Here is a 130,253-nt window from a genome sequence, read left to right as displayed (position 1 = left end):
GCAACACCTTGCAGGGCTGCCGGGACTGGAGCCTCAGGGCAGTGCCAGGCCCCCGACCATGGTCGTCATCCTCCTTAGGGTGAAATGAGATGATGCTGCAGCCCGGAAAGCAGAGGGCCGCGGAGTCAGGAGGACCTGAGTTCAGATCCGGCCTCAGACGCTTAGTAATGACCTAGCTGTGTGGCCTCGGGCAAGCCACTCGACCCCATTGCCCCCCCCCAAAAAAGGTACAACCTAAAGCCCAGGTAATATTCTTCATTGTCATGCCCCAAGGCAGGGGTTCCAGCCCTGACGGTTGCATGTTCTCCCAGACAGCCCGGAACCTGGTTTTCTGTGTCCCTGATGGTCCCAGGCTGTGCTCCGGGACAGGACGGGCTCTCAAAGGAGATGGAGATGACAGCGCTGGGAGCAGGACCCGAGTTATCTACAGCACCACCTCCTCCTCAAGCCAACAAGTCACTGAGGACCCCAGCCGCACCTCGGTGTCATGAGATTCTGCTCCCCCTTCATGATGACCCCCATCAAGGTACTCCCCACCTCCACCTTTTCTATCAAGGATCTCCACTCTTCTCATTGTGTCTCATTTTCCCTCTGAACTTAAGGCTTTTCCCTGAGCCTGAAAATTCTGTACCTTAAAGCTTTCCCAAAAGAGGAGTTGAGAAATCTTAAAAAAACCTCGGTTAGAGTAAGCTTACATTTCTGACCCTATTTGAGGAAGGAAGATGTAGTATCTACTGTAGAGATTAGAGTAGATTTCGTCTTAATCACTTAAGAGTTATTGAAGGAAAAGATCACAAAAGACTCTAACCTTGAATTATTCAAGAAACAGCTTTAGAGGAAAGATAAATAGTCATGAGAATTATCCTCTTCCAAATCACTTCTCTCTAGGTCTTCTATTTACCACCTCTGAAATGACAGGACTCAAGCAGATGAGCTCTAACATCCCTTACAGCTGTCTGATTCTTAGTAACTAAATTGGAATAACATTTTGATAGCACAGAACAAGTTCATAAGGTTTTTGGTAGAAATAGTTCTGTTTTATGGTGAGATTGGACTCAGTCATGGACATTCCTTGATCTTCTGAGTGAATTTGATGTCAGTGAATATGGAAATAAAGAGAGATCTCCCAAAAGTAGATGTTAGAAGGGGATGGGTAGGGGCAGCTAGACGGCACAGCAAATAGAGCACTGGTCCTGGAGTCAGGAGTACCCGAGTTCAAATCCTACCTCAGACACTTAATAATTACCTAGTTGTGTGACTTTGGGCAAGTCACTTAACCCCATTGCCTTAAATAAATAAAATAAAATAAAGGGATAGGTAGAGACTTGTCCTAAAATTCAGGATCATAGATCATGCAATCAAATTGTATATTCTTCATGTATTACTATATCAGAAAATCATTCTTGAAAGACTCCTATCAACAGCCTCCATGGTCATGTTTATAACTTTTTAAACTCTTTCCTCATTATCCTTAAAAAGATTATATTCCGTTACCCAGTTAATTCATAGAGAAATTGATTTCTCCCCCCTTAAGTTCTTATGCTCCTTCAAGAAATATTGAATTTCGTAAAATTAATATCAGATCACTGAAAAGTAGTTAAAGACACTACTGTTTCTTCTCCCTTGTGGGTCCCTTGATAGCCTTGATATTTCTTGTTCTAATGTTGGTAAGGACTAGTTTTGACCTGTCAAGTTCCTGAATATCTTTTTGATGTCACACTATCTCTGCCAGAATTGCCTATTAATAAAAGTAATCTTGACTGACAAGTCGAAATCAGAGATAAATTTCCATACCAGCCAGACTTCTGCTTTCCAGACTGTGGTCAGCAATTGTGTCACTCTTTTCTGACATCCTTGTAGTTGTCAGATCCATCCAAGCCTGTATGGGAAGCCCATTGATCACCCTTCAGAATAACTTTGGGCTCTCCTTTGCCAATTTAGTGAGTAACAAGGAAATAAAAATTCTTTTAATTCAGTAATTCTACAATAATCCCTTTGCATCATTTTTCTTTTTTAATTGTTAAATTTTGTACACATAATTAAAACCCCAATATTCATGATTCAGTCCTCTATAACATATAATAAATACCTTAAAGAGATCAACAAAACAGCATAAAAGGTTAAGTGTCACTATGTACAACTTTATACTTTGATTTACAGCTTGTGAAAAAAACAGTATGTGCTTTATTATTAATGGTGTCCAGCAGTTTTGATCTGAGTTTTGTTGACATTTTAAGTTGTCTTATTTACATGGTTGTAACAGTTGTGTATATCACCTGCTCTGCTTTGTTTTTGCTCTCTATCTCATGCAGTTCTTCCAAAATTTCATCTTTGTCTTTCCTTGTGATTCAGTAATAATCTATTACATTTGTATACTGCTGCTTGATTTGCTATTTCCCAGTCATGGACTATATGATATAATAATTGCATTTGAATGGTTGATATCACTCTTGTAAGTGATTCATATGCTATTGAGCACCTGCTCTCTATCCTAATACTGTGGCAGATATAAAGTACTATAAATAGTTCTTGTAAGCCATTTAAGAATAATAAATATTCAAAGTTAATTACATATAATCTTACAATTATTTAAGAACTCAAGTGTATGGTAGTAATAATCATTATACATTTCTAGCAGTTTAATGTTTGCAAAGCACTTTTCTCAAAGCAGCCCAGTGTGGCCTGGTTTACAGATGTAGAAACTGAGGCATAGAGTAGTCAAGGAGCTTGATCAAGGTCCAAAACCTTAGTACCCACTGAAATTAAAACTCAAATCTAGGTCTTTTGATTTTAATGATTTGACCATTTTACCATGCTACCTCTTAATTGGCAGACATTCAAAGAAGGATGATCATAGCAACTGGAATAATAGGATAGAATTCACGGAAGAAATGAGGAACTGGGTCTTGATGGAATGGATAAGATATGAAGAGGAGAGAATACTACAGGTCAGGAATACATTATGAAGAAAAACATGGAAGAACTTTGCTTGTTCAGGAAATAGTGAAGAGACAGGCCTGCCTGGAGATTTAGTAAACAGTGAGGTTAGAAAGGTAGGTCATGGTCAGGAGACCTTGAGTGAGGAGTGTGGGCTTTGACTTGAATATCTTAGAAACGTAAATTATAAAAGTGGAATATTAGAAGGTTTATTTGGTATCCATGCACAGGATAAATAAAGGGAGAGGAAGGTATATCCAGAATTCCATTGAGGAGGCTATCAAAGAAATCCAGGCATGAAATAATGAGGTAGGCAGTGACAGTAGGGATGGTAACAACATTCACTAGAAACTTATCAATCTTAGAATTTGGCAGGCATGATTAGCTGTAAAATGTCATTTATAATTCAAGGCTTCAAATTTCAGATTTGTCTTTTAAGGGAAAAACTTTAATAAAAGGTTCTTTTGTATTTGAAAAACCAAGTATTTTTGGTTCATTTTTACATCATTCCCATCTTCCCCTTAAAAAAATTCCTGCCTCAAGACTGTTTGAAAGTCTTCCCTTTATTTTTTTCTCATTACTAAAATTCCATCATAAAGACTTCTTTGGGTTAATAACTTTTAGTCTTTTGCCCTTTACTATGAATTAGTTTAAACCAATTATTTTATAATGTTCTGGGGGAAAGTACTCTGTGAACCTTACTATCAAAGTAGGACTTGTTCCTTCAGCTACCTGTCTTCTTTTCCCAAGGTGAACAGAAAAGGGCTTTCCCTTAGAAGAGAATGAGCCCAGGATGTTTGGGGCACAGAGAAGGCAGCATGAGTACACACTGGACAGGACAGGAAGATACGATAGGGAGATAGGAAGAGACTGCCCATTCTCTTGGTGGTCACCAAACTCATCTCCCAAACTGTCTCCTAAACTAACGATGTAGACTTCCCAATTTGACTTAGATTGTTCCTTTCTACCTTCCATATCCACCTCCACATCCGCTGTAAACATTTTGTTCCTCATTTCTTCCCATAAGAGGCAGAGTTTGTGACAAGCAGAAGGGAATGATAGCATATACATTGGTGCTACCTTCTATAAACCCTAGTCACCTGGTATTTCCTTATCACACAGCTAGAATATTCCCCATTCTCTTCTAATCTCTAATCAGAGTTAAATTAGGTAAAAACTCCTTTTCCCTGTTACTACTCACATTTCTTGTCTCCATCCTTTCTGAGTTTCCATTCTACTCTGTGCTTCCCTTTCATTGTATCCTTTCAAATTATCCTTTCTCCCATTCTATCATGAATACATTTTGCTTCATTTTAGAGCTTTTCCTGGCATGCTTCTCCAAATTGTTGCATTCATGGAACCTGGCTTCCCTTCCAGAAGACTTGCATCCCTGGCACCTTCTACAATACTGGATGTCTTTTCTCATATCCCTGGACAGCTAGGCCAAGAAGAGGAGTGTGCATATTCTTTTTTTCTTTACTGACACTTCCAGACCCTCCCTCATTCAGCAACATTTCCTCGTTTGAGGTTTGTTCCATCCATCTGTATCTCCCTCTGTTCACCCAGTTTGCAGTTATTTGCTGATTCCCAGGCTATGCTGCCCCCTTTCTCACAGAAGTGAGCACCTGCTTCACTGTCTTCCTCTCCTTACCAGTTCCTGATGTCATACTAGGGTATGAGATGCATATTCATGCCCCCTGAACACCCTGGCTTCCCTGTTCTTCAAACTCTGGTGACCTGCACCTTCAGTCTAGCTCTGCCACATACAGGTTTGGTCACACCTCACCATCACTTATAACTGTTCTGCCTCTATAATCCAGAATAATGAAAGTCTTCTCTCCTACCAGTTTGTTAGCCTTCCATCTCTCACTCCTAAAGCTATTTTGCAGTGACCGGAATAAATCATGCAATGTTTGTCTTACTGCCACTGCTAATATCCTTAAAGTGGAGATTTCCTTCTTAGAAGAAAAAGGGAAAGGACTTCAAGGACACCTCTTCATTCTTCAGGTTATCAGGGGTAATGAAATATTCCTTTAAAAATTTCCTTGTGGGGCAGCTAGGTGGTGCAGTGGATAAAGCACCAGCCCTGGAATCAGGAGTACCTGGGTTCAAATCTGGTCTCAAACACTTAATAATTACCTAGCTGTGTGGCCTTGGGCAAGCCACTTAACCCCATTTGCTTTGCAAAAAACTAACTAAATAAATAAATAAAATTTTCCTTGTAAGGCAAAAAAGAAAAATGGTCTGAAGAGCAAAGGACAGTTGCGACCTATGTCAAGATGGTGTGTAGAAAAAGTATGTCACACAAGAGTAAGAGAAAAAAGACCACCAGACACTCAGAGTTAAGTAATAGAAATGAAGTTCTTTCAGAGGAAGAGGAGGAGGCAACTGCTTATCCTTAGTCAATGGGGCTATGGATCTACCAATGCTGTCTGCTGAGAGCTTATCTCTTAAGGGTAAGGGAAGAAGAGATAGGTGATCATATTTCAATTCCATTAAATATTTATGAAGCATAAGGCAATGTGTTGTATTCAATAGAGAATCGGGAAGCCCTGAATTCAAATCCTGCCTCTGACATATACTGATTGTGTGATTCTAAGTAAATCATTTAACATCTCAGGACTCCAGGACAGCACTCCATAACTGTAAGTTGCAGAAAAAGCCAGTTTACATTGGTGGAGAAATGGAGACTCCTACCAAGGAAATTAAAGACTAGGCAATTGTGCAAAACATTTTCTAGGTATTGGGGTGCAGTGCTTAAAACAAAAGAGTCCTTTCCCTCAAGCACTTCATAATCTATTAATTTATAGGAAATATAAAGTGAGAGCAAAGAAATGAGGGTGGAGAGCACTAATAGCTGGAGCAATTAGAAAAGGCCTCATGCAGGCAGTGGCACCTGAGCTGATCCTGAAGGGAACTGGGGATTCCAAGAGGTGGAGTTGAAGAGAGAGCATTCCAGAATGGAGTCAGTATAGTCTGCAAAACTGGCCTGGACTACTGTCCCTGTTATTTGTAGGTTAATAAATACAATCTCTTCTGTTCAGCACCATTTCCTAATAGATCTCACTCTTTCTTTTCTCTAATCTGTCCTCCACAAAGCTGCTAAAGCTTAAAAGCACAGGTCTGACCATTGCAGTACTTAACACAAAAACTTATACCCAGACCAGGTGTCTCAGGGCATCATAGGCACTCCAGGTGTCAAAAGACACAAGGAGACATTCTTCCCTCATCAAGGAAGACAGATGCAGGAGAAGAGCTTCAGAGCCCAATGTCCAGGCTTGACTATCTCCTGGAAGTCCTACAGTCAAGACTCCTCAGGCACTGGCAGTGGAAAAATTTCATTTTCCATCCATGGTTCCTTTGCAAAAGTTGAGGTTTTTTTTACATAACAAAGTATTTAGGAATATTGTACTTTTTCCAGCTTCTTGAGTTTCTGGAATGGTTGAATGTATGCCATGAAAATCCTTGCCTTTAATTACCAAAGGCCAAAGATCTACCTAAAAAATGCCCATCCAAGAAGTATTGCTGAGCCTACTACCATGTAGAGAAAATGTACTATAGGTTTTGGGGGCCATGAGAAAATAGGACAGATTGTCTCTTCTTCCCAGGTTTTCCTAAACAAGTTGAGGACAGAAGCCGTCTAGAAAACAAAGTATACCATAATGTTCCAGATTTGCTGAAAGAGGGAGCACAATATGGAGAGCAGTATCTTCCTGTCTATGGAGTCATCACAACAGGATACATTCTCCCTCCTTGCTTCAAGGATAAAGTCTTGGGCCTAAGCAAATTCATGTATTTTGCTCAATTTGATGGCTATTCCCAGGGTTATGGACTATTTATAGAGAAGAGAGTCTGGCCTCTCCATACATATTCTCTCTTCTGGGATTTTTAAAAAAAAATTTTTTTTATGTTTTTGCAAGGCAAATGGGGTTAATTGGCTTGCCCAAGGCCACACAGCTAGGTAATTATTAAGTGTCTGAGCCCAGATTTGAACCCAGGTACTCCTGACTCCAGGGCCAGTGCTTTATCCACTGTGCCACCTAGCTGCCCCTCTTCTGGGATTTTCAAGCTTCCCCTATGAACCTCAGCTCTTCCCCCAAGAAGAGATAAAGAACTTTATTCTCTGTGATTACATATGATCCTCTGAGGGAGTCTCTTGGAACAGCCAGCGGAGAACTTAAGAAGCTTTTACTAGGGATCTGAGAATGTCCTGGCTCTTTCTGAGCCTGGCCTAAGTGGAAGGACTGCTAGGCTCAGAGAGTGGAGGAGATGAAGGCTGAGCATATGGGTTTCAGGTATTGATGGCTTGCATAATCAACAGTAGATTTCATGATTATTGGGGGGAAACTGGAGAGATTAGATAGAGTAAGGGAGGGTTCAGCTTTGTTGAGTAAGGTTTTCTGGAGGTGTTTTTGGAGAATAGAGGAAATAGAGTGGGCATGATAAGCCAAGATCTTAATGCTTTCAGTCATCTCATTTTCCATTTAACATAAGCTGTTCCCAAAGCCCATGACTTGTGGTGTCTTCATGGTATCACATAGCCTTCTTGCGTTCACAGTTGTAGGGACTTAGAGTTTGACACACACTATCAGCATGCTGTCTTGAAGTGACAGCATTTCTTAGGTCATAGTGTTTCTCTGACTCCTTATAGAGATTAGTTGGGGAATCTGAAAATGAAATAGTAGGAGAGCCACATACAAGAAGGGCTGGAATCTTCTCATCTTTCTTCTCTCATCATCCTTTCTCTTCTGCTAGGTCCACTGGATCTCCCTGTTCCTTCCCATCTTCCAGAGTGGAGCCTAGGAGACCAAGCAATAGTAGCTGAATCCTTGCCAGCCAGCTTCCAGGTGAGTTAAACTTCCTTATATTCCATTGCTACTCTGGTCTATGGCCTCAGCAACTTCCTTGTGTTAGAAGGGAGCTTCTATATATAGTCCATCATTTCCCTTCCCATATGTACTTATAAAATTTGTACTTATATACTTGTAAAATAGTTTATTGACATTGATAGTACACAGTAACTATTCAATAAGTTCTCTTTTCCAGGAGGCCGTGGGATGAGGACCTCCAGATAGACTGCTCCCTCATAGTCTGGGTTCTTCTCTCTATGTGTGAACAGATTTACCTGTTTCTTTGTGGAATATCACATGCCAGCCTGTTCCTTTCTCCCAGTAAATGGTTTGCAGACACTGGCTTTCCTCTTTACCCAAGGATCAAGCATTAACAGTCTTCTTGAAGCTACAATAGGACTCTGTTGTTTCAGACATCTCTGATGTTCAAGGATGTGGCTGTGTACCTAACTCGGGAGGAGTGGGGCTGTCTCAGCCCTGCCCAGAGGGGCCTCTATAGGGATGTGATGCTGGAGAATTACAGGAACTTGGTCTCATTGGGTAAGGCATCTCCCTGAGAAGCAAATCTAAATTTCTTGAATTCTTGCTTTGTAACTAGCTTAAGATTGGAAAGGCTTGTTGGATTTGGGCTAAGAATTCAGCAGAGATTCCTACATCTATCTGGGTTTAAATATAGGGTATTTTTGTTTCCTAATGCCAAACACAGGTCCATCTGTTCAGAGCAGGAAATGGACCAGTTCTCTTGAGTTCTCCCTGCGTTGATAGTTTCCCCATCATCTAGATTTTCTGTCCTAGGCCCAGAATTCTTTCCCAGAGTCCAGTGTGAACATCCCTAGAGATGGAAGTTTTCTACACTCCTAATGGAGAAAGGACATAGAGGTCATGGTTCTTTTTTCCCAGATCACCAAGACCCTCATCCATCTCCCCCAAGGAAACATATTCCTGAGGTCCTCTCAGAGAGTACATAAGCCTTATTATCATGGCCTTGTGGGTCATTACCTTAATATAAAAATTTTAAATAATCTTATGATAATCTTCTCTTTTTATATGCCACATGAAGACCCTAGGGTTAGGGCTGAGTTTAGGATAATTGTGGGTGTCTATGAAATATTACCTAGAGCCATTTTCTCCCTCACAAACAGGATTCTCAGTATCCAAACCTGATGTGATTTCCCATCTGGAAAGAGGGGAAGAGCCATGGGTCCTGGATATACAGGGAGCTGGAGAGAGAGAAATCATGAAAAGTGACTGTTCAGGTGAGTGAATAAGCACCATCTTTTCCTTCTATTACTAACATTTTCTTGTACATCTCAAGATATTAGACATTGTGGTTTGGCCTAATTTATCTTTCCAAGCCTAAGCTTTTCTCTTTTGCTCTCAATCCCATCACTTCCTTCTCTCCCAGAATTCTTCTCCATCAGTTATTCTCCCTCCCAAAAAAAACCCAAAACCCAAAAACCCTTAACCATACTTCTTGCTTAAGTTATTCGCATTTTCCAATTATTGTGAAAATCGTCAGAGGAGCTATTTCTGCTCCCATCTCTTTACCATTCATCCATTTGATAAAAATCTTGTGATCTGACTTCTCATACAACTCTGTTAATATTTTTCTCTCAAAGGTCATTTTTTAAAAAAAAAATTGTGTCTCATTTTTATTGATATTTTTTGTTTTTGTTTTTGTCCCACAGCTATTATATATTTCCTTGAGTCTATTTTCTTGACTAAATATCCTGCCTTCCTTCAACTTATTTCTCATAAGGCTTTCACCATACTGGTTATCCTTCTTAGGATACTCTTCAGCTCATCAATGTCTTTCTTAATTTATTATCTGACTTGGATAAGGTCTGGATGAGGTCTGACAAGGCAGAATACAGGGGGACTATCACCTTCCTTTTTCTGGAAACTACTACTCTTAGTGCAACCTAAGATTATATTACCTTTTTTAGCTGCCATATCATACTGATAACTCCTGTTGAGCTTGAAATCCTCTAAATGTCTCAGATCATTTTGAAAACAACTACAATATAATTATGTCTTTTTTCTTGTTGCAAACGAAATTGATTTTTTTTAAACCAAATGTAAGACATTCTTGAATTTCATCTTACTAGATTCAACCCAGTGCTCTTAATCTGTCAATATTTTTTTTGATTCTGACTCTGTCATATAGCAGGTTAGTTATCTAGAATAAAACTTCACCTTGTTGATTCTTTATCATTTGAAGAGTGAACTCCTTAAATCACATAAAAATGTTATTAGCTATTTCTCCTTTGACAGCCTCTGGCAGATGTCTGGATTATTGAAATCCTTTATCCCTACTCTGTCATACTTCTAGGCCAGACTTGTGACATGTTTCTCAAAGTCATTATCTTCCAATTCCTCTTTTTGTCTTGGTAATCTGTAATATACTCCAGCCATTTTTCTTCAAACTTACATTGAAGGGACAGCTAGGTGGTGAAGTGGATAGAGTACCAGCCCTGGAGTCAGGAGGACCTGAGTTCAAATCCAGCCTCAGACACTTAATAATTACCTAGCTCTGTGACCTTGAGCAAGTCACTTAACCCCATTGCCTTGCAAAAACAACAAAACAAAACAAAACCTTACATTGACTTTCCCACAAATACTCTTTTCCTTTGGCTCCTTTATTTCTTCACATAAGCTTATCTTTTTAATATGCAATATGCAATGCTACCTGACTCCTAACTCCACTTTACCTATCCTGTTTTTCCTGAATACTCATCCCCAGAACTGGACATAGGTTTCAATAATATCTACAATATTAAATTTCCCTAAAGGTACAGTGGCAACCTTTATTTCCTTTTGCTTAGTGCCTAAACTTTAGGCATGACTGTTTAGACATTTGAGGTCAGAGGTTTTACTACTGGTTCCTTTTTTGTATTTTGTATACTGTGAAATTAAAGGTGTCTCAACTTTTATTCTTACTTAATATAGGTACTTTCTATGATATCTAGATCAGTGGCATCAAAGGAAAATAGAAATAGGGTCCACTACATACGTATCCCTCTGGGCTGCATATTGCCTTAGAAAATCACAATATAAGCATTATGTATGTTCTATTTGTGTGTGTGTGTGTGTGTGTGTGTGTGTGTGTGTGTGTATACACATACATACGCACATACATACATGGGAGAGATGTTTTTTAAAATAACACTAATCTTTTCTCTCCCCTTATCCTTTTTAATTGAAAATCTTTTTGATCTGATTTGTAAAACCAGGGAAACACATTCATACCAGTCTTTGAAAAGTGTATTCTTTCTCTAAGCAGGAGTTTCTCATCCCTATATTTTAAACCGTAGTTCAGAAGTCCAAAGCTCATTTTCAGACACTCCCTTCTTACCTATCTGCTTACTTTGCAGATCATTTTTTCTCTTCTGCATCCCATGCCTTCAGTGGACAACAATGAGGAAATATTGACTGTGTCCTAATAGTCTTCAATTTCTCACCTCAAACTTTGTAATCTTTCACAATAATTTTTAAGTTCCTTTTAGCCATATTATTCTTGCCATATTAATGATACTAATAAAAATAACAGTGATATCATTTATATAGCACTTTAAATTTACAAAACACTTTACAAATATTACTTTATTTGATTCTAACAAAATTCCTGTGATATAGGTGCTGTTTTTCCCATTTTTAGATGAGAAAATTGAGGCAGGCAGAAATTAAATGACTTGCCTAGGATTACACAGCTAGTAAGTGTCTGGGCCATATTTGACTCAGGTCTTCCTAACTCCAGGTCCATCCCTCTATCTCCTGTACAACCATTCATTTTGATGAATCCTAGGAGTTTTTCTCTTGTGATTTCCCATAACAGAACAGCATTTCATCTCTTCTGAAATACAGACTTAGTAGTGGCATATCCTTTGGGCATAGTTCCAAATTGCTCTATAGAATTGTTGAATCATTTCACAATTCCTCCAACAGAGCATCAGTGTCTCAACTTCCCTACATCTCTTCCAATATTTGTCATTTTCTCCTTCTGTACTATTAGCCAATCCAGTAGGTATAAGGTAGTACCTCAGAATTGTTCCAATTCACATTTCTTTTATCAGTTGTAAGGTAAGACTTTGTTTTTTTTGCAAGGCAGTAGGGTTAAGTGACTTGCCTATGGTCACACAGATAGGTAATTATTAAGTGTCTGAGGCCAGATTTGAGCTCATATTCTCCTGATTCCAGGGTCAGTGTTCTATCCACTGCACCACCAAACTGCCCCACTAGGACATTAAAAAAAAAAATTTAATAGATTGCATGGATAACCTCCTCTAAAAACTGTTCATATCTCTTGATCGTTTATCAATTGGAGAATAGTTCTAATTTTTATAAATTTGACTCAGTTCTCTGAGAAATGAGGTCTTTATTAGAGAAACTTGTTTCAATATTTTTCCCACAATTGCTTTTGGTAGCTACATTTCTTTCCATCCTATTTCCCCCACCCCATTTCTTCTATTCTCTCTCCTTTCACCCTGTCCTTCCTCAAAAGTGTACTGCATCTGACTATCCCTCCCATGATCTTCCCTCCCTTCTATCACCTACACCCCCCCTACTTCTTTCATCCCTTTCCTCTCCTATTTTCCTCTAAAGTAAGATGGATTTCTATACCCAATTGATTTATTCCCTTTCTGAGCCAATTCCATTGAGAGCAGGTTTCACTCTCTCTCTTCCTCACTTTCTCCTTCTTCCATTCTACTGCAAAAGCATTTTCTTGCCTCTTTTATTGAAATAACTTTATCGTGTTCCACCTCTTTTCTCTTTCAGTATATTCCTTTCTCCCCATTAACTCAATCTTTTTAATATATTATACCTTCAGTTCAACTCCCAGCTGTGCCTTGTATAAAAATGTACCTTCTAAATGTCCTCATAAATAAGAAAGTTCATATAAGTTATCTGTATCATCTTCCTATGTAGAAATATAAGCAGTTCAACATCATTAAGTCTCTTATGATTTGAATTTCCTGTTTACTTTTTTTATGTTTCACTTAAATCTTGTATTTAAAGATCAAGTTTTCTGTTCAGTTCTGATCATTTCATTAGGACAGTTTGAACATCCCCTATTTCATCAAATGTCCAGCTTTTCCTCTGAAAGAGTATGCTCAGTTTTGTTAGGTCATTGATTCTTGATTGTAATCCAAACTCTTTTGCCTTCTGGAACATTATATTCTAAGCCCTAGGATTAATATAGAAGTTGCTAAATCTTGTGTTACCCTAACTATATTCAGCTCCATGATATTTGAATTGTTTCTTTCTGGCTACTTGCAATATTTTTTCCTTGACTTTGGAATTCTGAAATTTAACTATAATATTCCTGGCAGTTTTCATTTGAGGAACTCTTTTAGGAGCTAATCAGTGGATTCTTTCAATTTCTATTTTACCCTCTGCTTCTAGGATATCAGAACAGTTTTTCCTGGAGAATTTCTTTTACAATACTGTCTAAGCTCTTCTTTTGGTCATAGTTTTAAGGTAATCCAATAATTTTTAAGTTATTTCTCCTTGGGGCAGCTAGGTGGTGCTGGATAGAGCACCAGCCCTGGAGTCAGGAGTACCTGAGTTCAAATCTGGCCTCAGACACTTAATAATTACCTAGTTGTGTGGTCTTGGGCAAGCCACTTAAACCCCATTGCCTTGCAAAAACTAAAAAAAAAAAAAATTATTTCTCCTTGATCTGTTTTCTAGCTCAGTTGTTTTCCAGTGAGACATTTCACATTTTCTTCTAGTTTTTCATAATTCTTGATTTCTCACAAAGTCATCAGCTTTCCTTAGCTCCATCCTATATTTTAAGGAATTATTTACTTCATAGAGCTTTTGTATTTCCTTTTCCATTTGGTCAATCCTACTTTTTAAGGCATTCTTCTCCTCATTGGCCTTTTGAACTGCTTTTTCCATTAGACCTAAACTAGTTTTTAAGATATTTTCTTCAGTATTTTTTTGTATCTCCTTCACCAAGCTGTTGACTTGGTTTTTGTGATTTTCCTGCATCGATCTCATTTCTCTTCCCAATTTTTCCTCTACCTACCTTGCTTGATTTCAAAATCTTTTTTGAGCTCTTCCATGATCTGAGACCAATTCATATTTTTCTTGGATGTAGAAGCTTTGACTTTGTTATTTTCTTCTGAGTGTGTATTTTGATCCTCCATAGAACCAAAGTAATTGTCTATGATCAGATTTTTTTTTTTCTTCTGTTGATTGCTCATTTTCCTAGTCTATGATTGGATTTTAACTCTTTGTTAAGGTGGGACTCTGCTTCCAGAGCTGGAGGACTTGAATGTTTTTGCTGCTGTTTTCAGGGATAACCCTGCAGGGACTTCCAAATTATCATTTCCTCCAAGGCCTTGTGAGAGGCTATGACTGCTCTCCTGGCCTGTGCTCTGGTCTGTAAATGCCTACAAGCACTCTTTTCTGCCCTGGAACCATGAGGAGAGTCCCTGCTCTAATGAAAGCTGTAAGCTCTGTTGTACTTCTTTCTGCTCCTTTTCCTGAGACTGGGGCTCCAGATTGCGACCCAGATCTGCCCATGGACAAAGCCACAGAGTCCTGCTTTAGGAATAGCAAAGAGACCTCTTCAATCTCCCTTGACCCCCTTACCATCTTTGGGTTGAGCACTCTGGAAGCAGTTGCTTTGTGGATCCCAGTGGCTCCCTGGGGCTGGGGCTGGGTCTGCTGAGGCCTTTTCTGGACTGGGCTCTGCTCTACTTCTGATGCAGCAGAGTTTTCCTGCTGACTTTCCCAATTATCCCTGGAAATCCCTGGCCTGAAAGATCTGGAAACTGCTGCCACTGTCATGGGTCGAGGTGATCTGAAGTCTGTTCCTGGATACTGGAGCCTGTTTGCTCTGGTGTGGCCTGGACTGTGCTGTGGGCTCTTTCTAACCCCAGTGTAACAGAGCCTTCCTGTGGATCTTCCAAGTTTTCTTGGACTGGAAGAGTCTGTCTTTTCTTCCACTCCAAAATTTGGTTACAATCATTATTTAAAGGTATTTGAGTGGTTTGGGAGAGAGCTCATGGGAGTCCCTGCCTTTACTCTACCATCTTGGCTCTGCCTCATGACCTGAACTCTTTGAGGACAATCTGTATTAGAAGCATTTCTAACTTAGTAGGACTTGACAGAATTTGTACCTCTAGAATACAATTCACTTTGAAAAACTGAAAGCATTTCTACAGCATTATAAGACTTTAGAAGAAAACTTTAGTGAAGGTACTAATCTCCCTTTTTTCTCTTAACATTTTTGGTTATTTCAGTTCAACAAATAATTTATTGAGTACTTGCTATACAAGTTTCAAATAACATAAATTAATTGACTTGCTCATATGTTAACAAGCTGTATATATATTCAGTAAATATTTGAGTGTTTACTATGTTCCAGGCAATAAGAGGTAATTTCTTACTCATAAAGATTATTTCCCATTTACAGTATAACTAAGAAAGATTATATATACATTGAGGTTGCTTTTATTCATATTCTCTTTTAACTACCTTTATGATCACCACTTCCATACTCCCAAGAACTAATGTTGTTATTTTTCTTGCTTTATCACTTGGCTTATTTCCCTCAACATTCTTGCTCCTTTGCTTGATAGACTTTTCTTATTCCCCCTGCCCATTAGACAGTGTTTTTCTCTCCAGTCTGGTCCTTTTCTCCTCTTGAAAGCTACCTTTCTAATTCTTTGGAAAGACAATGAGACTAGTGTTGAAATCTGATGACACATACTAGGAGATTTTTGTTTCATTAAGGTTTTCATCTCCCTGCCCAGTAGTCTCTCTTCAACCAAAATAAAGAAAAAAGAGTAAATGACATTTATATTTTGTTTTGTGTTCAATGTTTCAGATTGTGAGAACAAAACTAAAAAGGAGTTGTCTCTAAGGCAGAAAATATCTGAAAAAATAGAATTTCAGGGGATGGTACTGGGAAGACTCAAGAAATCTGAATTTGAAGAGTCCTATAAAATTGACAATCAATTAGAAAAACATTGGGAAAAACCTGTTGTAGGAATTCTAAGGAAATCGCTTTCCCTAGAAAGAAATTGCAAACCAGTGACTATGATTCCCATGAAAATATCTACCAGAGTGAGAGGTCAGCAGTGTAATGAATTTGGAAGGTGCTTAAACCTGACTTCAAAACATGTTAACCAGAGGGTTCCCAGAGGTGAAAAAACCCATCAATGTGCAACTTGTGGCCAAACTTTCAAAAAGAATTTAGATCTTACTAACCATCGGAGTGTCCATACGAGAGAGAAAACTTGTAAACTTAATATATATAGAAAAATGTCCAGACAGAATTCAATTACTATTGAACATCAACAACTTCACAACACAGAGAAACCCTATGAGTGTAATGAATGTGGAAAAGCTTTCAGCCAAAACAGAACACTTATCCAGCATGAGAGGATTCATACTGGGAAGAAACCCTATGAATGTGGTGAATGTAGAAAAACTTTTACTCGTAGTTCTATCCTTATTAAACATCAGAGGATTCACACTGGTGAGAAACCCTACAAATGTAATGAATGTGGGAAAGCCTTTAGTGCTCGTTCATACTTTTTCCAACATCATAAAATTCATACAGGAGAGAAACCCTATGAATGTAATGACTGTGGGAAAGCTTTTAGTACTAGATCATCATTTATCCAACATGGTAAAATTCATACTGGAGAGAAACCTCATGAATGCCATCAGTGTGGGAAAGCCTTTAGTCATAGTTCTAATCTTATTCATCATCAGAGGATTCATACTGGAGAAAAACCCTATCAGTGTAAAGAATGTGAGAAAGCCTTCAGTAGACACTCACATCTTATTCAACATCAGCGAATTCATACTGGAGAAAAACCATATGAATGTAATGACTGTGGGAAAGCCTTCAGTGCACGTCTATCTCTTATTCAGCATCAGAGAATTCACACTGGAGAGAAACCGTATGAGTGTAATGAATGTGGCAAAACATTCAGCTTAAACCGAACTCTTATTGTGCACCAAAGGATTCACACTGGAGAGAAACCCTATGAGTGTAATGAATGTGGGAAATCCTTCAGCCAACGCTCACAAGTTATCCAACATAAGAGAATTCACACTGGAGAGAAACCATATGTATGTAATGAATGTGGAAAATCTTTTAGTGCACGTCTGTCTCTTATACAACATCAAAGAATTCACACTGGAGAGAAACCATTTGAGTGTAATGATTGTGGCAAAACCTTTAGCCAGAAAGGTCACCTTATTCAGCATCAGAGAATTCACACAGGGGAGAAACCCTATGAGTGCAATGAATGTGGGAAAGCCTTTAGTCAGAGCTTTAATCTTATTCATCATCAGAGAACACACAATGGAGAGAAACCCTATGAGTGTAATGAATGTGATAAAGCATTCAGTGTGCTTTCTTCTCTTGTTCAACACCAGAGAGTTCATAATGGAGAGAAGCCCTATGAATGTAATAAATGTGGGAAAGCCTTTAGTCAGGGCTCTCACCTTATTCAACACCAAAGAAGTCACACTGGAGAGAAACCCTATGAGTGTAATGAATGTGGGAAAACCTTTGGTCAGATTTCAACCCTTATTAAACATGAGAGAACACATAATGGTGAGAAACCTTATGAATGTAATGAATGTGGAAAAGCATTCAGCCAAAGTGCACACCTTATTCGACATAGGAGAATTCACACTGGAGAAAATCCCTATGAGTGTAATGATTGTGGGAAAGCCTTCAATGTTCGCTCATCGCTTATTCAGCACCAGAGAATACACACTGGAGAGAAACCTTATGAATGTAATGAATGTGGAAAAGCCTTCAGTCAACACTCACAGTTTATTCAGCACCAGAGAATACACACTGGAGAGAAACCCTATGTTTGTAATGAATGTGATAAATCTTTCAGTGCACGTTTATCACTTATCCAACATAAGAGAATTCACACTGGAGAAAAACCATACGAATGCAGTGAATGTGGCAAATCATTCCGGCAAAGCTCTCATCTTATTCGACATCAGAGAATTCACAGTGGAGAGCGACCCTTTACATGTGATGAATGTGGAAAAACCTTCAGCCAGAGAATAACTCTTATTAGTCATGAAAAGATTCATACCAGAGAGTAATCTTGTGACTATAATGCACATGAAAAAATACTTTGTATTTACTCATTTTAAATTCAGCATCACAAAATTCACACTAGGGAAAAAATTACACTGAATATAATTTGAGAAAGTTCTCTTTGCACTCATACTAAATTTTACATTATAAAGTTTACAGTGGTGAGAAATACTGTGAGAAAACTGTCACTTCATGACTTTTCAACAAATTTAGCACTTAGATTTTTTTTTCACCCTTTAAAAAATTAATCATAGAACTTCTGTAAATTGCCACATAGTGGCAATGAGGTATCCGTGCCTTCTCTGAGATTCAAAAAATGACTTTCTTCTCAAGGCCTCTCAGATTTAACTACAAATTAATTTATCACTTATAAAAATAAAGTCTCATTATTGAAACTAGCAACTTTAAACAAATAATATTTAAAGATTTACTTTTCATCAAATTTTAGAACATTCTTTAATACAAATACCCATATTCTACTCATTGTTATACCTAGTTTCCCCTTCTTCACCCCTCTAATCTTTTTTTAAATTTCATTTATTTAAGGCAGAGGGGTTGAATGACTTGCCCAAGATCACACAATAGGTAATTATTGAATGAGGTAGAATTTGAACTAAGGTCTTCTGGACTCTAGGGCTCTATCCACTGCACCACCTAGATGACCCCCCCCCCCAATTCCACTAATCTTTAAAGAAAAAATGCTAGATTTCTTTTGCTCAAATGTGTATTGAAACCAACTTATGCTTTTGTTTAATTCAGTTTACATAAATGGTTCCTGAGATTAGAACCTGAGAATGTTCCAGCTCCACCAGAAGTCATAGAAGATGTATGTTTATCAAATCTGCAGTGAACACTGGATTAAAGAATCAGGATCCAGAAAGATCTCAATAGGCCAAAACTGGGTTAACTCTAAAGATGAAATTAGATAGGAATTAACAGGTTCTGCATGTAGGTTCAAAAAATCAATTGTATGAGCACAGGATGAATGAGACCTGACATAGCTGAAATTCATGTAAAAATCCCTGAGTTTCTTAGTGTACTGCAAATTCAATATGAATCATTTTCTGTAGCCAGAAAAAGCAAATATGATTTCAGCCTGCATTAATAGGGCATAATGTTCGGGGGGGGGGGAGGATAGGGTCTTGGTCCTCTTCCCTTTATCACACAACACATAAAATATTGTTTTTATACTAGTTCAGAGGAGACACTGACAAACTGCTTTCTATTAAGAAAAGGTTAACTGGAAACTGTCATGTGAGGAATAAGGGACCTAAGATGTAGAACTGAAAGGAACTTGAGGAAACATAATTCAATCCCCCTCATGTATGAAAAAAATAGGCCTAAAGATGGGAAGTGACTTGCATAGGGCCACAAAGGAAAAACCTGGCATTTGAACCCAAGTCTTCCATATCCTGATCGAGTGTTTTTTCCTTTACACAACTTTTGTTGACCTGTGAGCAGAGAATGTTAGCCTGGGGAAAGGACTTGAGGAAATGAGAAGGCATTGCCACTGTCTTGAAATATTTGAAGAGTTGTCATGTAGAAGAAATTAAATATATTCTTCTTGGCCCTTGAAAGCAGAACTAATGGTAGTAGGATGTTATAGAACAGATATTAGCACAAGGAGTAATTTCCTTCCAATTTCTGTTGCCTCAAAGTGAAATATTCTTCCCCAGGAAATATCAGATTCTCCACATGAAAGCAGGAATATTATATAGAGGGGAATTTTTTTTTTGGATATTGATTGATCTCAGAGGTCTTTTCCAATTGACTTGAGTAATCTGAAAAGTTAGATGAGAAAATTTGTGGGGGGTGGAAAAAGACATGGGAATTTTTATGCTGACAAAGGTAGCATGTTGCACGAATTCATTTGAAACAGTTTTGGTATTGAAAATTGGATCAGTATGTTTTGAGTAGCAAGTGGAAGAAAATAGTAATTTTAGCAACTGTCTACATACCATGCAGTAGTAGCATGACATAATGAAGAGTTCTGGACTTGGAATCAGCAGATCAGAATTCAAGGTTTAACTAACACTTCTTACCTCTGTGACTGAGGGAAAGTCACTTTACCCTCTTAATTATTTACCTATCTTTAATACCCAAGTAATGTCATGCTGCTTATATTGCAAATTTGTAAGCAAAGTACCTCATGAGCCCAGAGGACTTTGAGAATTAAGAATTGCACACACATTGACATCTCAGAATCAAAGAGTAGCCAACACCAATTTGCCTTCTTGAGGTTTCTTCTGGTGTGTGTGGGGTATTGAAACCCTAACCCAAAATGACTATTCAGAGTCCTCTCAAAGTGGCAGCAAAGAGTTAAAATTTAATTTGGCTCTTGCAAGAAGCAGGGCAGTTCCTAACTAAGAGAGAGAGAGAGCAGGAAAAGCCAAATTACAGAAGCTGAAGCAGGGTTAAAAAAAAAAAACCACGTTCCCCCTCCTCTTTTCTGCTGACCCTTACAATTGGTCAAACTTGATGGTCTGAAGAGAAGGGGAGTGTACCTAAGCCTTTTCAGGAGGGTCTGTCTTTGTTTACATCTTAATATGGTTATCGGGAGATCCGGGTTCTCATGCTCACCTGATTCTTGAGAAATAGAAACTGAGGCCTATGGCTTAGACTAATTTAGCACTATGTTCCTGAAAAGTCAGAACTTTTGCCCCCACAGGTTTAGCCTGAAGATGGATACAAAATCCTCCCCAAAGCCACCTCCAGCAATGACTTGACTTTTCTTTGTTCACTGCTAATGGCACTCCTTAAACCCTGTTAGTTAATGCAGTCTTGTGGGTGAGCATCCAGTAAGGTGTGTGATGTTTTGCAAACCTCAAAGGGTTACGTATATTTATTTTACTGATAGGGACTGCTCAACAGTTAATTTTCATCTGTTAAGTTTTTTTGGTTTCTCTTCTGAAGCCACCTTTAGTTATCAATATTCTGAAGGTTTTATCAATTATCTTTGCATATCTGAACTTGGTTCTATTTTCTTAAAATATCCTTATAGTATCTGCCCTACAACTCATCATGGCTTTAGACACTTGCCTTTACCCATTAAAGGCATACCAGCTTACATGCACTTATATAGTTCATATCCTATATAACTACTCCATAACAGTCACATACTTTGGAAGGAAAAAAGACTCCACAGTTCAGGAAAGATGAAAGGAGGTAGAATCTGAAAGTGGATTTTAGGAAGCAATTTGGAAATAAGGAAATTATTAATGATTCCCTAATCCTGGAGTTATTGTCTGCATCTGAAAGCAGCTCCAGGGGTGATGCCAAAAGTCTCAGAAGCCCTTAGAATCCAGGACAAATCTCAGTTCAGACAATATTGTAATGATTAAGGGGCAAGATAAAAAAAAAAAGTTCTGTGTAAAATTTAAGTTAGATTAAGTTGAAAATAGAAGTTAAAAGATTAGTGAAGTCTCTGGTCATTTATGTTACTGCCCTCACCAAGTTATACATAGCTACTTCATCTTCTTGCCCCTTTAAAAACTCACTCCCTAGTTGGGTTGCTTGTCTTCCTTTGGGAAACTAGCCCACTCTTGGGGAGCATCATCCCCTAATAAACTGTCCTGCCCCTATATTCTTCCTTACTACTTATCCTCCCATGGCAGCTGCTGTTGCTGATATTGATGCTGTTGCTAATCTTTCCTTCCTTTAGCTTCTGCTAACCATAGCAATACAAATAACCTTTCTTTGGCCCCACCTCCTACCCCCAAAAAAACTAGTGAAAATGGTATGGTCAGAAGAACACTGGATTTGGAGTCAAATGTACCCAGTATCAGATTCCAGTTCTGCTACCTAATAATTGGCGGTGTTTAATATCAGTTCTCATTTAAACCTCATCAACCATATGAGTTAAGTATCATGGGCATTAATAATAATAAATAGCATTTATGTAGAACTTTAAGATTCACAAAGCATTTTACAAATTTTTGATCCTCACAACAACTCTGGGAGGTTGGTACTTTTATTAACCCCATTTTACAGATGAAGAAACCAAGGAAGGCAGGTTAAGTGACCTGCCCAGTGGTCACACAACTAGTAAATGAAGCTGGATTTGAATTCAGGTCTTCCTGACTTCAGGTCCAGTACTCTCCTCTCTGGCACCTTATTGCCATTACAGAAAAGGAAATTGAGGTTTATAGAGGTTAGTGATTTGCTTAAAGACTTGCAACTAGGCAGAATTTGAATCCAGGTATTTCCAACTCTAGATCCTACCCACTTTTCACTACAGTGCCAAATTACTTGTGTGACTTTTGGGCAAATCACATAACTCAGTCTGTTTTCTCATTTGCAAAAGAAGTTGGTTGGACTCTGTGACTTGTTTTTTTGGGTTTTTTTTAGTTTTTGCAAGTCAATGGGGTTAAGTGGCTTGCCCAGGGCCACACAGCTAGATAATTATTAAGTGTCTGAGGCCGGATTGGAACTCTGGTACTCCTGACTGGAAGGCCAGTGTTCGATCCACTGTGCCACCTAGCTGCCCCTGACTCTGTGACTTCTAAGGCTCATTCCACTTCAATATCTTGCATGCTTTAAGATATTACCATATATCCCAGGTAATTTCTTTCTTTTAAAAGTTGCTGTAAAGCAGGAGTTATTAACCAGAATTTTATGAAATTTTTTTAGATAAATGTACAACTGAATTCCTTTATTATCCTATATATTTTATTTTATGCAATTAAAAATATTCCAAAAAGGGGTCCACATATTTCACCAGGCTGACAAAATGTTTCTCTAAAGCATATTTGCTTTATTGGATAAACTCATAAAAACTTGGAATCCAAAAGATTCTCAGGCAGAGCCCTATACTCAAGCACAAAAATTCAGGGTTCTGACAACAACTGAAAGTCCTTCAACAATGCAAAAACAAAAACGAAAACCTGAGTTAGCCACTTATTAGCTAGAATAATTAAAGTAGGAAATTGCCAGATAGCAGACCAGTGGACATATTCCCCAAGAGTTCTTTGATGCCTCTGCCACCTTATCCCCAGGGGCAGAGAGCTTGAGTCTTGGGCACAAAAAAAAGAAATTATAACTTCTCAACCTGTTCCTTCACATGACAACTCTACCTCCTGGGGCAGTCCACTTCATTTGGGACAATACTCTATTAGCAAACTTTTCCTTATGTTGAAACAATACCCCTACAGGAGCTTCCACATGTGCTTCTTAGTTATGCACCTCAAGGCCCAAGCAGAAGAAGGCAAAAACTGTTCCAATCCAAATGTTGCTTTAAAACATCATTTCTTAGGGGTGGCTAGGTGGCACAGTGGATAGAGCATGGCCCTGGAGTCAGGAGTACCTGAATTCAAATCCGACCTCAGACACTTAATAATTACCTAGCCTTGGGCAAGTCACTTAACTCCATTTGCCTTGCAAAAACCTAAAAAAAAATTATTTCTTATAAAAAGGGAACTGGGGAAACATCTTAATTTTCATCACCCCTATGGTTTCTGCTTTGTTTGGACTGGATAGTCATGGAAATGTTATAGATAGATAGACAGGAGCAGCCTCTTAAATGACAAATGTGTCTAAAAGCCTTACCAGTTTAATCAGGCTCATTCAAAGAAAAAGTCCCAGAGGCTTCATTCACATTTGCAAGTCTCTCCTTAGGCTTGCCCACAGCTATTAGAACTGCCAAAAAGAAAGGGAGAGGAGCAGAAAAGTGGATAGAGCACTAGCCCAGGAGTCAGGAAGACCTCAGTTCAAATGTGGCCTCAGACACTTAATAATAATTACCTAGCTGTGTGACCTTGGGCAAGTCACTTAACCCACTGCCTTGCAAAAACCAAAATGCAAACAAATGAAAGAAAGGGAATATTAAGGAACTCTGTGTCCTTTTTCTTGTTTATCTGTTCCACAATTTCATATTTCATTTTCCTTATTTCATTATATATAATATTTCATTTCCTTTATGAGGCCAAAAAAAAAAAAATACAAGAAATGGCAAGAGCTGATACTTGGAGCATTAAAAATGTTAGAGATAGCTACCCAATCAGTAGGAGTTATTTTTAATGTTTTATTTTAAGATCATTCCTGTTCTCTCTCCATCTGCTCTTCTTAGCTCTGACTTCATATACATACAAGGCTGAATTTACTTAGCCAGGATAATCTGATGTCAGTTTTGTAGTTTTGCAATGATCCTCCTCCTCTTTGTATTGTGTGACTGGAACCTTTTCTCATTTCTTGAGTGATAGATTTTGTCATTATATCATTCTTTTGTTAGAAAATTGATAAGGTTGGAACCTTTCTGATTTCCATCTTTATTACAATATTTAATTGCAAAAGCAAGCTGCATTGTATTGCTTAATTGTAATTTCTGCAATTTCAGGGACTAGAAATCTAGAGATTTCTACAGATGGTAATCTTAGGCATGTAAGAGGTCTAGGAATAGGCTGAAGATCAGCAAAGCTGATCAAAGAAAGCATCAGGAAGAACTCCATTATGTTCAGGGTTTCAGGATAAGAACACTATATAGTCCTTTCACTGATCACAGCCATAAGGTCCTAAGGGGAGGAAGAGCAGATCCTTCCTCTGGCTCCAAAATTGTAGAGAATACTGAGGCCCCTGAAGGATCATCCCAACCAGAGGGACTTCACTAGAGAGAATATCCAGGCTCCACAAGTGAACAAGGGGTAGCCTAATCCTATATTTATAGCTCCTGTTATGGCCTGTGATATAGCCATGAAGGAAACAATATGGTTAACTTGCTACTGATCATGTTATAAGATCCCATAAGTGGAGATTTCCCTGCTGAAGCCTGAGGCAGTTAGGAATAGAGGAAATCATCATCTGTTTCTTGAAGGCTTTGGTGATGTTACAGAATGGGGTTGTAAAAATGTTAGACATTACATTTCAAAAGCTAGGGAAACCATTCATTCTATGTCTGAATTAGAGCCAAATGGAACAGTTTCCATGAGCAATGGTAATGCAGCTGGAAGGAATCCAGTGGCCTTGAAGCAGATTTGAGAGCAAAGATAATCCAAGTGTTATATTGGCATCTCCATAATATTAAAAGAACTAAAGAAAAGCCTTCCAAGAAATTCGAAGAAGTCCTGACACTGCCCCATTTTGGGTAGCTCCTAAAGTGTCCAGATTGATGCAAGAAATGATCTTTATGTTGCTTTTTCCACTGAGATACAAGTGACTAAATAACAATTAGCACTATCAAAAGTGGAGATTTTTGAAGCTAAAGAGAATTATAACCCTATTGATCAAGCAGTATTCAACTCCTTAGAAATGGCTGAGGAAATTCTGGCTGATGTTTTAGTGGGAATCTCTTGCAACTTATATTACTATCCCATCTCAAAATTATCACAATTCTCACCTTCTTCATTCTCATGAAGAAAGGGTTGAAAGAATCAAGACTAGAGACGTTTTAAATATTGTACATCCTGGATGTAATATGTTCTCTCCTGTAATATGAAGACCCAATGGGGCAACCAGGTGAGAAAAGCAACATGACTGCTCACACCAAATACATGAGCTGGAAGTCATTAACTACTACCCCCTTCAGTGAATATGAGGAACAGTAGGTCTTACCATCTGCCCTACTACCATATCCTTAGTTTCCCCAGGTCTGACCATCTAGCCTACCATTCCCCCCCTCCAGCACCCTGGGCATTGCCATCAAACCTGCCAAGACATATATCCACCCCATGTGGTACCCTTAGGACTTCTGAGTCTTTTTATTTGCCCTGTAGCTATATGCCCTATAGCTATATATGCAAAATATTCTATTTTTTTTCAGTTACAGCTCACTAGCATTGTTGAAAGTATAGCAGAATTTGCAAACATATGTAAGACCACTCTTACTCTCTCTATTCATTTGAGAGGGAAAAATTTTATTGATGAAGCATTGGAAGAGGAATTCCTATATTTGTCTATGTATGTGCGCATATGAGTGTGCATATATGTATATGTATGCAGTTGTAAACATATGAATATATGTTCATACACATTTTACATTTATATCTATAAAGGCATATATACTTATATAATAATTTATAATACATTGTTATATTATATACTATGTTCACATTTAATCATATTATTACATATCTGTATATATATATATATGTATCCATGTATGCATATATATGTGTTTGTACATGTGTGGTTACTTCCAAATACAAGAACAGTCTAGGGATTCTATTTTTATTCCCAGCGCTTTCCATGATGTTTAGCTCATAATAAACACTTAATGTTTTTTCATTCATTATTTCTTTCTTACATTCATTCAAGTCACTCAGATTCATAATCTCTACATAGTCTTCAGCTATCTCCTCTCCACTAAGAGGACCACCATCCTCCCTATTCAACCCATATTAACATCCTCAATTAGAACATACCTACCTCAAGCCATATTCCTCATCCACCATATTCTCCAGCAGACTGCCAAACTGACATTATTAAAGTTTTGATATAACCACATCACTTCCTTGCTCAAGACCCTTCAGTAGCTCCACATTGTTTCTATCATATTTTCTCCAAATCTCTAGTTCAATTTATGACTAATACCCCAATTCCATGTAACCATTTATCCTCAATTAGCTTTTTTTTGCGAGGCAATGGGGTTAAGTGGCTTGCCCAAGGCCACACAGCTAGATAATTATTAAGTGTCTGAGGCTGAATTTGAACTCAGGTACTCCTGACTCCAGGGCCAGTGTTCTATTCACTTCGTCACCTAGCCTCCCTCTCAATTAGCTTTTTAAAAAAAAATGTGTAAATCAGGGCAGCTAGGTGGCACAGTCACCTGGAGTCAGAAGGACCGAATTTAAATTCTGACCTCAGACACTTAGTAATTGTGTGACCCTGGGCAAGTCACTTAACCCTGATTGCCTCAAAAAAATGCATAAATCACTAGACTTCTATTGTGGCATTGTTGATCTTATCAGCTCCCAAGGATTCAATAATGATTTCTATGCTGATGATTCCCAAATTTACTTACCAGCCCTAAATTTCAGTCTCCTAATGGACATTTTAAACTCAGTATATTCAAAACTGAGCTCACTATCTTTCTCCCCCAAACCCTTTCCCTTTCCAGACTCTGATATTAGTGCCAAAGTCATCACTATTCTTCCAGTTACCCTGGCTGGAAACCTAGATGTCATCCTTAACTATCCTTGACTCCTTACTCTCTTATATCCAATCTGTTTCCAAGACCTGTTGATTTTACCTTTATAACACTCTGCATAATAATCCTTGAAGGAAGCCTCCAGTTCCTCATTTTCTGATTCTCCTTAATTCTGGTGACTTTCTTCAGAAGTTTATTTTCAATTTGTCCTGCAGATAGCTTGTTTGCACATGGTTTTTTACATGTTGTCTCCTCCATTAGACTGAGTGCCTTGAAATCAGGGGCTGTTGTTCTTTGTCTTTGTATCTTGGTACTCAAAACAGTGTCTAATCCATAGTGGTACTTTTAAAATCAATTTTTCACTTTCAAATTCTCTTCCTCTTTCCTTCTTCCCACACTGCCATCTATTGAGAAGGCTAGAATAACAAAAGCTTTGCAATTATGTATAGTGCAAAATAAATGCCTGCATTAGCCATATCAAGAAAGAAAGAGAAGGAAATATGCTTTAATGTGTACTCTGAGTTACTCTGGTCTCTATCAGGAGGTAGGTAGCAGGTTTCATCATAAATCTGGATTTGTGATTCCTCATGATGTTAATCAAATTTACTGAGTCTTTCAAAGTTGTCAATCTCCACAATATTATTATTGTATAAATTGTTTTCTCAGTTTATTAATTAGGTTTTTTTCAACTAATGACTACTACAAAAATATAGCAAGAACAAAAAGTATAAGTATTCCTCCCTAAAATCTGAGGGAAAAGTGTAGACTTAATGCAGTTTCTACATAGTATTATTCTCACCAAATTCCCATTTAAATTCACCATAGCCCTGGATGAGTTTGTTGCATGAGATTTTCTTGGATTCATTGATGGCCAATAAGCTAGCACAAGAGAGAGAGATTATCTCTCACAAGGAAACACCCCATCAGCAAGTGGATGAGCATGTATGTCCCACAATCCAAGTAGATTTATACCATTTGTTAGGGTTTGGGAAGCAAAAAGGTTCTTGTTACAAAGCAGGTAGGTCCAAGTAAAGAAAAAATGTGTACTTTTTATGACAAAAAAGAAAGCTTATCTCTTGTTACAAAAGAAGGAATATCATAACCACATATCCCTAAGGAGATATTTAAAGAAAAGGAAAGGACTCCTTGAGCCCTCTTTTTGTTTGTTTTGTTATAATTAGAGGTGGAAAGGAGATATTGAAGGAAGCCAGCTATTGTAAGCTGATCTTTCAGTATATGCTAACATATAATATGCTATATAATACTAACTATAATATGCAATATAATAAAATATGGAATATGGAATACAATGGAATTAAATATATCAACTCAACTCTTTTAGGTTTGGGGGGGGAGGCTTTTTTTGCAAGGCAATGGGATTAAGTGGCTTGCCCAAGGTAATTATCAAGTGTCTGAGTCCGGATTTGAACTCAGGTACTCCTGACTCCAGGGCCAGTACTCTATCCACTGCGCCACCTAGCCACCCCATAAAAATGGATTTTTAAGAATTGAGTTGGGGAAGCTAAATGGTGCAGTATAGAGCACCGTCCCTGGAGTCTGATGTACCTGAGTTCAAATCCAGACTCAGACACTTAATAATCACCTAGCTGTGTAGCCTTGGGCAAACCACTTAACCCTATTTGCCTTGCAAAAAAAAACCAACCTAAAAAAATCCATTTTTATTAAGTCCTATCTCAGCATCACTAGGCTACCTTGCTATTACCACTCTTTCTCCTTGAGGTCTCTATTTTGGACTGACTGGCTTGAAAACTCATTATGAATTCCACTTCCATTTAATTTAATTTAAATTTAAATCAGGTCCTTTCTTGTTTCCTTGACTTTTGAAATTCACAAGGTGTAGCCATTTCCAAGGTCCTTCAGTTAGAAACAAGTGGACACAGAAGGGACAGAGACAACACTAGGGTCTTTCAGCTTCATGCCAACTCCGGAGGCTCAAGGCCCCTCCACCACTAACTAGGAGGGCTGCAGTAGTTCATCTTCCTTCTCCAGTACCAACAAGCCTAGAAAGCCCACACCCAGACATAGTGCCCTTTTGAATACATCTCACTTTCAGCTTCATAACCAACAAATCAGACACAGCTTGCAAATTAGAACCATTTATGAGACATTTGTGCATGCTCCAAATTTCTCCAAGGAACTTCCATTACACATCATCATACCTTTCAGAAAATAGATTTCCCAACCTCTTCCACTTGGGGGACTATAGCACCTTCCAGTTCCCTACCCCACCCATTACATTTGCAAAGAACATTTAATTCTCTCTGATGGAAAGTGCAAAGGCATTCCTGGCACTTCAAGCTTGTTATCTGATACTAGTGAAAACCCCTCCCAACAAATATGGTATGCTCTCTGAGGTCACTGTAAAACTTCCATGAATTCCATATTTGAAGATTAATTTCTCTTGCATATGTCAGCTCTCCAAGTATAATTATCTTGCTCCACCTCCCCACCCCATTATTTTCTTCTTCATGCTAAACATTGACAATGGTTACTACCCCTTCCTTTTGGACAGTCTTCTCCCTTCTGTGACACTACTTGCTGATGACTCCTTACCTTTTAAACTATCCTTTTCTGCCTTATTCACTAATTTCTTACTTTTTTTTTTGCTCCTAAATGTGGTTATGAAAACACAATGCTAATAATGAAGATAGCTACCTAAATTGGAGCTACCAGCTCCAATTTTACATTTAGCAGAGGTAGTCCATTTAAAGATAATTGAGAAATATTTAACAAAATGAAGAATGCAGATAATGTTAATATGTAGTTACCTAAGTCAATATGTAACTACCAGGGATCCATGTTAATTTTGACACCATTGGCCTACAAGATTTCACCCCTGAATATCTAGCTGGCTTCTCAAATGCTTTTATTTATTTATTTATTCATTTATTTAGTTAGTTAGTTAGTTTTTGGTTTTTACAAAGCAATGGGATTAAGTGACTTGCCCAAGGTCACAAAGCTAGACAATTTTTTAAGTGTCTGAGATTAGATTTGAACATAAGTCCTCCTGATTCCAGGGCTGGCGCTCTTTCCACTGCACCACTTAACTGCCCCTGACTTCTCAAATTCTAACAAACGTTTATTAATGTTTGTTATATACTTGAGAAGATAAGACTAAGACACTACATTTCCTGCATTTATAGAATTCTCATTCTAATAAACCAGGAATTAGAACTGTACTCACTTTCATCCCCTCTCCCTCAAAACCTGCCCTTCTTCCAACATTCCTATTTCTGTTGATACCACCAGTCCCCCAAATTCAAATCCTTGGAACCATCTTTAATTTCTTCCTTATCCTTTCTTTCACCCTCTCCTCAAAATTCCAACAAGTTGTTGTAAGAGGTTTAGATTCTTTTTTTTCTTTCTTTTATTATTTGAATCCAGTATGGCCACTTTAATTGTGAGGAAAGTCATGTAACTTGGCTGAGGCTTTCCTTAGGGTGTACTTACTAATTTAGCTGAGACTCCCACTTACTTTAACTTAGACACTGGACAAGGTAAAAGAATTTTCTCTGACTACTCCTTAGTGTTGTTTGACAAACAGCATCCAATGTGATTTTTTTTATTTGACTATCTTTGAAATGTAAATCCCACTAGCATATCTTTGAAATATTAATCTTAAATATATCTTTGAAATGTAAATCTTATAAGGGTTTCTGTGAACAATAAATCTTTATTTTCTCTTTTTTTTTTTTTGGCAGTTTCAAATTCCTTTTCCCTTCCAGCAACCATAAATCCAAAATTCTCTTCTTTTCTTTCTCTGATGTAATTGGAGACTTATATAAGCTTTAGTAAATTTCTATTCATGGATCAGAGTTAATTAAGAACCCTGGGCCTATGCTGAAGTATATAAGAAATCTGGGTTTTGCCTCCTAGATCTCTCAGTGTTAATAATTTCAAATTATAGTAGTACCTATCAAGGAATACATGGCTATTTCTATATCAAAGTTGACCACTCTTATTGATTTTATCTCTCCAATATTTCTCTATCTTTCCCCTCCTCTCATTACCCCATCAGCATTCTAATTCATGCCCTTATCTCATTTTATCTGGGGCAGTAGTGTCAAACTCAAATAGAAATGAATTCCTGCCAGGCATATTGTCTTAGAAAACCACAAAGTTAAAATTCTCTACATTGTATTATAGTTTATTTACTTTGGGGGCAACTAGGTGGCACAGTGGATAGAGCACCAGCCCTGGAGTCAGGAGGACCTGAGTTCAAATGTGACCTCAGACACCTAATAATTACCTAGCTGTGTGGCCTTGGGCAAGCCACTTAACCCCATTGCCTTGCAAAAAAAAAATTTTTAAATTTAAAAAATATAGTTTATTTACTCTGTTAAAATCATAACCATTGGTTTAAAAAATAATAATTTTTTTATGAATTCAAATTCAGTAAGACTGGGTTCTATTGATTTGTATAAGGATTAGTATCTATTAATCACAATACTTCACACAATTACTAAAACTAGTAATACATATATATGAGACATTGATTTTTATCTTTTCTTTTTTTCCTTTTTTTTTTAGGTTTTTGCAAGGCAAATGGGTTTAAGTGGCTTGCCCAAGACCACACAGCTAGGTAATTATTAAGTGTCTGAGACCAGATTTGAACCCAGGTCCTCCTGACTCCAAGGCTGGTGCTTTATCCACTACACCACCTAGCCACCCCGACATTGATTTTTATCTACAAAAAGTTTTTTGTTTATTTACTGTACTGTTGTGCTACAATAGTTCCTTAGAGCTAACGATCAGAATGACAACACTGGATTTGTGGACCTCATGGATCTTTGAAGGTCCAAGGGGTCCATAACCCAACCTGCTGGGAACCACTGTCTAAAGTTTACAAACCACACTTCCTTCCCATTCTTTGAGCTCCTTAAGGGCAGAGACAGTGTTATATTTAATTTTTGAGTCTTTAGAACCCATTACAGGACCTTAGATATAGTTGTAAGCAACAAATATTTGTTGAATTGAACTGGGCAGCTCCAAGTGATGATGAAGTCCAAGAGGAAGTTATGTTGAATGAATGAATGAATGAATGAATAAACTGATGATTGTGACAGAGCTAAGTGACTGAAATGGAGTATAAATAGGGACTAATGGAAATTAAGAAGTATAAAGTCTCCTGATCCCATCAGAGGTCTAGAATCTCAACTTTGCTAAATTCCTAAACCAATTTACTGGGTGGGATGATTCCTTTCTTTGGAGGTCTGAGCTTCATTTTCTAGGAATGGGGGGATTTCTGTATCCACCTGCTGCCACTTTTAGCATCCTATTTTTTTCCCTGACCGCAGTCAAACCATCTCAGGTTTGAGCTGAAATATTTATTTACAGAACAATGAAAAAGAGGATATAAATTCAGAAAGAAAATTTGAGATTCAAGATAACTGAAAATGTGTATATCTAATAAAGACTGGATTTCCTGTTCAATCTGATTGAATTCCACTACCCTGGCCAAAATCCAAGGTCATTTTTCTCTCAGTTCCCTCAGCTATAACTTTGTCATCCAGTTTCACTCTGACTTCCACACCAAAAATGCCGATGTTTTATTTATTTTAAAAAATGTTTTATTTATATATGTCAAGTTTTATTTATGAAAACAAATTTATAATGTAGTTGGTTCTTCCTCCTCTCATGTCACCTGAAAGATGACTTTCATATCTGTTGACTATCCTCTCTGCCTCAGAATCAGACAATAAATCTGTCTGTCAGTCAGTAAACATTTATTAAATGTCTACTGTGTATCAGGCCCTGGGGATAAAAAGAAAGACAAAAGGCATCCTCTGCTTTTATTGGATCTGAGTTTAAGGAGGAAGACAACATACAAAGAATTAAACATAAAGAAGCTATATACAGGATCCTCTCTCAACTTGAATTAAAAACTAATCCATAGTCTGGAATATCCAAGTTAGTAAGAATAAGTCTTTCAAATCAGATTCTAACTAATCATTAAGAAGCTAATTAATTTCTTTCTCTACTCAGCTGTGAGAAAAACAAGACAGTATTAACAGGAAAGGAGTGTGCTCCCTTTGCCTCAAAAATGTAAAATGCCACTACTCTGAAAGTGCACAAAAATGAACCATTCCATCCTAAAGGGAATGAGGAATTGTGAAACCAAGATGTGATGAAATCACAGAGAAATAGAATAAGGTGAGAAAGAAGAGATACATATTATCAGATAAAAGCTAGGTTTCATCTGAAGAAACTGGGAGGGGCCTTGGATGAAAAAATAAGAGGCAAAGATGACCTCAGAGTTTTTAATATGGAAAGACTTTGTAGTGTCACTGAGGGAGCAAATGTGTCCAAGTCAACAAGTTTTTATTAGGCACCTACTGTATATCAAGCATTAGGCTAAGGACTAGACATGTTGAGTCTGACACTTTGGTGACAAATTCATGGAGAGATGTATGGTATTACCTTCTCTTCCATTTGGAATTCTTAGCTTCCATCTTGGATGTCTCTATATACACACCAGTATTTCCTGAGATCCTTAGTTACTAAGTAGTGCTCCTTCTCTCCTCAAATTACTTTGTATTTACTTTTCTATATGCCTGTCAGATCCCTACAGGGATCTAGAAGCTCCTCAGGCTGTTCTTGTTGTTTTTGCAGTTTCAGTACCTTGGATCATCCCTAATGCTTTGAAAATAATAGTTGTCAGGGGTGGCTAGGTGACGCAGTGGATAGAGCACCGGCCCTGGAGTCAGGAGCACCTGAGTCCAAATTCAGCCTCAGACACTTAATAATTACCTGGCTGTGTGGCCTTGGGCAAGCCACTTAACCCCATTTGCCTTGTAAAAACCTAAAAAAAAAAAAAATAGTTGTCATGTCAAGAGGCAACAACATGCTTTTTGTCATTCTGTCGTCATTTGGTATGAATTAGATGCTTAATAAATAATATTAATAGTTAACATTTATACAGTGCTTTAAGATTTATCTCATTTAATCTTTACAACAACCCTAGAAGATGAGTGCTATTATTAGGTTACCTCCTTAAGACCTTGTAGCTAATGTTTGATGAAGGACTGGAATTCAAGTCTTTTTAAGTCCAAGTCTAGCACTCTATCCGGCTGCCTCCTTCCTGACTGATTGCTACTAGAAAGAGTTCTCATTTTGGTTTCAAGAGAAATCCAATTTACATCCAGTTCTGCTACTTCCTAAATATAAATGAGCTTGGTTAGGTTATAAACTTTTCTGGCTTCTATTCCTTCATCCATCAAAGGAGTTTGAAAAAGTTAATCTGAGATTGCTTTCAGTTCTTCTTAATCTATGATCCTTCAAAATGTTTATGAATTGAATTTTCAATGGAACATTGTGAAGATGTGTCTAGAATTTGAAAAATGAGCAGGAAATGAACATGTTGAGGATAAATCTGTGCAAAGGTTGCTTCAGGAGGAAAAGATGGCATTGCCAAGTGAGAGCCAAGAGAAAAAAGGGGTCAATAAAAATATTCTTGGGGAATACTTATATTAAGGAGGTAAAAATGGAAATTGAAGCCCAAAGAAGGAAAATTACTTGCTTATTGTCAATGAACTTTGGGATTGGATGGAGTGGTGTTGGATGGAAAGTCATGATGAAGGCAAAAAAGGGATCTTGTAAGAGTGAGGCACTAGGAGAGCTGAAAAATAAGTTATTTCCTATGGTGGCCGTCAAAGTGTTCACTGTAAAATGACAAAGGGTAATCAAGGTAGACTGACAATAGATTATAGAGATTGAGGGAGGTTGTGCAATCTGAGCAGAAATGAACAGTGATATCAAGGTGAAAGAATCATCCACATAAGTATCCTCATTCCTAAAGCTAATGGCAGTGTTTTGGGGTACAAAGAGAGTGAATTTAAGGAAGCAGAAAATTTAGCTGAGGTGCTAAATTGGCCTCTGAAGCAAAGGGCAGGAATGAGTCACAATGTGAAATTAAAGGTTTTCAGGAAAAAGGCAGAATGTAGATAGATTGTGTGGTAATGATTCCCTCCCCTTCAAAATGACCTAGAAATAAAAGTTTTGAAAATCTATAGCTCAAAGAAAAAGAAAACTCTAGATATAAAGATTTCTCAGAAAGCAACCTATAACTAAAGATTTAAATCTTACCACGATCATGGGAGTGGTTGTGAGGAGGACCTAGCAAAGCAAGGATGAGCTGCTGTATATATCCCAGTACCAAATATCAACAAGAAATATATACCAAGATCATATGATTACAGACCTAAAGGTAGAACCTTCTAAGTTATATAATTCAATCCCTTCATTTTCGAAATGAGGAAACTAAATCCAGAAAACTTTCCTTTGGTATTACTCTAAGTCAAAAGTTCTTAACTTTTTTGTGTCATAGACCCCTCTGAAAATCTGGTGAATCCTATGGATGCCTTCTTGGAATAATGTTTTTTAATTCATAAATTAAATACTAAATTTCAGTTACTACAAATAATGATTTAATTTTTTCCCATCGAAGTTTAGAGATACCCTGAAACCTATTTGTAGACCTCCTTGAGTATTCATGAACCCTAGCTTAATTACTCTTGCTCTAAATGAATTTTTTTCAAAGAAGTGATACAAGAGATATATTGCTTGTTGTGGCTTAGATGTACCATGTGAGATTTACCAAAAGTCAAGTTTCTCCACCCAATCTATTTCATTCTCCAATTATGAATAATCTTATTTCAGCTTTTACCACTTCATTTATTTTATCTTCAGAGTCTTTTCTTTAGTATGAATTTCCTTATCCGCAATGGTGAAATAGGGAAATTATAAGAGAAGCTCTTCCTACACTTATCATTGTTTTCAAATATGACAAAAACATTTATTAAAAAACTAATTGGGGGGGGGACAGCTAGGTGGTGCAGTGGATAGAGCACCAGCCCTGGAGTCAGGAGGACCTGAGTTCAAATCCAGTCTCCGACATTTAATAATTACCTAGCTGTGTGGCCTTGGGCAAGCCACTTAACCCCATTTGCCTTACAAAAACCTAAAAAAAAAAAAAAAAAAAAAAAAAAAAAAGAGGGGAAAGTCAAGATTAAAGGCCTTTCCATAGTTACTGAATTTATAGGGCTTCTCTCTAGTTTGACTTTTGAGTCGCATAGTTGCGTTCTTCTGTTGAGGGCTTTCATACATTTATAAGGTTTCTTTCCAGAAGAATCTTCTATTGTTGAATGAAGTATGAGTGTACACTAATAATTTCATCACATTCATTGCACTTACTGTTATGTACTTTTTGATGAAAAATAAGATTAGAACTGTCTAAAGACTTTCACATATTCATTACATGTATAAGGTTTCTCTCCAGTATGAATTCTTTGATGTCATGTGAAGTATGCTTTCTAGTTTAAAAACTTTGTTCCATTCAATACATTTATAGGGTTTCACTCTAGTATGCTCCTCCTCTCCCCCTCCCAAGGCTTAACTATACTAATTACATTCCTGAGGTTTCTTTCCAGTGTGAATTCTATAAGGTTGAATAAGCTAAAGTTTTTCCCACATTTATCACATTCACTAGAATTTTCTCATGTAAATTCTATGATGTTTAATAACTTCTGAATGATTGCTGAAAGTTTTTCCATAATATATATATATATATTGCATTAATAAGGTTTCTCCCCACTATGAATTTTGTAATGTTTAATAAGGGTTGACATCTGGCTGAAATTTTCCCACATTTCATACACTCATAAGGTTGCTTTGGACTCCAGGGTGAATTCTTTGATCTTGAATAAAGATGGAATGCTCACTAAATGCCTTACCACATATATTACACTCATGGAATTTTTTTCTCTTGTATGAATTTTTTAATGTTGAACAAGGTTAGAACTCTGGGTAAGGCCTTTCCCACATTTGTTACATTCATAAGGCTTTTCTCCTATATGAATTCTATGTTTAATAAGGCATGAACGATTACTAAATGTTTTTTGACATTCATTGCATTCATAGGGTCTCTTTCCAGTGTGAATTCTATGATATTGAGTAAGGGATGAGCGGACACTGAATGCTTTCCCACATTCATTACAATGATAAAATTTCTCTCCAGTATGAATTCTTTGATGATAAATAAGGTATGTACTCTGAGTGAAGGCTTTCCCACATTTATTGCATTCATAGGGTTTTTCTCCACTATATATTCTCTGATGTTTAATAAGAGTTGAAATCTGATTGAAAATTTTCCCACATTCCTTACACTTACAAGATTTTTCTCCAGTGTGAACTCTTCAGTGTTGAATAGGGACTGGGTGATCACTGAAGGCTTTCCCACATATATTGCATTCATGAGGCTGTTCTCCAGTGTGAATTCTTTGACAGCATATAAGGTGTGAGACCTTATGGAAAGGCTTTTCCATATTTATTACAACCATATGGTTTCCTCTCCATTATGAACTCTCTGATGCTGAATAAGAGAGGAACCAGTACTAAAAGTTTTTCCACATTCATTATAGATAAAGGGCTTCTTTATATTATGTGTTCTTTGATAATGAGTAAGACTGGAACTCTGATTAAAGACTTTCTCACATTTACTACATTTAAATGGATTCTCTCCACTATGAATTCTCTGCCTTAGAATAAAATGTGCTCTCTGGTTAAAGGCTTTCCCACATTCCTCACATTTGTAAGACTCTTTGATTGTTTTCCTGATCTACAATAAGGTTAGAGAACTGACTGAAATCTTTCCAGCATACACTTTGCTTATAGGGCTTTTCTTCAACACAAATCACATGATGATTAGGATTGGAATTGTGACAGGAGGTTTTCCCACAATGACTACATTCATAGGATTTTCCTCCAATGGAAATTATTTTATCCTCATTAAGGACTGAGCTCTGACCGAAACCTTTCTCATTATGTTCACAAGGAATTTGAGATTTGTTGGTATTTTGAGGGTTGCTACTCTGTAAATTCCATTTAAAGCACTAGCTAAACGTATCATGCTGATAGGATTTCTCTCCTTAAGGGACTCTCTGATTTGAATTTAGGGCAACAGTTTCTCCCAAATTCAGTACATTTCTCCCCAGTGGGAGCTGTCATTGCCATTGGCTTAAAACCATTCTCCTGGGGAAGAGAATTCTTTAAATTTTCCACTGTTATCTTTTCCAGTTTTTTCACTAAATTTCCAACCCACCCATCAGAGTTACTACATTCAGAGCCTTGAGAACATCCTGGGTGAGTCTTTCTGATAGCATCCATTGTGATTCCATCTCTTCAAGAATTTCTTCCTTTCGATAATGATCACTGTTGGAAGGGTTGTGGGAAATTTGGGACACTATTACATTGTTGGTGGAGCTGTGGACTCATCCAACCTTTCTGGAGAGAAATTTGGAACTATGCCCAAAGGGCAACAAAAATGTGCATACACTTTGATTCAGAAATACCACTACTGGGTCTATAACCAGAAGAGATCATGAAAAAGGGTAAAAACATCAGTTGTACAAAAATATTCATAGCAGCCATGTTTGTGGTGGCAAAGAATTGGAAATCAGGTAAATGTCTTTCAATTGGGGAATGACTTAGCAAACTGTGGTATATGTATGTTATGGAACACTGTTGTTCTATTAGAAATCAAGGAGGGATGGGAATTCAGGGAAGCCTGGGAGGATTTGCATGAACTGATGCTGAGTTAGATGAACAGAACCAGAAAAACACTGTACAGCCTAATAGCAGCATGGGGGTAATGATCAACCTTGATGGACTTGCTCCTTCCATCAGTACAGCAATCAGGGAAAATTTGCTCTCTGCAATGGAGAATACCATCTGTATCCAGAGAAAGAACCATGGAGTTTGAACAAAGTTCAAGGGCTATTTCTTAATTTAGAAAAAAAAACTCATATCTTATTGTCTGATCTTGTTATCTCTTATACTTTATGTTTCTCCCTTGAGGATATGATTTCTCTCTCATCACACTCAATTTGGATCAATGTACAACATGGAAACAATGTGGAGACTGACAGTTTGCTTTCTGTGGGGGGTACGGGGAGGGAAGTAAGATTAGGGGAAAAATTGTAAAACTCAAAATAAAGTCTTTAATAAAAAAATTTCTTCCTTTAAATTCAACTCCTCATTTCTTTTATGACAATCTGAAGAAATAAATACAAAATATAAAATTTCATCTGATCAGAAAGGAAGTTGCTAGAATATAATGTGTATATCCCAAAGAAAATTAACTTTTAAATGCCAAGGTGAGGGCAAGTTGCAGTGAATATGCTAGCCCAGAGAGTGAATAGGTATTCATACAACCAGAAAAGATTGGTGAAGCACCATAGAGTATAGCTAGACACACCTCATGTAACTTGTATGATACATCATACAAATAGACACATACAAGCTACATACTTAATAGATAAAAGGTAATCTTAGAGGTAAAGACACTATTAATTAAAGGGGACTAGGAAGGACCTCCTGCAGAAGGTGATAATTGTTTTGGATCTGGAAGGAACTCATAAAAAAAAATTGGTAATGGGGGCAGCTAGGTAGCTCAGTGGATAGAGCACTGGCTTTGGAGTCAGGAGGTCCTAAGTTCAAATTCAGCCTCAGACATTTAATAATTACCTAGCTATGTGACCTTGGGCAAGTCACTTAACCCTATTGCTTTACCCAACAAAAACTGGAAATGAAAAGGGAAATCATTCTAGCCATGGGGCTCAGCCAATAGGAAGACATAGAAATCAGAGAATGCCATTGGCATTTAAATGTATGGGGACAGGGGGATAATGTGATCAGATCTATGTTCCTGGAAAGAGACTCTGAGAGCTGTGTAGAGATTGGAATTGGGAGAGATGAGGCAGAGAGGTCAATTGGATATTGAAATAGTCCAAGATAAGGAGCGGCTAGGTGGCACAGTGGATAAAGCACCGGCCCTGGAGTCAGGAGCACCTGGGTTCAAATCCGGTCTCAGACACTTAATAATTACCTAGCTGTGTGACCTTGGGCAAGCCACTTAACCCCGTTTGCCTTACCAAAAAAAAAAAAGAAATAGTCCAAGATAGAGGATTTGAACTAGGGTGATAGCTGTGTAAATAGAGAAAAGAAGACAAATGAGAGACAATGTGGGGAAAGAAATTACAAGATTTGGCAACTAATTGGATATGTGAGGTGGGGAAAGATGATGCCAAAGTTGTGAACTTCAGTGAATGGAAGTAACAAGGAACTACAGAAGAGATATAGAATTTGGGGGAAAGAGAATATTAAAAGAAAACCTGGGGTGGCTAGGTGGCACAATGGCTAGAGCACTGTCCCTGGAGCCAGGAGTACCTGAGTTCAAATCCAGCCTCAGACACTTAATAATTACCTAGCTGTGTGGCCTTGGGCAAGCCACTTAACCCAGTTTGCCTTGCAAAAATCTTAAAAAACAAACAAACAAAAAAAAAAAAACTTAGGACAGCACCTTAGGAGAATTACCCCACAGTTAGCATGTATAAGATGAAAACGTACAAAGGACATTGAAAAATATTCAGTCAGGTAAGAAGAGGACCAAGAGAAAGCAAAGTCATGAAAATCCATAGAAAAAGTATCTAGGAAGAGAAAGTAGTCAGCAGGGTCAAATACTGTAGGAAGATCAGGAACAAGAACTGAAAAAAGAAAGTTATTGGATTTGGCAATTAAGGGAAGACTGGTAACTCAGGCAAAAGCTGTTTCAGTTAAATGTTGACAGCAGAAGTCACTTTGCAGAAGATTTAGAAAAGGAGAAGAGACATAAAGGCACTAAGTAAGTTTAAATAGTTTGTTCAGGGAATTTACTTGTGAATCAAAGGAGTTTCAGGAAGGCAGTAAGGACAGTAAGATTGAGTTAAAGTTTTTAAGAGCATATGTATTCAAGTCCCAAGTCAGTTTATATTCCAACTAGTGATGTGTGTGTTTGGCAAGTCAGGTATTGAATGACTATGGAGATTCTTGGGTTCTAGTGGGGTCCTTTTTGTGGCAATTGGTCAAATGAAAATCTGTAAAATATTTACAAAAGTTCCCAGCACTTAATAAATGTTTGTTCCTTTTTCCTTTCCCAATTATCTTATATTAATCTTCTGAATAAAAAGATGATAGTTGGTATCAATGCAATTTCTATTTCGTATTGCCCATAGAGATTTCAGTTATGTATTTAAATATTTAGAATTAAATTGTTCAGCTCCTCCAGTCTTATTCTGATGAATCACTGTGCTATGGACATGACTCTAGGTTTCCAAAGACTATGAAAGCTGAATTTGAATGTAAACTCTCCAACCTTTACCATGCTAGAATTTCTAGGATGGCTAGCTCTGTCAATAGACAAGTCTATCTTCCAAGGTTCAACCTCATAAGTTATGGAGAAACCCATCATCAGTAGCTGATTACCAGCTAATGAGTTTTTCTGGCCACAGCAACAAAGAAAAATGTGAAATGTGTAGCTCTATTTCTGAAGGGATGCTGACATGATCAGGAGAGAAGATGTTAAGAATCACAGAGTTTGTTGGTTCTCTAAATGTGACATTCTAGACCAGAGGCCAGCAAAGTGGTCATATGTTAGAGAGGTGAATAACATTAATCTTGACATTCTTGCCATAAATGAAACCAAAGAAAAAAGGAAGTTGTAGCAAAAGAAAGATGGTTCATGAAATATTATTTCATACCAACATCAGCTATTGAGGATAAAGTAATGGAGAAATGCTACAAAAAATGTATTATGACTCTCCAAATTAAACCAATATACCTTCTACTATAAGACAGCATGTTTTGAGAAGAAGGAATGAGAAAAGCTAATAGATTTCACAGACACCTCATACTTTTTAGCATGGACACTTTTTTTTGAAAAAAAGTTATAAGGTGCTAGTCATAGCAATAATACCATATTTTAACAGGTAGGAGAAGGTATTCTATTGATGTAAATATCTTCCTAAAAAGGCTGTCTGTTTCAAGAAGACATTAGTAAAAATCAAGAAGCCTGAGAAAAAGGATGTGCATACAAGTGAAACAAATTCTCCCTGAACTATTTAAACAAGTAACTGCAACCTGTAAAGCCCACATACATTTAGTGGTTATTATGAAATTCTGAAGATCCCAAAGGTTTAACAAAAGCTAGGTATGGTTAATTAGTAATGGGGAAAGAATCCATTCAAGGAGAAAAATTTTTTCTTAGATTGGGAAGCTGCTCAAATAGGGGAATAGGAAAGCTGCCGAATATGACAGGCCATGGGTAAACAAGAAATGAACTGAATAAAAGAATTCAAAGAATTCTTTGAAAAGGACTCAGAAATCTGTAGTCTTAAGACAAAGAGCATACTTAGGGCCACCTGGTGGTCATGGTGTAATACACATGATCAGGGATGAAAAGAGAATGGGAAAATGAATTACACATAGCTGTTTTGGTATCATGGGAGAGACTCTAGAAAGATTCCTACTCACAAACTTTTGGAATAGACAGTTCAGGGTTCTAAATTCAAAGAATGATAAATAAAAATACACAGGATGTTCCAGATCTAATGTAGATAGAACTAGATAATTCAATATAATCAAACATCCGGTAATAAGAAGTTTTGAAGGTAGACAAAATAAGAAATCTGTCCTTACAAAGTACTACTGTATGCAAGACCAAAGAACTGCCAGCACTCTGGTCCATCTAGAAAAAGAATCTGGGAGCTTACCAACCAGAGAATCTTATTTCTATAGCAAGCAAGTAGAAGTATCTACAATAAAGAGTAAGATCATTGAAAACTTATGATCATAAAGCCTACTGGGCTAAGAGCTGCAAGTTTGGTGGAAGAAGAATTCCAAGTTATTGAATCTCTGAGAACTCTTTTTTTTTTTAGGTTTTTGCAAGGCAATGAGGTTAAGTGGCTTGCCCAAGGCCACACAGCTAGGTAATTATTAAGTGTATGAGGCCAGATTTGAACCCAGGTACTCCTGACTCCAGGGCTAGTGCTCTATCCAATGTCCCACCTAACAGCCCCTGAGAACTCTTTTAAAAAAGCATATTAGTAGGGCCTGAGATACAGCTCAGGTGTTTTAAGAGTCAAATATTCAGTTTAGCTAAATAGGGAATTCTACTCAGATAGCTACAATCTTTTGCCTCTTCCTCTTTTTTATTTTATTTTAATATTTAATATTTATTTATACTCATTTTGTACAAATAATGTTTTTATACATTAATAAAATACTCTTGTTTAAAAGTAAACAAAATACCCCTCCCCCCAAAAAATATAAACTCTCTTGAGAGATAAAGCAAAGGGGAGAGAAAAAAATTAAAATAAAAAAATAGTAATAATTGTAGGTAAGGCCAGGTAGCACAATGGATGGAGCACCAGCCCTGGAGCCAGGAACACCTGAGCGGATATCTGGGCCTGTACACCCAACAATCACCCAGCAGTGTGACATGCAAGCCACCCCAACCCCACTGCCCTGCAAAAACCAAAAAAAAAAAAAGACACAAAATTAAAAAAAATAGTAATAATAGTAGGGGTGGCTCTGTGGCAGACAGAGCATTGGTCCTTGAGCCAGGAGCACCCAGGTCCTCAGACATCCAACAATCACCCTGCTATGCGGCCCCAGGCAGGCCACCCAGCTCCATCTGCCCTGCACCCCCCCCAAAAAAGGTAATAATAATAATAAATGTGCTTCAGTCTTTGTTCCAACACCAACAGCTCTATCATGGGTGGATCACATTCTTTATGATCTATCATAAAAGTCATTCCCATATTTTCCCACCATTGCCACCACTGATCACAACTCCCTCCTTTCATATTTCTCCACTACCATGTACTATATTTTCTCTCTCCTTTCACTCTGACTCTGCTGTAGGGTAGCTGAGTGGCGCAGCAGACAGATCCCTGGCCCTGGGGCCAAGAGGCCCTGCCTGAGCCCCCATACCACCCCTTAGGCCCAGCATCCACCTGGCCCTATGGTCCCGGACAGGCCAACCAATCCCAGCCCCTTGCAAGAAGTAAAAAAGAAAATGTGTTATATCTGACCACTCTCCCCCCCATGGTCCATCGTCTCCTCCATCACTCACATCACCCCCTTTCCCCCTGTCCCCCACTTCTTACTCCAGATGCCTATACCCCATTGAGTATATATGCTGTTTCATCTCCTAACCACCTCTGATGAGAGCAAAGATTCCCTCATTCCCCCCTTCCATATCATTGCAATAGCTCATTGTAATAAAGAAAAATCTTATTATATGAAATATCTTGGCCTATCCCCCCTCTCCTTTTTCTTTCTCCCATTACATTTCCCCTTTTTCTATTGACTCCATTTTTACGCCACATTTTTATCTTCAAATTCAGCTTTCTCCTGTGCTTCATCCACAAAAGCTCCCTCTACCTGGTCTGTTAATTGAGAAGGTTCATATGAGTATCATCAGTGTCATTTTTCTATACAGGAATACATGCAGTTCATCATCATCAAGTCCCTCATATTTTCCCCTTCTCCTCCAATCTCCATGCGTCACCTGAGTCCTATATTTGAAGATCAAACCTTCTGTTCAGCTCTGGCCATTCCAACAGGAACATTTGAAATTCCCCTGGTTCATTGAAAGTCCATCTTTTTCCCTGGAAGAGGACATTCAGTTTTGCTGGGTAGTTTATTCTCGGTTGCATTCGAAGCTCTTTTGCTTTCTGGTATATTATATTCCAAGCCCTATGAGCTTTCAATGCAGCTGCTGCTAAATCCTGTGTGATCTTGACTCTGGCTGTGTGATACCCCTGGCTGCCTGTAACACCCTCTCTTTGACTTGGGAGTTCTGGAACTTGGCTATAATATTCCTAGGGGTTTGTTCTTTGGGGTCTCTTTCTCAGGGGGATCGGTGGACTCTCTCCATTTCTATTTTGCCCCCTGCTTCTAGGATATCAGGGCAATTTTCCTGTAGCAATTCTTTGAAAATAATGTCAAGGCTCTTTTCCTGATCATGACCTTCAGGCATTCCAATAATTTTTAAATTATCTTTCCTAAATCTGTTTTCCGTATCAGTTGCTTTTTCAATGAGATGTTTCACATCCTCTTCCAACTTTTCATTTTTTTGGTTTTTAAGTAATGAGTCCTAATTTCTTGGAAATTCATCAGTCTCCCTGAGTTCTATTCTTTGTCTGGAGGATTTGTTTTCCTAACAGAGCCCTCCCATCTCTTCTTCCATCTGGCCAACTTTGCCCTTCAAAGCATTCTTCTCCTCAATAACTTTTTGAACTGTTTTATCCATTTGACCTAAGCTGGTTTTTAGCATGCCATTTTTTCAGCATTTTTTTGGATTTCCTTGACCAGGCTGCTAACCTCATTTTCAGGTTTCTCCTGCATCTCTCTCATTTCTTTTCCCAGTTTTTCTTCTAGCTCCCTCACTTGATTTTCAAAGTCTTTCCTGAGCTCTGCCATAGCCTGATCCCAATTTCTGCCTTTCCTGGAGTCTTTAGATGCAGGAGCCCATGCTTCCCCATCTTCAGACTGAGTATATTGATCCCTCTTGGGATCATAGATAATATATTTCTCAATGGTGTTCCTCTTTTTTCTCTGCTTGCTCATTTTCCCAGACTAATCCTGTTTTTGGGGTGCTTCCTGAGCTTTTGGGACACTCCCACAAGGGTCTCAGTGTGTGAGGCTCTGTCCTCCCTCCTGGTCTGTGAATGGACCATATGCGCCCCCCTCTGCCACAGGGCTGAGGTGGGGGGCCCTTGCTGTTCAATGGGGGGGGCCTAGACTACAATCAGGATCTGAATGTGTTCAGAGCCCCAGAGTCCTGTTCCAGGGGCAGAGGACAGAGGTCTGCATTCTTTCTTCACTCCCCTCCCTCAGCTCAATGGGCTCATGCCCTGGGGGCTCCTGCTTACTGGCTGGATCTGGGCTTCGGTGGCCAAGCAGATAGCTGTGTGCCCTGAGGGCTGGACTTCATGTGCTCCCTCTGGCAGAGGTGCCCCCCCACCGCTGTTCCCCCAATTTGTGCCCGGTGCTCCCTGGGGCATAGCTCAGGAAACTCCCCCACTGCTGCGAGCCCCGGCTCCCAGTGCCCTGGGGCTGCTTCCAGGAGGCTGAAGTTCTTTAGCTCTGGCAGGCCACCCCTCTGGGGGGCCGCCCCTCTGACCCAGGGAGCAGAGCCTTTCTGCTCTTTTCCAGGTTACCTTGAGTAGGAGAACTGCCTCATTGGGTCCCTCTGTAGGTTCTGTCTCTTGACAATTTAGTTAAAGTCCTTAGTTTAGAAGATTTGTGAGAGAGCGCCTAAGACCAGATCTACTCTTGTCGCCATCTTAGCTCTACTCTAAACTTGCAATTTATGAGAGAGTTTCCCAGGTCTCCGCCCCCTGCCTCTTCCTCTTTGGCCAAAATACACTACCCAGAGTTTACTAAGCTGATTGATCAACATTACCATAATAAGGATTTAAAGGGAGGGAAAAAATCCAATTTTAGAATTGTAATGGGTCATGTACTTAAAATATTGATGATGACAGTCAGTAGAATCACTAAGATCTCCCCCAGTTTGACCCTAAAGACCATCTAAAAGCTAGATCCTAAGTCTGATTACATGGGTCAGAGAAATTTTCAAATTCTTTGTGTGGCCTCTGTCATAGAATTACATACAAGTCCTTCCTTTAGACAGTCACAGGTTGATGATGAACTAATCAGAGATGCCAGAATAATATTGCTAGTGCCTTTTTGTTTGTTGATGATGACTTCAAAGGCAGGGACAGTCTTTTATCTCTTTTTGAATCCTCCCACAGGCATTGTAGATGGTTAATAAGATAATAACTTCCATTGTTATAGAGGAGAAAGTACTGAGTGGATTTCCTGATTCATTTTACTAATCCAACCCAAATTCCTCTACCTGTCCCCTCCCTCAAAGCTTGTCACTATTTTATGTTAGGTAACTTTCCCACCTTGAACATTCTACTTGATTAATTTCTTTCCCTCATCCCCACTTTACTCCTTCATTTTCCCATCTAAATCATTCCTCTTTCTTGTTCTTTCCAGCTAAAATATTCTTCCTCCTCTGTTGTCCAATGATTCCTACAAAACAAAACTCAATTGTCATCTCCAATTAGTCTGCCCTGATTAGCCCTACATTTTCTTGGCACTTATGTTCACTAGTAATGTCTTGCTTTACACTTGTTCCATATGGTGCCAACAACTGTTTCCTAATTATTTCATTTTCATCTACCCAAATCTAAGAATGGACTCTTCCAAGGCCAGGATTATACCTTTTATTTTCTTTGTTTCTAAAACCACCCAGCAAACTAAGGAACATAGTATAGATGCTTTGCAAATTAGTATCGGGTCTGGAATCAAGAAGACCCACATTTTGAGTTCAAATCTGGTCTTAGACACTTACTAACTGTGTAACCCTGGGCAAGTCACTTAATCCAGTTTGCCTCAGTTTCCTCATATGAAAAATGATGAAACAACAAACAAGACTAAAGGAAGGAAAAATTCACCACCTACTAACTCACCTGAGCAGCTGTCTCTCAAGGTCTCTCTCTTGGCAGTTCCTTGCATGTCTAGGACCCATGGCTCTTCTCTTTGCTTCACCCAGAAGATCACAACAGGTTTAGATACAAGAAATCTTGTATTGAGAAAGAAAATAGGGCCTGATTTAACTTGGGTTAAAAGGGCCAACCCAAGCTCAGACCCAATCCTTGGATCAATAGACACTAGGAAGGAAGAAGAAAGAACCATTCCAGAGAGACTTCAGTAACAAAACCTAGAAAAGCCCTTCTCTCTGGAAGAATTCCAGGACAGTACTACCCAATGAGGTCATGCCAGTCAAAATGACCTTGGTCCTGGAAACTATTAGCTTACATCATCAGTTTATTAGAAATGGAGGGAAACTCTCACTTCTGGGTAAGTCCAAATTATATCTTGGGTTTTTTTTTGGTTTGTTTTTTTTTTGCAAGGCAATGGGGTTAAGTGGCTTTGCTTAAGGCCACACAGCTAAGTAATTATTAAGTGTCTGAGGCCAGATTTGAACTCAGGGACTTCTGACTCCAGGGCGGGTGCTCTATCCACTGAGCAACCTAGCCGCCCCCAAATTGTATCTTGGTGATAGTTCTGGGTCAAAGGCAGTGAGGCTATTTCTCCTAGAGGGAATTCAGAGGATGGGAAATGTGCAAGTTCATAGGGAAGTCATGGAAGTAAATACTTCTGAATAGAACATTGTATGGTCAAGGAACAGGAAAAAGAAATTATCTTTTCTGTATCAGTATAAGATCAAGAATTCTCCATCCCTGAATACTTGAGTAACCCTAATTCACCCAAATCTTTTGGACCCGTAATTAATCATAAAACAGACAGTTAAGAAGTTCAGGTCTTTGTCCCAGGAAAAGATCTTACCTGGTGAGGCCATGTTCTCATAATTCTCCAGCATCACATCTCTGTAAAGACACCTCTGAGCAGGGTCAGATATTCCCACTCCTCCTGGGTGAGATACACAGCCACATCCTCAAAACACCACTGATTCCTGAAACAACATGTTATTGCTACAGCCTTCAAGAACTCTATTTGGAGATCAACAAAGAGGAATCAACCACCTTTCCTACTTTGGGATAGCACTAATTATTAGGAAGTTTTGCACAGTTAGTAGTATTTATCTTGTTCAAAAAATAACTCACATTCAAACAAAGGAAATTGTGGCTAAGTTAGAAAGTCCTCCAAAGGGATGAAGAATTAGGGTAAAGAAGGAGCTAGACCCAAATTAGAAGATCAAGGACTAGTTTACCTGTCAGAACTATGGAAAGGGGAGCAGTTTGTGACTAAGGAAGAGCTGGAGAACATCACTAAAAAGAAACTAGATGATTTCGATTACATTAAATTAAAAAGCTTTTGCACAGATAAAACCACTGTAACCAAGATCAAAAGAAATGTAGTAAACTGGGAAACAATCTTTACAACTAATGATTCTGACAAAGGACTCATTTCTAAAACATACAGAGAACTGAGTCATATTTTTTTTAAAAAAAGCCATTCCCCAATTGACAAATGGTCAAAGGATATGCAAATGCAAATTACAGATAAGGAGATCAAAGCAATCCATAGCCATATGAAAAATTGCTCTAAATCATTAATTATTAGAGAAATGCAAATCAAAGCTTCTCTGAGGTACCACCTCACACCTCTCAGACTGGCCCATATGACCAGAAAGTTTAATGATCATTGTTGGAAGGGATGTGGGAAATCTGGGACACTATTACACTGTTGGTGGAGCTGTGAACTCATCCAACCCTTCTGGAGAGCTATTTGGAATTATGCCCAAAGGTCAACAAAAATGTGCATACCCTTTGACCCAGCAATACCACTACTGGGTCTATACCCTGAAGAGATGAGGAAAAAGGGTAAAAACATCACTTGTACAAAAATATTTATAGCAGCCCTGTTTGTGGTGGCAAAGAATTGGAAATCCAGTAAATGTCCTTCAATTGGGGAATGGCTTAGCAAACTGTGGTATATGTATGTCATGGAATATTATTGTTCTATTAGAAACCAGGAGGTACGGGATTTCAGGGAAACCTGGAGGGATTTGCATGAACTGATGCTGAGTGAGATGAGCAGAACCAGAAAAACACTGCACACCCCAACAGCAACATGGGGGTGGTGATCAACCTTGACAGACTTGCTCTTTCCATCAGTGCAACAACCAGGGACAATTTTGGGCTGTCAGCAATGGAGAATACCACCTGTATCCAGATAAAGAGTCTTGGAGTTTGAACAAATTTCAAGGACTATTCTCTTTAACTTAGGGGGAAAAAACCAGATATCTTATTGTCTGATCTTGTTATCTCTTATACTTTTAGTTTCTTCCTTAAGGATGTGATTTCCCTCTCATCACACTCAATTTGGATCAGTGTACAACATGGAAACAAAATAAAGACTGACAGATTCAAAACTAAAAAAAAAAAAAAAAAAGGAGCTAGACCAAATGGAGTTTAGATTACAAAAACCTGGAGGAATTACCCCATAGAATATCTCCCTCAAACTTAAAGGATGCAAATGTCCATTATTCTTATCAGGGCTGACAAGAGGGTTGTGGAAAAGCTCCAAAGAACAGCACACAAAGTTTCTAACAAGTTCTTTGTCCAGGAAGCTAAACTCTAGTTGGTTGTTTCCAAAAAAAAAAAAAAGGAAGAACCTTTTACAAATTCCTGGGAAAAAAGTTCAGATTTACTTCTGGAAAAAACTCTATGAGCTTCCAAACTGTAGACTTGGCAAACAAAAATGTGCCAGACAGACTAAGGAAGAGGAGTCGAGATTGAGCTCAGAATGTAAAGGTCACTGAGCTCTTTTATTCACTTTTCATCCAAAAGACTCAGCAGCTGGTAATGGACAGGAAGAAAGACTCAGACTGCCTTGAAAGCACCAGAGCTCACTAGTACATTTTCAGAAAGGAAGGATTCAAGAAGAGCCCAGAATTTCAAAATGGAGAAACAGGGTTAAGAGACAGTAGGGAGAGCAGTGTTTTTAAAAGGGAAGAAGGGAGGAAAAACATTCAAATATTCAAATGAGGAATAGTGGATAAGGATTGGGAGAAACTATTGCATTTTAAATATAAAGATAATTTAAATCTAGCTATGTCTAAAGCTAATAAAGTTAAACGAACACAGGAAAGCCCAGGTTCTACAAAGTGGGAAATATCACTTCTAATTCCTCTATTTTACCGTTACCTCCTATCATTCCATCTCTCTCTCTTTGCATCACCCCTTACTAACCCTATCCTTCACCATCATTAAGACCTCCAGTCTCTCTGTCCTCCAGCAGATTCTTGGATCTTTAGCCTTGTTCTGATTTCACTTTCCTCCCTTTCCAATTCTGACTCCAACTCTACAGTATCATCTGCTCTCAAAATCTCACTCCTTGTCTTATCACAGCCCATCTTTTTGTGAAACCTCAACCTGGATTTCCCTCCACCTTCTTCCTCTGCCCATGCTAATGGGCTGTTGAAAGGACTTGTAGGAAGTCACATAACTGGGATGCCTAATTACATTTTAAATTCACTGGGCCGTCACTGGAGCAAGGAAAGGCTTTTTTTTTAATCTCTAGTAGATTCATTATCTCACTCTTCACAGATTCTATTTGAAACCCTTCTCAAGCCTCTTATCTACAACTTCGCCTCTCCTCCTCCTCTTCTTTCAGCTAAAAATCTGACTTCTATCTTTACTGAGGCTATTAGGCTCCTTCTTCCATTCTCTTCATTTCAAAATCCCATGAAATTATCTCCATTCTTGACTCCTGTCCTCTAATATCCAACAATAACAAATCCCTTCTCCTCACCAGAGCCAAGCCCTCTACATATACAGTTGACTACATTCTTGATTTTTCTTCAGCAAATTGCAATCTCTCTCTCTCTCTCTCTCTCTATATATATATATATATATATATATTTGTGTGTGTGTGTGTGTGTGTGTGTGTGTGCATTTCAAATCTTCAATCTCTCCCCGTTTACTGGCGCTTTCTCTACTGTTTTCAAACATGGGCTACCCCCAGGAATCCTGATTTATATCTAGCCACTGGACCTAGAAAGCTCATGAGAAGTGAAACTGGGGACTTTGCACAGCCTCCCCCCCACCCCCAACTCACTTGCATGTCATGGTATCACCTCCTCCATGTCATGATCTTCTTCAAAAACCAAGAACAAACAACAACAAAATATATACTCATCTCTCCTCATCCTTAAAAAAAAAAATCTTGGGGCAGCTAGGTGGCACAGTGGATAAAGCACCTGCCCTAGAGTCAGGAGAACCTGGGTTCAAATCCAGTCTCAGACACTTCATAATTACCTAGCTGTGTGGCCTTGGGCAAGCCACTTAACCCCTTTTGCCTTGCAAAAACCTAAAAAAAAAAAATTTTCATTAGACTCTACCATCACCTCAAGCCACGATTTTATATGACTTCTTCCTTTCTAAGCCAAATTCCTAGAAAAAGCTGTCTCCCCTTGCTACCTGTACTTTCTTCCTCTCATTCCTTTCTTCCTATCATTCACTGCATTAACCCTGTAGAATCTGTCTTCTAACCTTATCCCCCAAAATGAAACTGCTCTTTCCAAAGTCACCAATAGAATCTCTTAATTCTCCCAAATGATGTTCTTTTATCCTCATTCTCCTTGACCTATTAGCTACATTGATCCTGTTGTACATTTTCTGGGTACTCTCTCCTCTGGGTTTTTAATGACATTTCCTTTCTCCTGGTTCTCCTCTTACCTAACTGCTCTTTCTAAGGTTCTTCTGCTGGTTTGTCATCCTTAACACTCATTCTAACCCTGGGCATTACCCCAAGCTCACTTCTAGGCTAGCGCTCTCTCTCTCTCTCTCTCTCTCTCTCTCTCTCTCTCTCTCTCTCTCTCTCTCTCTCGTTCGTTCTCAGGAGACATTGTTATTCTTCAGTCAAATCTGCCTGACCCACAGCACTCCATCCCCTGTCTCTGGGCAGAGTCATTCCCCAGGTTTGGACTAAATGTTCTCCCTACTCCTCTGCCTCCCAAAAATCTCTTCCTTCAAGATTCAGTTCATATATTACCTTCCATGTGAAAGTTTTCCTGCTCCCTACAACTGCTTAACAGGCATCACAAAGGGATCCCTTTCCCAATCCCCATTTAACAGATATATATATATATATATATATTATATATATATATATATAATATATATATATATTATATATATAAAATTGGAAAAAATTAGTAATGTAGGGAGAGCAGCAGTTCTTTTGCAGGCAAGAGGAAAAGTTGTTAGCTTCATTGTCCAAGTGGTAGGGATTAAGCTCCCTTTTACCTGAACTCAGGTAGTGACCCAGGGGGTGATGGGAATTGAAAGGAATTTTCATAACAATTCAAAGAGTAAACTGAATTCAGAAAGAAGTAGTTGGGAACAGAAAAAAGTAATTCAAAAGGCATATTTAAGAGCTTCAAGCTGGATACTGTGAATCTGACTTTCAAAGGAGTTGAAAAAGGTCCCTCTTATAAGAAACTAAAATAGCTAACAAACCCTTCCTCAGAAACTCAGTGGAGAACTAACAGATAGCAACAGTACAGCTCAGCTATGATTTATTTCCATATAATCACAGAGTTTTAGAGTGGGAAGGGAACTTGGCAACAACATATAAGGCCAATGCTTGAGAAACGGCTAAATAAATTGTAGTATATCAATGTATTATAATATTAGAAGTGACAAGAGTATACTTCCAAACCTAAATGGAGGTCAAATAGCTGAAAATCCCCCATCTTGGCATAATCACTCAGAAAAAAACCACAGAACCTAAATCCACAAACTTTCTAATACTACAAACATGAATTTTTGGGAACAGTGCCTTGCCTATCCACATAGCACTGTCCAAATGGGAACCCTCTTCCTCTCTCTTGATGTTTAGGAATTGAGTTTTTAGATTTCTGTCTAAAGGGGAAAAAAAGGTAACCAGACAGAGAAGTTCATTTTGAAGATGAAGGATCTGAGATCCCCAAAGGTTTGGTTTCCATCCCCTTCTTTTTTGAGCAAAACTCTGGAGAATATGTAGAACTGAAGGATCACACCCTGAGACTTCCCAGTTACTCCTGTCATGGGTTAATTTTTTTAAAAATGTATTGTATATGGGGCAGCTAGGTGGCTCAGTGGATTGAACACCGGCCCTGGAGTCAGGAGTACCTGAGTTCAAATCTGGCCTCAGACGCTTAATAATTACCTAGCTGTGTGGCTTTGGGCAAGCCACTTAACCCCATTGCCTTGCAAAAACCTAAAAATAAAAATAAAAAATAAAAAATGTATTGTCTCTTCAAATTATGGAATAAAATAAGCATTTCCATAACACAAATTTCCAGTAAATTACAATAAATTTCCACAACCACAGTTTGATGATCAAAACCCCTCAGATTAAAAGCATAACTGTATTTGAGCATGAGCAAGGTGGTGGAAGTGTCAGGAGAAAAGGGGGGATATAGGAGAGATCTTACAAAAGTAGAGTACTTACTACATTATAATCAGCCTTTTCCTATAGACTACCAGTGAAGGAAATCCATCACCTCTCCAAGTACCCCCATTTTCAGTATAAGAAAAATTTAATTGTCTGAAAGCTTTTCCTGACACAAAACCTAAATCTGCCTCTTCAAAATTTCCAGTCATCACTCCTATTCCTACTCTCTGTGATCAAACAGAATAAATGTAGTTTCTCTTCCATGTGAAAATCCTTGAGATCAATATGAAGAAAGCATATCCCCATTGAATTTTCTCTTTTCCAAGCTAAACATTGTCTGAATTGAACACAGTATATTCCAGATGTGTCTGATAGAGTACAAGAAAATTGCTAGTGCTTTACATAGAAACCTAATGTGTTGGCATTAAACTATTAATGAAAAGTCCAGCCAGTCAGTCAGCTTGGACTGTATCCTGCTCATCTCTCTCCCCATTTTTCATCAAGAACAATTTGTAATGAATTGTGGTATCAGAGTCATTGTGGTACAGTGGGAAGAGTGTTGGACCTGGTGACAGTCTCCCAAGACAAACTGTGAACTCCTTGACTGGCAGGATTCATTCATTCTGCATATTCTTGACACTTAGTAAAGTGCCTGCTTTAATAAATGCTTAATGCTTTGACTTCCCTCTCTTTCCCTCCCCTTAATGGTTATTCCAGATAGATACTGAGATCTCTTCCAACTCTGAAATTCCATAATCTGTGATCTGAGGAGCTCCAGGGACCCCTGGAGCTTGCTATCCTGCTTGCTATCCATTTTATTAGTGACTTTGATAAAAGCCTAATAGATATCAGCTATCTATCAAATTTCCAAATGTCACAATTCTTCTGGAGCCCATAGGTTTTCAACAACTGATTTAAATCATAGCTTAAGTGTTGGAACCATTTTTTACATCAAATTTTTTTTATTAACTTAATAAACATCAACAAAAGTAAATGTTTCAGCATACAAAGAAAAAATAAGTTTTTATATAAAATTGTGAAATTTCATGTATTTGTTTTCTTAATGCATATTAAATTAAACACTATAATAACAAGACTATTTTTAGGGTCATCTTCTGAACTTGCTTCTATTCTCATTGCTATATTTTCAGTGTTTTACTGATGCTTTTTTCTCTCTTCCTCTTTTTTTTGTTTATCTCTCCTCATCAGTTTGATAAAGGCCAAACAGGCATCAGCTGGGGCAGCTAGGTGGTGCAGTGGATAGAGTAGTGGCTTTGAAGTCATAAGGATGGGAATTTGAATTCAGTCTCAGACTCTTGACTCTTAACTAGCTGCATGAACTTGAGCAAGTCACCTCCAGAGTCATCTCCAAGTGTCTTGAGTCATATCTGGCCCTGGAGGAGTAAGTGAGGCTGGTGACTTAGCATGGCACCCTCTCACTCAAATCCAATTCATGTGCTTGTCATGGCATCTTCTCCCTAATGTCGCGATCTTTGAAAATGAAGGACAAACAAATTCATTCCCCAATTGACAAATGGACAATGGATATGCAAAGGAAATTTACAAATGAGGAAATCAAAGCGATCCATAGTCATATGAAAAACTGCTCTAGATCATTACTTATTAGAGAAATGCAAATTAAAGCATCTCTGAGGTACCACCTCGCACCTCTCAGACTGACCAATATGACCAGAAAGGACAATGATCAATGTTGGAAGGAATGTGGGAAATCTGGGACACTAATACATTGAATGTGGAGCTATGAACTCATCCAGCTATTCTGGGGAGAAATTTGAAATTATACTCAAGGGGGGGGGCAGCTAGGTGGCGCAGTGGATAAAGCACTGGCCTTGGAGTCAGGAGTACCTGGGTTCAAATCTGGTCTCAGACACTTAATAATTACCTAGCTGTGTGGCCTTGGGCAAGCCACTTAACCCCATTTGCCTTGCAAAAACCTAAAAAAAATTATACTCGAGGGGCAACAAAAATGTGCCTACCCTTTGATGCAGCAATACCACTACTGGGTTTATACCCTGGAGAAATTATGAAAAAGGGTAAAAACATCACCTGTACAAAAATATTCATAGTGGCCCTGTTTGTGGTGGCAAAGAATGGGAATTCAGGGAAACCTGGAAGCATGAACTGATGCTGAGTGAGATGATCAGAAGTAGAAAAACATTGTACACCCTAACAGCAAACATGGGGGTGATGACCAACCTTGATGGACTTGCTCATTCCATCAGTGCAACAATCAGGGACAATTTTGGGGTTATCTTTGATGGAGAATGCCATCTGTATCCAGAGAAAGAATCGTGAAGTTTGAACAAAAACCAAAGACCTTTAATTTAGAAAAAAAAGTTATCTTATGTAATTCTGCTATCTCTTACACTTTATTTTTCTTCCTTAAGGATATGATTTCTCTCTCATCAAATTCAACTTAGATCAATGTATACTATGGAAACAATTTAAAGACTAATATAGACTGCCTTCTGGGGTGGGGGAAGATTAGGGGAAAAATTGTAAAACTCAAAATAAAGAAAATCTTAAAGAAAAAAGAAAATGAAAGACAAACATTAACAGGTGTCAGCTATCTATCAAATTTCTAAATGACATAAAGCTAGGTGTCAAAGTGGATTTAGTGCAGAGGTTCTGCTTTAAGACTGGGCAAGTCACTTAACCCTGTTTGCCTCAGTTTCCTCATCTATAAAAAGAGTTGGAGAAGGAAATGGCTAACCACTCTAATATCTTTGCTAAGAAAACCCCAAAAGGAGAACAGAAGAGTCTAACACTACTGAGCTCATCAATTCCCCCAGTCTCTCCCCTTCCCCCTAATCCCCATTAAAAGTTATGTGCACCTCAAGGCAATACCTGGGGAGCTCACTTAATTAAAATTAAATGGTTTTCTTTGGACCAGATAGAGTCTGTCTCTTTGAGTCAAGTCATAGCTCTGAGATCCTGTCTCTGTTGGTTAATGAAGCTCTCCTTATATCCAGCAGCTGCAGCAGTTATGAAGCGGGGACAACTAGTCCTGGTTTTTACAGTAGTAAAGAAGTTGATACTCACTGACTTGTGCTACCCCTTGGAACCTCCAGCATCCTCCAAGGCTAAGGTGCTTCCTCCTCTTGGAAGCCTTTCCTGATCCTGAGAGTGCCCTCTCACTCCTCAAATTCTGTTCTATTTAACTGTGTAAATGTTGTATTCCCAAGACCCCCAACTAGTCAATTGTAAAGTCTTGCCAACTACCTTCATAAGGCTCTCACGTACTATTCCCTTCTCTCCACTTAAAATGCTCAAATTCATGCCCTCTTCACCTCTTGCCTGGATTATTGGATCTGAGTGCTCTCCCTGATTCTAGTCTCTCCCCGCTCTCCACAGGCATCCTTCACAAAGGGGGCAAACTGATATTTCTAAAGCATAAGTTTGAACACATCACTCTTCTCTTGCTCAAAAACCTTCAGTTGCTCCCTATTGCCTCTAGGATGATATTATTATTGTTAATGATAGTGATGATGATAATGAGGATAGCCTCTAGTATTTCCATACCTTTATATATAAGGACTCACCCTTAGCCCCAGGTCGAGGGTTCAGGATGTGCTCACAAAAGGAGGGAGCTGGTCTCAGATGGAAGTGCTGCTGGACCACAGATCCCCGGAAAGTCTCCTCTGCAAAGTGCAAAGTCCGAGGTTTCTCTTCAGCCGCTCTAGGCTATGCAAAGGACTCAGTGTCTTCGGTTTTTTTGTTGGGTTTTTTTGGAAGCTCAAGAACCCTTCAGCCAAATCCCTTCCAAAGTTTTGCCCAACTCCACTGCTGCCAAGAACACCTACTTTATAGGGGCTCAGTCAATATGCATTTATTCAGTTTCTCTTACTTGGAACTAACTGTATACAGTACAAAAGGAGGAGGTCTGGGCCCTCAAGGTGCTCATATTCTATTAAATATAGACAAACGAATTTACCAAAACTCAATGGAGAGAAGTGGGGGCAGAGAGACATGCTTGGTTTTCATCTATATACTCCAACATACACTGTTTTTTGCAAAAATCAAAGAAAAAAAAAATCCTACCCTTTACAGGAGACTTTCCCAGCCCTTCTTAATTCCAGTGCCTTTTCATAATTATTTACTATTTATCCAGCATATAATTTGTTTATATTTATTTGCTTTTTTAATTTTAAATTTATTTATTCATTCTTATTTTGTACAAATGTTTTTATACGTTAATAAAAATATTCTTGCTTAAGAGTAAACAAAATACCTCTTCCCCCAAAATATAGACTGTCATAAGCAATAAAGTAAAGGGGAGAGAAAAATTAAAATTAAAAAATAATAGTAATAATTGTAGGTATGGTCAGGTGGTGCAGTGGATGGAGCACTAGCTCCGGAGCCAGGAGCACCCAAGCCCAAATCCGGCCCCATACACACAGCAATCACCCAGCTGTGTGACATGCAAGCCACCACTGCCCTGAAAAAAAAACAAAGAAAAAAATCCTACCTTTTACAGGAGACTTTCCCAATTAAGAAATTCCAGTGCCTTTTCGTAGTTAATTATTTACTATTTATCCAGCATATAATTTGTTATATTTATTTGTTGCATGTTGTCTTCCCACTAGAGTATAATCACTTAGAAGACAAGGATTTTCTTTTTGTCTCTTTTTCTATCCCCAAGAGGATCTTCATAAATATTTGTTGATTGACTGAAGGCTCAGAATTTTCCAGGTAATCTTCTATTTCTATCAGCAGATCAGCTTCATTTCAGCTCCACTGGTGCTTTTAACCCCTATTCTTTCCCCACCCACCTCCACTATCCCATTAGATTGTAAACTCCTTGAGGACAGGAACTGTCTTTTTCATATCTGAATTCAGTGCCTAGTACAGTGTCTGGGTCTATCTTAGGCATCTAATAAACGTTTATTAAACTGACTTTGCAACTGCCTCACCACCGAGATAACAAATCCTCCAACAGACCCGGGCCGGTGTGCACTTGGCTCCCTAGGTGGGCAGCACTCACTCCTCCAAGGAGAGACTCGGCTTCGGGTCACAGAAAGTTTAGGGAAACTGGCAGGTTGTAGAGAACCGACTCTCAATCTGGAGCCTTGACAGGGACAGGTTGTGTCCCAGGAAAGGGTTGCAAATCAGGACCACTGGCAATCCTGAAAGCCCAGCTCTCCAGGACTTTACCTAGACCCGACTCCTTGGGATCTGTTCCAAGGAAATTCAAGGCCCGAATGTCACTAACAGCAAGGCTGGCATCACAATCTAGGTGCTGAGAACTCTGGACTTGCCTTCATCCAGCTCTAAAACCAGGCCCTAGGCCCAGCCCCACCCACCAACCGAAGCCCTAGCCCCAGTTTTCAACCCTAGTCCAATCTCCCCACTTTGTTCTAAACCCAGACCCACCGCAGCCCTAGGCCCACTCCTCAATCCCAGGCCCAACCCTGCTGCCCGCCCCCTCCTGCCCTAGCCCCGCCTCCAATCCCAGCTTTCTGTAGGTAGGAGGATTTAGGAATCGGATCTCTGTCCACACCACCCCCTTTGCTTTGAGGGGTTTTTTCCAAGGTTTTTGCAAGGCAATGGGGTTAAGTGGCTTGTCCAAGGCCACACAGCTAGGTAATTATTAAGTGTCTGAGGCTGGATTTGAACTCATGTACTCCTGACTCCAAGGCCAGTGCTCTATGCACTATGCCACCTAGCTGTCCCGACACCATCCCCTTTTTAAGTGTTGTATTAAGTGTTATTTTAAGTGTTTATTGGGCTTTCTATTGGCCGCCACTGGAGAGGTGAGAGGCTCTCCTTTCTGGCTGTGGGACTTGAACATCCTCTTGAACTTCGCCTCCAGGTGCTCAGAGGTTTCCCTTCTGGCCGAGCGGGCTCGGAGGTGAGATTTCGAGACTTCTTCTGGCATTTAAACTGGCTCCAGCCTATCTTTCCAGCCTGACTCCTCTCACATACCCTTATAATTCCCAGCCATCTTGGTCTCCTTGCGGTTCTCTGTCCCAGACATTCTGTCTCCTTCCTTAGCGACTGTCCTTTGCGCTGGCTGTCCCCGGTTCCTAACATGTTCTCGGTCCTCACATTGCTCCAACACCCCCACCTCCAACCCACCCCACCCCGGAGACTGTAGCTCCCTGTACGACTCAGCTTCAGGTGTTACCTCCTTCCAGAGGCCTTGCTCTTAGAGATTCCCTCCATCCTCGGAAATTACTTTATATTGATTTGGGTTCATCTAGTTCCTTCACAAAAGAATCTAATTTTCTTAAGGACTAGACTAGCTTTTGTTTTGTTTTGTATCCCCAGCAACCAGTTAAAGATCGTTAACTTTAATTGAGCTTCAGATTTAGGTATTTCTATGAAGCATTTTTCTGAGGCCTCCATATGGTAGCATTTGCCTTGGATAATCATGGATAGAGCAGCTAGGCCTAGAACCAGGAAGACTGGATTCCCATGTGCCTTTGGACACTTACTAACTTCATGACCCTGGGCAAGTCCCTTAACCTCTGCCTTAATCCTGGATTAAAAAAATGGCAAATCTCTCCAGCATCTTTATCAGGAAACACAGCAGGTCATGAAGAGTCAGACCCAGTTGAACAGCAACACATTACAAGACAACCTTAGCTTTGTTTTTCTTTTTCATGAAGGGCACCAGAGGTGGGATGGGGAAGGGGAGGGCCCAATTCATTGTTCCAGTTCTCTATGAATTTTCACAGGTCCATCCTCTCTATGAAATCAAAGGTTTTTATAGGACTCATAGCCTTGACCATGATAAGTATATCCTGGTAGTCTTGGTCCTGAGGAGGAACAAGAGCAGCCTGACAACCACATGCAGTTTGGAAATGTTGGAAGTAAAAAATGATAACCTTCCCAGAGTCCATATAATGCCTGAATTTTGCTGTTTGAATCCACTCCACCCCAGAACTGCAGGGAAGAGTGGAGAATTCATTATATTTAGGCTAAGGATCTCAGGGTTCTCCTCACAAAGCCCATAGAAATTTTAGGTCCTTGGGTCACTGGTTCAGGTTAGAGTTTATACATGAACTGCCCGTGGTGTAAGAGGCATACCACTCCATTGTATAGCCAGCCTTGAAGTTAGGAGGACCTGGGTTCAAGTCCTACCTATGAAATATACTGATGGAGAACACCTAGGACTCCAATTCTAAGACTGTAAGTTGTAGAACAGCTACCAAAACTCAGAAACCCCCTACATAAGAGGTGTCAAGCATGACCCATGCAGCAAAACTCCCAGTGTCCTGTGGGCCTCATGCAGCAATACTCTCAGGGCACTGAAGTGGATTAAAATGTAATTAGGGGGTGGCTAGGTGGCACAGTGGATAGAGCACCAGCCCTGGAGTCAGTAGTACCTGAGTTCAAATCTGGCCTCAGACACTTAATTACCTAGCTGTGTGGCCTTGGGCAAGCCACTTAACCCCATTGCCTTGAAAAAAAAATTTAATTGGGAAATATTTAACAAATTAAATAAGATTAGAATAAAACATAGATAACATCATATTTTAAAACTAAGTCACTATGTAGCCCTTGTAAATCCTTATTGCAGTTTAGTGGCTCCATTTCTATTTGAGTTTGACATCATTGCTCAACACCAAGGAAATAATAGGTCCCAAAACCCTAATGACAAAGCACTGGGATTGGAACAGGGTCTCTGAGATACTTACCATCTCATGGAGTTCAAATCTGAGATAGGTAGGACCCACAATGTTTGGCAGTTCAATCCTTAGAATCAGAAGGAGATGCACAATGAGATGACTGGTAAGTTAACTTTGGTCTGGGATAGAAGGTGAGAGGAGGACTAGCATCTAGCTTGGGGTGGCAAGCACATGATTTGTAGTTGACTTCCCTGTCTGGATGGAAATCTACCATTTGAAGGAGAAAATAAACTAGGTAGGCAACTTTTGATTTGCAATGGATTTTACTATTTTGTGTTAACTATCTCATAACAGAGGTTAAGTTTGTGCCAGGCTATTACAAGGCTGGCCATGACCAAAGATAGGACTTGAAGTACACACATTGCCAGATAAATGGAGACAGGCTGGTAGCTTTGTCTGCCTGAGCTAATTCATTCCAAATGGATTTAGCTAACCCCTCCAAAGATTGCTTTCCCAGAGTTGAGATATTCCATGGCTAATCCTGACTCAGGGTCTGGAAATAACATTTTTAGCTGTGGATGCTTTTTTTTTTATTGGAGCCAGTAGTTCTTCTGTTTAAGCAACTTACTTCAAGGCAATGGCAAAAGTTTCCCAAGGGGTCTCTGGGAAATCTGACCACACTATTCACAAGGTATCCAAAATATTTTTTATTTAAGGCAATGGGATTTTGAGTGACTTGCCCAAGGTCACACAGTTAGGCAATTATTAAGAGTCTGAGATTGGATTTGAACTCAGGTCTTCCTGACTCCAGGGCCAGTACTCTATCCACTGCACCACGTAGTTGCCCCCCCCCCCCCACACACACACACACAATTTTTTTTAACAGAAGACCACAACATCAAGGAGATAATGCCATGACAAGCACATGAATTGGATCTGAGAGAGGGGGTGCTTTGCTAATTTATGGACCTCACCTTCCCCTCCAGTGTCATCTGGGTCCAGTGGCCAGATATGAATCAGGATGACTGGAGATGGCCCTGGATGTGGAGCAATCAGGGTTGAGTGACTTATCCAAGGTCACACAACTAGTAAACATCAGAGGCTGGATTTGAACTCCTGTCCTGATTTCAAGGCCAGTGCTCTATCCACTGTGCCAATCTATGGGATTATCAATGGGTAGAAGTTCATAAATATAGCATAAATGCCAGAGGGCTCACGCTTCCAATTCATATTCAGATTATCTGATTGGTTTCTCAGAGGGCAGCTGCTCTCCACAGAGTTCTTGTGATAATCCTGAGGGGTCAGAAGGTTTCTCTAGTATTATCATTCATGAGCCCCCATCCAGTGTGCACCCCAATAGCAATCAATTGACATCTTTTATATTTACTAAGAAGATATAGCTAGAACAGAAGATATAGCTAAAACTTCTGTAATTGGGACACCTCTCCTCTATCGCTTCAGTCCCTGGAAAGAGTAGACTCAAGCATAAAGTGTTTACTAATATCATTCCTCACCTACAAGTTTCATTTTAGGGGGGTCATAGAGCCAATGGACAAGTTGCTCTCTTCCTTGCAGGACATAGTATCTTGGCAGTTGGGCAGATCAGACTGGTTCCTTACCAGCCTCAGCTGTTTCGGCAGCTGCAGTTGCTGGATTTAAAGTAGCTCTTCCTGGGGCGGCTAGGTGGTGTAGTGGATAAAGCGCCGGCCTTGGAGTCAGGAGTACCTGGGTTCAAATCCAGTCTCAGATACTTAATAATTACCTAGCTGTGTGGCCTTGGGCAAGCCGCTTAACCCCCTTTGCCTTGCAAAAAAACCTAAAAAAAATAAATAAATAAAAAATAAAGTAGCTCTTCCAACTCTTCAAAGTTCATTTGGTTGCAATTCATTTGGTTGGGGTTGGTTCAGTCTCCTAATGAGTCCTTCTCTTACCTAGCATCGCACAACAGCTCACTCGGCCATAACTGGCTAGTTTTACTGTGCCAGAATCCCAAGGAAGTCCCCAACATGCTCAGTGTAAAAGCCTGGAAACCAAGATGCTGCCATTTAGCTCTGCCTCAGCCAGGAATTTTCAACCGTCAGTGACCAAATAGCATTGCTACTTTTTCCCAAATTCTCTGCTGTCATTCTAGCTCTGTGGTCCTGGAGAGCTGACTGTGGCAATATAGCAAACAACCCAGCTCTTGTAGAGGGAGCTGGGTGTGTCTATGCAGTTTGATCAATGCTACCATGCACTGCCTGAGGCGATGGGCATGCTATAACAATTATAATGAATAATTATTGGTGTTCATACAACACTTTAAAGTTTATATCCTCTAAATACATATTTTTAGGGGTTTTTTTTTGCAAGGCAATGGGGTTAAGTGACTTGCCCAAGGTCACACAGCTAGGCAATTATTAAGTGTCTGAGGTCAGATTTGAACTCAGGTACTCCTGACTCCAGGGCCGGTGCTCTATCCACTGTGTCACCTAGTCACCACTTCTAAATACATATTGAAACACTTTTCATCTATTTACCTCCTGATCTACTCCTCAAAACAACCTTTTGAGATTCAGGCTGTCCTCATTTTACAGTTGAGAAAATTGAGCATCAGAGAAATTAAGTAATTTTCACAGTCACACAGCAAATAAATGAGTTGAGGTTCCAACCTGGGTCTCCTTCCTTGCCTCTACACTTCCTCTGGTATCAAGTCCCCTCACAATATTGGAGTGTTCAGCAATCTGTCAGTGTCAAGGCAAAGGAGTGACCACTCCCCTTATTCTGGATATCAGAGCACTATTATCACAAAGAGAACAGTAGGTGTCAGATCCTAAGGCAGGAACAATTTTTTTCTTTCTCATTTTTGTCTCCAGTATCTCCCATGACACTTTCCACATAGTAAGAATTTAATAAATGTCTATTGAATTTAAGTGAATCTCCTCTTGGCTGTTGTTATTATAATCAATATAGACTATAATAGATTTTACATATATATGTAATATAAACTCCTGTGGGTCTGTGCTGCCTTTTACTTCTTTGGGGTATCCCAGCTAGGTGGTATAGTGGATAGAATGCCAGATCTAGAATCAAAAAGACTAATTTTCCTGAGCTCAAATTTGACCCTTTATAGAGGATTTGTATTTTGAGGGGGCAGCTAGATGTGCATAGAGCACTAGGCCTGGAATCAGAAAGACCTAAGTTCAAATCCAGTCTCAGACACTTCCTAGCTGTGTGACTCTGGGCAAGTCATTTAAACTCTGACTTGGTTTCCTTATCAGTAAAAGGATTTATAGAAGAAAATGAAAATCCTCTCCAGTATCTCTGCCAAGAAAACTCCAAATGGGGTCACAAAGGTTTTGTGACTTACTTAAGGTTTTAAAGTTTGCACTTTAAGGTTTGCAAAGTACATTAGTATTACATATTTCTCTTATTTGATCCTTCAAACAAACGATTTTTAGTTTATATGTGCTTTAGTCTACCTGTGCTTTAGGTACATCTTTAGATACACATATAAGGAACTGTGGAACAAGGTGAAGCAGGGTGGAAGAAACTGAGCCTGAGAGATTTAGTGAATTGCTCAGTTTGGCACAACATGTATATGCTCAGAGAGTCCTGACTTCTAGCCCAGGACCCTAACCATTGTACTTCCTATAGAATTCCCAATAGAACTCCAGCTCCCTGAAGAATGAAACAGTTTGTGTTTGTCTCCCCAGTGCCTGACATAGTGCTTATCACATAAATAACAAATACTCCATAAATGCTTATTGAGTTGAACTCATCTGAATGGAATTCTCAATACATAGGTTTGAGCTTGTCATTCTCTTCTCAGAGAAGAGTAGCTCCCCCTTGACCAAAGAATAAAGTGCAACCCCCTTAATTTGGCATTTGATGTCTTCTTCAATCTGGCTCCAATCCCCTTTCTAGTCTTACTTCACACTACAGTATTTTCATTTACTCACAAGTTCCAGTCAAACTAGGGAACCAGTTGTTCCTAGATCTTTTTCTCTAGTATCCTCCCATTTGTAGTAAAAAATTATCTCTTCTATTCCTAGCTCCATTTCAAAACTTGCCATCCACATTGCTGCCAATTGAGCATTTTCCAGGAGTACTAGGAACTTGGAAAGAGCTCACATCTCTCAGGTAACACTGCTCATTATCCTTCCATTTAACTTCCCATGTGGGGACAGCTCATCACTCACTCTGACATCTTTTTCCATAATGATTTCCTGTTCACAGAGATGAAATTAACTTTTAACTATAAACCCAGAGCTTTATGAGCCAAGGCTTCGTCTTGCTTCTGCTTCTATTCTCATTTGTTTTTTTTTCCCTTAGAGAAGCTGAAGTACTGGACCCCCTGCCTTTGAATGACCAACCCATCTCTAACTCCTTTGATAATCATTTGTCCTTTTGTTTTCAGCTGTTTTCAGGGTAGGTCAAGACCAGTTGACTCACTCCCTTCAAGGAGTGCTCCAGTGCTCACTCCTAGTTGGGCAAGGGTGAGTGAATTACTTTCACCTATCACCCTCCTCTTCATTCATTAATATCTCTCCTGAGTCTCCAGTATCTCCCATGACACTTTGCATATAGTAAGAACTTAATAAATGTCTATTGAATTTAAGTGAATCTCCTCTTGGCTGTTGTTAAAATCAACATAGATTATAATAGATTTTACATATATGTAATAGAATATAATAGACTATAAATGCCTGTGAGTCAGGGCTGTCTGATCCCAGAATCCCCCTTTCATTTGCTCCTTTCAATTCTTGTAATGTCCCCAGGAGCAAATGCTTAGGCCATGAAAATTGCCTTAAACCTAAAGTAAGTCCTAGAAATATTGGGGGCAGGGAATAAGAAACAAGCTGACCAGCCCTGCCCATAGCATAATAGTAAAGCCTCCTTTCTATTTAAAAAAAAAAACAAAAAACAATTGCTCTAATCTATCTCCTGACCTTGTTTTTTTCTTTAAGTCAAATTTTAAAGCTTCTCTGGGATTTTGAAATTCCTCCAAAATCCAATTATTTCCCAGTTTACCAGACTGCCTCAGAAAAATTAATGGCTAACAAAATAGCCTCTCTTATTTCTCAGGATTGCTATTTTCAGGAACTCATGCTTAGTGAAGGAAAGAGAAAATCAGGAGAAAATTGTCAGGGACACTGACTTACCTGGCAAGCACATGTTCTCAGTTCATGTATTGACCTCCATGTTTTATTTTTTGGATCTCTCTGAGGCTCTCAATAAGTCCCAGTTGTGGCCGGTAAAAAACTACCTGTGCTATAGGTACACCTTCTTTTCTCACCTTTTTAGGATACTTCCATATCCTATGCTTGCTTTTCCTATTTGATTTTCCTGGGTTCAATTCTTGGCATTTCTCAATCTGTAGGAAAGAAATCACAATCTTTATAGGTAAAGGAAAGATTTATATCCTCCCCCCCAAAAAAATGCTAAAGAATTAAATGATATCAAAAGAAAGAAATCATGAGGGTCAGAACTTCAGAAAAGCCTAGAAAGACTTGCATGAACTTATGGTGAATGAGGTGAGCAGAACCAGAAGAACATTGAATACATTAACAGTAACATTGTGTGATGATCAACTATGATGGACTTGCTCATCTCAGCAGTACAATAATCAAACACAATTCTAAAGGTTGTGAAAGGACCATCCACATCCAGAGAAAGAACTCTAGAGTCTGCAGACCAAAGCTTACTCTTATCAATTTTCAAAATTAGCTTTATGTTTTAATGTTTTTTCTTTTTGTTCTGATTCTTTTTTCACAACATGATTAATATGAAAATATGTTCAACAAAGTTATACATGTTTAATCCATATTAGCTTGCTGTCTGTCAGGGGAATGGGGGAAGGGAGGGAAGAGGGAAAGAGGGAAGAAGAAAAATATGAAACTCAAATCCTTACAAAATATTTTGGTTAAAAACTATCTTTGCATGTAGTTGGGGAAAGAAAGGAAGAAAGAAAGAAAGAAAGAAAGAAAGAAAGAAAGAAAGGAAGAAAGAAAGAAAGAAAGAAAGAAAGAAAGAAAGAAATTAAAAGATGGATATTAACACATATAGAAACCTCCCCCCCCCCAAAAAAAAGTTAAGGTTCTTTGTAGGCTTGCTGAATAGTTATTCCACAATCACTTTGGCAGATCTGCTGGGAAACTCAAAAGGTCTAGATCTCCCAGTCAACCAGCATTTGGCTTTATTTGGTATTTTAGTATCCTGGCAGTGATGCTCATCTCTTAAGAAGCAGTACTGGTTATCTGGCCCCTGGAAATGCCCATTTCTCAAAGTTGATGTTTTCTGACCTACCCTCAAAAAAGAAAACAGAAAGACAGAAGAAGACAGCCAGCATCTTGGGCTCACCCAGACAAACACATGTTCCCACTGCCACTGACTTATAGCTACCATTGCCTTATTATAGGGAGGAAAAAGCTATCTCCTTCCTTCATCTCCTGAAGGCTCAAGGAGAAAGACTAGTGAGGAGGTCAAAAAGAGAAGTGGCCTCAAAAGAGCTCAGATCTGTTTCCACACATGGGCAGTGGAGAGGTTCCATTACCCATAACACTCACTAGTCAGTAAATCTCAATACAAGTCTCAATTATGGAGACTCTTAAGGTTCAAGCAGGAGTTGCTGTGTCATCCCAACAAAGGGCATGTCCTTTAAAGGAAGAATGGCATAGTGGATAAGAATCAGTCCCCAAAAGGAAGATCTAGGTGTGTTGGGTCAAGTCATTTCATCCCTCATCTTTCTAAATAAATTGCTGAGAAGATGTTAATCTGCATTAGTAAAGGGAGTTTCTCATCCAGGAGTTCCATATGAAATCAGGGTAAAGGAACTTGTCTGAGGTCTCATTTGAATTCAGGTTTTCATGGGATGGTTAGGTGGTACAGTGGATAGAGCACCGGCCCTGGAGTCAGGAGTACCTGAGTTCAAATCCAGACTCAGACACTTAATAATTACCTGTGTGGCCTTGGGCAAGCCACTTAGCCCCACTGCCTTGCTAAAAACCTTAAAAAAAAAGTCAATTGTGAATTCAGGTTCTTCTGACTCCAGGATCCTTGCTCCATCCACTGTGTTCCCTAATTACCCTGAGCAAATTCATTCTTTTTTTTTAAATTTTTGTTTTTTGCAAGGCAATGGGGTTAAGTGACTTGCCCAAGGTCATAAAGCTAGGTAATTATTAAGTGTCTGAGGTCAAATTTGAATTGGGGTCCTCCTGACTCCAGGGCTGATGCTCTATCCATTGCACCACCTAGCTGGCCCTTGCAAATTCATCCTTAAAAATTTGTCTCTAACATGAAATTCTGTTCAAGATTCTCTTTATGGATTTATAATAAATAATTAGTTTAAAAAACCCCAAAATAAAAAAATAAAAAAAAACCCAAATATTTGTCCCTCAGCTTCACGGAGTACCCTTGTCTAGCATCAGGAGTTACCTTGTCATCCTCTACTACTACTTTTTCATTCTTGTTCCTTATTCTCACCTACATCCAAGCAGTATAATTAACCTAATCAATGAAGTGAGAATCCCTTTTCCCATAGTACAGCCCTTTAAATATTTGAAGCATGTCTTCCCTTTCCCATTTCTTACCTCTTCATGTGAAAATGCCCAGTGGTATGGATTAGGACACCTCTCATCACCCTCTTCATCTTTTGCACTATTCAGTTTGTCAGTATCCTTGATAAGGAAGGGATGGCATGATTGATTTACTCAACCCCACCCTATTTAAATTAAATAATAAGGGATCTAATCAATCTATTTTAATTCTAGGCCTTAAGTGAAAAGTTCTTCAAACTGTGTTTGAACAGGCTGAGGAAACATGTTCATCCCCCAAAGGCTGTCTATATATTATAAAGTAGTTGAGAAGTGATTCATTCTGCTCCTGAGAAGCCAAGGTGGGACTGAATTGTGGAAGAAAGCGTCTTTGGCTCTATGGGAATCTCAGAGCAGAAGAACCCAGGCTTACAGAAGTCCTGAGAAAAGATCAGCTCTTTGCCCATCCTCCCTACCTAGTACTTATCTCTCCCCCAATATCATAATACAATCTGCCACTCCTTTACCCGTGTTTCTAGTAAATTGATTTTTGCTTCAACTATAAAATCCTACTTTTAGAGTTAACTTAGAGATAATTGTAAAGTTAGAGAGCTTAATCTGTGACTAGATGCTGGGAATATTCCTAACTGGGGGTCTTACAGTGATTGTGACTAAATATAACTTTTGTCTAAAATAAGTTCTCTAAAGCTGAATAGGAAACCAACAGAGCACCCTAAGGCAGATGCAGGGCATAGTTTGTGTCAGGCAAGTCAGATCAAAAGCATTACTTTCTTTTACTTTTTAAATTTTTTTGGTTTGGGGTTTTTGTGAGGCAATGGGGTTAAGTGACCTGCTGAAGTATCAGTATCTGGGACATTATCTTAAAGGTCTCCCTTCAAGCAGGCATTAAAGTTGTGACTACTATTGAAGTCTGTTTAACCAGTTCTGGATTCATTTTACTTGTATGAGACTTTTATGTGTCATACTCCACCCTTCCCCTGTTTCCTCCCACCCCTGCCCATTATATTGTAAATTCTTAGGGAATAAGGGATGTTTTCTTTCATCTTTGTTTCCCTATTACCTATATATAATAGTGTTAGTTGAATGGAGGGAATCATGGTACCTTCTCACACTGGATCAGAATTTCAGAAAATGTTCTGGCCAATGGTATAACATCCCATTCAGGTTTCAGTGACATCAGGGAATGGGATGATTTATGTAGAACTGACAGGCCTATGTTCTCTCTTTGGTACCCACCAAAGTACTTGGAATCCAGGCAACTTCTGCATGGTGTCAATCAGTGCCCAGGCCAGAGAGGAGTTTGGGGATAGGAGCCCCAAGTTCTAGATTGTGTTCCTGTTTCTTCTTTGATTTCTGGTCTCAGGGGGACTAATTCAGGGAACTGAAGATATGGGTAGGGGAGACCTCAAAGCCTTTATTGAAGGCCTGTGGTCTTGTGAGATGAGGTTACTTCAGTCCCCAATTCTTCAAGAAGAGGAAGAAATTGGCATGAGGGCTTGTGATCACCAATATGATCACAAGTATTGTGTCTGAGTTTTATTAGTGTTCCTCATCACATCTTGTGGGAGGAGGCCATAGGAGGTTCTTCACTGTAAAGGCAGGCATCAAGATGTAAGGTTTTGGAAGAATTGTAGGTCTGACTTCTGACAGCAAGAGGTTCCTGGGATCAGCCAGTCAATAGCCCCCCAGAGACCCCAGTACTTTCATTATTACTATAGTTTGGGTGAAAAGAAACAAAACTTCAGGGGTTTTAGAATCAGTGTTAAGATTTCAGAGGTCTTTTCCTTCCAACCTCTATTTGAATAAGAATTGCACTCCCTCCTTATCCCTACCATCCCTAAAGGATCATCTAGCCCCTGCCTAATTCTCCCAGAATAAGTTTCTTCACTTTGCTAAAGCTTTAATTTGGGGATTTTTCCTCTCTCATAAATGAAGCTGAAATCTGCCTCTCTACACAGCCTCTAATTGCTATGTCTACCCTCTAAAACCAAAAACAAATCTAATTCCCCTCGACTTCTCAGCTCTTCAAATACTTCTATTCTCTCTAAGGAGCTGACTTTCTAAATGTGCTCAAGTTGTAGGAGCCTTTGACATTCCCACCCTCACCACTGTGGGGATCCAGCATCCACCCCTCCTTTTTTTTTTTTAAGATTTTTCAAGGCAATGGGGTTAAGTGGCTTGCCCAAGGCCACACGGCTAGGTAATTATTAAGTGTCTGAGGTCAGATTTGAACCCAGGTACTCCTGACTCCAAGGCCAGTGCTCTATTCACTGCACCACCTAGCCACCCCCATCTACCCACTTCTGATTGAGTAATCCTATTTTTAAAAATCCATTCTGTGCTTTTTCATTTGATTAGAGCTGAAAAAGGCTGAGAAGAAATAATCTCTGCTTTTGGAACTGCAGTTTTGTCATTTCACTATTTAGTATTCAAAATTATATGTCGAATTTCACTACCATTACTGTTCTCTGAAGCAATCTCTCTCTTTTCCCTAAATGTGCAGGAATACTACCAGATCCAAGCTCAAATTAATTCCAAGTTAAGAGAGAAAGCTCAGTCTGATAGTTTCTAGCCTGACAATCCCTACCTGGATTTCTTCAGTGTTATACTTTCTGTGTTCTAAAGAGGCATGCATGCAAAAGGCACAATTTGGACCAGACAATCTCTGAGGTGCCTTCCAACTCTGAGAATTTGTGGTAATTTGAAAAACATGTCCATTCCTTACACCAGTAACCTGAATTAATTTTTGTACCAAATAACAGAATTAAGTAAAGCTATATAAGTTCAGTGTGGAACCTAGTGATGGATGATTAAACATCAAAACAGCTCTAGCCATAAACAGAGGACATTCAATAAGATAAAATTGTCATTCATGTAGATAACAGCATATAATGGAGTCAGTTTAGGGCCCTAACCTCATCTGACGCATCATATTCTCCAATCCTGGCCCCAAATGGCTAAAGTGATCATTGACTGATGTTTGGAACAAGGACTAAGGAAGCAGCCCTTGCCCATGAGGGCTGTTAAGGCATATTAAATGTGGATTTTGCTTAATGTGGTGCAGAGTCAGAATATTTGGGTTTGACCTTGGGAGCTCCTACTTATTAGCTGTGTGACCTGAGGGTAGGGGAGGGCTTTAGTTTTAGCCTAACTGTCTCAAAGTCCTGAGATCCTTGATACATCGTGTCTGGGAACATGCCTGAGGGGAGCATTCTGGCAAACTCTGAGATCTGGAGGGACAGAAAAAACCTAAAGAATCATAGTGCAGCAAAACAGGAAGTGATCCTAGAGAATGCTACATCTATAAGAGGCTCTTGCAATTGTTACAAGTCCAAACAGAATGACAGACTATCGGATCCAAATATATTTTTGTAGATGAGGACACAATGGGCTAAAGCTACCAGGGTAGGAGTCTAGCCTCTTTGAACACCTTCAGTAAAAGGACAAGATAGCTATTTGGCTCCAATGTTAGGTGAAACACGTAACCCTTGAGACCTTCTCAAGTCTAAACCAAAGTGAAATCATTCCCTAGCCTCTGTCTTCCTCTCAACTTCTGAGTGAGAGAGAAGAGGAATAAAGACTAGACAGCCCCCAGTTCCTGGATTGACTCCTCCAGTGTGTCTCTGTTGCCATCTAAATGTTTTTTGCCTTGGGTGAAAAAAAAATTTCTAGTTATGCTTCTGATCATAGGTGAGAAAGTAAAAGTGATGACAGTCATAAGGGATGAACCTTGCTCTCTACTTGAGTCATAGAATGAACTGGGGTCTGGCTTGGTAGTCACTCCTCAAAGTTATCAAGGATGGGGGGTGGAAGGGAAGAAAAACTTCTATCCTGCCTGAACCCATCTACTTTTCTTCTCCCTTGTGCTCAGGATCTCAAGGATATAGATGATTTTCATTATACCCTATGCCTTCACCAGGCCACCAGGTGGTCATTCAGGTAGAAAAGGGAGCTTGTAGGTGGCACCTAATTCAGGTTCCCCAACTACAGTCTCATATTCCAGGATCTTTATTACCTTAAAATGGTTTCTCATTTGGAGATGTGACTATGGAAGGATGAAAGAATTTGAACATGCTGCTTATGGACAAAGATTTCCGGCTGTTGTCAACAGCTTGAAAAGTGATTTTTTTTCCCTTTTAAGATATGTGAGATGACGATTAAGCAGTATATGCCATAAGGAAAATTTGATGATATTTTAAAAATGCTAAAGAATGAACAAAACAAGAAGAAAACTGTAAAAACTTGGTTTAGTTGAGTAAAAGTAATACTAATTACATCCATGTATAAATGCTTATGTCTAGTTACCATGCAGAATAATAATAACAGCAATAATAGTATATATCATTAAATATGTCAGATTAAATTTTGGTAGATTTTATTTCATAACAATAGTAAGCTCTTTATATATTTCATTTCACCATATGCTGCCCACATAGAATGGTTGTCTGCTCACAACATAAAAACATTAGAGGTAATACTGGGTACCAGAGAAAGACTTGATGGTAGAATAGAAATAAGGGCATAGACATGAGACACATCAAAGAAAGAATCAACAGGACTTAATGACTAATTAGCTATAGAGGGATAAGTTAATAAGTCCAGGGTTTTCAGCCTGGATGATGGGGAAAATGTGGTGCCACTGAAAGAGAAAAAGATAGGAAAGTCAGAAAAGAGAATCGCTCTGGATTCTCTGGTTATTAAGTATTTTACATGCCCATTAAACTAAAAAAAAATCACACCCTGGTGTGAATTATCTGATGTTTAAGGAGTTTAGAGCGCTGGCTGAAGGCTTTCCCACAGTCACTGCATTCATAGGGCTTCACTCCAGTGTGAATTCTCTGGTGTTGGATCAGGACTGAGCGCTGACTGAAAGATTTTCCACATTCGTTACATTTATAGGGTCTTTCTCCAGTGTGGATAATCTGATGCTGAATAAGGTGTGAGCTTTGGCTGAAAGCTTTGCCACATTCGGTACATGTATAAGGTTTCTCTCCAGTGTGGATCTTCTGATGGTGGATGAGATTTGAACTTCGATTGAAGGCTTTGCCACATTCATTACATTCATGGGGCTTTAATCCATTGTGAATCCTTTGATGCTGAATTAGGGTTGAACTCTGGCTGAAGGTTTTACCACATTCATTACATTCATAGGGTTTCTCACCTGTATGAACTCGCTGATGAAGAATGAGGTTGGAGCTTCGACCAAAGGTTTTTCCACATTCATTGCATTCATAGGGTTTATCTCCAGTATGGATTCCCTGGTGCTGAATTAGAGCTGAACTGTGGCTGAAGGCTTTGCCACACACATTACATTCATAGGGTTTCTCTCCTGTGTGGATTATCTGATGTTTTCTAAGGACTGAGCTATAACTAAAGGCTTTGCCACACTCATTGCATTTATGAGGTTTTTCTCCAGTATGAATCCTCCGATGTTGAATGAGGCTTGAACTCTGACTGAAAGCTTTCCCACAGTCATTACATTTATAGGGTTTTTCTCCAGTATGAACTCTGTGATGCTTGATGAGATTGGAGATTCGACTGAAAGGTTTACCACATTCATTACACTGATAGGGTTTCTCTCCAGTGTGAACTCTCTGGTGTTTCCTTAGGTGTGCACTCTGGCTGAAGGCCTTGCCACATTCATGACATTCAAAAGGCTTCTCTCCAGTGTGAATTCGATGATGTTTAATTAGGTTTGAGCTTCGCCTAAAGGCTTTTCCACACTCATGACATCCATAGGGCTTCTCTCCAGAATGAATTCTCTCATGTTGAATAAGGTTTGAACTCCGCCTAAAAGCCTTCCCACATTCATTGCATATGTAGGGTTTCTCACTGTTGTGAATTCTTTGATGTTTCTTAAGGCTTGAGTTCTGATTGAAAGCTTTCCCACATTCATTACATATGTAGGGCTTCTCTCCAGTGTGATTTATCTGATGTCGTGTGAGGTTAGAGCGTACACTGAAGGTTTTCCCACATTCATTACATTCATAAGGTTTCTCACTAACATGAGATCGTTGATGCTTTTTGAGAATTGCATTCTGGCTGAAGGCTTTTCCACACTCATTACAAATATATGGTTTCTCTCCTGTATGAACGCTTTGATGTCGAATAAGATCTGAGCTTCCCCTGAAGGACTTCCCACACTCATTGCACTCATAGGGTTTCTCCTCAGCCTGCCCTCCCAGATGTTCATTAAGGGTTGGGCTCTGATTGAAAATTTTCCCATACTCATTAAATTGACATGGTGTTTCAGATACATGGATGGTTGGGTAGTTAATTAAATCTGAATTCTGTTTAAAGCTTTGGTCACCATTATCAAGCTGATGAGACCATTCTCCTGATGAAATTCTCTGATACGTAACAGGATCTGAACTCAGACTATAGCTTCTGCCAAATTCATAGCATTCCTGGCCAATTTCCCTTGGAGAACTTTTATGGACCGTTGTCACTGGTCTGAAACCCCTCTCCTGAGAAAGTGATTTTATTAGCCCATCTCCTTCTGGAATTTCCCAGTGTTGCTCCAAGCCTTCCTCAGGTTCACATCCTTCTCCAAATTCAGGTCCTTGGGGGACATCCCCTATGAGTCTTTCTAATATCACCACTTGTGAATCTTCCTCTTCAAAAATTTCTTCTTTAACTGTCAACAACTTGAACTCAGTGCTGGCCTCACAATCTGAAACAATGAATGAGAGTGGAAATGTTACCTCGTCTCTATTGTGCAAGAGAGGAAACTGTTAGGGTAGGAAAAGGACAATTCTATGGGAAATCAATGTGTTTAAAGTGCAATCCTCATGGCTAGGGAAGAATGGGGGAAATGGCAAACAGAGGACTAAAAGGGTGGTGGTCACACAGGGTAGTGGGATCCCAGAGAAAAATACACAGGATGGGAATGAATGGTGGGTGATCTGAAGAACTGGTGAAGTGTAGAGGAGGAGAGGAAATGAGTTCTTGAGAAGTGTTTAGAAGGATAATGGGAAATGTGGGTGGAAAGGGCTTCAGAGAATAGGACAAGAGGTCAAAATAAAGGTGACAAAGTGGAAATGTTACCTAGAAGATAACATTCCCTTCAATACTCTGAATACATTTAAAAAATGCTTATCCAGGGCCCCAAACTTCCTTGTTCCCCATCCTGGCCCACTCTCTCTCAGCTTCACCATGTATCCTTTGGCTCCACCCAAAAGGGCTATTGGAGGAAGTCCCTAGAATGAGCAGACCCAGATTACTTCAGGTTAAACTTATACCTATTTTGGTTGTGCTAAGATAATTTTGACTTATTGTTTTAAAAGAGAATTTGGCAGAGGTGAGAGAAAGGGAGCAGAGTGGTAGTAGAGAGGAGTGAATAAAAGACCTGAATGAGGAAAGGGGTCCTATTGTATGGAGAGGAAGGCTGATGAGGAAAGTCCATGAAGGAGGTTCAGTTAAGACTCCAGTGACTCATGGAGAAGAATTCAAATCATTATTAAATATCAAATTAAATCATATTAATCTTCAAAGGCTCCCTACTCCTACCTTTTCTTTCCTTATGAAACAGTCAACATGCATAATTTCTCACATCTTCCATAACTCTTTTATCTACCAGCAGCTAATCCTTCCATATGTGAATGAATGCTCCATGAAAAGGAGTTGTCTTTAAAGTTGGAAGGCCTAGGTTCTAGAATCATACCCATCAACTTATTAATTTCCAATAGGATGTTGGGCAAATCACTTAAACTCTGACCCTCAATATCCCTGTTTGTAAAATGGAGATATCTGAGTTCTACAATTTATAGGGTGTGAGAATGATAAGAAATATTGTAGCTAAAATACTTTTAACCATGAAACTAAATGCACACAAGGAACTTTAGTACTTCAATACTTCAAGAAATTGTGATTTCACAAATGGGAATACTCCTCCCACAAAAGCAAACAATATGCTTGGGGGACAATGTGATGAGCTACTGTGGCTAACATTTGATAAATGATCCTCTTTTTTTTTTCTTTTTTGCAAGGCAATGGGGTTAAGTAAATTGCCCAAAGTCACATAGCTTGGTAATTATTAAGTATCTGAGGTTGCATTTGAACCCAGGTACTCCTGACTCCAAGGTCAGTGTTCTACTCACTGCGCCACCTAGCTGCCCCCTAAATCATATAATTAGGAAGTATCTGAGGCAAAATTTGGACCCAGATCTTCTTGAGTCTGACTAGCACTCTGGTCATATCATGTTGTCTTTGCTGCTCAGCTGAATAGGATATGCAGGGCTTGTTTTCCAGTAACAATTGCCTTCAGAAACCCAGGGTCATGTCCCCTCTGGCACTGGAGTAGGATATTAGTGCAGAAGGATTATTATTCCTTTCCAAATGACCAAAGTCCCTAACCTTACAATTCATGCCATGTTCCTCTCCTTACTAGCTCCTTTCATTCTTCTTCATGTACTCCTACTTCCCCAATCTTGACAAATCCTTCCCCTAACTGCACTTAACCTTTTCTCAGTCATCCTTCTCAATCTGTCTCCTGCATTTGATACTATTGGGCACCCACTTCTCTTGCATATTCCTTTCTTTCTGGGTTTTTTTTTTTGTGACACTACTCTCTCGGTCCTTATTTTATCTGTCTGACTATAGCTTGCTTCCCCAAGGTTCTCTTCCAGATGTTCTTTTCTCTATATTTGTCTTCATAACATCCTATCTTACATGGGTTTAACTATCATTGCTATGCAGGTGACTCGTTTATACAGTTCTAGTCTTTCTCCTGAGCTTCAGTTCTGTATTACCAAGTAGAAATTTCAAAATGAGTATTTCAGAGATATCTCAAACTCAACATGTTCAAAATCATTATTTTACCCACTTCATAATCGGTCCCCTCTTCTAATATTTCTCAATTACTGTCAAAGAAATCATTCTTTCAATCTTCTAAGTTTGAATCTTAGCATTATCCTAGATTCCTCTCACTCTTGCACACCACATATCCAATCAATTGCCAATTCTTTCCATTTCTACCTCCACCACATCTAATTCTCCAATTCCTCTCTTCTCACATACCACCACATCTCATGCTCCACTTCCTTCTTTTTTCATACACCTACCACCATCAGGGCCCTCAACACTTCTTGACTAGATTACTGCAATGGCCTTACAATTGATCTCCCTGACTCAAGTCTCTATTTCAGCCCATCCCACAGGCTTCTGCCAAATTAATTATTATGAAGAACAGATTTGACTTTGTCACCCTCCTATTCAATCAACTCCTTTGGCTTATTGTTGCCTCTCAGGTAAAATATAAACTCCTCTGTTAAGTTTTAAAGTTTTTATTGATTTTTTTATAGTAACTAAATTTTCCCTATATCACTTCTTTCTCCCAGTCATCTTTTTATAACAAAGAATCTTTTTAAAAAGAAAAAAAAAGAATCCATTAATGACAAATTTAGTAAGGACACCCAATTGGATTAAGTCGCTGCTGCTCAGAATTCCTGAGCTCAAGAGATACTTCATCTTTAGTAGCTGGGATTGCAGGTATATAAAATCTGCCTGGTTCTCCAAGATTTTTCAAAGATCACTGAAAATACTCAGCAATTGCATATGCAATCAAAATGTAAATTTTCTGGGCCTTTTGGCCTCAAACTACTAAAGACACCTAGGTCTTCTCTAACCATCTTCTCACTTATCTTTGGTTTCAATTTCTTGTTAACCAGCTTTATTCTAGGAAGCATATTGTTTTAGAGAGCTTGTCTTGGGTTCAAGTCCTACCTTGACACATATTGAATATATTTCCCTGGGAAAAGTCACTGAACTTCTCAAAGTTTTAGTAAAAGAAGGGGTCAATCAGGAGTTTCCTGATCTGGGAGGTCTCTATACTGATAAAATCACTGATCCCATCCCTATCTATTAATCCTGCTTGAAGATAATACTTCTTTGGGGGTTTTTTGTTTTTTTTTTTTAGGTTTTGCAAGGCAATGGGTTAAGTGGCTTGCCCAAGGCCACATGGCTAGGTAATTATTAAGTGTCTTAGACCAGATTTGAACCCAGGTACTCCTGACTCCAGGGCCAGTGCTTTATCCACTGTGCCACCTAGCTGCCCCGAAGATAATACTTCTTAAAAGAGAAAACTGGAAAAGGAAGAATTGAATATATTCCTGTCTTTTCTATTCTTCTTTTTGCATCATCTACACCAAGTAATATGACCCTTCCCTTGATCTTCATCTGTTCCCCAATATGACTAAAAGAGCCCTACTTGCTGATGTTTATTCTAACTTCAGTTTATTCTAAGTATCAGTGCTCCTGCCACAGTTCTTACAGATTGGGGCTACACTTTGGCATTCATTCTCAACTATTGCTTTCAATTTCTAGATGGGGATTTTTAAAAATCCATGTTAGTAAAAATAAATCTAAATTGGTCAACAAGTTCCCTGTGTATACCATATTGGTCTCATTGAAAGTTCCTTTTTTCCCCATTGGAATAATTTGTGAACCAGGATTTATCTCTTTAAACCATGGTATTCCATTAAGTCAGATCTCCCTGTAGAATTTTGAGCTATGGGATCCTAATTATATGCTTTCTGGAATCTTTGAAATCTATTCTTCTCTCACCAAATCTTAGGTATGAGTAGATTGGTCACTTTCTCCAGAAGATGCCATAATGTCTGCTTTGATAAAACACTCTTCCCTTATTGCTCAGAAATAAATCTATTTGCCCCCCTCACCATTTTTTCTCTCTTTTAAAGAATAAAATTTGTATTTCTCTTTTAACAGTGTTCCAGTAGATATCCAGATAACTGAAGTCTCTTTCATTCCCCCACCCCACCCCATTACTTTATCAGCTCCCATCAATTTTGTAAAATAATTCTGGAACTCATTGTCCATTTTATCTTTGTGGCCATGTGGTCTGTAGGATATCTTTCATATGTACTTTGTTTCTCACTCCACTGATACTTATCTAAGTATTCACCATCATGCTTCTATTCCATAGTGAAAAGATTTCTTCTCATGAATATACTTTTGCCATATACAATCTTACTCAGTGGGGTAGGATTTATTTTATCATTTTCTTTAGACAAATGGATACAATTCTACTGCTGGATTCCAATATGAAATATATTAAATTAAGCCTCAGAAATACTTACAAGACAGTATTTAACATCCTGGGCTAAAAACTCTAGTTTATCTTTTATTCTTCATGTTTGTGTGCTGAGGCCACGGGTGTTATTATTGTCTTTGGTGAATAACTGATTATCTACAATTATGAAGAGCACCAAATCTAAGAGAAGAAAGGGATATCAGGGGTGGCTAGGTGGCACAGTGGATAAAGCACTGGCCTTGGAGTCAGGAGTACCTGGGTTCAAATCCTGTCTCAGACACTTAATAATTACCTAGCTGTGTGGCCTTGGGCAAGCCACTTAACCTCATTTGCCTTGGAAAAAAAAAAAACTAGAAAGGGATATCAGAAACCATTTAGTTCAATCCTTACTGGACGAGGAAATTCTCCTATGTTATTCATAAATAATTATTCTGCTTCTACTGAAAAACCTCTTCCCAAAGGTGGACACACCATCTCTTCATGTAGCCTAGTTCACTTTCGGATGATTCTAGTTGTTGGGAAGATTTCCTTACATTGAGCTGCAATCAACATTTCTGTTACTTCGACTTATTGCTTCTAGTTCTGCCTGAGGTCAAGCAAAACAGGACTTGTCATTAAGAGAGGAGATGAATATAAGACACAGACATGTATATTAGACATGGTCAATGGAGGAATTTGTTTTGCTTGACTAGGCATATATTTGTTTGGTTTTTTGTGTGTTGGGTTTTTTTTTAGTTTTTGCAAGGCAATGGGGTTAAAGTGGCTTGCCCAAGGCCACACAGCTAGGTAATTATTAAGTGTCTGAGGCTGGATTTGAACTCAGGCAGTGCTGACTCCAGGGTCAGTGCTCTATCCACTGCGCCACCTAGCCGTCCCTAGGCATATATTTGTTACACTTGATCATGTGTATTTGCTAACAAGGATTTTGTTTCTGTTTTAATTTTTTTTTTCCCAAAGAGGGGCAGAGGTGGGAGAAATGGTAGGAGGAAAATAGATTTTTGTAAACAAAAATTAAACATAATTAAAACACTAGTCATTTTTCCACATCTTCTGCAAGTATTTGAAGATGGACCATGTTTCTTTAAGTGTTTTCTAGTTCTTAGTCTCTTCAATAGATGCTTGTATGGCTTATTTTCCAGTCAGCTCACTTGGCTTCAAGTATCTGAAGGGCAGTCCTGGGGAAAAGGCATAGCATGTGTTCTATTTACTCAAACAGAAAAACAAGTAATAGGGTATAAAGTGTAGAGAGGTAGTTTTAAGTTCAGCTGAAGGAACAACTGAATCTTAGAAAAGTGTAATGGATATCTCAGGAGGTAAGAGGTTTTCTGTCACCAAAGGATTTTAAACAGAAGCTGGGATGCTATAAAAGAAATTCCTACTTAGGTATGAGTCTCTGAGATCCCTTGTAACTTTGAGGTTCTCAAATGATAAAAACCTCTTGCCTTTGCAATGTGACTTTCCTAGTTCTCTTCCTATTTCTTCATCTCTTTTGGTGATTCATTCCCTTTTCTCAGAGTAGGGGCCAACTAATCTCTGACCTAGTCCTTTTTCCTTTTCCCTTTATGTGGCACTCTTTAAAAAAATTCGCCCTCATTCAATGAAAAAAGTGTAAAAGAAGGTGGCTTAGCCCTACCTGATCTAAAATTACATTATAAAGCATCAGTAATCAAAACTGTCTGGTACTGGCTATGGAATGGAGTGGTGGACCAGCGGAATAGACTAGGTGCAATAGCAGGAAACGATTATAATAATCTGCTCTTTGATAAACCCAAAGAGTCCAGCTATTGGGATAAAAACTCTCTCTTCGATAAAAACTGCTGGGAAAATTGGAAGTTAGTATGGAAGAAACTTAGAGTAGACCAACACGTCACACCCTATACCAAGATAAGATCCAAACGGATATAGGATAGAGGATTTACACATAAAAAACAATACTATAAGCAAACTAGAAGATCAAGGACTAGTTTACCTGTCAGATCTATGGAAAGGGAAGCAGTTTATGACTAAGGAAGAGATGGAGAACATCACTAAAAACAAACTAGATGATTTTGATTACATCAAATTAGAAAGCTTTTGCACAGACAAAACCACTGTAACCAAGATCAAAAGAAATGTAGTAAACTGGGAAACAATCTTTACAACTAGTATTTCTGACAAAGGACTCATTTCTAAAATATACAGAGAACTGAGTCAAATCTTTAAAAAAAAGCCATTCCCCACTCAACAAGTGGTCAAAGGATATGCAAAGGCAATTTATAGATGAGATCAAAGCAATCCAAAGTCATATGAAAAATTGCTCTAAATCATTACTGATTAAAGAAATGCAAATTAAAGCATCTCTGAGGTACCACTTCACACCTCTCAGACTGGCCAATATGACCAGAAAAGACAATGATCATTGTTGGAAGGGTTGTGGGAAATCTGGGACACTAATACATTGCTGGTGGAACTGTGAACTCATCCAACCTTTCTGGAGAGCAGTCTGGAACTATGCCCAAAGGGCAACAAAAATGTGCATCCCCTTTGATCCAGCAATACCACTACTGGGTCTATACCCTGAAGAGATCATGAAAAAGGGCAAAAACATCACTTGTACAAAATATTCATAGCAGCCCTGTTTGTAGTGGCAAAGAATTGGAAATCAAGTAAATGTCCTTCAATTGGGGAATGGCTTAGCAAACTATGCTATATGTATGTCATGGGACACTATTTTTCTATTAGCAACCAGGAGGGATGGGAATTCAGGAAAGCCTGGAGGGATTTGCATGAACTGATGCTGAGTGAGATGAGCAGAACCAGAAAAATACTGTACATCCTAACAGCAACATGGGGGTGATGATCAACCTTAACAGACTTGCTCTTTCCATCAGTGCAACAACCAGGGACAATTTTGGGCTGTCAGCAATACCATCTGTATTCAGAGAAAGAACTGAGGAGTTTGAACAAAGACCAAGGATTATTACCTTTAATTTAGAAAAAAAAAACCCTGATATCTTATTGTCTGATCTTGCTATCTCTTATACTCTATGTTTCTTCCTTAAGGATATGATTTCTCTCTCATCACATTCAATTTGGATCAATGTATACCATGGAAACAATGCAAGGACTGGCAAATTGCCTTCTGTGGGGGGTGGGAGGAAGGAAGTAAGATTAGGGGGAAAATTATAAAACTCAAAATAAATAAAATCTTTAAAAAAATATTTCACCCTCTTTTGATTTCACCTGCCCAGAAAATTCTGTATTTGTATCTTCTGCCCTTATACCAAGATAAGATCAAAATGGATACAGGCTTTAGATATAAAAGGCAATATTATAAACAAACTAGGAGATTAAAGGAATAGTTTGCCTATCAGATCTATGGAAAGGGAAGTAGTTTATGACTAAGGAAGAGATGGAGAACATCACTAAAAACAAACTAGATGATTTTGATTACATCAAATTAGAAAGCTTTTGCGCAGACAAAACCACTGTAAACAAGATCAAAAGAAATGTAGTAAACTGGGAAACAATCTTTACAACTAGTATTTCTGACAAAGGACTCATTTCTAAAATATATAGAGAACTGAGTCAAATTTAAAAAAAAAAAGCCATTCCCCAATTGACAAATGGTCAAAGGATATGTGGAGGCAATTTACAGATGAGGAAATCAAAGCTATTCACAGTCATGAAAAATTGTTTTAAATTTTTACTGATTAGAGAAATGCAAATTAAAACATCTTGAGGTACTACCTCACACACTTCTCAGACTGTCCAATATGACCAGAAAGGACAATGATCAATGTTGGAAGGGTGGGGAATCTGAGACACTAACTTTGTACACCCTAACAGCAACATGGGAATGATGATCAACCTTGATGGACTTGCTCATTCCATCAGTGCAACCATCAGGGACAATTTTGGAATATCCTTGATGGAGAATACCATCTGTATCCAGAGTGAGAATTGTAGAGTTTGAACAAAGACCAAAGACTATAACCTTTCATTAAAAAAAAAAAAAACTTATTATGCAATTTTGCTATCTCTTATATTGTATTTTTTTTCCTTAAGGATAGGATTTCTCTCTCAACATATTCAACTTAGATCAATGAATAGCATGGAAACAATGTAAAGACTAACAGTCTGCCTTCTTGGGGGTGGGGGTGGGAAGCCAGATTAGAGGAAAAATTGTAAAATTCAAAAATAAATAAATGAATTGTATCTCCTGCCTTGACTTGCCCCTCCCTGCACAACTGACCAGCTGTGAAAATGACTCATGCTTTCTTGGGTTGCTGATGAGGCCAGGTTCAATTAAGCTTTTTGGATGCACTCTCCCAACAACATAGACAGATGTGGTCAAAACAATAATGAGGGTAACAGAAAACTTGAGCTTTTTAGGGATGGGAAGTAGAATTAGACAATATTCCTTGGAGGAAAACACTTTTGGAGAAGATTCTGAAGAAAAGCATCTTCAGAACCACTGAGTCTTCCCCAGCTGACTCACAGCACCAGAATGAGAGCTCCTAGAGAACAGAGGCTGTCTAACTTTTCTGTTTGCAGCCAAGAGGCTTTGCACATTGTAAATACTTAATACATGCTTTTTCATTCATTCATTCATTCAAAAGAGAGTTGTGAGTTTGTGAGTGGGTAGAAGGACCTATGGCAACAAGAATGCTCAGAGAGAAGCAAGTACAGGGGTCAGAAAGGAGTAATAGAGGGAGCTCAAAAAGCATTGTGAAGTGCCCACTAGGGGTCAGGTACTAATGGTAGAAAGAAAAAAATGAAGCAAGTCTCTGTCCTCACAGAGCTAACATTCTACTGAAAAAAAGCAATGGGTACACAGAAGTAAATATAGGGAACATTCAAAGTAAATCCATCATGATTTTTGAATGGTCAGGGAAAGCACTAACTTTCAACTGTGGAGATCAGGAAAGGTGACTTGGAAAAGGGAACACCTGAGTGGAGCCACAGCAGGGAACAGGGAAACCCTCTTGGCAGGGGACAGAGGCCCAGAGGTGGTAAACACAAGGATATGAAAGGGAAAGCAAGGAAGAAGGCTTGACTGGCAGGCACAGTGATTATTGGTGGTAGAAGATAGGGCCAGGGGAGGGAGTCAAGGTAAATCAGTCCAGAAAGACAGGTTGAGTCACATCATAAAGGGCTTTAGATGTCAAAACAGGAGTATTTCTTTTATCCTAGAGGCCATGGGGAGCCACCGAAGCTTCCTAAGCAGGGGAGTTGGCTGGGATTGTGGGTGGGTTCAGGAGAACCAGCACTGTGAGGAGTGAGTTGGGGAGAAGTAGGTGAACAGCCCTGAAGGTCAATCCTTAGAAAGCTGAGACTTGATTTAGTAGGCCCAATAGAATCCAATGAGTCCTTGAAAACAGAAACAACTAAGAATAAGAAGCTGGGGGAAGAGAAATGGGGAGAAAATGGAAGCCTCATTGGTCACAGTGCTCAAGGGGGACAGGAAGCTGAGGAGTTGAGTACCTGGTGGGAGATCATGGAAGGGAAGTAGGGTCTCAGGGTGCAGAGATCCAGGCTGGGTCTCCAGTGAGGAGTCGCTGCCACAGGGCAGAGCTGGGGGTGACTCCAGACCTGGGTCCAGGGATGTCATTTCCATCTTTATTTCTTCAACAAGGGCTCTCTGTTGCTGTGCACAGTCTGGAACCTGGAGACAAAAGGAACATGGCTGGTGATTACTGATTAGAGCTCCCAACCTTAGAGCAGAGACCACAGGATCCATCCGCCAGGACAAAGGAAAGGGAGAACGACCTGAGCTTTCCTTCATTTTCAGAGGATTGAAGCAAGAAGGCTAGAGAAGGCAGGCTGCAGCACTGGGACAAGAAAGTTATCCTTGGCCTTGGCCCGAGGACTACATCCCAGGTCCTATACCATTAGGAAAATATGAATGACAAAATAGGTCCAGGGAGGGAAGTTGCTAGTTTTTAGGAAAGCAGACCAGGGGGGGGTGGGGGGAGGGGGAGATGGATAGTATGTCCAAAATATCCTTGCAAGCATCTTTAATATTTTCTCTTCCACTGACTCTTTCCCTTCTGTTTACAAATATACTGATATTTCTCTGATCCAAAACCTTCCCTTGATCATCCTCTTCCCCTGGTCTATTGCCCTTCTTAATAAACAAACTGCCTAAAAATCTAGGCTCCCTGCCTTACTACCCACTGCCTCCACAACCTCTTTCAATCTGGCCTCTACCTCCACCCTTCCACTGAAATTGTTTTCTGAAAAGTTATCTATGTCCTCCACCATCACCAAAGCCAAAGGTCTTGACTCAATTCTGATTCAGCTCTTGGAAGCATCTAACATGAGTAAACTTCCTCCACCCCCACCCCCAACACCTCCTACTTTCTGGAGTCATCTTCTTACTTGGCTCCACAGATCCCTCCCCACCCCCACCCCCCCAGCTCTGAAGGAGTTATTTTTGAATTCTCTCATTCCTCTAATGGTTTTAATTCCCCATTTTTCCTCTATTGGGTCCATTTCCCACCATTCTAGGGTGGGAATGAGGTTCTGCCCTTGATCCTCTTCTCTCCCCTTGTTTCTGGTTAATCAGAACAACATTCATTGCTTCAGTTATTATATTAACTATTCTGTTGTATTATCTATTTAGCCTGTGGATGAAGTTCCAGAACTGTCATTTGGATCAAGATGATGGAGGGTGCAGTGGAAAGAGGATCAAAGCAGGTTCAAATGGCAACTCTTTTACTTATTAGTGGTATGATCACAGGCAAATCACTTCAGTCTCAAATTCTTCATCTACAAAATCAGAATAATAGTAGTGGTACTTCCCTCATCAAAAAAAAAAAAAAGAGAGAGAGAACATTTCTATTAAGTGTTTTGTACTTAAATGATCTACAAATGCCAAAAAAGACTCAAATGGGTAGAGGACTGGACTTGGAGCCAGGAAGACCTGGGTTCAAATCCCACCTAGATATGTGACCACGGGCAGGTCACAATCTTTTGTGGCCTCCATTCCTTAATTGAAAAATGAAGGGGTTGGGTTAGAAAACCTATCTATGGTCCTTTCCAGCTCTCTATATATGATCCTCCTATTTAATGGTATACCTGCCCTCAGACATTTATTAGTTGTATGACCTTAATCTTTTTGCCTCAAATATAAAATGGGACTAATACTAGCACCTACTTTTCAGAGTTGTTTAGGGGATCACAAGAGATATTTGCAAACCTTTAAAACTATATTATGAAAAAAACTATATTATGAATGAAAGTTGATATCTTTTTGGTCACATATCGCTCTTCATAGCACTACTCTCCTCCAAGTCACCCAGGCTAGAAACCCTTGAGTCACCTTTGACTGCTCTCACCTCCCCTTTGCCTACTCCAGTCACCAAGTCTACCATTCCACTACAACCAGCTTAATTCAGGATATTGTTAGTTCTTTCCCAGATAATTGCAATAGCTACCTAACCAGTCTTTCTGCCTCTGCTGTCTCCCTTCCAATCCACCCTGCCAGATTAATCTTCCTAAAGAACAGCTCTGATTACATCACTCCCCGTTCCAAAAACAGTGAACAAAAGTGTGGAGGCAGAACTGCAGAGTATGTGTGTGAATGTGGGAAATAAAAATGCCCAAGTTCAGCCCAGGAGACTATGAAAGACTGTGAAAGTTTTGCACACTAGGACAAGTTTAGACTTTATATTAGAGGTTGGGGAGTTGCTGAAGTTTTCAGATTAGAAGAAACATATGCTCAAAATTGTTAATTAGAAAGATTAATTTGAAAGCTGAAGCAAGATGAATGGGGTTAGGACATTCATTAGAGGCTCAGGTTAGAACAATCATTAGGGACCATTACACTAGTCTATAAGGTGGAGGGCCCAAACTAGGAGAGGGGCCCTGGAAAGGAAAAGAGGGAACAAAGATGTTTCCATGAGCTCCCTCTTCTCTCCCCCCCATCACCTTATGTTACTCAAGATCACCTCTATCTCATACAACGAAGCAGCTCTTTTTGCCTTAGCAAATTCCCTCCACCTGCACAAGCAATCCCATTTTATCACAAGCAGATTGCCCTGTCCATCACCCCCACCTTTTCACTTATCTTCAATCTCTCTCTGTTTGGCTGCTTCGCTATGCATTCTTATATCTCCCCCATCCTCAAAAAATCATCACTAGGTCTGTTCATCCCTCTATCCTTCCACAGTCTCTTCTCCCTTTTGCAGCTAACCTCCTTAAGAAGGGTGTCTATAATTCATGCCTCCAAGAGAGGTGAGAGAAGGGAGGAACTGCCAGGGACAAGGATAAATGCTTTTTATAAATATCATATGATCCTCCAAACAACTCTGGGAGGTAGGGGCTATTATTATCCTCATTAAATCCATTGAGGAAACTGAGGCAGGCAGAGGTTAAGGGGTCTGCCCAGTCACTGACGTTGGATTTAAACTTAAACTTCCTGATCCCAAGCCCAGCTCTCTATCCATTGGGCTTCCAGTTGCCTTCTGTTCCTTTCCTCTCACTCTTTTTCACTCTACAGTCTAGATTCAGACTTTATCATTCAACTGAAATTGCTCTCTCCAAATGTCTAATAATTTTAAGTGCCAAACCTAATGGTCTTCTCTTTAGTACTCATCTTTCTTGACCTCTTTGAAGAATATAATTCTGTTGATCACCCTTTTTTCCTTGATCTCATCTTCTTTCTAGGTTTCCGTGACACTATTCTATTCTGGCTCTACTCCTACCTGTCTGACTTTATCATCTCAAGTCTTTACTGGATATCCAGGGCATGAAAAGTTAAGGTGAGTTTCCCCCAGGGCTCTGTCCTGGGTCCTCTTCCCTTCTCCCTATATACTCTTTTTTTTTAAGGTTTTTGCAAGGCAAATGTGGTTAAGTGGTTTGCCCAAGGCCACGCAGCTAGGTAATTATTAAGTGTCTGAGGCTGGATTTGAACTCAGGTACTCCTGACTCCAGGGCTGGTGCTCTATCCACTGTGCCACCTTAGCCACCTCCCTATATACTCTTTCACTTGGTACATGCATCAACTCCCATGAACTCAATGATCTCCATGCTGAGAATTCTTAGATCTAATCATCCAGTTCTAACCTTTCTCCTAAGGACCTTCAGCCTCACATCATCAACTGCTTATTGGTTATCATCTAATTGGATGTCCAGTAGACATCTTAAACTCAACACATTCAAAATTGAATTTATTTTTACACTCAAACTTCTCTCCCTTCTGAACCTCACTATTACTATTGAGGGTACCACCACTGTCCTAGTCACTAAAGCTCTCAACCTAAATGGCATTCTCAAATACTTTTTCTCTCTCACCTCCTCCACTATTGCCAAATCTTATTAAATTTATCTTTGTAACATCTCTTCTTTATATCTCCTTATCTCTCTGACACTAATGCTACCCTAGTACAGGTCCTCATCACCTCACACTTGGATTTATGCAATAATTGCTGGTTGGTCTCTTAGTCAAAAGTCTCTCTTCATTCCAGGCTATCTACTTAGCTATCAAAGTGTGCTTCCTAAAGAATGGGTCTAACCATATCATACCCTCCCAGCTCTCTATCACCTCCAAAATCAAATCTTCTATTTGACTTTTAAAGCCCTTCACACATTATCTCTTCCTTCTTTTCCACTCTACTACTTATACTTTTACTCCACCTCTCCATCACAGTGACACTGGCTTATACATGTATATATACACACACACATACACACACACACACACACACACACACACACACACACACACATATATATATATGCATATGTATAATTACTCAAGCAAGATACTCCATCTTCAAATTCCAGGCATTTCAGTGACTGTCTGGTGACTAATATTCAGTGATATATTCCAAGACTCTGATCCTTTTCCTCTTCCTCTGGTTTTCTTCAAGTCCCAGCTAAAATTCATCCACAAGTCTTTCCTGGTTAACCTTAATGCTAATGCCTTTCCTCTGAAAAAAACGATTATCTTCCACTTATCCTGTACATAGCTGGTCATACACAGCTAAGGCAGTTAGGTGGTGCAATGGTTAGAGAACTGGCCTTGGAGTCAGAAGGACCAGAGTTGGAATCTGATCTCAGACAACTAACACTAACTAGCTAGGTGACTCTGGGCAAGTCACTTAACCCTCATTGTCTCACATCCAGAGTCATTTCCAGTCATCCTGATCCATACCTGGCTATTGGATTCAGACGACTCTGGAGAAGAAAGTGAGGCTGGTGACTTCTCACAGCATCTCCTCACTCAAATTTAATTCACATGCTTGTCATGGCATCACCTCTTTGATGTCATGGTCTTCTTTGAGAATGAAGGACAAACATTATTCACATATGTTTACCCAATTAGACACTTCAAGAGAAGAAACTGTTTTTTTGCCTTTGTTTGTTTTGTTTTTTAGGATTTTTGCAAGGCAAATGGGGTTAAGTGGCTTACCCAAGGCCACTCAGCTAGGTAATTATTAAGTGTCTGAGCCCGGATTTGAACCCAGGTACTCCTGACTCCAGGGCCGGTGCTTTATCCACTGTGCCACCTAGCAGCCCTGCACTGCGCCACCTAGCCACCCCTGCCTTTCTTTATATTCCTAGTATTTAGCAAAGGGTTAACATATAATTGCTTAATAAATACTTGTTCACTATGTACAGGAAAAGGTAGAGACAAAAAAAAAAAGGAAGGAAGGAAGACACTACAAAGAAGATGTCTGTAGTAAAAATAGTTGGGGAGGGGGAGACTTAGAGAAGATTAAGGTCCCTGGAATGTTTATTTTTCTGTGCTCTTTATGGTTTGCTTAATTTAGAAACATAAAATTATCATATATAGTATTTAGTTTGATCCTAAAATGATCTCATCTTGCATACTAAATGTAGTTCTGTTACTGACTCAAACATATTTAATAATTGGATTTAATTTTAATTCTTTTATTTTTGGAATAAATGAAAGTAGAAGTTGCTGATGCAAAAGAATTTTAGTATCTTAAGAGACTTATGACATAATTGTGGTCATACAAGTTGATCCCAGCAAATGATTTGACAGCAATACTTATACAAAGTGCTTTGTTAACTATACAGATGATGAGTTTTTGTTTGGACACGTTGAATTTGAAGTACAGGCAGGATTTCCAGGTGGAGACATTAAGTAGGCAATCAGAAATATAGGTCTAGCCCATAGTTCTTAACATGGGCCCCAAAGACCCATAAGGGGGCCTATTTACCGATTTCAGGGAGACTGTGAACTTGGATGGGAAAACTGTTATTTTCTAGTTGAGATTTAACATTTCCTTCAATTACTTCAAAATATGATTCTGAGCAAGGATTCACAGACATCACTGTGCACCCAAAGGGATCCATGACACACAAAAAGTGAACACAGCCTGGTTTAGGGGGTTGGGGGTATAGATTTTATTCATTTACATAAAGCCTAGGATGGAACTCTTAAGAAAAGAAATTCTCTGTAGCAGACTGACAAGAAAGGACAGAAAGAGTCAGACTGTTGCTCAGGGAATGCCTACAATGACTAGGCAAGGAATGGAAGAGGCAGTTATCAAGGATATCTCCATGGAATAACTATACTAGTCTTTGAGTTGGGTAGATAAAGGCTCAAATCTCCTACTGGAAAAATATGTGACCTCAAGCACATTGTTTAACTTTGCAGAGCCTCAGACTCAAATATTTGCAAACTCTAAAAGTATTAGATAAGTGTCAGTTATTTTCCATCATCATTATTATTAAAAACTAAGCTAGGTGGTGCAGTGGGGCACGGGTCCTAGAGTCAGGAGGACCTGAGTTCAAATCTGGTCTCAGATAGTAATAATTACTTAGCTGTATGATCTTGGGCAAATCACTTAACCCATTGCTTTGAAAAAACAAAACAAAACAAAAAACCAAAAACTAGCAGTGAGAGCAAAGTAAAATAAGATGGCATTTTGAAGAGGCTGCAGAACTAATCAAACCATAATTCTTTTCAAGAGGAAAAAATTCTCTGCATGTTTATAGGCTAATAAGAAGAGACCCAAGATCCCACTAGTAGGGTTGGGGAGAATGGAGATGGGAGCAAGGTCCTGGAGAAAGTGAGGACAAGGATTGAGTGAACACAGGAGTCAGGGGTCAACCTACTCTTGTGGGACTTTCTAGTGCATTCTAATCCCACAGGATTATTTGTGTCCTTAAGTCTTCAATTTTCTAAGATGAGGGGGAAAGATGACAAGCTGTAAGGTACAAGGAGGAGGAATTTAAAGTTGAGAAGGTTTATATCCAATGTCCTCTCATGATCTTTTTCAGTAGAAGGCAAGGTCATCTGCTGAGAGTTTTGGAGGGGAAGATAATAGTGGGATTTAAAAACAAGGTCTGGAACAACCTCAGTGAATAATGAGCTGGGCAGTTAACAAGAGATTAATAAGAAAACTGCCAAGCAACAATGTGGGCCCAGCTGGGGTTAGATGGCTCAGATTTGTCATGTTCTGGGTATGTATAATTCTGGGACATTCTCCAGAAACATTCTACAGCCAGAAGCAGAAACTGAGAAAGCAGATGGATGAAATGATTTAGGATAGCAATTGGCATGGCCAATTCTGTGGAAAGCCAAGAAGGTAAGAGGTTGTGGCCATGATCTAAAAGTCCCAGAAAAAGAATTAAATAAAAGTCTTTGGAAAAGGCATTATATGGTACAATAGAAGGAAAATGAATCAGGAGATAAAGTAATAGCTTGGACACTTACAACCAGCCAGACTCCATCTGTGAAATGGAGTCAAATATACATATATGTGTGTGTGTGTGTGTGTGTGTGTGTGTGTGTATCTTAGGAGAAAAGTGGAACATAAAGCTTAAAATGCTATGAAGCATGAATTGTTATTGTGGCATTGCAGAAAGAGAGCACTGGTCCAAAGAGAAAGCTATCAGAAGGGACACAATTGACCAATCACTTCCAGCAATTAAGTGTTTGATACTAGTGGAATGCATAGGAGAGAGGGGAACAGTTCCTTCTGAAGTCAGAAAGCAGCTTTGGCTCAGAGACCTGGTCCCTGATCCTCTGGAATGTTCAGGAAAGCCCATCCACCCTAATAATCACAGGAACATAGTTCAGTTCAGGAGCCTCTCATAGGAGAAATGACAGTGTGAAAAGCTGAGAGGAAACAGAGAATGCTTGGTGGGGCTAGATCCTGTAACCTGTCCTAGGACAGACCAACTATCCAGCTGGAATGAAGTAAACATCAATAAGTCTGCTTTGGCTCAAAGCTTTTCTGCTGGTAGAACCAGCCCAACATAAGAAGAGGGAGGAGGCTATCCTGTTGTGACAGCTCTGAGAAGGCAAATTCTAATAGTCAGAAATCAGTGGAAGGAAGAGGAAGAGAAAAGAATGACAGTAGATCCACCTGAATCCTTGTGAAGATGTCAAGACCCCAAGGGTTATTAATAATGGTCTGCAAATAAATTAAACTGGCTCAGGAAAAAATAGAGCACTCCAACAAAACCTTTTTAGAGCAATAAAAGAAGGCTCAGAGATGAAATTCTCCATTTTACTTCATAATGAATCAATCCTCCCTGGAATCTAAATGTTGTTAGATTCTCCAAATCTAGGCGTATTTAAATTTTATGAGGCGTTTATTGAAATTAGAAAAAAAATTGCTTCTAAACTAACAATTTGGGAATTATTTAACATAAACTGAGGGCCCTCCTAACTGCTGATCAATCCTTTCATTCCATTCTAAAGAATTCCCTACAGAGAACATTCCACACTTTTTTCTTTAAACCTCCAAATGAAATCTCATCTCTACTTCCCCCACTCATAGTTAATTATTCCATCTCTAACTTTAGGCTAACAAACAACAATAAATGATACATACACAGTGCATTCCTGCCTTCTGGTTCAATCTCAGCCTCATCTTTTCTCCTTTCCCCTTCCCAGTCCTTTTCTTCTCCCCCTTATGCCACGGAGCTTGCCCATGGAACACAAACTGGCGAATCTTAGACCATGATACAATGGAAGCTTACCACCCCTCTGCCCTGATCCCTTCTTTCCTACTTCCTCTATGATCTTGCTTAAGATGCTCAAATCTAGAGAATCCACTGCAAATGTTCCCATGGCCTACTAGTGCCAGACTTATGACAGAATATTCTAAGCTTGTATTGGTCTGATCATTACAGCTGAATATACTGTAATGACCCTATAGTGATTCTTTTTGACCCTCTTCAAGAACAAGACAAACAAGTGTCTTGCTCTAGCTGTTATCCCTTTCTCCAATAGCTTCAAATCTCTTTAGTTCTAAATGGAGATTTTTCTTGACCTTTCAAATCCATCCCAATTAATTGTAAAATTTCTACAAAGTTATCTAGATTAGTTGTCTCCACTCTGTCCTCACCTACTCACTCAATTGCCAGCAACCTGGATATCTCTCTCCCTCTCTTTCTCAAAGGTCACTAATGGTTACATTGAAATTTTTTTGTCTTTAAAGTTCATTTTGACTTTACAAATCAATCTCTGCTTCTCATTAGTCTCTGTTCTCCTGGATTCCGAAGCATAAGATCCTCCTGGTTCATTTCCTACAACTCAGCTAACTCTTTGTTTTGTTTGCTGGTTCCTTTTCTCTTCCCCACCCCAAATGCCCACATGGGGATGTTCCCCAACCTCTGACCATGACATACTTTATCTATATACAAGAGTTTATATTTATCCTATCTACTATATTGTATCCTATAGTGATCTCTTCTATAAACGATTTCTAAACCTACACTCATTAGTTTGATCTTTTCAATTGTTTCCTGGACATCTAATCTTGGATATCTAACTGTCTCAAATTTAATGTGCTAAAAGCTGAGTTGGTTAGGTTTCTCCCCAACTTCTGAGACCCCGTCTTCCTTTCTTTATTTCTATTTTTATTGATAGCATTCACAACCTAGAAGGGGGGCGGGTAGGGAGGGTCACCTATTGACCAAGCATTTGGGCAGCCAAGTAGCATTGCAGAAAGGGTTCCAGGCTTTTTGTCAGGAAGACCCAAGTTCAAATCCAAAAATCCCTTATCAACTGCATGATCCTGGGCAAGTCAGTTTCCTCAACTGTAAAATGAGGACAATAATAGCACCTACCTCCCAGGGTTATTGTGAAAATCAAATTGCAAAGAACTTACTCTACATACCTAGCATGTGGTGAGCACCATGTACATGCCTATATTCCCTCCTTCCTTGCTAGGTAATGTCACTATGTAGACCAAAAGAACAGTATTCTTCCACTTTTACTGTATCTCATAATCATTTGTGGATGTCTTCCCTCTCTTTCCACTGCCCCAGTATTCATTCTTTAAATCTCACAGTGTCTTGCATCTAGAAGGTACATAGTAAATGTCTGGACTGGATTCTATGTCTGTACTGGTGTCTTCAACATTTGCATTCACTTCTGTTCTGTCCATGGTATTTACTGGAAGACCCCATTCCTGCCATCCTTCAAGGGACAAAGATACCATCTCCAGGAAGCCTTTGCTTTTTCCCCCTTCTTGTCCCACCCTCTGCAACTCCAGGTAAAGTTGATTTCTTTCTCCTTAAACTTTTCTTTTTTTCTAATTTTCCCTGGCCCTTAATTTCCTCATATTTACTTGTATCCATGCCCAACTCCCCTAGTCCTGCTCCACAAGACTGTTGGACAGCCCAGAGAGCAGGAACTACATCAACTTTCATCACTGTAGTTTCAGCACCTAGTAGGCACTTTACAATGATTGTTGAAATGAAAATTAAATTAAAAATGTGTATGTATATACATTCACATGTCTATATGTTTTGTGTCCCTAGTCTCTCATTGCATTGATATACAATCATATTTGTCTATATACATATACATATATAGTATCTACATATCTACATATATTTTCTACATCTCTCTCTCTATATATAGATATATAGATATAGATATAGATATAGATATAGATATAGATATAGATATAGATATAGATATAGATATAGATATAGATATAGATATAGATATGTACTCACTGCCCTGACCTTTACACTTACCAGACATCTATTATAATTTTAACCCTGTTCCATTACCTATTACCTATTACCTCTATTGCCTCTCCTGGTAACTGTTCCATCTGTTCCTTTTTCCTTGACTACCTCCTTTTGTTCCTTCCTCTTTTCCTGTCACCACAGTCCTCCATCTTACATAGAAAGAGTCTATGTCTTCACAGTAGTCCAAACCTCTATTAAATAAGGAACTGACTCTGTATGTGATGTCTGAACACTTGCTTTACAAGATTTTCAGTCAATCATGTGTTTCTCAATTTGGTCATTTAGCACTGCAGTTTATTTCCTCTGCTGTATCTGTTTTCTCTTTCAGCACCTGTTCCTTTCTAAAAGCAAACTTCTTTTATTGTATTACCAGGAGGCTGGTAATACAAGGTCTAGCAACTTGTCTGTTCTCTGCTGCATAACATTTGAGAGCTTGAAAAGAGAGCAGTAGTGATTCAAATGCAATAACTTTTCCATTATTCAGTGATGCTGACAAGGATCAAACAAAAACCACTATTTTGCAATGCTATAGTGTATTATCACATTTTTCTTTGAGAACTGAGATCAACTATGCTCTTTTCTCTTAATTTTTATTGTTATTTTAAACCATACTTTCATTTTCATCTGCCATATTCTTAGGAATTATTCATATATATATAAACATGAAATCATATATCCTTTATGTACAATAAATATGAAATAATATGCCTTTAAAAGATAGTAGGGATTCTAATAGTTTGGAATCTGGACTTATCTCCCTACAGGTCTATGTAACAAGGGACTGGTGAACAAATTAACAAAATAAATTATATTTCAGGGAAGATAATTAAATTATATTTAAAGAAGTGACTAAGAGAACACTATTTTCTTCAAGGACTATGCAGTCAACATATTAATTACAAATAAGTCTGATAAATAGATCTCTAAGCAGTAGTGACCTAGCCTAATGCTGAAACAATCCTAGGGGGAAAACACTGGACACTTGAAAGTCAATGAATAATAACTCATGTCTACAGGATTTTAGGGTTTACCAAATAAAATCTAAAGAATAGCCAATCTATACAATAATACAAATATTGCTATCTTCATTTTACACAGAAGGAAACAGACACAGATCTCAATTGCTCTATGTACTCACACTGTGAGTAATAATTTAAACTTAAATCTCCTAACCATTCTTAAAGCACATTCATTATACTATGCTACCTACTAAGGAAATTCTGAGACTTGGAAGAGCAAAAAAAAAAGGTTCCCAAAATATGGTGAAAAATGTCAAACCTTGCCAAATTCAGTTATAATGGATGCTGAAGAGTCAAGGGTCCTCGAATTTCCATAGAATAAGGGTTGAAGAGGAAAGATATCTGCCTATAGACAAGACACCCGGCAGTCACACTTTGCCAGTACATAGACTAATAATCCTGGGATGGTGTAGGTATTAGCTGGATGGCCAACAGCTGACTGATCCTAAGATGTTGCACTGAGCAAAGTGATAAACCATTTAGGTCACACGACACAACATGCACCTCTCTCTCTCTCTCTCTCTCTCTCTCCCCCCTCTGTCCCTGTCTCTGCCTCTCTCTCACAAGGGAATGCCCAGAGTCAACTTACCATTTCTGTAACAACTTTAATCCTTCCCAGTTTCACTGCTGAGCCATACTGAAGACAGACTACAAAAGCAAGGGCCTAGTGATTCAGCAGAGTTCTTTTCTTCTTCTTCCCTAGCTGCTCCATGGGTATGGTAGGAATTCTTTCTGGCTAATTACCAAATCAAAGCCCATGGTATTCTCAGCCCTCAGAATCTTGTTTTACTCAGAACCTCTTAAAAATCTTCTTGCCTATATACTCTCTACCTCTCTATTTCATCCTTCATGAGTTGCAAGAATAATTTTCCTTATGCAAACCACTATCACTAAGTATTAAGCATCTACTCTAGGCAGTACAAAGCACAAATCTAGGAGCTAAAGGAGACACAAAATTTAGTATGGCCCCTTGCCCTCAAGGACCTTATATTCTGTAGGCAAAATCCTTCCATTGTTCTCTCCTGCCTATTGAATAAAGTTCAGACTCCTCTGTTCATTATTTGTAGTAGGAGCAATAACTGAATATCTGGTCTTATTCAGGTTAGATTAGTTTTTTTCCCTTAAAAGGTAGTAAAAATAGCCCAAGATTTAATTAACTGGCTCAGGTAGCTAAGGTTTAGGCTATTCATATGGCACTGGTCCTGAGGACAAAAATTCCATGAGAAGCTCTAGAAGTGTCCTCACATGAATCAACGTGGGGAAGTCTTCACTGAACATCCTTGTTAGGTAACTTCCCTAGTTTTAAATGCTTAGTTTTAAATTTCCTTTTGTTGCTAAAATGTTTCATGTATACCATTTTATTCCAATTTCAAGCCTAAACTACTGGGAAACTGTGGATTTGGACAGAGGGGATTCAAACCCTGACTGTTTTTACAGGAGACTTTGGGCTCAACCTCCTTGTGCTTCAGTTTTCTTATCTGCAAAGTCAGATTAGTTGACCTCTGAGGGTCATTCCAGCTCTAAATCTATTATGCTGTGATGCTATGAAAAGTAACCAAGGGGAGACAGCTAGGTGGCACAGTGGATAGAGCACTGGCCCTGGAGTCAGGAGGATCCAAGTTCAAATTTGACCTCAGACACTTAATAGTTACCTAGCTGTGTGACCTTGGGCAAGTCACTTAATCCCATTGCCTTGCAAAAAACCCAAATGAAATAAACTTAAAAATCTCTAAAAAAAAAAAAGTAACGAAGGGTCAGCTTTCCTGCCCCTCTCCTGATTCCAACCCAACTCACCTCTCACCAAGAGCCACACTGAACAGGGTCTTCTGCTTTTGTTTATATTAAATGAGAATGTCTATGTGCTCACCTGGATAAATCAGATCATCTCCCATTAGAAACCTTTTCCAGGCCAGAACCTACATAGAGCTCAGCATGGGGATAAATGAAGACATTGATTGATGGGGATAAGAAGACTGCAAAAGAATGCTAAGAATGGGACTCTACAAGAATGCTGGCTCTACTCTTGACCCCAAACTCCCTAATATGCTTCCCTGCCCTTTCCCCTAGCAAGACCTAACTCTGGTGCTAACCCACCCCAAACCATGCTCATTACTGGAAATAAAAACAAACCCTTACATACAGCCAGGCTGTCTTCTTTTCAAAGCCTGACAGGGCTGCCATCCATCATCTCATCGTAGCCTCATAAGGGTCTAGTCCCTTGAAGGGCACACTGAACTCTACAGCAAATATAAACAGTCTCTGACCTAAAGACCCAGCAGCAGGGCTGGAGGGGAGTGGGAGCCAGGAAGAAGTCAATCAGCATCCTCCTCCTCAATAACCAACCTCTCCATGGAGCTTGGTGGATCACAAAGTGACCTGTGAGCTAAGCAATGCACATATTATCATCCTCATGTTACAGGAGTCCTTTCCTTTGGAAAGGCAACCTGTGTCTGCAGATCTGGGGGGGGGGGGGGCGGTAGGAGCTCATTACTTTTTTCAAACAGCCCTCCTACTTTGAGGCCTCATTGACTACTGGGAAGTTTCTCTTCTTCATAAAAGGTTAAAATCTACCTCCCTGTAACCCCCCCCCCCCCAACTGGTTCTGGTTCTGCCCCCAGGGCAGAGGGACAAGTCTAATCACAGTTGCCTACTGCTTCCCACCCCCGAATCTCTTCAATTGATGCCAATCCAGTGTGGGATTCATTTCCCTGGTATAATTAACAATTTCATCTCTTAGTCTGACAGTCTTTATTAAAGACCAGAAGGTGAGGAAAAGACAGGCAGCCACACGTGCCTAATCTCTGGTGGTCACAGAACAGCAGAACCAGGAGCTAAAACCACATTCTCCAACTTCAAATGCAGCATCCACATCATCAGAAGAGTTTTAGAGTCAGTTGTTTTCATCTGATATTATATGCTTTCATATTAATTTCTGTTATGATATCAGAGGTCCAAAGATGAATAATTCTGCCTGCCACTTGACAGTGGTGATGGACTGAGAAACTAGATTTTTGCACATGACCAATATGGGAATGTTTTGCTTAAACATTCATGTTGTTTACAAGGGTTTTTGGTTTCTTTTACTTTTTTCCATTGCAGGGGGCAAGGAGAGAAAATCTATTTTTGCTAATTAAGAAATAAGTAAACTTTTTAAAATAAAAAGCCTACCTCTGTTTATGTGAATCACTAATGAATGAACATATTTTAAAATGAAAACATTTGTACTTTCCCTCCAGTCACCCATAATTAAAATAATAAAATGTTAAAAGAACAAAGAAATCTGTCAATAGAACTTTCCTTTTTTTAAAAAAAAATTATAACAGATAAGTTGACTCTTAATCAACCCATCTTAATCAAAACTGCTGGAAGTCATTAGCTGAACCCTTTGCACACCTAAAAAGGTCTTTCCAAATACAGCTAGTGCAGCAGTCACTTTGCTACACATAGAACAAAGCATAAGGGCATGTTTGCCTCTTCTGGAATGAAGGCCAAATATCGTCGACACAATGAGTGTGTTGGGGCTCTTGGCAGACATGTACTGAACTTGGAGTAGAACAAAGAGCATCAGACTTGGAGTTTGGAATCAGGTTTGAATCCCAGCTTATTTACTGTCTCTGAGTCTAAGGGGTTAGCCAGACTTTTTATATCCTATCCTACATAGTATCCTAAGTCATATGATTTATTCTATCTTTCACTTTTTCTGAACCTCATCTCTATTTTCATTGTAATTATTGCTCTCTAAAGTCTTTTCTCATTCTCTTAAGCCACCAGTCCAATATTAGACCTAGTCACTTACCTCATTAACCTAGCCAAGAGGCAGTTCAGTAATTTAAAGATATTCTTGTTACTCTCCAAGGATCTTCTACCCTCTGACCTCCTGACACACCTGTTCTTGCCAAATCCATAACCTTCAACATTCATCTCTGGTGTCAAGCTGTCAAGAGTGTGACATAATGTGACAGCTAATCAATCAATCTGCTGCCTGATCTCACTACTACTCTCAATTCCTCTATTTACCCCTAATTGATTCCCTGATGTTTTATCCACAGTGAATGGTATAATGGAGAGGTTTGGGGGCTTGGTATGATAGAAATCCAGGTTTACTGCCACTTCCTAGCTCTGTGACCTTGGGTAAGTCATTTCATTTCCTGTTCCTTAATTTTCCCATCTATAAAGCTAGAAGGGTTAGATTTGGTAATCTCTAAAGTCCCTTCTAACTCTAAAACTATAATTCTATAATCCTTCTCAAGATGACTGTATCCCTGTATCCCTAATTTCTACCCAAGAAATCACCTCACTTCCTACTTTACTGAGATAATTGAGACTATCAGACTTAAGTTCTGGGCAATATCCCTACCTGAAAATTTCTCTGTATCTGCACCTCTCCAAACTCAGATGATGAGTTAATCTTCCTTTTCAGGGCTAAATTTCACACCTTGATCCCTACTGTAAGATTTGGTTCATTCAGTCATACCTCCTAATCTCTTTCACTTTTGGTCTTTTCCTCTATACTGGCTCCTTCTGCTCAATCAAACAGTCTCCATCTCCTACTACATAAATTCGTAATTATCTCAGTTCTTGCCTTCTTTCACTACTAAACTTCTTAGAAAGGCATCTGCCTCCACTTCCATTTTTGCTTAGCCATTGATTTATAAGTAGTAAACTAACTTTAAACTTATACCCTCTCTAGGTACTTCTTTCTGGTCAAACTAAAGGTCCTTTCTTCCTCCTTGACCTCTCTGTAGTACAGTGCAATATCCAAGTTTCTCAAACCTTCTTGTGAAGGATGGACAGGTCTCAGTTCATTTTTGCACAAGTATAGTCTAAGCTTCATCATGAGACTTGCCCTTCTGGCATAAAGACCCTTATTCTGAAGCAGACCCCAAGCACAGTATGAGCTGGGAACCCCTGTGCAGGGGATAGACCCAGACACTACCTCACCCCCCCCCCAACAGGTGTCCTCTCTTTCCTAGCTGCCTCCCCCTGCTTTTCCACAAAAAAAGGGGAAACCCCAGGCCCAGGCTGTTCACATGTCATATCTGTGCCTTTTATCACACACAATGACTTCAGTCAGCTCCTTTCTACTGCCAAGACCCTTCTTCCCAAAGGCAGCAGGATTGTGCTGCTCAACATTAGAAGGGCAATAATAGTTATCTCCCTTTTCCTCACAAGCCCAAGCAAACCCTTGCCCCTTCATGCTGGGACGAAGCACAATGACTCACTAGAATTATCAACTTTCCTTCTGCCTGGCAGCTCCCCTGGGTTCCTAGAGTTAATATTCTAGCAGATTGGACATGGATGAGCATTCCTTTGCTTATCATACTCCCTTTTCCTGTGGTTTCTTCCCTTGACACCGCCTCTCTAGTTCTCCTCCTGCTTTGCTATTGCTTCTTTTGTGACTCATCTTCCTTCTCTGGCCCCTGAAATGTGGGCATTCCTCAAGTCTAAGTCTGTCTTAGCCTTCCTCCCCTGCCATGGTTTCACCTAACACCCCTATACAGATTAATTCCCAAATTGGCACAAGACATAGAAAAACTATCTGGGCTTAGAGTTCAAGTTCCACTACCCTCATCTGTTGTACTGGTCAAGACATTAGTGTTTTTAATTATTATCCTTTGTTTTATATCCCCTAAATCTATTCTTCTCCCCAGCCATCATACCCTTCCTTATTTCCATTTCCAGGGGACCATCCCATGTAATAAAGATTTGTTTTTAAGGAGGAAAGAAAAATATAAAGAGGGGAAAAATTAGCAAAACCAATCAATACATTAAAAATTGGACAACATAGGGCAACAACATGTGAGAGACTTTACCTTTATAAAGAAGGGAGATGATCAAATTGTTGAATATTTTTGAGTATCTGATTTTTTCATCAAGATGGGTAAGTAAGATGGGAATAATAAAAACTAACCCACCTGACTGAGTCAGTGGGAGATCAGATAAGGTGGGTATATGTGAGTGAAAGTACTTTATCAAGTATAAAGTACAAGTAGGCAAATATGCAGCATTGCTATTATTATAATTAGATCCAGATCCCATAGAAGTCTTCACCTGAATGTTTTGCTGATTCCTCCCATTGAGCATATCTTCACCTAATTTCTCTGTCTCTTGATTGACACTACCATCTTCCCAGTCCCTATGGATTAAACTCTGGAATCATCTTGCTTTGCTTCCCTCTGTTCTCTCCCCACAGCCATGATGCTGACTCTAGTCTACCAGTTCCTCATTACATCGCCTGCCTTTAGATTTCATACATCCCATCTACTCTGCATTGGTCACCCATCCAAACCAATGGGCATTTATTAACTATCTACTATGTACAAGGCACTGTTCTAGGTACAAGGCAAAATAAATAGCTGTCCCTGACCTGGAGGAGCTTACATTCTGCTGGAGGTGAGGGTAGGGGTGGGGCTAGGGTGGGACAATAGATAAAGAGATAAGTAGGGAGTATGACTAGCTAGATAGCTAGAGGGGCCAGGAAAGGCTTGTCCTGGGAAAGTGTCCAGGGGCTGAGCCTTGAAGAAAGTTTGAGATTTTAAGAGACAGCAGAGAGGAGGGAGGACACACTGGCCAGGGGAATGGCCTGGGCACAGCCAGTAGTGACAAGGCAGCTAAGCAGCAGATGGAATGTTGAGTTTGGAGAACAAGTTTGGCTGCAGCAGAAAGAGCATGAAAGAGAATCATAGGAAACAAGCCTGGAAAAAGAGGAATGGAGCCAAACTGTAAATGGCTTCAGCTGCCAAGCTGAGGTATGTATTTTATAATAAATGTTTGGCAAATTCCATTTCTGAGTCAATAGGGAGCCAGTGAAGTTTCCTAAGAGTAGAGCAATCAGACCTGGGGAATGTAGGGGATGGCTGGTTACTATTAGGAAGCTGCTGCTGAGTCAGATAGTGGCTATATTGAGTATAAAGAATGGACCTGTAGGCAGCTAGGTAGCACAGTGGATGGAGTACCAGCCCTGGAGTCAGGAGGACCTGAGTTCAAATCCAGTATCAAGACACTTAAATTGTGTAACCTTGGGCAAGTCACTTAACCCTACTGCTTTGCAAAAGAGAGAGAGAGAGAGAATGAGAGAGAGAGAGAGAGAGAGAGAGAGAGAGAGAGAGAGAAGGAAGGGAACTGACAAAGGAAATGTGATGGAGGTAGAATTGATAAGATTTTGCAACTTTCTAGAAACAGGTGAAAAAGGAAGAATTGAGGATGACAACACTGAGAGTATAAATGTCCAGGAAGATGGCAGTTCCTGCAAAAGAAATTGGAAAATTTGGAGGAGAGGGGGAAACTTCAGTGGGTAAGATAATGAATTCAATTTTAGACATATTAAATTTCAAGTAGTTAACAAGTAGTGATGTAAAAATGGAACACAGGAAAAAAGACTAAAAAGCTGGATATAAAGATTTTGGAGACATCTACACAGAGATGATAATTGAACTCACATGAGCTGATAAGTTCACCAAAGAAACTATGTTGGAGAAAGGAGAGAAGAAAAGTACTCTTAGAACAGTCTGGAGAAGTATTTATAATTAGGATATAGGATATGGATGATGATCTAGTCAAAGAAACCAAGAAAAAGAGATCAGACAGATGTGGGGAGAACCAAGAGAGAACAGTATCATGATAATGCAGGGAGGATAAAATAGAGAAGAGGTCACTAACTGACCTTAGCAACTGAGATTGTTAGCAACTTCAGAGAGCTGTTTCAGTGGAGTAGAGTGGTCAGAAACCAGATTATAAAGGGTTGAGGTGTGAAACAGAAGAAGAATTGACAAATATAGACAGCTTTTTCTAGGATTTTTTAAGGATTGGAATTAATAGTTTTTAAGAGGTTAAAGGGGAGAATATTTGAAGGGACAAACTTCCAGAGAAGACAGGAAGGGTTGGGATCAGACATGAGAAGAGGGGTTAGCCTTGGCAAGAAGGGCCACCTCTAAAAAGACAATATTGATTGAGATCTTCTGCAGGGCAGAAGGGGGAGAAGTTCCCAGAAAATTCCATCAGAATTTTTCTAATTCTCACAGATATGATCATGTCACATAAAAACCTTCGATAAAGTCTAAACTCCTCAGCTTCAAAAATCTTTACAACTTGCACAACTTTCTGGTATTGTCTCATACCTCTTCACATAACTTTATGCCCCAGTTAAAGTGAACTGTGCACTGTTCCCCACAGTTCTGTTCTTTCTTACCTTCATGTTTTTAATTACATAGTTGCTTATGTCTGGTATGCACTCTACCCTAATCTCTACTGGCTGAAATCCAAGCTCTCCTTAGAGGCTTACATAAGGTACCACTTTCTCCATAAAGCCTTTCCTGATTCCAGTAACCTTCCTCCTTTCTCTTGCCCCAAAGGTGGCAGGGTTTCTCTTCATGCTCCACGTTGAGCACTGTGGACAGATTTGTACTGAATCTGACTTGATAAGAATACATTCTCCCCAGAACACAGGACAACCAGAGAAAGATAAAAGAAATAAATGAGAAAGTGAATCCCAGGGAAAACAGATAGTAAAATCAAGCAGATATCAGTAGAAAGGTCAACATCAGGGTGGCTAGGTGGCTAGTGGATAAAAGCACCGGCCTTGGAGTCAGGAGTACCTGGGTTCGAATCTGGTCTCAGACATTTAATAATTACCTAGCTGTGTGGCCTTGGGCAAGCCACTTAACCCCATTGCCTTGCAAAAAAACCTAAAAAAATAATAATAATAATAAAAAATAATAAAAGAAAGGTCAACATCAATCAATCAGTCAATAAACATTTATTAAGGGGCAGTTAGGTGGCACAGTGGATAAGATCAAATCCAGCTTCAGACACTTAATACTCACTTGACCTTGGGCAAGTCACTTAACCCCATTGCCTTTCAAAAATCCAAAAAAATAAAAAAATAAACATGTATTAAGTACTTATTATGACTTATAGGCAAACTACTTGCATTACCATTTGATTTTTTCGTAATATTTAAACTTCCATCTTGCTTTTATCACACACAGCTTTCACTTGATCCTCACAATAACTATAAGTAGCTACTACTGGTATTATTCTCCCCATTTTACAGATGATGAAACCAAAGTTCTGAGATATGAATGTCCTGGGTCAGACAGCTGCCTGTGTTAAAGGGGGGATTTGAATCCCTGATTCATTTTGGCATTTCATCTTGCCTTTCAGAGACTCACAGACTGTTCAAATCAGAAGGACTCTCTGAAATCCTCTGGTGCAGCCTTCACATTCTGTAAAAGAATGAAGGTTATCCAACTTCAACAAGCCAAGCACCAGATCAAGGCCCCAGACCTGCTGCTCTTTCTACCAGGTTTCACTACCTTGGTGCCTAATAGTAAATTCATCTGCCTGCTGACTCCTGGCCTAACCAAACGAATTATTCACAAGTGGCCAAGCAGACTAGATGAGGAGGAACAGCTATTATCTTAAATGGTCCCTTAAACGACCAGTTTATAAGCTTCATGGCAAGAGTATGGATGATGAAAGAGATTTGCAAATCCCAGATCCATGTGATAAGGTAGTATCTAAGTCCTAATAGCAATCCTAAAATGAAATGGGCCTCCTACTGAACTGTAATGGGTAGAAAATAACAAGCAATATTGAGAGCCAGCACCTCTCTGAGGTCTGCTAACCCTCAATCAATCAACAAGCCTTTATTAATCTGCGATGCTGTGTTGGGCAGTGGGCATACAAAGGCAAAACTGGAACAGTCCTTCTCTTAGAGGAGCTTATTATCTTTCAGAAGAAACATGTTCAAGAACAAGTACACACACAGCATATTATTACCAAAAATTTCTAAAGAATTTTTGCAGAAAGGGCATTCTCAGCTGGAAGAGCAGGAAAGACTCTAAGAGGTGCCATTTGAACAGCTGTGAGAGAAACAATGGGATAGTGGCAGGGGTGAAGAAGGAAGATACTCCAAGTCTGAGAGAAAAGACATTGCAATGGAGCCGGAGAATCCTTGTGAGGATCAGGCAGGAAGAGAAGTAAAAGGAAGAAGTTTGGAACTTTTCCTCTAGCCTTGAGGCAATGGGGAAGCCCTGGAATGTATTGGATAAGGGAGTGGTAGGATCAGATCAGCACTTCACCAAAATCATCTTAGAAGCTTTGTGCAAAATGGATTGGTGAGTAGAGAGACACTTCAGGTAGGAAAGCTGTTGTTGCTTTCTATACCAAGTCCAATAACTGGTAGCAGGGGGAATGGTAGGTAGATCTGTCCATGACTGCATCTAGGTCACAGTAATAACAGGAGACAGGGTATGTGTCTGTAGTTATGAAAATTTCCTCTCCCTAGAAGAAATACGCTACCTAATAGGAGATTCTGGAAAAACATGGAAAATAACTCCCTCTGGATGACTGACTTCAAATGAGTTTTACTACCTTGCTGGACTATACAACAGACACACCTGTTCATTCTTCCCCAGTTGTTAACAAAACAAAGGGTCAAAGTAAAAATGAGTAGTGATTTCTTATAACCCAGAACACAGAGGGAGACCTGAAGAAAACAGACAAGAAAAGGCAGGTCCTGTTATAAAGAATCTCTGAAAAGATAACAGATCTGGGTGTCCCTCAGTCAGATCTATGAGTTCAATGGGAAAAGTAATATTGTAAATTCCTTGTCACCTGGTAGCAGACAGCACTGTCCCAGAGAGAGGAAGTAAAGTCATTGACCAGGGCAGACTATAAATAATCCTGTTGCACATTTCTATAAGATTTACAAGCACATACATGCTTCAGCTTGAATGGGATTCCATTGGCAATAAGGTACAGATGAACCAAGCATTGGCTAAAAGGGATGTCAGGGTCAATTAAGCTTGGCACCAAGGATGCAAACCCTTAACACTGTCAGTCCTCAATAAGAAAATGCACAGTACACTGAAAAAAAGTAGTTTGCCTTGGGAACTAGTAGTAGGTTTGGAGTAGAGGCAGAGCCCAAAGGAAGGCCTCTTGTGCAGGTTTGGATTAAACCAAATGACCTCTGATATCCCTTTTAACTATGCAAAGTGTAGTGAACTGGGGTTAAAACCTGAAGAAGAAAATTCACCAAAAGAGTATTATAGCTGTCTTCAAACATCTGGAGGTGAAAGGAGAGGGTTTAGACTTCTGGTTGGTTTGGCCAGAACTAAGAAAATGTAAAAATGGCAGCATAATGACTGTACGTGTATAACTAGTATCAAGCCTTCTCGATGAGATGGAGGGAGAGATGGAAGGATAGAATTTGAAACTCAAAATTCTAAAAAAAAGAATGCTAAAAATTGTTTTTATGTGTATGTAATAGGGGAAAAAATAAAATACTAAATAAACAAGGAAAAATGGCAGCAGCAGAATTCAATTTAGGGAAAAAACTCTCTTAATGATATAAATCACCCAAAAATAAAATTGGCAGCCTCAGGAGGATGTGGGATCTCCATCTTAAAAATCTTCAGGCAGAGACCAAATTATTCCTATAGAAGAATCATCACAAACTGGGTTGATCACAAACTGGACTCAATGACCTTTGACATTTCAAACTCTATGCCCATGATTTCAGCTTCTCTGCAATTTCTTCTCAAAAATAATCCTGAACCACATGCCCCAAAGGAGAAACAAGTTCTACACAAAGGTCATGAAGGAATGAAACAAGTGGAAATCTGCTGTCCTATGTGTGTTGCTGGTAGGGCTGCAGGTTCTGTCCGTGCTCAAAGGTGAGAAAGTTGGGCAACTCCAGGAGAGATGTGGAAAAAGGGGAAGGGGTTGCAGGGGTAAACAGGGCAGGAACAGGAGAAGAAGGCTACTGGTCTAACTCCCTGGAAAAGAAAAATTCCTAGGATAGTGGCATTTGAACTGATAGTTGTGATGCTACTCTTGTGAAATGTTTAACTGTGCAAGAGGAGAGAAAATTGGGGACCCAGACAACTGGCTTAGCTCAACCTCCACAGCATGATCCCCAAAGCACTTCAAAGGCCACATCACATAACTGCCAGCAAGGGTAGTTAAATTTCTTTATACAAAGGGAAGGGGATCTATTTCCACCAAAATCCTGCACCAAAGTCACACCATGCCATGAAGCTGACTGAACTCTAGAGGGCTATGTCAAGGATTCACCAGCACTGGTAGATCTTACAAACTGGAAAAACTCAGATATATAGACCTGGCAACATATCATGTTTTTATCATTCAAGGAATATCCTAGCTAAATCCTGAGACTCATCACCAGAGAAAGTAGCAAGTTGTGGATTTTTAGTGAAGTACTGAAATAAGGGAATCTAGAGAAAGAAAACTATTGGGGGCAGCTAGGTGGTGTGGGGAATACAGCACCAGCCCTGAAGTCAGGAGGACCTGAGTTCAAATCCAACTTCAGACACTTAATAATTGCCTAGCTGTGTGACCTTGGGCAAGTCACTTAACCCACTGCCTTAATTAAATAAAATTTAAAAAAGAAAAAAAGTAAACTATGGCCCCCTCCTCTCCCCCCCACCCCTCAGGGCAGCCCAGACCTAGTGGGAAAAGGTCTTTAAAGTAAGGCAAATGATGTTGTCTTTACACAGAGTAGATAGGCTTAGTTCTGTGAAAAATCTTACAGAGGTATATGTCACTTAAAGTGCTTATTTGTAATTAGACAGTTTTTGCTTTATGGAAATTCACATTATAAAAACTAGAATTCTTAAAGAAATTCATATGCCAAAAATAAATTTTTGTAACTTTATTGTACAGTACTGTGCTTCCTCTCTCTTTCTCTAGCCCCTTGGCTCAAAGGGCCTTCCCTCCCCCCCCCCCCCCCCACAAAAAACCCTTCAAATAAAAGTGGAGGAATGGACACTTGGAGCAACCACCACAGCTGCCAAAGAGGAGACCATTGTGCTGTTCTACCTACCTGTCCATGTGTCTGGCCCGCCATGAGTCTATCTTCTGTCCATTCATGCTCCAGTACCACATATCTCCATCCTCTCCTGTCTATGTTGCCCCTCCTCACCCCCATGCCACATCCACCCTCTGCATGGTCTTCCTCTCAGTTTCAGCCAGGCCTCCATGTAGCTGACCCTAGTTCCCACATATTTCTTCTGCTGTTCTTTCTTTTCTGTCTTCTACCCCCATATGTCCTTGAACTCCTATAAGCATTTGGCCCCTTTCTTATCCACCTCCCTCCCTTCCTTCCCCATGTCTATAGACAAATCTGTACCATGTAAAAATCACTTTATGTAGAAGTCTGTGAAACAGTCCATTTTTGTAACTTGTCAAGGAGCTAACAATCTGCATAATTTATTAAGACAAGTTAAGAACTTGTTAACGAAAACATGTCAGAAGACATAAAGTTGAGTGTCCCAACAATGTCAAACAGTTCTGGTGGCCTATAAGAAATGCTGACGATATAAAGCTCCAACATTTTTGAGGTTATTCTAAAAACTGTTGGATCAAAAGCTGAAACAATTTCTTACTAAGCCCAGTAAGGTACAGGGCTCATTGAGTCCTGGTATCACCTCTAAAGAAGGGGAAAATTGGTTCCTCTCCAAGGGTACAAGCTATCCTGAATGCCTAGGTAGGAAAGCCCTTTTTATCTTTGGTGTGGTATAACTTGCTGACAACTAAGATGTGACTTTTAGAAAGTCCTGCATTCAACCAGGCCCCAAAGAGAATACAAGCTTCTCAGTTCTGCTAGGGAAACAATGATGAAAAGGGAGTCTGTCCAAAAGTATGGGGAGAGACTCTAAAATGACTAGAATTAGAGCTCAGGTGAACTGGGGGGAGGGGGATAGGTTAAATAATGTAGAGAAATGCCTTTGGATAACAACAATTCAACCTTAAAGATAGCATATGCTTGTCCCCAGGGTTGAACGTATGAAATATTCACCCCTCATGTTCATCATGGCTGATATTGGGGAATGACTGAACACATTGTGGCTTGTGATTGTAATGGAGTACTATTGTGCTAAAATAAATGATGAGGGGGCTGCTTTCAGAAAAAAAAAGCATGACAAGAGCTATATGAACTAATGCAAAGAGAAATAAGAAGAACCAGGAGACCATTGTACAGTAACAGCAATATTGTAATGATGAATAATTCTGTAAGACTTAGCTACTCTAATCAATACAAAGGACTCACGATGAAAAAATGCCATCCATCTCCAGAGAGAGACCTAATAAACTCTGAGTGTAAATTTAAATCTAAGTTTTTTGCTTTCTTGGGTTTTTCCTGATATGGTTAATATGAAAATGTTTCATATGATTTCACAGGTATAACTGATATAATTTTCCTTCTTTCTCAGTGGGTGAGGGAGGGGAGGGAATGAACTTGGGAGTTCAAAATTTAAAAAGAAAAGAATGTTTAAAATAATAAAAAATTTAAAATATTCACTTCCTTCAGAGAATTTAGGGTGAGCAAACCTTTGCAAGAGAAAAAAAGTGACATAATAAAATTTAGATCCTTTTCCTTCTGGTACCCTGGGGGAGGATGATGGCTAGGAAAGGACAAAAGGTGAGGAATGAGCACTCATTGCCATGTCTCCCTCAGGGAATAAAGGAGGAGGTATGCCCACGCCTGCTACTGCCTCTCCTGAGCAGGGAGGCAACCAATGTGGGTTGCCAGCTCTGGAAAGAACAAGCAGTGCCTCTTGTGGGCTGAGGTAGGGTGGGGGCAGGGAGGCGCAAAGGCTGTAACTAGCCCACATGCTGGTGAACACTGACCATTTTATGACCGTGCCAGCATTGCAGGCTCCCACAAGAAATCAAAATCTTTGGTGATTAGGAAACTGAATCATTCTATAGTTTCAAAATAAATCAAATATCAACTCTGTTTTCAGCTCTTTCCTCTCTCTGTACTTACTCTCTTCTTTTACGATGACTTCAACTATCATTTCTATGAAGGTGACTCCTAAATCTATCTATTGGTCCCTGTGCTATCCCACACCAACCCCTTTATAGGGATCACTGCATGCTAGAAAGAACCAAATTCATTTATTATTTTGATATTCCCTTAGTTCAGACCTTCATTACCTCTCACAAGTATTGCAACCAAATTAATCCTCCTGCCCCATCCAACTCATCCTACACACAGCTGCCAGATATGTCTTCTTAAGGCACAGCTCTGATCTCATCCTACTCCAGTTAAAAACAGTGAAGCCCAAAATTCCTCAGCATTCCAGGGCCTCAACAATCTGGCTTCAACCTGCCTGGCTGGCAGGCCTTATCTCATAGTCCTCAGCTTTCCACTCTGCATTCCGGTCAAACAGGACCACTTATCATTCCTCAAACTTGTTCCCACCCTTTCCGACCTCCAGGCCTTCAAGCTTTGCTTGCCCTCCCCCAATCTCGGTGGGTGGGAATCTTTTTGGTCTATGAAGGTCCATCTCAGGTGTCAAACATTTCTTCAGGAGCTAATGCATGCCAGGCACTGGGGATACAAAAAGAAAACTAAAACTGCCCCTGCCTCAAGGATTTAATATTTTTCTAGTAGGCCTTGGGGAAGGAAAGGGGAGGAGAAAGTAGCCAGGACACAGTCGGAAATGCAAAATTCATACAAAGTCATTTCATTTTGGGAGGAGATGGAAGAACTCTAACAATTAAAGAGATTGGCCACTGCCCCCATAAGAGGTGACATGAAGTTGAGACTGGAAGGAATCCTCAATATTTTAGGTTTCTCACAGAGTCCTAGCTGGGGGTGGGGGGTGGGGAATGACCAAACACAGGCCATACAATACACCCACAGGGAGCTCCAGCAGGTATGCTTGGCAGGTCAAGACATGCTCTGTGACTGCTTCTGTCATGTTTTTATAGAGGTAAAACAAGAGCAATGTTTTTAGAGCCAGAGGCCTTCCTGAGTATGGCAAAGTTATGATGGTGCAAAAAATAATAAGAAGAATAATTCCCATTTCTAGAGGTGTTCAAGAAAAGTGTTTTTCCTTACCACAATCTCCATTATGTACAAGGACTATTCTCACTTTGTAGAAGAGGAAACTGAGGTTTCAAGTTGCAGTTGCCAGACCTGGGATTTAAGGGGTAAGGCTTCTGACCCTAACTCCAGCACTTGTTCTCTCCTGCCCTTCAATCACTCCAAAAGGGGAATGAGCAAGCAGGTTTGGTGTCTGTAGGGATTTCTATAATCTTTCAGGTCCCTGATGTTTTCCCATTGATTTACTCTAAAAACAGAAAAGGAAATATTCTTACAGAAAGGATTTTGGAACAGCCACTATATATCAGAGATAAAACTTGAGCCTGGGTCTTTTAACATTTCTTGGATCTGGAATCCCACTCAGAATTGACGCAGACTTTAGGACAGGTCTCTCTATTCCCTATGTAGAAGCTCACATTCTTGAAATAGGGAAGGTCAAATTGCTGCACACCACCCTCTTGAACCTTACTATATAACTGCAAATAGACTGTTGATCACTGTTTAACAATAATAAAAGCACAAATCACTATATTTGGTTTTTAATTGGAGCTTTATAATCCCAACAAAGCAAATTAGGGTTCATTATTCCCATTTTACAGATGAAGAAATGGAAATTCTGAGAAGTTAGGTGCCTAGTTCCTGGGTTAATCAGTACTGAGATCTGCACTAGAACTAGGTTTGCTAGGTACTTGGGCTCCACAATCTGGCACTGTGGTTCTTTTCCAAACTTATCTCCTCTCCACATCCATTATACCACAGGCAAACCAGAAGACTAAATGGACCTGTCCCGTACTCACCTTGATCCCCAAGTGAGAGTACTTCCTCCCCTCCTACATCTGCTGAGTTCCTACTCATCCTCTGAAACCAAAAGGAGATGCTCCCTGAGTCTATGCCTCACGCTTCAGATGTCTTTGTACAGTAGGACTATTACCACTTTATTTCTGAAAGCTATTCATCTCAATATAACCAATATCCTAATAACTTTTCTTTTTAGATTTTTCAAGGCAATGGGGTTAAGTGGCCTGCCCAAGGCCACACAGCTAGGTAATTATTAAGTGTCTGAAACCAGATTTGAACCCAGGTACTCCTGACTCCAAGGCTGGTGCTTTATCCACTATGCCACCTAGCCACCCCCTCCTCATAACTTTTTTAACTCGGTCCTGTCTGTTCACCGTGGTTAATCTCTCCAGCCCACTTCTCTTATTTCTCTATACTATTTCTCTTAGTGATCTCATCAGTTCCATGTAATCAATGATCAACTCTATATTGATGAATCTCAGATCTATTTATCCAGCCCTTACCTCTCTCCTGACCTCCAGGCTATCTTCAACTTTTTATTAGATATCTTCAACTGGATGTCCTGTAGATACATTAAATTCAACATGTTCAACTAAACTCATTCTCTTTTACCTCCTTCTATCTTCCTAACTTCATTATTATTGTCAAGAGTGCCACCAACCTCAGAACTTAGGGGTTATCCTCAACTTCCTAGTCATCCCCTTTATTCATTTGACAAATTCTGTCAATTCTCCCTTTCTAACATCTTTAGTATGTATCTCCTAGCCTTGGGCTATCAGCACTTCATGCCAATAGGCCAAGTCTCCCTAGTTCTGGATCATCCCCCTCTCACCTGTCAAGTTGATTTTCCTAAAGTGCAGCTCTGACCAGGTGACCCTTTATTCAATAAACCCTAGTGATTACCAGGAGCAAATACAATTATTTTTTATTTGACATTCAAAGCCCTACCTTTCCAGTCTTCTTAATCTTACTCTGAGCACTTTGTTCTGATTCAGTGCCACTGGTCTCTTGGTCATTCCTTCCCCAAGTCACTCTTTTTCAGATATTTTCCCTCCATTCCTGAAATGCTCTCCCTCATTTCTGCCTCCAGGGCTCCTTCAGGTCCCGGATTCAATCTTACCATCTACAAAAAGCCTTTCCCAATCCCCACTACTACTAGTGCCTTCCTTCTGATGATTGCCTCCAATTGATCTTTCATATAGCTTTACCCAGTTATCCGTGTGTTCCTCCATTCAACTGTGAACTTCTGGGTAGCAGGGACTATTTTTATCTATATTTGTATCCATTGTGCTTAGTAGCATAGTGCTTGATTAATAGGAGATGGTTAATAAATACTTAATTTGGCATGGCTTGGTTGCCATGGATGCCCAAAATCCTCCATGTCTCACCATGGGTTCTGCTACTTTCCTGTTACAGTGTGTACCTGGTTTTTCCATCTGCCCTGAACTGAACAGGAACATGAGTGTATATCTCCAGAATTTGGCATGATGTATGGCACATAATAAGTTTTAATAAATAAATGCCCTTCCATTCCATTGAGAGCACAGCTGGATAAAACTCCTAGATCTCTATCAGATTCATAGCTAAGGAGGGACAGGACCTTTGCCCAAGATAAATGGCACAATAGTAACTGACAAATGAGAGAAAGCAGAGCTGTTCAATGCTTATTTTGTTTCTGTTTTTTTCTGCCAAAGAGAATGAATGACCTTTGCATTACCAACAACAGAACAAAAATGACTCATAGGGAGCTGGTGCCCAAGATAGGTAAGGCTTTGTAACAAAAATTCCTATTTTTTCTAAATGTATTCAAGTTACTTAAACCAAATGGATTTCATCTTCAGGTAGATATGATTAGTAAACTGCTGTGATTCTGAAAGAGTATGGAAAGTAGGAGATGTACACAAGAAGGGAGATGTCATGTTTCAAGTTCCAAATAAGAGAGAAGAGACTAACTAGAAACTACAGGTCAGTGAGCTTGAATTTTATTCATGAGAAAATTCTAGAATAGATTACAAAGAAATGGTGGAATATTTGGGAAGGGAAGCAGTGACTACAAAGAATCAATATGGCTTCACTAAGAACTGGTCATTTTCAACTAACCTAATTGCCTCTTTTGACAAAATCACTAAACTGATGATGCTGATGATAGTTTGTCTTTTGTTCTCAAGGAGGTGATGCCAGTACAAGCAAATGAATTGGATTTGAGTGAAGGGGATGCTGTGCTAAGTCACTAGCCTCACTTTCTCCTTCAAGTCATCTGAGTTCAATGGCCAGATATAAATCAGGAGGACTGGAGATGGTCCTGGATGAGAGACATCAGGGACAACTGACTGACACAAGGTCACACAGCTAGTAAGTGTCAAGTGTCTGAGGCTGGATTTGAACTCCAGTCCTCCTGACTCCAAGGCCAGTGCTCTATCCTCTGTACCATGTAGCTGACCTAAACTAGGAGATGAAAGAAATACTATGTATATAGTATGTTTAGATTTTTCTAAAACATTTTGTAAAACTGTAACATCTCATTATTTTTATGGAACAGATAGAAAGAAATGAATTAGAAGACACAATTAGATGATATCAGAACTGACTGGATGACCAGAATCAAAGTAAGAGTTAGCTGTTCATGGTTCATGGAGGGTTAACCCAGAAGTTGCAGAAGCCAGTTTGAACTCAATGTCAGGATTCACTTCCTTACAATTAGAATCTTCCAAAAGGAAAAAGTGGTAAAAGATTCCCTTTTCTTGCAAGCATTCTAGTAGCGGCTGGATGAGGTCCCTTCTGACCCTTAAAATTCTATGATTATGTGCTGGTCAATCATTTCCCCCCCGCCACATCCCCATCTTTTCCATTCTGTTCTTGCATCCATCTTTTGCATATGATATAGTTTGATATTTTATTTTATTGATATTTTATTTAACACAAACAAAAATGCACAGAACAGTATATTCCTTTTCTTGACTCCTTGGTAGTATTCAGATGGGTGATTGATGGCTAGGCAAGCTACTCTCTCCACAATGATTTTACAATTCTTAGAGGAAACATTGTTGAACAATCTCTACACAGAGTAAGATTTATTGCACATCAGGAGCATTTCTTGCTCTCTGATGTGGTGTATCAAAAATTCCGGAATTAACTTGCCCACACACTGTGCCTTCTTACTGCTTCCTTAACCAACACAGGCATAAGAACTAGCCTCTTTAATGACCTCCTCTTGGTTTATGGGAGTTTTGTCTGATTTTGCTTATTCAATTGATGTCAGATGAACTTTTTGGTTCTCTTTTTGACTATTTTAGAATTCACAAAGGACCTGAGGACGGATATGCTGCAACAAGATAACAGCCCCTTACTTGGGCAATATCAAGGATGAGATTTTCTGAACCTATCTTTACTTTTTTAATTATTTTTAGTTTTTCAAGTCAATGGGTTAAGTGACTTGGCCAAAGTCACACAGCTAGGTAATTATTAAGTGTCTGAGGCCAGATTTGAATTCAGGTCCTCCTGACTCCAGGGCTGGTGTTCTATCCACTGCATCACCTAGCTGCCTATCCTTTCAAAAGGGAGGCTGAATGGGCAAATTTTCTCTATGAATCCACTTCAGTCACTTCAGACAATTCCCCCTTTCTCTTTATCAGCACTATTTCTATGGGTGTTTTCAGGATTTGATGCCTGAGTGCTTTCTGTCCCTCTAGGATTGACTTCCTCTATAGAACTTTAGTCCACTGAATGCTCCTTATTCTTCTTTTGAATCCCTTGAAATCTGTTCTCTCAAGTTTTTTTTTAATCTTTTTTTATTTATTTAAGGCAATGGGGTTAAGTGACTTTTCAGATTTGAACTCAGGTCCTCCTGACTCCAGGACTAGTGCTCTATCCACTGTGTTACCTAGTTGCCCCAAAAATCTGTTCTCTCTAAATCTAGGATCGCCCATTCCCAACTTCCCTCTATCACAGAGGTTAAGATGGAAGGATCATTTCCCCTGGAATTTTCCTTCATTCCTATCTCACGGCAGTTTCTCTATGTGGATAAGAATCAGTTTCATTGTAAAATTTCCCCTTACCTGAGTTAAATTAAATTCAAAAAACAATTATTGAGCAGAATCTCCATTTTTCAGGAGGATACTCCAGCCAGACATAGCTTCATTTCTCTCCAGGCTGACAGAAACCTCTTCCCTCTAGAAGCTCATTCAACTCTGAATTTCCCCTTCCCTTCTGAGCATCTCTCAGAACCTCCATTTTAAGAATGAACAGGCCAGCCTTTTCCAGCTACAATTCTGAGCCTCCAGATTTTCTCTACAATGAGTGCTCTGCCTTCCCTATCTCCTTGAGGGAAGGACTGTCTTTCTTTCTCCTTGTACTTGTACTCCCATCACTTAGTACCTGGGAAGTTAAACACTTGTTGACTTGAATTAAGTGTAGGAAGGCAAACCCACTAGATTGGAATGGGAGGTTTGGGTATGGTTGTCAAGGGTTTTATAGTCATTCACACTGGATTTTACTAAATGGGATAGTGACATGGTCAGGACTGCATTTGAGGAAAATCACTTTGGACTGGAGAAGTGAAATGGCTTCCGGCAAGGACATCAAATGGGAGGTTATTGCAATAGTACAGGTGAGAGGTGCTGAACACCTAAACTTGGATGCATAGAACAGCTGGGAGAGATATTATGGGGTAGAAGTAGAGATATAAATTTGGACATTTGGCAGTGGGAAAAGCAAAATTACTAATCAGGAAAGAGACTTGGACTGGATATGGTCTTCCCAAAGAAGACTATGACATCAGCAGAGGTGATGCCATGACAAGCACATGAACTGGATTTTAGTGAGGGGAGGCTGTGCTAAGTCACCAGCCTCACTTTCTCCTCCAGAACCATCTGGATCTAGTGGCCAGATATGAATTAGGACAACTGGAGATGGCTCTGGATACAAGGCAATCAGGGTTAAGTGATTTGCTCAGGGTCACACAGCCAGAGTGAAGTGCCTGAGGCTGGACTCAAATTTCAGTCCTAACTACAAGGCTAGTGTTCTATCCACTGTGCTGTCTAGCTGTCCCAGGATTGGATATATAAATTTGAGAGTCATCTGCATAAAAATGGTAATTAAATCCATGGGATCTAAAGAGTGAGAGAGCACAGAAAGACAATAGAAGAGACCCAGGACATAGCTTTGGGGAATATCCTATCTATAGTAAAAGAGTATGAAAGGTATGAAACAGCAAAGTAGAATAAGTTAGATATGTAGGAGGAAAACTCAGAAAGACTTCTTGAAGGAGAGGGTAATCAATTATTTCAAGCACAATAAGGAAGTCAAGCAGAAACTGAGAAAAAAACCCCCATCAGATATGGTAATTTTGGAGAAAGTAGCTTCAGTTAATTTGAGATAAGTAGCCAAATTGCAAGGGGTTGAGAAAAAGTAGAGATAATGGATGAAGACAACTTTTTTTTTAGGAGTTTGGCTGTGAGAAGAGATTGATGGAGTGAGGTGATCTGATGGATAGGATAGGTGTAATGGGAGTTTTTCAGGGAGACTGGGGTATGTTTGTAGTCAATAAGGAAGGAGCCAAGAGATAAAGATTAGAGGGAATAATCTCTTGTAGAAGACCAGGCAGGAAAGAATAAAGAACAGAAGTAAAGAAATTTGCATTGGTGAGAAGGGTCATCTTCTTATCAAAGACCAAAGAGAGTAAGGGAAGATGTTAAAAGATTTTGAGATATATGAAGGGGGAAAGAGGGACAAATTGTCTCTCTTTTAAGACAACCTCCTAAGCTGTATGGTTTGGAAAGTTTTGTGGGGAACAGGATAAAGGATAAATCAGAGTAAAGTAAAAGGATTTTCTTCCTGTGAAGATCTAGTTAAGATCACATACAGCAAAGTAACATGAAATAATTCTGGAAAGGAAGGTGGGGACTAGTCAAAGGATTCTGCATTTTATCCTAGAGGTCATATGAAACTACTGACAAATTTTTGATAGGATAATGATATGGTCACATTGTATTTTACAAGTACCATCAGTAAGGTATGTCAAAAACATATGACCTGTTCTTTCCACAGAGAGCTCCATCAGATGTCCTGATCATTGAAGTACCCCCACCTTTATTATGCCATGCACCTACACTGTTCATGATATTTCCTGAACTCATCTATTTCCTCTTTTGTCCAGGTGATCTGAAATACAATCAGAAAAAAATTTGATTCCTATTTCTGTTTCCCTGTATCTTTATATAAACATTCTCTTCTATGTTGCCTTATTCTTGTTTCTGTCTCCTTTTTTTATGTTCCCCAATGCCTAGTAGAGTAGGCTTAATGGTCAAATTTCCTTGAATGAGGGTATTTTAATACATAATGTTGCCTTACCCTCCTTTTTACTTGTCCTATTCCATTTGAATGAGATATACCTTTCATATCCTAGCTAGGGGTCTCATTAAGTTAAGTCTGAGTAATACCAAGAGGCCAGACAGACTCCTTATCCTAGGATGTCTAGCTCATCATGTTCCTATTGCTTGTTTATTGACCTGCTTAGGAAACCTATGGTCCAGGCTTTATTTTTAGGAACTGGAGCTAATGAAGCTCAATATTTTGTCCTATGGATAAGTATGGTGCTAAACCTACAAAATGGTTTCTATTAATACCATATCTGGTATTTGTTCTCTGGTCTCCAACTTCCTTCACAATTTTTCACATTTCATTCATTGATTCATACAATTAATACAATAAATATTTATTAAGCACCTATGTGCTAGGAACTGAGATACAAAGTTTAGATCATATGTGGCCTTGCCCTTTTATTGGCTTACCAGCTAGTCTGGTAAATACTACATAGTTTGTAGGGAAAAATTACTATAACTAGGGGGAACCAAGGAAGGTTTCCTAGAAAAGATGACATTTCCAGTTGGACTTTAAAGGATGATTAGGAATTAACTCTACACCATTAATGTGCTTTTCCTAGTACATTTATTTATACAGAACAAGAAGCATAAAGAAATAATGAAATCAAAAGATTTCTTAAGGAATATTATTCATTTCAGGCAAGGACACTTAAAAAATTAATCCTATCCTAGCCAGTTAACAATTCCCTATGACATGAACTACAGTGGTCCAAAAGGCATTGTATCTTTCTTCCCAGAACACTTTCTCTGCATTTACCTCTCAATATGGGTTTGGGATAGTTAGGTAAGTTGGACAAAATTAATGTTGAACTCTAGGATAATCAGGAAGTCATTGGTTGGTTCTTAGTTCGCCGAATGTATCTTCTTATTTAGTGATTGTAATGGAAAAGTTATGGGCCTTTCCAGTTCTCTTCATCAGAATCAGGAGAACTAGATTCAAATTCTAGCTACTTGCAAACCACGTTGCTAGGGCAAGTCAATCTACCTCTGTGTGCTTCATTTTGCTCACCATTAGTTCACAAAATAGTTGTGATAAAATATACCATAAACTTTAAAGCAGGGAGAGTAATAGTAATAATAATATAATAACAGCTAGTGCTTACATAGGGTTTTTAAGATTTGCAAAGAGCTTTTTCAAATATTAAGTCATTTGACCCTGATAAGAGCCCTAAGAGAGAAGTGCTATTACTATTATCTCCATTTTACATTTGAGGAAACTGAGGCAGACAGTGATTAAATGACTTTCCCATGGTCACACAGCTAATAAATAAGGCAGTATTCAAATACATTTTCTTGACTCCAAGACCAGTACTCTATCTACTATGCCATCTAACTGCCCTTAAGATTTTCTAATGACCCCCTTTTTCACATAGTAGCAGAAAGGGGTAGATTAAAAAAAAAAAGAATGAAGAAGTTCTGGAGATGGGGTCTCGGGAAGAATAGCTCACCTGGGGCCTGAGTGGCAGAAGCTCTGCTGCCATTGCCTAGTCTCCTGGGTTCCCCTCAGGGAGTCAGGGAGGAACCTGGTGAGTGGCCAGAGCTGGGAAAAGAGAAAGGCATATGTGGAAGACCGGTCCTGGCTTGTGATTCCCCCTCTGTCACTCTGGGATTCCCCAGTTTTCAAAAGAATGGCCCTTGGCCCTTCCCCCTCCCTTTCATTCCTATCCTCATCATCACTATGAGCACAGCATGTATCCTTGAAGGTTGTTAGTTGCTGTTAACTGTACCCTATTCAAGTCTATCTTTTCCAGCAAATTCTGATCTGACCCTCAAGTATATCTTAAAAATCACAAAGATAAAAAAGGGTTTATATGTCCTCTCTGAAAGACTTGAGACAAGCTAATCTTTTCTCTACCTTTCAAGCTTTATTCTTTCTTTCATAACAGTTTCATAACAGCAACTCTACTCCCTGTCACTTTTCAAGGCTTGGTTGCTACAGGAAGGTTCCCCTTGGCTCACCTCTGCTCAGTGTCAGCTCCCTGAGCATTCTGCATGTACTTTGGGATCCATGTTTATTGTCTGATTATAACAAAGTACCTTCCACAAATGTGTTAAAATTATATAAATACATCACTGATTAGAGAAATGCACATTAAAACAACTCTGAGGTACCACCTCACACCTATGAGATTGGCAAACATGGCAAAAAAGAAAAATGAAAAAAATGATAAATGTTGGGGGGGGTGGATGTACAAAAACTGGGACACTAATACATCGTTGGTGGAGTTGTGATCTGATCCAACCATTCTGGAGAGTAAATTGGAACTATGCATAGCCTTTGATTCAGCAACATCACTACTAGGTCTGTATTCAAAGAGATTATAAAAAAGGGGAAAGAATTCACACGTATAAAAATATTTACAGCAGCTCTTTTTGTTGTGGCAAATAATTGGAAATTGAGGGGAAGCCTATCAATTGGAGAATGGCTGAATAAATTGTGGTATATGAATATGATGAAATACTACTGTTCTGTAATAAATCATGAACAGGTGGATTTTAGAAAAACCTGAACTTACAAGAACTGGTGCTGAGCGAAGTTAGCAGAACCAGAAGATCATCTGTGATGATTATATAATGATCATCTATGATACTCTTGGTTCTTCTCAGCAATACAGTGATCAAAGACAATTTTAAAAGACTTGAGATGGCAAATGCTATCCACACCTAGTGAAAGAATTATAGAACCTGAATGCAGACCAAACCATACTATTTTCACTTTTTAAAATTTGTGTTTTTTCTTTCTAAATTTTTTTCTTTATGTTCTGATTTTTCTTTCACAACATGACCCATAAAGAAATTTATTTAACATGATTGTCTAGTACATGTAAAACCTATAGGAGAAAAATGTGGAAGTCAAAATCTTTCAAAAAGTGAATGTTGAAAACTATCTATCTTTACATGTAATTGGGAAAAAAGTTTAAATTTAAAAAATTATGATTACTTGTTAGATGCAATAAGAGGTAACTTACTTAAATTATTCAAATGTCTTCTGAGTAGCATTATCAAGTGAGGCAACAAATAGGATACATTAATTCTCTGGTGTTCACTTTTGTTATGGAGTACATTCTAAGCTATGATTCAATTAGAATGGGAAATTTATACATAGTAAGGTCTTCCAAATGCCTCTGTTTGCAGATGACATTGCCCTAATTACCTTGAAAGGGTCTCCTCACTGAGATCCATAGCAGCTGAGAAAAGATCAGATAAACAATCTAAATAGGAGAAACTAAATGGATGAAAAAATCTATATTGATCAAATTATGTTATGCAAATGAATGAGCAGGCTGGTAGGGCATATATCTAGGGCAGGTATTTCAGATGTACAATAAGCTTAGGAGACTGAATAGTCCTCGATGATCTCAAGATATTTTGTGGCACAAACTCTCATTTAAAAGTATTCTTTTTGGGGTGGCTAGGTGGTACAGTGGATAGAGCACCGGCCCTGGAATCGGGAGTACCTGAGTTCAAATCCGGCCTCAGCCACTTAATAATTACCTAGCTGTGTGGCCTTGGACAAGCCACTTAACCCCATTGCCCTGCAAAAAAACCAAAAAAAAAACCCCATTCTTTTGAAGACGCATAGTGACCAAAGAGAGTCAAAATGACCTGAGTTCAAGGTATGCTTCTGATGAATCCTGAATGACCCTGGGTATGTTCATTAGCCTCTCAAGGCCTCCAGGCAACTGCAGAGCAGCTTTCTGCCACTGGAATTTTTGTTACTGGGGAGTCAGTGAAGTCCCAGAGATAGCTTAAAATCTTTCAATGAGGGGGCAGCTAGGTGGCGCAGTGGATAAAGCACTAGCCTTGGAATCAGGAATACCTGGGTTCAAATCCGGTCTCAGACACTTAATAATTACCTAGCTGTGTGGCCTTGGGCAAGCCACTTAACCCCATTTGCCTTGCAAAAACCTAAAAAACAAAAACAAACAAACAAAAATCTTTCAATGACAAATAATGCTGCACACTATGGAATAACAGTCTCTGAGGAATAAAAATTGTGGGTGACCTTAAGGACAAGGGTGAACACTGGGTGGGCTGTAGCTTAATGCCAAGGGCGATATCCTTGTGAGAAGTGGCAAAAAAGGAATCACACATAAAATATATAATCAAAAAGGGGGGGGGGGGAGACAGTAAATAGAACAGCTGCAGAACTGTGCTTAAACCCAGTGTTTAATAACCTCCAGGACACTTGATTGGTTCTGGGGAGGACTTCAGTCAAGCCACAGGACAATAAAAGAAGCACCTGCTCACCATGGAGCCATGAAAAGTACACCTGGCCTTCTAATCCATTCTTCCACTCAAGTTCCCAGAAAGAAGGGCCTACATTTTTCCCCTCCCATAAAGCCCTAGAACATTCTGGACACAGAGAAAACTCAGTCAACATCTGCAGAATGGGTTTTTAGCTCCCACTTTGGTTTTGGGCAATCAGGGCAATTCATCTACTTGGGAGGTAGCTTTGATGTCAACTCATTCAATTCATACCTTGATATCTTTTCAACTTTATGTTGTAAATCAAGGATTAAAATTGCCAAAGAAAAAAAAAGTCACCAAAGAAAAGTGAACTTCCTGCAGACTTGTTTAGCATGACAGGAAAAAGTGGTTCTGCATTCTTTTCAGAGCAACTTTATGGGACCCAGAGAGAAGAAAGTTCATGTGTTTTCTAAATTCCTTGGAACAAGAATAGCCCTTTTTAAAATCTATTTTGAAATTGAGAGAGAACATCTGTCACCTCACTGGGTATTTTATATGGATTACCTGAATTCTTCAGAGAATGGAAATAGCATCAATGGGAATATGACATGTGGAGACCTAGCACACATAAAATATAAAATGCATAGACACAAATGACATGTAAAACAGAAATATGAGTTTAATTCATCATTAATTAAAGTTTGCCTTTAAATTCAGATTTAATTGGCTGCATCTAAGCTGATAAAGAATTTTGCAACCCTTTGCAGAATCGCTAACAAAAGTAGCACCCTCAAGTTCTGAGGGATAAGAAATGGTCTTTAAAAATTGACATAGAGGGTGGCTAGGTGGCACAGTGGATAGAGCATGAGCCCTGGAGTCAGCAGTACCTGAGTTCAAATGTGGCCTCAGACATTTAATAATTATCTAGCTGTGTGGCCTTGGGCAAGCCACTTAACCCCACTGCCTTGCAAAAAAACTAAAAAAATTGACATAGAGCTCAAGGGAGAATTTAATTGTAATTCTCTCTCCTTAGTCTAAACTTGATGGACTCAAGCTATTATAATAATCCTTCCATAGAGACAACAGAAGGAAGTGGAAAGAGTCACCAAGCATCAGGAAACCTGAGCTCTATTTCTGACTGCCACTTTCTCTAAGCCTCAGTTTCTTTATCTATTAAATTAGGCAAATCATTCCTTCCCTCAAAGATCTGTTGTAAAGCTCAATAGAGGGGCGGCTGAGTGGTTCAGTGGATAGAGCACCGGTCCTGGAGTCAGGAACACCTGAGTTCAAATCCAGCCTGACACTTAATAATTACCTAGCTGTGTGGCCTTGGCCAAATCACTTAACCCCATTTGCCTTGCAAAAACCTAAAAAAAAAAGCTCAATAGAAAATGGATGCAAAGGTACATAAAGCAGTTTACAAACAAAAGATATTATCATTAATGGAAAAACTTGTATTTTTAGTTCTGGCTAATTACTTGTTTCACCATCATTTCACATGAAGCTTGAATAGTTCTCATATATGTACAATCATATTTCTCACAGATAAAGGCACCTGAAGATCAAGACTGGGAGAAGGAAACTAAATCATAGGATTCTGCCACCAAGAGGGCAGAAACAACGTCTGGATTCCTCCTTCTGGTCAAGCATCTAGCACAGGGTCCTCCCTCCCTGCATACACAGCAAGCAAAATGAAGAGCTGGAACTGGAAGATCATTTGGCAGAAATCCTTCATTTTACATGAGGAAACAGATCCAAATATCTAGTAATATCCCTGTGTGTCTAAAAGTAACACTTGTTAAACCACAGGTCAGTCAATAGAGACTAACTCTCACACACCAAATACAAGGCAGACCTGATCAGCACTACCACAAAGTTTTGGCCCTAAAGTTTTAAAGGACCTCTGGGTGTTCTCAAATGAGTGCTAACAGCTAAGACACTCAGGAAAGTGATCTATGGAATGGAGCACCTGTTTATGTAAAGTGTGCAGCTATGATTGGACAGGTAGTGTCTTGTGTGACATGCACAAATGTATATCTTTCTATGCGAATGTACTTGGGTCTGCCCAAAAGTGTCTATCTCCTCACAACCACATACATATCCATGTGTCTGTCAGTCCTCTAACCATCCATACGTGAGTGTGTCTACCTTGTCCTAGAACTCCTTTAAGCAGTGCCCCAAACACCTGAAACCTTCAAGTCCAACCCACCTTTCTAAAGATTCTGTCTTGTATAAACTCTTAGGGGGATGGAGAAATGAAAGAATGATAGAAGGGAGGAATGAAACTTCATGGAAGGAGAGGGGAGGTAAGAGAAGAGGGTTAGGTAAAGTCGAAAAGAGGAAAAGGGGGGAAGGAGACAGAATTGGTAGAGAAAGGAAAATCTATGGAAGCTGGGAAAAGAAGGAATGTAGGAGAGAGAGGATCCCCTGCAGAGAAGAGGGCTGGCAGAGGTGGAGGGAGAAAACTGAAAAGTGGAGGGGGCTAGCAGAGGCACAGGAAAAAGAAGGGGACTGGAAAGGAGGAGGCCCAGTTTAGGGCAGGGAAAGAAAGGGTTGCTAACAGTGAGAGGAGAGGGCCTGAGGCAGGGGAGGGAACTGACAGATCTCAGACAGAGGGAATGCCTGCTCTGGCAAATGAAAAGGGAAGAATGTGGAGCTCTGGGGTTTAGGGAGAGAGGATGCTTGGTGCAATGAAGGAGAATTGGAGTGGAATTGAGGAAGGAAGGAGTAGAGAAGGGGACAATTAAGGAAACCAGCGTGCCTCAGAGAAGGGTACCTGGAGGGGAAAGGGGGGGGAATCTATGGAGGAGCAGGGCAAAGAGGGAGAGAAAAGGGGACCCTGTGGGGGCAGGGGCTAGAGAAGTGAGAGAAGAGGACTACCTAGACAAGGGGGCAGAAAAGGCACCGAAAGGGAATTCTGTAAAAAAAGATTGATGAAGGGGGTGGGGAAGAGAGGGGATATCTGGCAAAGCCAAGAGTGGAGATCACTGCAGGAGAGGGGAGGTGTGTGAAGGGGAGCTGAAGTTAGGAGGGTAAGATATTTATGAAAGGGGAGGTAAAGGGGGGAAGGGGAGTGAAGGGAGGGAACTTGCCGGCATCGGAGGGAGAAAAAAGGGGGGATGAGAGATTGGAGGGGGGCCCTGCACGGGAATGAACTGTTGCGAATAAGAGGAGGGAGCCCGGCTGAGGAGAGGCCTAGAGGGCAGGATCCCGAGTAGGGGAAGGAGGTCGGTGGGCAGAAGCTGGAGGAGACTTTGGGCAGGTAAAGGGGGGAGAGGGGCAGGAGGGAGCTAAGAGGGAGAGGTGAGCAGGGAAGAGAGTCAGTGGGGGCCAGAAGGGAGGAGTCTAAGCAAAGAGGGAGCCGGGAGGGGGCTACAGAGAATGAGAAGGGGGGATCGTTAGCAGGGAAGGAAACAGGGCTGTGGGTCGAAGCGAGGGGAGGTGCCCTCCGGGTAGGGAAGGGAGGGGCTGGTGGGGCGAAAAGGAAGACCACTCTCCCCAAACAGGAGAGGAGATTCGAAGGACGAAAGAGAGGGGGGTCCCTGGGCAGGGGAGGAGACAGTGGGACCGGGGAGAGACCGCGGTAGGGAAGGGGGCCCACGGGAGCGAGAAGGGAAGAGCCCGCACGGGCTAAAGGGTGAGAATCTCTCTGGGCAAGGGAGGAGACTGGCAGGAGCGAAAATCGGGGGCTGCAGGCAAGGCAGGGGGCCGACGGGAGGCAGGAGACAGAACAGAGGACCGGGCCGAGGGGGGCAAAAGGAGTGTCGGAGAAGACACGGGGGGGAGTGGGCAGGGGAGGGGACGTGTGGGGTGAGAAGCAGGGACCGTGGACAGCGGAGGGGGCCGGCGGAAGCGAGAAGGGGGTACCCTGGTGAGAGGGCAGGCGGGGGAACCCCGGGGAGGGGAGGGGCCGGCAGAGGAGAAGGGGGTCTCCGGGGAGGGGAGAGTGGAAGACCGGGAGCCGCGGGGACACCAGAGGGAGGCGAAGGAGAAAGGGGGACCGGAGGGGCGGCGCAGGCAATGGGGGGGGACCCCGGGCCCTCCCCGACTCTCCCCCTTACCCCTCCACGTCTGGGGCCGGCCGGGACTCACCCTCCGCTCCGGGGCCGCGCCGGGGACCGGGGCGGTGGACACAGACCGGCCCCACTGAACCCCGAACCGCCCCCACGGAGAGCCCGATCTCCCCGACCGGAAGTGTCGCCCCAGATTCCCGCCCCTCTTGGGGGAGCTGCCCAATCCTAGGTCGGAATGCGCCCGGGGCCGCAATAGGCTGTGGGGAGGACTCCGAGTCTCGGTGGTCCGTCCGCCCGTCCCTGGCCGGGCCTGCGCAGAGCGCGGGGGGCGGCCCTGGCTAAGACACGTGGCTCGGGGTGGGGGGAGAAGTGGGGGTGCTTCTCTGGAGGGGGTCATAGCGACACCTTGTGTGACGAGGAGGACCTGGAGCCGCCCCTAAAAGGGGGCACATCCAGAGCCCCCAGATTCGCTACGGTCCGGAGGCCAGGAGCGAGGCCACCCCCAGGTCGGGCTTCCGCAATACCAGCTCATTCATCCAAGAAACATTCATTTAGTGACTGGTGTATGCAGAGCTCATGCTGAGCACCAGATGGGCCAAGATCGGGCTTGGCCAGGGCTCGTAGATGATCAGCTTAGACTGGGGTCAAACCCAGAATGATAGGTGCTTGGGAGAGAGATGCACAAGTGAATTATGTTTGCCAACTAACGTTTATTAAGCATATCCTTACTATGCCAGCACTGGGGATACAAAAAAAACCCACTTCCTTAAGCTTACAATGCGGGGCGGGGGGGGGGGGGGCAAGGCGGGAGAGAACATGCAAACTTCTGTAAACCGAATACTGGGGTGGGGTTGGGGGGCCGGGTATTTGAAAGGGAAAGCACCAAGATTAAAGACTGGGCAAGATTTCATAGCCAGGGCAGCCAAGTAGCAAGATGAGGGAGGAAGCATATTCAGGCTTGGAGGAGAGCCAGGGAAGAGTCTTTAGGAGCAGCTTGGCCAGTGTCCCCGAAAGGAGAGCAGGGTGAGATGCCACAAAATGTAACTGGAAAGGTAGGAAGAGATAGGTCAAGAAGGGCACTGAAAGCCAAACAAAAGATTTCATTTTTGATCCTGAAGGTGATGTGAGCCAGTGGAGTTGATTAAGAGGTTTATAGTATCAGAAGAAGAGAACCAGAATGTTTCTTGAAGGAGATGTTTTAGGATGGTTTGTAAGGTCAGAAGAGGAAATGAACCAGAAGGCTTCTAGAAGGATACATTTTAATTAATCAGTCCACAGGCATTTAATAAGCTTGATTAATCAGTTGTGACAGGCCCTGAGTTAGGGATATAAAGAAATGAAAGCCTCTGTTCTTAAGGAGCTTAAATATTTGGGCATTACCTTGCATATACCTATCTTGTATGTCTCTATTAGATCAGAAACTCCTTGAAAGCAGGGGCTTTTTCCTCTGCTTTAATTTAGAATTTAGTCTATTACCTGTCATATAATGATGATGAAGATATTTGTCCCTCCTTCTGGAAGACCATGACATCAGGGAGGTGATATCAGAACAAGCAAGTGAGTTGGATTTGAGTGGGGGACGGGGCGCTGTGCTAAGTCACCACAGACTCACTTTCTCCTCTGGACCTATCAGGGTCCAGTGGCAGGATAGAAATCAAGATGACTGGAGATGGCCCTGGATGCAAGGGTCAAGTGACTTGTTCAAGGTTACACAGCTAGTAAGTATTATAAGTGCTTAATAAATATTTATTGAATGACTGGTTGACCCAGCAGGTAAGACAGTGGAGATAACATGGATGAATAGCTGGATGAGATGTTAAGATGAATTATGGTCTGAGTCTAAGGCCAGCTCAATACAGTGGGCAAGTTTGCCCATTTAATAGACATGAAATCTGCAACAGTCAGGGACAATTTTGAGCTGTCTGCAATGGAGAATACCATCTGTATCCAGATAAAAGAACCGTGGAGATTGGACAAAGTTCAAGGACTATTCCCTTTAGAAAAAAACATATCTTATTGTCTGATCTTGTTATCTCTTATACTTTTTGTTTCTTCCTTAAGAATGTGATTTCTCTCTCTT

General features: G+C 39.7%; 2 protein-coding genes and 1 pseudogene across 16 annotated transcripts in view; 1 reads left to right on the top strand and 2 right to left on the bottom strand.

The window, feature by feature from the left end:
* The window catches only part of LOC141500230 (uncharacterized), a 19,244-nt gene extending 280 nt beyond the window's left edge, over positions 1-18,964 (top strand). The window contains exons 1-7 of one of the 9 annotated variants that reach the window (XM_074203236.1): positions 405-526; positions 4,255-4,464; positions 4,816-4,954; positions 7,693-7,784; positions 8,201-8,327; positions 8,930-9,043; positions 15,628-18,964. In XM_074203236.1, coding sequence (XP_074059337.1) covers positions 488-526; positions 4,255-4,464; positions 4,816-4,954; positions 7,693-7,784; positions 8,201-8,327; positions 8,930-9,043; positions 15,628-17,885 — 2,979 coding nt within the window. In that variant the 5' untranslated portion in view covers positions 405-487 and the 3' untranslated portion in view covers positions 17,886-18,964. Of the gene's footprint in view, positions 228-311; positions 527-4,254; positions 4,955-7,692; positions 7,785-7,983; positions 8,328-8,929; positions 9,044-15,627 lie in introns of those variants that run through there. The other 8 variants (XM_074203239.1, XM_074203241.1, XM_074203238.1 and 5 more) reach the window with 8 other exon arrangements.
* Positions 18,965-36,633: 17,669 nt separating this feature from the next.
* Positions 36,634-59,777, bottom strand: LOC141499455 (uncharacterized; annotated as a pseudogene).
* A 10,215-nt stretch (positions 59,778-69,992) lies between these two features.
* Positions 69,993-128,332, bottom strand: LOC141500233 (uncharacterized). Of its 7 annotated transcripts, XM_074203249.1 has the most exons (4): positions 121,418-126,874; positions 119,620-119,748; positions 85,423-85,603; positions 69,993-75,579 (listed from the first exon to the last, which is right to left on the bottom strand). In XM_074203249.1, exons 3-4 carry the CDS (start codon positions 85,553-85,555, stop codon positions 73,640-73,642), a joined length of 2,073 nt encoding a protein of 690 aa, XP_074059350.1. In that variant the 5' UTR covers positions 85,556-85,603; positions 119,620-119,748; positions 121,418-126,874; the 3' UTR covers positions 69,993-73,639. The 7 variants fall into 7 exon arrangements, with proteins under 7 accessions (XP_074059350.1, XP_074059351.1, XP_074059352.1 ...); XM_074203250.1 differs by lacking the exons at positions 119,620-119,748; positions 121,418-126,874 and adding an exon at positions 128,253-128,332; XM_074203251.1 differs by lacking the exons at positions 119,620-119,748; positions 121,418-126,874 and adding an exon at positions 128,222-128,307.
* Positions 128,333-130,253: the final 1,921 nt, after the last annotated feature.

The sequence above is a fragment of the Macrotis lagotis genome, chromosome X (genome assembly GCF_037893015.1).
Source record: "Macrotis lagotis isolate mMagLag1 chromosome X, bilby.v1.9.chrom.fasta, whole genome shotgun sequence".
In the NCBI taxonomy this organism is placed as follows: Eukaryota; Metazoa; Chordata; class Mammalia; order Peramelemorphia; family Peramelidae; genus Macrotis; species Macrotis lagotis.
This window is presented reverse-complemented; position numbering and strand designations above follow the sequence as displayed.

Bases quoted from the DNA above. Each gene is read 5' to 3' on its own strand.
- LOC141500233 (XM_074203246.1), bottom strand. From the start codon at position 121,450: ATGGCAGCAGAGCTTCTGCCACTCAGGCCCCAG. The intron at 85,604-121,417 runs GTGAGCTATTCT...TTTTGTCTCCAG, and splicing joins TTCTGCCACTCAGGCCCCAG to GTTCCAGACTGTGCACAGCA. The intron at 75,580-85,422 runs GTACTCAACTCC...TCATTGTTTCAG, and splicing joins CTTCCATGATCTCCCACCAG to ATTGTGAGGCCAGCACTGAG.